The sequence below is a fragment of the Triplophysa rosa genome, linkage group LG1 (genome assembly GCF_024868665.1).
Source record: "Triplophysa rosa linkage group LG1, Trosa_1v2, whole genome shotgun sequence".
Classification (NCBI taxonomy): Eukaryota; Metazoa; Chordata; class Actinopteri; order Cypriniformes; family Nemacheilidae; genus Triplophysa; species Triplophysa rosa.
Window position 1 is genome coordinate 31,832,722 of NC_079890.1, and position 144,179 is coordinate 31,976,900.

Here is a 144,179-nt window from a genome sequence, read left to right on the forward strand (position 1 = left end):
CACTCCCCCCATCTGCTATTGAATTTTGTCAGTAAATCCTCTTGTTTATTTTCATATGCTTAAAAAAATAGACCCATGCACGACCTTTCCTTTTTACTGCACATTAAAAACCTATGCGATCATCATGAATTTTTCTACAGCTTCTCATATTTGTTATCCACCATTTGGTAACATTCCATTCAATTTTGGTTAGTTACCTTTACATTTCTACTATGTTTTGAGCCAGTGAGCTTTTCATTCAGCAAACGCATTAATGTGAGCGCGCACGAGTTTAAGCTACCCGCATCCAGAGCCACACGCTTGACCGTCTGGGCAGGAGCTTTGTAATGCCGGATTTATTCTCTTCTATGCTTTCGTGTGTGGCCTTTGCGTCAAAAGCTTTTCTTGAGACAGTTAAACAATTAGCTCTTAGGCCTGTGGATGAGATTACAGCAGCTGACATTTTGTACACCTTGGGTTACTTTATCTAATGATTGACACGATGCGAGTTGTCAACTGGTTCCCCACCTGTTCTAAAGCTGTTTACAGTGAAGACAAACCTCTTAATCCACCTAGAAAACAATAAGGAGTGTGTGTGCTCTGTGTAGTCAACCAAGGGAGATATTAAATTCTACAGTGGTCGACCATGAAAAATGACTGAATTTTAAGGTGCACCTGTTTTTATTGAGCCGTTTTATGTGTAAAGATGGTTGAAGGAAACATATCTGCCGAATAACCTTTCATTTGGCTGTTAAAAGGTTTTGTTTGGGGTGTGTTGTTTTGGCAAGATTTGGCTGGCTATGGCAGCGGTGCTTTGCATCCCAGCAGCCCTCTATGTGCCTGGCGGCTTGCCCAATGCCCTCTCTGCCTGCCTCTGTGTCTCATGCCCTGGTGTGTGCCAGGGTCTCTCTGGTGATAGGCGCTGTTCCACACACGGTCACAGTGACGGTTAATGCCAGTTTGGAGTTCCAGTTGGAGGCCCTGGCAACACAGACATACTTATGGCCAATATCTCTCTCACCAGTGGGTGAAAAACATGCAAGGTCTGGCGGATTAGGTTTGTGTTCTCAAGAGCTTTGACATGAAACCATTAACAAAATACTTATTTTCGGTTGACTTTTTCATTTAGCAATTCGTTTTTATTTTCATTCTGTTTTTATTTGTGAGATCTTGACTAGACCAGGGGGTTTTAGACTTTATGATGGCAAGGACTCCCAAATGAACCTTTTGTGAGGGACAACCTTTCTAAAATGAATGTCTATGTATCTATCATTTTTATGTGTAAAGAAACATTTAAACTCTGTTATATAAGTAGTATTGTAGCAAATTTTACTTTTGAGTGCGTAAAAATGAACTATAGTGACGAAACTCACTAGAAAGATACAAATATAAACGATTCCGGACATTATGCATTTAGCAAAAAATCAGATAAACACTTTAAACAATGAAACAATAATAATGTTCAGTAGACTTTACAATTTTTGCTTTATCTTTATCTTTTCTCTGAAATGTTTTGGAGACTCCTTGCAACCTTCTTAGGGTCTTCGGACCACTGTTTGAAAACCCCTGGACTAGAGAGTGCCTTGTAATACGTTCTCTTACATTATTAAATCATTATATAGAGCTCAATAGATGTACAGTAGTTGAAATCGGTGGACAAAAGAAATGTCCAGATACTATATTTGTACAATATTTGCTATTAAAGGGATACTCCTCCCAAAAATGAAAATTATGTCATCATTTACTCACCCTCAAGTAGTTCCAAACCTGTATAAATGTCTTTGTTCTGTTGAACACAGAGAAAGATATTTGAAAATATGTCATTTCTGGGGTAGTCAAAAAATGGTAGTCAAAGATGTCCCAGAACTGTTTGTTATCCTAAATTCTTCAAAATATCTGCTTTTATGTTTAACAGAACAAAAAGTATACATACAACATTTTTTTCTACTACTAGTCAATGGTGCCCCAGGAATCTCAGTTGCTAACATTCATCCAAATATCTTTCTTTGTGTTCAACAGAACAAAGAAATGTATACAGGTTTGAAACAACTTGAGGGTGAGTAAAAGATGACAGAATCTTTTCATTTTTTGGGTGGACTATCCCTTTAATGTGAATAGTATGGCACAAAAATGGACAAAACACTAAATGTTTAAGGAATTTATTGGACAAAATTATTTAGGAAAAAGCAAATTACAGCATATCAGGGAATATGGATTTTGTTTTAATATACAAAAGTATTCATACAAATGCAAACACATGAAACATAATAAAGATTGATTACAAGTTGATCTTTTATTAATATTTGTTGATCCTCGTAATATTTCGTAGCCAGTCTAAACTTTGCACATGTGTTGTGTATCATTTTTTTTGCCAAGCCTCCTATATTTTTCTCTAAGCTGAGTTCATACCCCAAGTACGACTATGCGACATTAACGCAAAGTTTTTAATAAATTTTTAATAACAAATTTGAATCAAAAGTGAAAATGTTGGACGTCATTGAAATATGAAGATTTATGAATATACAATTAAAGGCTGTAATGTGCGGGGCGGTTGCCAGCTCTGTGAAATGTAGCTGGTTGCCAAAGTTTGTTGCCATGGAAATATACATCATGTATCCTGTTTGTACCTTTCCCTTACAGCTTTCAGTGTCACAGCGAAAACTCTGTTACCTGAGTCATGAACTGACCGACTTTTACTTCCAACTGCTCTGAACGGACCACCTGATAGCCAAGACTCAATTTGAGTCTAATCCTGTGAAGAATTTACCTGTACCGTCTAAAGAGACCCTTTTACACAGGTGCTGTCTGACTTAAACAACTGAACAAAACCGATATCCGTAAAAAAAAAAAAAAACATTCTGGATTTCAACAATACAAGGGGTTTTTTACATCGTTCGGGGTAGTTTGCATTATAATTCAACCAGATTTAGTGATGATGAAGATTTTGATAGGTAAACTCAAGTCATCCCTTTGTCTGGCCAGTAGAAAGGGGAGACTTCAGCAAGGATAAACTTAGCTCAGATGAGAGGAAAGTCAAGCCTTTTATCTAGGGCAGCCACTGTATTTTACACAATGTCCCTCCAGTATAACCCAACAAAGAGCTCCTTATGCACTTCCTCTAGGCTGGCAGGTCTAATACTGCGGCACAGGGGACGGTTGCGAGGAGACGTCTTTTAGAGAGAGAGCTTTGGATGGTGCGCGGGATAAAGAACAATTCATTGGATCAGTGAAATGCGTGCGCGCCCGCGGGCATGTGTCCTGCCTTGCTGAAAGGTGGCGTCTGGGCCAGAAAGAACCAGATCTGTGGTGAGACTTCTGTTCTCTGTCCACCTAGTTTGAACTCCGTTCTGCCTTTTCATATCCTGTGGCGTTTGATTCGGTTTCTGATTCATCCAATGCGTGATTGTTGTAAATTTTCACAATTAAGTGCTTTCATCAGGACTTGTACATTTAATAAGGAAATGATGAGTACTCATGGTGTCAAGGCCTTCCATTTAACTAATCTGTATCTTAACCTCTAATCCTACTGGTTGTTTAGTTGCTTCCATTAACTCTTGTAGAACTCTGGCATTGCCCCAAAAGGTCCCACGCCCACTCGCTCCCACCATCTCTCTCCCTGCCACGGTTGGATGCCTCCCGCCCTGATGCTGTCCATTCCCAGTAGGGGCCTCTGTTGATTGGCCCCGCGTGTGTCCTGCACTGTTCGCTGGTGTGAATGACGGCCCCTGTCAGCACTGACTGGCTCCCCGGCGTTCAGCATTCTTCACTTGAGTGACAGTAGATAGTACCTCCCTTGAATTACCCTAAAAGATCGCCTGTGTGACGGCAGGACCACCTCAACCCAGAGGGAAAAAAAGTCTTGGCTGGGACTCTTTAATGTCGCTCTCTCACTGAGAGACTGAGTCATGACCTCTGAGCGAGTGTTGCCGGCGTTGCTCCTCTCAGCCAAAATTAATCTAGAACATATATTGTGCATGGGCAACTCCACTGGAAGTGACTCGGCTTCCATTACGGTCCTTCAGTAGGAGGCGGTTATTTTTTGGTTCATTTGACTACATTTTTTTTAACTCTTCACTTTTTGTTAAGATTTTTTTCCTGAGTGAAATACCAGATTATTGTTTTGTTTTGCTTTGTTCGTTCATCATGACTTCCATTAATAATGTGTATAGAAGAATCTGAATCTGAAAACTAATTTATTTTAAACACGTCTAAAGAACTGAATTAGCACATTTAAATTCTTTTTCACATGAAAATAAAATCAGTCGTGTTGATGTCATTGTTGTGACAAAGTTCTTTTTCCGGTGGACTACTTGTTATTCGGACTATTTATTTTTGCAAACTTCTGAATCAGAGAAAGTGGATGAGCTCTCTGAATCAGGGTTGTACAAAATTCAGAATTGAATTGAGAACGACGCCTAAATTCCGATTCAATTCTTGAATTTGAATTAGAATTTGAATTGAGATTGCAAACAGGAAGCTGAATTGCAATTCAAATTCAAATTGCAGGAAGTAGAATTGGAATTCCATCAAATTCAAAGAAATTCATGATACATATTTAAGGTGTAGGTATTTAACAATGAAGCTTTACAGTATATATTACATATGATTACAACATGAATTTCATACATATATTATTGTATGGACTTTATGTACACAATGCTTTATTATAATAAATAGGCCTATTTTTTATTAAAAACATACTCTATAAAACAGATCATTAAAATTGTAATAACTTTCAAATGGTGGAAAATGATAGCACTTCATTTCCCAGAATACTTTGCTGTATCCAAGTCTTCAAAATGGTTGACCAAACATTTAGGACATTTTGTTTGGAGTTCACTCTAGTGAAATAAGACAATTTTTTTTAATTGTATTATTTTGTTAATTAAATTATTTGTTTTTTAGTCATGTTTATCTTCTGTAGGGCCTCATACATGAAAAAATAAAAATCCTTTATCCATGTCCTTTTATAAAAATTATTAGTTATCTAACTTCTGCTCTACATTAAAGAAACAGTTCACCCAAAAATTTAACTTCTGTCATCATTTCCTCACCCTCGAGTTGTTCCAAATCTGTTTAAATTTCTTTGTTCTGATGAACACAGAGAAAGAAGTTAGGAAGAATGCTTGAATCCAAACAGTTCTTGTCCACCGTTTACTACCATAGTGATTTCTATATAAATTTCTTTGATCCTTTGAACACAAAACAAGATATTTTGAAGAATGTAGGAAAGCAAACAGTTTTGGGGCACTTTTGACTGCCATTGTCATTTTTCCTATTATGGTCGTCAATGGTGGCCAAGAACTGTTTGGTTAAAGGCATTCTTCTAAATATCTTTCTCTGTGTTCATCAGACCAAATAAATTTATACAGGTTTGAAACAACTCAAGAGTAAGTAAATGATGACAGAATTTTCATTTTTTAGTGAATTGTGCCTTTAAATGTGCTGAAGTTCAAATGAGCCAAAGAAGATATCCTGCTGATCAATTCCAAAAATTGGCATTTTGTCAACCTTGGTTTCACTGTAGTCCAGCGGGTTAACTAAACTGCAAATAACAATTAATTTCAATGGTTTATATTTGAATTATTTTGAGTGATTAAAACATTGCCAACAACTGCAAGATTTTTTTATACTGTATGTTCTAAGGGCAAAAGCATCCCCAGAAAACTACTCCTTTTACATTGTAGCTTCACCCTGATTCCTCTCCATTGTCCTCAAGTAGTCATTTATTGTTTTCTTCTCTGGGACAACAGGTGGTCATTTGAGAGCAAATTAGACACTGCAATATATTATGGAAATGGATTTTGTCATTTTAAAACAATTAGCCAGGATTACTCCATTGTCTGTTATTGTTGCACGAGTGGACATCTGTTTAAACAAAAAAGGAATTATGGGAATAAATCTTAATCAAATCTATTAAGGTTCTCTAGAGAGTGATATGTGGAGTGATATTCCTTTATCTATTTCTGATATAATTGGAGGTTTATAATATCTGGGGACAGTGCTAGGCTGGGATTAAAAAAGAATCTCTGGATATTATTAGTCACAAATTAGTAACAGACTTTTTTTTAATTACCTGACTGCCTATCCCATATGGGTCAGCTTTAACCCGAGGCTGTCCGCGTTTTGTACATTAAGTAACAAGAATAAACTTTAAATGGCCCTTAGCTTTGATTTATGTTGCTCCATGTGATATTAAATCACATTTTAGAATTCTAATGAAGTAATGAGAATTTGTACATACCTGAATTGATAAAGATATCAATAAAACATATACAATAGCAGTTAACTTTCTATTGTATCTACAATGCTTGTAAGAATTAATAAAACATTGCTTTGTACCCAAACAGATATAGACACAGTGATCTTTGTATTTAGAAAGTAGCAGGTGTTCACATTCATTTCCACCGTGTTCACTTCCATGCTGCCGAATTATTGATTCCCCAATTGATTTTTCATGTAGACTTCACAGATATTTCACTGAAAGAGAATAGAAATCTTATTAAAAACATAAAAGTATAAATGTAATCCAATAAAGGCAAGAAATTGCATTGATCTACAGAGTCAAAATCAATATCCGCCATATGAGGGAAATTCAAGTGAAATGTCAAAAGAATGTTTTGAGGAAGTTAGAAGAAACTGATAGATATGTGTTCGGGAAAACAGATAATGAACAACAGGCAACAGATAATAACATGGTTATTTTTATTTTATTCGGTTCACTTTTATTTGTTAGATAGTCAACACAAACAAATGATTCAAAGAATCATCTTAGTCATATGAGTAACACTTATATTATAAGGATGTAATGGATGAAACATCATGACTTCCAGATGAAACAAGTCATGACCCTGAAACACCAAAGTGAAGGACAATATTATAATCTCTTCTGAAAATGTGGGACAGGTTTCGGATATGAATAGAAAGTGATAAACAACACTCAAGGTATTCTTCTGCTCGTGCTTCTTCTGAAATGCCACCACGGTCCCTGAATGCCAGACGCGCTGTGCTGTGACTCGCGAGATGTTCTCACACAATCCCACAATTCACGTGGAGGGAAGCAGCTGCGGGCGGGAACATTCTATGCGGAGGTGGAGGTTGGGAATGCGCTGCCGAGGGAAAAAGGTCTGGATAGGTTACAAAGAGAGTCCCAAACATGGAACAAAGCTGGCATTGAGCGTAAAACCCCACTACTCGCAGCCGAGAGTCAGGTTGATGCGTAAATTTGCAAATGTCAAACGCGTGAGCACTGTTCGGTTTGTTTGCATGTATGTGTATTAAATGTAAATCTAAAGGAGTGGGATGCTCAGACATGAGTACATCAGTCGCTGCACACTATCCATAAGATCATGGTTAGATTTGTCTGCCTTGCAGTGTGAGAGAATGCTTATAATTGGTTAATGTCACCAAAGTCTACTTTGCATTGCTTTAAACCGCCAAAGCTGTGCTAACGCTATTAATGCAAGCCACCTACATTGCTAGCCAATGTTTTTTGCACACTTTTCTTGGAAATTTCTGATCGCTTGACTGTTTGAAAGCCTTCTAGAGGCTTGTTAGCTCTCACAGCTGGGTGAATTTAGTTTGATTGTCGCTTTTTGCTTTTACGTGAGATCCTTGGCAGCTATAACCAGTATGTCAGATGTTAGCTTTATATGGTGGGTCATTATTAAGGCTAGAATACTTTGAAAGTATGTAATCTGAACACAAATTAGAACATGTCTTGTGTGCTAAAATGCTAAATAAATGTGGCATTTGCTAATAAAGTTTCAGGTAAAAATTAACACATAATTAAAAAATATATAGTTGCTGTTCTTCCGAAACCAAACATGTCCAAATTTGCTGTTTTTCAGGAAACACGGTACTTTTTAAATGGACAAGCACTTTTTACTACTTTATATTGGTTAGATATTTGAAAAACCCAGTGACAACCAAAAGGGGTGACTAATAATAATGATTTATGACAAAATAGTCACAAAATATGGAGATACAAGGTTTCAGAAGGACAGCAGCTATATTAACTGGGTGTATGTTTTTAAATAGTTTTACACAGACATTGTCATGGATTTTAAAACAAGATTTGATTTTAACTAAATGTATCATTAGTTAAATTAAATATTAATGAATATAAGTAAATATTTCATCTGCTAGAAAAAACATGGGCAATGTTATAAAGTCATCAGGTGAGTTTGCAAGACCTAGGCCCGGTTTCACAGACACGGCTTAGCTTAAGCCAGGACTATGCCTTAGTTGAATTAAGATATTTATGTCGCTTTTATAAAAATGCCTTAGAAGAATAAATTACTGGTGTGCATCTTGAGACAAAACAAAGGCACTGAAATATTTTAAGACATTTTATATTCAGCTAAGACAGGTCACACATTCATTTTAGTCTGGGACTAGCCTTAAGCCTTGTCTGTGAAACCGGGCCCTAAAGTTCCTTATTCGTCAAATTAAAGTGTTAATGTATCAAAGGACTACACACCTGCATGGAATAGTGCAGGTCAGCATCTGATGATGTCCAAAAAACGTAAACTGTAGGCTGCTCAAAATAATACACCTACTGTGAGTTCTAGGACACAGCAAGGTTTTCCACAACCTTATGAGACCTAAAGACAAAGATGCAATGCAACAATGTAAGGGTCTGTATCATTTTGTGTTAGAATAGTTTTTACACCTTCGCACACTTTTCTATTTGCAAATTTATCATTCAAATTTTAAATTTAATCATGATTTCAGTTCAGCTGGTTTAATAGTTATAAATGCTATAAGTGCAAATTTTGCTTTACACTCAACAGAAAATCGTCCAGTCACATCCCCCCAATTTTTATCATCTAAGGATGTTGGAACAATGCACTCATTGTCTTCACCATCTCAAGGTTTAACATTCAATGTTGCAGGATGCTTAAACTAGACAATCATATACTGTCTTAACTGTCTATAACTTAATTTAAATGGAAAAAAAGATAATTTAGAACTCCTGAGATGTTATAAATTTAAAGAGGTCATTTCTAAATTATAAATTTAAACTTGCTTTAATTTTTTCTTTTCAATCTCAAGCACAAAATAAAAAACTATCATTTATAATGTTTCACAAAACATTGTCCACAGATGAAATTGATTCTAAATGAATAATTTAAAGAATACAAATTATATTCACACTGTAAAACTTTGCTGTAATTTCGCAGCAGGTTATGTAAATGTATCGCAATTTAAGAAGTTTTAAATAATTTTACAGAAATCAAGAGAAAAATGCTTAGGAAGAATGTCATTTTTTGCAGTGTTGCTGTGCTGATGCCATTGCTGGCATTAGCACAGTGTTTGAAGTGTTTTAATTTTGATTAAAGTAATTGAAAACAGTACTAATTGGAAAGTATATTAAGTAGTTATTAAATCTGCACTAAGTTACTGGCAAACATGCTGCAAAAACTACAGCAAAGTTTTACAGTGCATGTTTTATTAATTTGTTACTTTGCCTGCTAATGTGTTGGTGACATAAAAATCTTTAATGCAATTTACAGTCCACCTCAGATTAATTCATGACAAATTTATATAGAAAAAGTTTGATCAACAACATATTAACACTTAAACATGATTTATGTTTAAAACATGCTTAAACTATTGAAGCAACTTAAGAAGCGTTCGTATCTGAAATATGTGAAGGGTAAATCCAGGAGAGCTAAATTCATAGAACAAACAGGGCATCAAATTATTCATCCAAATCACTTTCTTAAACATAGACATAACAAAGCACCTGTATTTATGTGTTATCTGTTCCGCAGAAGCACCTGGATGCTTAAATCCGTGTGCTTCATCTAAATCAGTTAAGCAATAAACCGTGTTGAAGTTAGTACCTATTAATTGAACGTATCTGGTGTACCTGTCTGTGTTTACGCGTGTCTTTTTCTCTCTTCCCTGTTCCGCCTCTCTCTCTGTCTCTCTCTCTCACTTGGTGTATTATTCTGTGATATCTGAACCGTGCCCGGCTCTCATGTCTATGAAACTCCCCTGTCTTTGTTTAGGGAATATAATTCCCATTTGAGCCTCCCCTCATAGACATAGAGTGAGGACCGTTCAAGGGAGGGGGAGCAAAGTGTGTGTCTATTTATGACTTTGGAGGGGGAATTCCAAACACCACAAATCAACGATATAAACCAGAAGAAAATGCAAATAAACTTTGAAAAGCATCCTCTCGTGAAAGCACCTCATTGGTTGCACACTTGTTGTACCACTCAAGGTGCCAAGAAAGGTCCATGCTCCTGTTCTGCACAGCTTAAAAAATTAAAACCCTAGCTGAGGTGGGGGGCACTGTGTGTGTGTGTGCGTGTGTGTGTGTGTGTGTGTGTGTGTGTGTGTGCGTGCGTGCGTGTGTGTGTGTGTGTGCGTGTGCGTGTGCGTCTGTGTGTTTGAGGGATTCAGATCCTGATCCTGTCATTATAGGCAGCACTGAGGCTGGAGTCATAGCTGGAGCGACTGTGAGTGCGTGTGCGTGTGTGTGTGTGTGCACTTTTCTCCCATAATGCAGTGTGATAAGGATTGGCCTACATGGGGCTGAGAGAGTGGCGTCTGATGAAGGCTTGATTAGTGTGTTATCTACTCCTGAGCTGCTCCTGATGAAAGCTACTGACGGGGGAATGGCTGGGAAAACAGCAGACAGCTCCATCAAATGGCAGCTATGCTATGACATGTCAGCCAGGACCTGGTGGATGGTAAGTTTGGTGCTTTTTGGAACTTTTTTTGCGTGCAAGTTTTTTCCCACCAGTTTTTGAATGACGTAACTCCTCCTTCAGTGCGATTCAGTGCAAGTCTTAGAGAAAATGTTTTGAAGGGCAATTATTCGAATGTTTATAATTTCCTTGTTTGAAAAGATTTACAGAACAGATATTTACAGAAACCTTCCGTGGCATTAGGTTAAAGAGTATATTTATTTTTTATATTTTCCCCTTTGTGTCTTAAATACTTTTCAGCTTTTCTAATCCTATGCCTAATCTTCTAATTGTGACGTGCTGTTATTGACAAAAGCGTGTGTTGGATAGGGATGTCACTGGTGTCAGGTGAGGTCAAGACCCTGTGTTAGACTCCGTGTCACGAGGTCAAGTTTTTTCACAAACCCCCTTCTCTTACACAGCATGTACTGTTTTGAGTTCAACGTACCTTAAACGTTTCAGGTGTCCATCCCAGTTCTTGTGTTTTTGAAATTGTGACAGTACGTCAAAGTCGTTGCAGTCAGGGACTAAAGAAAATCAGAAAAATGCAGTAGGAGAAAGACGGCACATTAATGGTGTTATCTTGTTATTCCAGATGTTTTACGTCCAACATGCTCCAGGTATTTCTGGTCGTGACTTGCCCCTTGGACTCGGTAATGCCGCTTATAAACATTGTCACACAAGATGTGCTCTTCCTCTACACTTGTTGACATTTTTCTCTGCGTTTGTCCATTTTTCCTCCTGGCAGACAAAAGGCTCTTGTTTGAGTTTTTGCTTTCAATGAAGCTACTGCTGGTTTTGATTCCACTATGAATATTAATATCGCCTCAAACTCTTGCATTTTTTCTCCTGCCAGCCTCTTGTGAGTTATAATTTTGTTTTCTTTCACATGACATAAGGACTGGAATAAATGGAGATGCTTACTGTTAGTGTTAATCACTGTTTTAAGTTGATTTATTTCTTATGGAACTTTCATTTAGATTAAATTGTTTAGAAACCTTTGTTGCCCTGGACGAATATTTTACAATATAACACTTTTGTGGTATTTCTTTAATTGTAAGTTGTTTAAAATTGGTCAGAAGTGTTTAAAGTAATCTTTGAAACTCTTTGAGAAATAATACGTCTTTAATAAGAAGCAAACCTAATTTGAAATGACATTATTCATTATTATACAGCTAATTAAATTATCGGGAGGATTGTTATCAGGAGTTATTTAACTTGTTTATTTGTGGTTTCTATTCTCATACTGAAATTCTAATGTATGTTGCAAAAGTTTTGATAATTATATTTTTATGATAATGATTAGATATAAAGGCAGTGACAGATTTTTTTTAGATATATTTAACTTTTTATTTTTAATATATTTTGTAGATTTGTGTCTATATTTAAAGCCTTTACTCATATATACAATTACCTTTCGAATTTATTTAAAATAATGAAATTGAGTTCAACACTGCCATTGGCTTGAATATATTTTATAATATATTTTGACAGCCTTATGTCCAATTTAATATCCATCAAAAATGTGGAAAACAGAAAATATTTACATTGTTCTTGTTTCTCCTAATTACACAAACAAATCTGGTGCACAATTTCATATAATTCATATAACATCTCAAATCTGGCACCAACTCACCTGCAGATGGACTTGACAATGATCTAAACAATGACGGGGGTCCAGACATGGTTCAGTCTGGAATGCCACTCGGGAAACCAAAACTAAGAAACTGGCGCAGAAAATATCAGAAGTTTCAGCAGATGCTGGCGTGGGCTTCACAGAGAGGAAAGTAGCATTTATGGCTAATCCCTGTGGCCAACAGTCGTTCATTAAGGTACACACTGCAGCCCCCCCTTTTTTTGTTTATTGAGGGTCTCTTTCTTTTTTCGCAAGAGTCCCTCTGTCTGGCTTGCTTTGTGCAGCTGGGAGACCGATGTCAGCCTGCATGTAGCCTCCCAGCAATCTGGCCTTCAGATGATGCACCTGCCGAATGTGGGTCGAAGATTAGCATAATACCAACTAATCGTGAATAACATTAGCGTTGAGTAAGGCAGTAATTAAAATGATTAGCGGTAGGGGTAGAACTAAATGAGGAAACTGCGTTAAAGATATTGATTTGAATGAGAACTGGGCTGGGAGGCTCTGGGATGTTGTTCTGATGATGGGAACATGTCAATAATGGCTTGACAAAGAGCTGCTTAGAACTTGCACTTGTTAAATCTAATGAATGCACGTCTTGTGTCAGGTGTGGTCTACATAATTCTGTCAATTATGACTACTAATTAAACGCATATGTGTGTGCATAAACCAAGTTTCTCATTTCCAATGCTGAAGGACATAAGAATTATTTCTTAGGGTCAAACTGTACAATGACCAGCATTGATCAAAACATGGGAATAGTGCCACCTGACATTATGACAGTGGTGACGTTGCGGTTTCAGATGGGTCACCTTGGTGCACTTGGTCTAGACTCAAATCCTCTAGCTGATCTTATAAGTAAACGGTATTGTTCGTCTGCAAGCTACACTCTCTCCGTAATCACAGTGTTAATTATTCCGGTTGTTGGGCACACCTCGGGTTCGCTTGATCCTTATCAGAGGGATCAATCTCAACTTCCCCCTCTCTGATGCCGCTCGCACTGTATAGTGTCAGTGTAGCATGTCTAGATCAGTGACTCTCAACTGGTGGCCACAAAATGGCTCACAGATCTGTACTGAAAAGGTCGTATAGCAGAAAAAACAACGCTAAACACAACTAATAAAATGCAAGTAACCATGTCATCAACTTTTAACAGACAGGAAAAATGTGGCCCAAATCCCCATTACTTTGCCATGAATTCATCTGTCACTCAGCAGAAGACCAATTGGATCACATGTTTATTATATAATGGCTAAAAAGCCATTTACAAATCAGTAAAGGATAAGAAAATATTACCCACAACATGGATGTACTCACTTAAGTATAAGTAACTGTGTTTTAACTTTCCTTTGGAAACAAGTATTATACACATTCAGCGCATGTTCACAGAGTGAGCAATTTCAAAACCCAATGAAAAACAAAATATGTTGACGGATCAATTAACGTATCTTCTAGAGATCAGATGGAGACCATTTTGAAGAAAATGATGGAACAGCGTTCTTTAACTGCTACAGCGATGTGTAGCCATGCCTGACAAAGATCTGCTTTGGGCAATTAGAGAACATAAAGCCTCTTTGTTCTAAACAGGGTTGGGGGGGTCGATGAGGGGACGTTGAGAAAGAAGAGAAAGAAAAAGAGAAAACGGGGAAGCATCAAGGTAAGAAGTGCTGCATAGCATGTGTCAACACAATCTGTTCACTTTTAGCAATGCAAGTAGGAACTGATGTTAGTGCACAAATAACTATTTTTAGATTGGAGTGTCCTCTTTATTGAGAACATTGATAAATGTATGATAATTTAAGAATTTTGATTGCTCAATTTAGAATTGGTTTATATTGTTTACCTGTAGCATTAGTCCTATACTGCTAACTAACTGTAATTATCTAACAATATGGTGTTTACTTCAACAAAGTTTTAATGCCATGCACATTCACTTACATACTGTACATCATGTACCCAACATGCATAAAGTCACCACAACTACAGATAAAAGGGTTTAATAATTTTATGCCAGTCTTTACACCGCTACTGTGACACAAAAGCAGCATAGAACTTTTAATATCATTTACATTTGAAACAGAAGCTTTTGGGTAAAAAAATACACTTATTTAAAATATACATCTAGTAAGAATCAGATAAGCTTTATTCTCAGTTCAACCATATACAGCTTGTACAAAATGAAGCAAAACAACATTCCTTACAACATACTAGGACCAGTATGCTATGTAAGACAACAAAAGACATACATTTAACTGTACACATTTAAATTATTATATTGACTAAGAACTTAATCCTCCTGGTCCTAGTAATCCATACAGTGTGGGGACTGTATCCCCCTAAAATACCGGTCATCTTTGACCTTGTGGGGACATTTTTTGGTCCCTATGAGGAAAACATCTTATAAATCGAACTAAATTTGAAAATGTGTTTGTGTGAGGTTAAGGGAATATACAGTATAGTTTGTACAGTAAAATCATGATGTCTATAGAAAATCCCAACATGGAAATGCAATATGTGTGTCTGTGTCGTTGTGGCCGGTCTGTCAGATAGCTTGGTGTTGATACTGTTATGCAGTCTGACCATGAGGGTCCGAATGCTTCTGTAGTACCTCCTGCCGGATGGGTGAAGTGTTATATGAGGGATGTGTGGGGGTGTTTACAATACCGGTGGCTTTGCGGATGCAGCGTGTGGTGTATGTCTATGAGAGTGGGAAAATAGACCCCAATGATCTGTTCACTTGTCCTCCGCTGGTAAAAATAACGATTTAATGCATATGTATCAGCAACTGAAATCTTCCTGTAGAGCACAATGGATACTCCTGGCTGAATACAAGGAGCAAAAAATATAATGCATGTTTTATAGTGTTAAAGTCTTTTTGAAGTGCGCATATTAATAATTCAAAAACCCTTTAAAAGTGTTATGATACTAAATTCCACCTGTTTTAAGTGAATGAAACCCCCTGTTTAGTTCAAATCAAAGATCAAAAGTTAGACCGTGATGCTTCCACCGTTGTGGCTAATGAAGATGCACATTGTTACAGGAACATGTGTTCAGTGACCAGACAAAAGCCTGCAGGGATGCGCATTTCATGCGACATAGGTGCATGCTTGTCCTGTCAATCAAGACCTATTGAAGGGTGGAGAAAGACAGACGCACATAGAGAGAGAAAGCAAGTACACAGCAGTTTTGCCTGGCTCTTCTGTGGGGGCCTGCTGCTTCTTTCTCGTAGCTGAAGGATTGGCCATGCATGTGTGTGTGTGTGTGAATTGGACACAGTGGTTTTGGCAGGATTCCATGTTTACTATAAGCTTTCTCCTTGTTTATTTGAGCGTGTGTCTCGTTGTTGCTCTTTTTCTTGATGGCGGGTTTGTGGTTAGAACAAGGAGGGCCTTTATGGTTGCCAACAGGTGCAGAAGAGCTCCCGCTACATGTGTTTGATTGTGTTTTTGCTCGTGTGAATGCAAGAGGATTTTTTTTACTAGGTTGGATGACAGGACAAAGAGGGATGACTTGGGGAAAAACCATAAAACAAAGTCACATGTTCTTACAAAAGACACATAAATGCATGTTTACAGCTTTATTGGTTCCAACTTCCACCTTTAAATATCACTACAATGAAGTGAAACAAACAAAGCAATTTGATGAGTTTGATAGTAAATATATGAATTTATAAAAAAATCATTCTATTGAATAACATTGCACTGTGTGCCTTCAGTAATCTCTGTCATCACAGTAAAGCACTAAAGCAACAACAATAAATACTATAAATATACTGTAGTCTCATATTGATATAGTAAAGTATTTAATTATCTATTAAAGGCAGAGGTTTCGCTATACGTTGTAGTTTGCTGCCCTCTGGTGCTTAGGTGGTTAGATGATATGTTGTCTTTATATTGAAACTGTAGGAAGAAGCCTTTAGAAGCCTTTTTTAAAAGAACCTAAACATTCAAATAGATATAGGAGAGATTATATGGTTCTATTTGAATCTTTTTAAACCATATTAATTGAAACAAAGTAGTCTATGTAAAAAGCTGTTTGGAAATGTATAACGTCACTAAAGTTATGTATTTATTCAGTATGAATAATTGAAATACGTGTGACTTTGAAATATGTAATGCTTACACGTTATGGGTACTAACAATGTACAGAGTACAAACTGCGATCACGACGCACCGCAAGTTCACGCCAGACAGTCCACTACCGCATCCTCGTGGACTGAAAACAAAACTGCACTGCTCTGTCTACCCATACTACACATATCTGTCATGTGGGGTACTGAAAATCCTGTTCACCAAAGTGATGTCATTGTTTTTATACGATCAAGCCGACTACATTTTCAGTCACAGCAGTTTTATCGTGCTTAATTTTATACGATTCATTCATTCATTCAAGTACATGTAGAGCTCATTTACATGGGAGTATTTTTAAAAGTATAAAAAAGCTTTCAAAGAACCTGAAGCTTTTCCAGTTTTTTTAAATGTCACATTGAATCAAGAAAAAGCATAAAACTCACTGCTCTTTAAACCAGTTCTTTTGCCGTGACCCGGATTCGAACCGGGGTTGCTGCGGCCACAACGCAGAGTACTAACCACTATACGATCACGGCGAGCTATTTATGCAGTTAAGCGGAACGGGCCTACTCACCACACCATGACTCCCATAATATGGTAAAGCGCTATTTGTTGCTTTATTAGATGTAACGTTAGACCTAACTCTAAACACAATAACAGTGTATCCTATAATTTGTGAGGATATTGCTTGGTGTAACTATTATGACTAATAATGTCAATATAAATACTTCACTATGACATGTGATGGCTGCGTGTTATAGAAATGTGAAAAAGTTTAGTCAAAAACGTTGTCAGTTTTTATACATTGCGTGGGCTTCACGTCATAATTAATTTAACTAAATAATCTGCGGGAACGCTGTGGTCATAAAAATATAAAAATATTAATCTCACAGTAACGGATTAATAATATATCGCAAAACGTCAGAAAAAAACTCAAGTCATGTCTCTACAAATTGACAAATAACAGTTATTATTTAAGGTAAATTGACATTATCGAATTAGATATATCATTCTAAGATGACGTGTTTTTTGGAACATGCGTTCGAATGACTAAAAGTTGAACACCGCGGTGAGGTCACTGAGCTCCACTGGGGGTCATGGTTCTCGCGCAGGAATCACTTTAAAACAGGCTGCAGGTCTACTTATTTCCACAAATGATTAAAATGTGTTTTATAGATGTGTAATTAAACAAGTGCACTCTACAAACACCACTTGATATATTTTGATTAGCATCGCATGCTTGCAGTCGAGGCCCGCTGATACATTTTTTGGAGGGATTTTGGCGCAATGAAAATATTAATTTTGCTCTAAATGTATTTATGTCGGGGCACTTATTAATGGAGAACACTTTATTTTTTATTATTTTACATTATTACATTATATTTCATTAAAATTATATTATTTTACAAAAGTAAAAATATCACAAATGAACAGCCGTATCCTGACTTGAGCTTGCGGCTGTTAACTGAGACAAAAATCATTAAAAGAATAACTGGGAAACCTTCTGAATATGTTTTACCATTAGCCTACACATGCGTTCTAATTATAATGCCAAATGATATAGCTTTTCAAATTATGTAACATTTAATGAATATATAAAGCAATATAATTATATAATAAATTAATGGGAGCACATAAGGTAGCTTTAACATTCCAATTTTGTGCAGTACAGATGTTTGCTCATTTATGCTCAAAGTGGACGACATGAATTTAGGTGTTTAACCCAGCCATCCAAGCTCAACTGCACAGCTGCACACAGCTGCACCTTTTTAATGCTTACTTTTTTGCGAAGTGTTGGGCAATATAATATAATGGTTTGTGTTTTTAGCATTACGAAACGGGAAACTTCGACATTTCCTACCAAAATGTGATAAATGATGATTTAAAGAATTGTTTTGAAATTTGAATATAGAAATTTTACATTTGGGCTCATAACAATTTAAGGCATAAATGGAACACAAATTAATGATCCAATGAATTAAAAGATTCTACTAATTTATGTCATACATGTTAGGGTACTATAATATAATAAAAATAAAATGTGTAATAGAAACCATAAAAACTTAGCCCTATTAATTGCACTCATGAGTAAAAATTATGACGTAAAGATGAGGCATGTAGAGAAGATGATCTTACAACGAGGTAAGGCTCATCTTTAAGACATTATTAAATTAGCCGTGCGCCCCTTTGTTGTCCACTTAATTGATTTATGGGCTTATAAAACACTTTTAATGTGTGGTGAAAATTGTTCAAAAGCAGTAATCATTTTGCATTTAATGAAAGAATTTCGATATTTCGACACTTAAAAATTAATGTGCACGTTGGGAGCAGCATGATACAATAGATCAAATGACAATCCAGTGGTAATATGTAAAACTCGAGGAAGAGAGACTGAATAGCAAACCACCAATTTTCCTAACCTGTGAAAACCTGTTTTTATATGAGTACAGATTTTCTTTAGAATCGGAATCTTTAGAATATTATTGATAATTTCTAGAGACTTCTGAAACGAAACATCGCCTACTGCGTCCGCAGAACATAACGTACAGGTAAAACGATAACTTCTGTATAGAAAATGTGGCGTTGGATGCTTTGAGAGCCTATACCTCTGTAAAAAATGGAAACTTACGTCGGAGGCTGTATGAGGTTCTCTGCGCGCACACGACACACATCCAAACTCATGTTAAACTTGACAGCCACAAGTGAACAGAATAAACAAAAATATCCAGAAGAACATCGATCCATCTTTGTGTTAATTCATACAAATATTTGCGCTAATAGTGATTTTCTTGCCTATGCTCGTGACTGGGCTTGCCGAAGTTTATGTCTAGAATTTGCAGCCCCTTCGCTTCATTTCGTATCACACTCCACCTACTTGATATAAAGCTCCAAGAAACCGAGTGTTTGTTTTCACAAGTGTGGTATTGTAAACCAGAAGACGGTTACCGGTTAATTCCAAACGATTCATTTGTCTTGAGAACTGATGTCTTTCATTTAGTAGCGTTTTGTTTTGGGAACGAGTATTACAGACTATCACACGACCAACACGAACTTTTCACTGTATAATTTGTGTCCTACAGATTATGTGCCGCAAGTGACAGTTCAGTCTTTGTCCGGGGCGACACATGAAAAGAATTACATTTAGGCTATGCATTAGATAAATAAATAGAATATAGCATAACAACAACAGCAACCACATGAACTATTATTGTAATTAAAATATAATGAACAGATTAAGAAATGTTCACAACGAAATATGGACTCAACAAACAACAATAACAAAGTGTTTAATGTATGGGTTCCGTAAAACACGTTGAAAAATTTAGCAGGAACTCACCTATAGGGAAATATAAGGTAAACAAAAATATTCTTGTTGAGATAAATAGGCTATATTGATTGAGGTAAATATAAACCATATTATATTGTTTAATATTTAATATATCATATTGCTAAAATAACAATTTAGAATTCAACAGAATAACATAATATATATAGGCCTACATTGCAGTGAATGATTGCCATTTATTTATTAAGACAGGTGACATAATGCATACACAGTTTTATTGCTCATGTATCTACTTGTCTGTGTGCCATATAGTACACGTTAAGGATGCGAAAGTGCATCGGAAAACATTCTCACATAAATGTGCATTATTTGATAATTATTGGATTCACCGCAGAACCGTGTATGTAATGGTGGTGTTCTGTTCTGGATCAATGCCATCATTGTGCTCTCTAACAGTACTGTCTTTCTTCCTAGTACCATACACATTTCTAACAATGTTTTAGTAACAACACTGTAGGCTATAGCCTACATGTTTTAAAATTATTTAAACATAGCCTGTCAATGGCATTTTTGGAAAATGATTAATTGTTTTAATGCAAAACAGAAAAACTACTACACCCGGACACAATCAAAAAGGGAGGAAGAACTGATTTATATCATTTTCACCCCTCTAAAATGTATATAATAAATTGATTGTTTAAAGTATTTTTTTATAGAAAATCCATGAAAACTAATGTCCAAGTCCAAAATGCACACAGGAATGTGACCTCACCTCAGGCACTAGTCTCAATTTCGGTCGGTCTCGCTTTGATGGGACTTGGTCAATGTTAATATGCAAATAGTGACACTGCCTGCCGAGCGGAAGTGAGGGGCCTTGGGCATGGAACGCAGAGCGCATCGTCGACCAATCAGAATCGAGGATGTATTCCCAATGCACAGTTCAGTTCGACTGCTGCGAGCAACAGCGACGACAGACAGAGAAAGTAAAGGCGCAGACCTTCCCACTGCTAAAAACTCAGCCTATTCTGGACCGCGTTCAACTCAACCACCAAAAAGCTATCCAAAACGACTGACTCGCAGAGGAAGGACGAGAAAAAAATATCAGAGGCTCGCTGACTTGATTTTGCCGCCTGTCTGCCAAGAATTCTCTTCCGGTGTTCATTTTTGTAAGCACTACAACGTGAAAAGACAAGGAAAGAGAAAAAATAAAAAAACACTATTTTTTTACTTTGAGACATGTGAACGTACCGGCTTCATTTTCATCCGGCCTCCAGGAATCCCCTTCAATTCCATGCAATACAGTGCAATGGTACGTTATGATGGAAAACACTGTCTTACTAACATTTTGTGAATATTGTTTCTCGAGTTACTGTGTTGCGCGCGTGTAACTTCTTCAACGCTGTCTGTAGAACATAGCTTTCATTTCCCTGGACGAGACACTTAAACTGCAAACTCGCGGAAAACGATAGATGTTGGATTGTTTATGTCATGTATTGGCAGGCGTCCTATTTGGGTCATATCATTGTGTCAGAAGTTGGTGACAGAGTTTGTGCCTACGGAGATCCGCTCTTGGCATGATTCCTGTGTTAGCTAAAACTCTCCCCCTGTTGAATAGCAGTGCACTTTGGCACGGTGCATTAGCGTGAATACCTGGACAAGTTATGTTGATATTTACTATTGTCACCATTTCACAGTTCCCTTCATTGAAATGCTTGTCTGGTGGTTCTGTTTTACGTAATGACACTCTTTGTCAAACTCTATTAAGTTTTCCTAAAAAGAGATAAATGACACTTAAATCTAATAAGGATCTTGCGCTCGAATAATACCCCTTTGTTTCTGTCAAATGTTTATTATCTTTAAAGGCCTTTCAAAGTCGACGGACGGCCGTACGTGTGTACAAACCGATTCATTGGTTAACCCTGAAGGTATTTAGACTGTTGTGCTTCTCTAGATTCTGTGCCCTTTATAAAATCATAGTTGAACGCTCGTGGGTTTCATAGTTGGAAAGAGGGGGGTGGGCTTTGACTTTGACGCAAGATGCCGGTGTAACGTTATGGCATTATCTGTCCAGCAAACAAACCAGACCTATGCTTACCCCACACTGGTATAAGTGTAAGAGTCGTGCACGTATGTATTTTTATTTTCATTCTTATAAACAGGCGCCAAATTTGAACCCCTGTAAAATGTTGCATACTGAACTGTCAAACACCTCAGAAGTAACACTAAACATGAATAAATCCTCCTGTTCCCTGATTTTACTTGTTTTGCATACTGAAATCTGCAGGCCCAAACTTGCATTCACATCATAAATAAGCTTTTGTGTTTCAGAGCTTGTGTGTGTCATACCATTGCTGTATGCTTCACAAATAATGCAATTTATTTTTGCCTAAACGTTTGCCTTGCTAAGTAGGCTATAATCAAAAGAAAAAGTGGCCATAAAATGGTGTATTTGTTTTCGTCATCTTTATTGCAAACAAATATGAATTGCCCAAATGATCGTAGCCTAATTGGAGGTGTCAGCAAAATCTTTGTTCTGTACAGTGCTCGCAGGCTGCGCAGCGTCGTATTGCCAGTTTTACATGCTCGTCTAAAGTCCTCGCGTATAATCATGGCAGTTGGATAAAAAGTGGGAAATTGCTTAAATCTTTGTCAATGTCATGGTCTGAGGTGCAGTCGAGGTGGGCTGGAGATATGGGATATGCATTCGCTGGAAGAGGAGGAGTGTGAGTGTGTAATTAAAGCGGAAAAAAATCTTCAGACTGATTTGTTAGGCTCCAGCAGACTAGAGGGTGTTACCGGCCCATATTATATCAAGTTTGAAAAGCAAACATAGGATCAGAAATAAGGCGCCTACAAGTTTTCTTATTGCACGTGCGATGTTTTTTTCAGCATTCGTCTTTTAAACTTAACTCTCGCATTCCGGTAGGTTTTCACTCGGATGCGCGCTCAGATCAGTCGCAGTGGATGCGTCTTTAGATTCACTCGCTTTGTAATCTGTTGTGCTCTTAAATAGTCGACGGGATCGGTTAAATGCACAGTGCAGGATCTCCAGTTGTCCTCCGTTGCCGGATAAGACCGTGGTTTTTTTGAATGAGGATATCAGGTCTTACTCATAAGCAGTGCACGGAGCAGCACGCGCTCTGAAGAATGAACCGATAATATCGATCATCTGTGAAATCCTTCAGGACTTTGATAACCGCGCGATTTGCTTTGGCGAACAAGGTCATGATGTATTCGCCGATTTGCTTAACACAGGTATTGATATCAGTAGCCTATTTCTATATTTGTCTATATATTTTATATTTGGAAATGGTCTGTGCTAATTGCTTATAGTTGTTACAGTATAGCATATAAATCCTACATTATTCTCTGGTCATTATGCGCATTTATTGGACGTTTCTCTTGTACATTTTAAAGTTACATTTCATTTTTGAACAACTTCTTCGACGTTGTATCTTTGTACAAAAGGCCAGTGGGAAAATAAAGCCGCGAGGTAGTGGATTCATTTAGACTTAACTACAATATGAATTCTGCTAAAGTCAATGTTAAATTAAAAACGCTTTGCTTAAAATGTGAATTTTAAAAGCGGACCACTTAATGTATAGGGCGGCTATGTGGGAGAATGTACTGAAGGCACTGCGCAGTTTTTCTCCCAGTTTGACACAGCGCAGTGCGCTCATTTGAATAACTGGTGTGGTTAAACAGACCAAAGTTTCCCCAAAAGTTTATCCAATTTTATTTACAAATATTATTAGTATTTGTAAATGACCCAGTTTGTTTTACAAATGTTGTTTTATAATGAGATGCAAAAAAACAAAGCAGATAAATTATGTTGTTCATGCATATACGTCCTTTCAAGACAGTGAGTTTAAATACACTGTGCGAGAATTCATATTGAAACCCGCTGTCTGTATGTTTCATCGGTTTTAAGAAAACGTGCTTTAGTTTGTCTTGGGAGCTCTTCTCACAGAGTGAATTAAGATGAAAACAATGATAAGGTTTGATTCAGTGGTTGGACAGAGTCCGCTGGGTTTGGCTGACACAATTTTACTGTTTATATTTAACTTGGCATGAGAGAGTGATTGACTGAGATATGGTGAGTGCAGAGCTCGATCCTGCGCGGCCCACAACCTAGTGTAGCCTACTGTCCTACACTTATAAACGTTTTAAACTTGAAAAATGATTGGTTTTAATGGCATTGATAAATATGCTGAGTAGAAAATATATTTAATTAATTTGGCTATTTTTACTATGAAAATATTTTAAGTGACTAGACTTTAGGGACTTCTGATGTTTAATTTTAATAGGGTATTGTTGGGAAACAGCAGAGGGTTATCTAGCAAATATTTTATTAAAATGTTAATTCAAACTTAGTAATAATTTTGAAATGGTGGGGCAAATATCATGGTCAATTTATTTTAGCATTTTTATTTCGGTATTAATTTGGTTGCGGATAGGATTAAATAAATTACTATTTGCATACTGGCCAATTCTCAATATGTATATTTTAATATGTATATATGTAGCCTATATGTTTGGCAAGGAGGATTATAGGATAGTGGAGAATTTAATGTAGCATGAGGGTGTATGTGAAACATTTCAAAGATCTTAATTGAACTTATTTATATAACAATAATATGAATGTGGTCTGATGCTTTAACAAAATCAACATTTTAAATCTGTTTTAATTTTTTATAAATTCCTAGACTACACGACATACTGAGAAAACTCACACTCTTCGGCGACTTACTTTTTTTCTTGTGCAACACACACCATTGCAAATATTTGAGTGGAGGTTTGCACAAACATTCCTAAGTTGTGCAGTCTTGTTGGTATTTATACAGTGGTTGAGTATGGGTTATGTTTGTGGGACTGTCACAGATATACAGGCAGTGGTGTGCTGGTTGTGGTTTCCCAGAAAGCTGTCGCCCTTCAGCATGCAGAACAATGTATGGTTTAACTCCCTCCGATTAGTTCGCATCAGTCCTTGTTCATAGTTCAGTATAGCAGTGGAAAAAAATCAGAGATGTTTGCGCAGTGTGTGAAGGGTTGTCTCTTCGCTGTCAGTACCATGAGAGTTTTCACACAAATACTCTTTTGTATCCTCAAAACATTTTTCTTATACCTTTTCATATAGAGTGCAAACTTGTTTGTTTTTTCTTTCTCTTTTTTTCTATTAAGCAACGGTGCTTTTAAAAGTGTTACATGTCGCATTTTCCTCCTGTCAGCGATTATTGTTAAAAATGGTGTATTAAAACATGATTTATATTTCCTAACATTGTTGAATAACTTTCTTTTGCTAAGGTGATTCGGATATTATAGATTTGGAAAAACATTGGAAACTGCATTTGCTCAGTTTGTAGTGTAATGCCACATAACAAGTTGGGGCATATGAAGACAAAAAAGGCTTGCACTGAATATGACAAGTGTGAATTAACTGTGCCGTGTTTTTGAGGAGTCGGTTAGTTTTGGTTTGGCATTTTAATGCCTTTCTTACCAAACGGCTCTGGGACCCAAAGAATGTACCTTGTGTGCCAAGATGCCATTTTCATTGTCCATGTTGGTCTGATTTTGAAGAGGCTTAAAATTAATGCGGTACATTAATGATAACAAATTAAGTGATTCCCAAGCACCTCCTCATAGTAAAAAGAGTGGAAGCTTTTTGGTGAAGGTGTAAAATTGTCCCCCTCCCCACAATTTTCACTTTTTTCACTGTTGCCTTTATATTTAAAAGCCTTAACTTATTTCCGGCCTTGGGAAGCTTTATACTCTCATTTTAGACAAAGGACATGTCCCAATTTGTCTTGACGTCTTTGCAAGCGTGGTTGATGACAGTGGGCTCTGTCCTTGTCCAAGTTATTTAGTGATTCTCTATAGCTTTTTCCGAAAGGTTATGCGGAGCTCTGTAATGGGGGCTGTTTCAGGAATGCAGGACACTTTGATAAGAGATCTGGAAGTAGGGGGGTGCTTGGTCTCCTGTGCCAACACACGGACAGGTTCTTTGAGCATGGCTGGAGAAAGAGAGGGAGCGAGAGATAGAAGGGGGGCAGAGAGAGAGAGAAAGACGGGGAGTGAGGGATTGGCGATTCTGTAACTGCTCTGTGCTGGCACGGCACGGGCAGACGCAGAAAACAGTGGCATCCTTCTTCTGTGTGCCTCAACACCTGCAGGCAGGCCAACGCAGCCTGCAGTCGAAGTGGAAATGGTAGATGAGCATTTTTGCTTGAAATATTTTATTAATGACTTTAGTGCTTCAAAGTTCTTCAAAAGGGACGTTACTTTAATTGTTAAATCAATTGCATTCTTGAAATTATTTGTTAAATTTGCATCTGTTTTTATTTTTTTATGGATCATTAAATGGTCACTTTTATTTACTTTTAGCTTCTTATAAACAGCTTTTGTTCGCAGTGTTTTTAAAAACATTTTTCTGTCTTGCTTTTGGCCACGCAGGCTGTTGGCAAACTCAGGTGAGAACTCATGCCAAAAGGTCACTTCTGCTCCTGCTAATTTTTTTTCTTTTTCCCTCTCTCCCTTTTTCTCTTCTCAGGATGAGTTTCATCCCTTCATCGAGGCGCTGCTCCCTCATGTGCGTGCCATAGCCTACACCTGGTTCAACCTGCAGGCAAGGAAACGCAAGTACTTCAAGAAGCACGAAAAGCGGATGTCCAAGGATGAAGAACGTGCAGTGAAAGACGAGCTGCTCAGCGAGAAACCCGAAATCAAGCAGAAATGGGCGTCCCGTCTCCTGGCCAAGCTGCGCAAGGACATCCGGCAGGAGTACCGGGAAGACTTTGTGCTCAGCGTAACGGGCAAAAAGCACCCGTGCTGCGTTCACTCCAACCCCGACCAGAAGGGCAAGATCCGGAGAATTGACTGCCTGAGGCAGGCTGACAAAGTGTGGCGCCTGGACCTGGTCATGGTCATCCTTTTTAAAGGGATTCCGCTGGAGAGCACAGACGGGGAGCGTTTGGTCAAGTCCCCGCACTGCACTAACCCAGCGCTCTGCGTTCAGCCCCACCACATCACTGTCTCTGTGAAAGAGCTGGACTTGTTTCTGGCATACTATGTCCATGACCAAGGTAAGCGGTAGAAAGGTGGAAACATTTCAAATAACATTACAAGTGATATGTTAGCTAGTGGGTTAAAAGGTGTTGAGACAAATACATTTAATGTAAATGTGATAATTTAATCCAGTCTGTTTTAAATGGTTATAAGTTATTTTTACATTTGCAGACTTTAGAAGTGTCCTCTATTTATTAGAATGAGCTTGTGCACTTTTTAATGATAAGACCAGTGTCAGAATTTAACACGGCACTAAATTTGGATTAGTTGAAAAGTAAACCCAATCCTAGTGGATAACATGTTTTTATTTTTTTCTCCTCTTGGTTGTAATTCAGTTGGTAAATATTCTGTTTCATTTACATTTATTCGTTTAGCAGAGTCTGGATGAGAATGGCTTTAACCCAAACATTTCCTTCGTTTTTTTCAGCTTGAAGATTTTCTGTTTGAAAAGTATTTTAATATCATTCTCATTTTTTGTTTCAAAACAGCTCGTATTTTATTACCACAAATAATGTTATAATGCCTTTGGCCCAGTAGTTCTGTGTGTATGTGAGTGTTTTCAAAAAGAGTTGGGCTATCGTCGGGCATTGCACCTCCATTTTGTGAAACTGAAGTGCCAGGGTAAGCAGAAGGCAGAGCGGAGGGACAATAATGGTTGCCACTGGCACCATGGTTGGCATCAGAATCCCTTTTGTGTCTTTGTAAAATGGCGTTCGTTCGCTTGTTGGCTCTCGCATTGTAGCTTATGTCTCGTATACTGCTCTGAATAGATCAATACAAAGTGGCCACTGGCCACTATTATCTTATGTCAATTCTTGTCATGTTAGGAGCATGACATGTTTCACATATGAACACTCGTAATTTATTTACATTTATAGATATATACTTTAAGATTTTTATCTGTTTTATCTGTAAAATGATGTCATACATCTCAGATACAGTAACTAAGGATATTTTTCCCCCTTTTTACAAATCTGAAATTATTAAAAAAATATTAGTATTACATAATATTGAGGTCAGCAATTAAACGGTGGGTTCTCTTTTAGGGGCTTACTCTGACAGTTCAGCGTGTTTTGCTTCTAGTATCCATTGCCCATCTCTAAACAATGGCCTCACATTGTGCCAGTGTACCCAGGGCGGCCATTTTGTTAGCGTTGTGCCAGGAGAGTGCCAGTGACAGAGGATGGCGGTTGGTATCAAACCCTCTTTGTCTGCTTGCTGCATGCCTTTGATTCGTTAGTTGGCATCCGCAATGCAGTGGGCACGGAGGAAAGTTTTCTGACAGCGGCGGAATGGCAGCTGACGTTATTCACTTCAAAATCCAACAAAATAAAACATAGTATTTAAAGCAAAAGGAAATCTTTACCCACATCATAAGGGAAATTGTGGGTTGTGGTCTGTGGTTGAGAATTGAAAGTGTAAATCGTGTTCGGCAGATTTTTGACGTTCGTATGCCAGAACAGGGAAGTTTTTTGTACGATGACAACCAACAATTGGTAACAATTTATTTATTTCTAGTAACAGTGTGTTTCACACACTACTAGACACGACTAGTGTTGTGTGCACTTAGTACTTTGTCTGGTGACGTGATCTGGTTTAAATCTAAAGGTGTTTTAGAGAGAACCGCTGCACTTGGCATCTGTAAAGGCATTAGACACTTCGCTTAGAGTTCATGGGCAAAGTCTTAGAAGACTAGCCAGTGTTTGTAATAGCACCTTGGTAAATTCGGTCCTTTGAAAAGGTGGTGGAGAGGACAGGAATGAGGGGCGGCAGGCTTGTCGGTGGGCATCGCGCCATGCCCTGCCTCTATGCTTCACCAAGCCTATCCATGCCATTGTGCTTGTGTGTGAGCTGTTCAGCTCCATTCTCTCGTAAAATGATTATAACGTTATCAAGATCACAGTTATCCAGTTAAACCAAATTCAGGACACCGCTTTTAATGTAGCACTTTCTGAGCGATTGCGTTTAAATTAAATCCGTGTGTTGTGTGCTGTTGGCTCACTTCCATTTGTGTGATCTGTTTTATTCTTATATGAAAAACACTTTTGCTTTAGATAGAAGTTGCATGGATTATTTTTGCTATTGATATTCTTTGATTCCTTACTGGCCCTGCAAGTCAAGTCTGAACATGTGAAGCGATGTTTATTTTACTCATAAATCAAAACTCTCACTTGCCAGGCCACATTTTAGAGAGTGAAAGTATGCTAATAATTTGCATTTTTATGATTGAAGATGTGCTGTGTAGTTAACACACTTTTGTTTTAGTGTGTTCTGTTTAATTCTCTGCAGAAAAATGTGACTTTTCACAAGTATATTTGAAAGTATAGTGTTAAGATTTTTTTTTCAAAACGGAAAACCTAAAAAAATACCTGGGTGATTTAAGTGCTGTGTCAAGCCTCACATTATTATTCACATTTGTCTGACAGTTAGTTTGTTTCAAATATTTAACTCTCATTTTTATTTCAGGTCCACGTTACTGTTGCAAGCGCATGTTTTTGGTGTTACTAAACAACCATAAGGTGTTACACAATCTCAAGATCTTAAGATAGCAATAACAATGTAAAGGTGTCATGATTTCCTATTCTAAACTCTGTAATGTTTATTTTGGTCCCCTGTGAACTAGCCAGTGTTTTATTGGCTGCTTTTCTAATGTCGGGTGGATTATATCCTATTTGTTCTAGCATGTTAAAGGGGTCTGTTTTACGACTGCAGGACTTAGCTTTTGGCCCCCGTGTCAAGACCTCAGCTAAAGATGCGGAAGGTGTCATGTGAAGTTTAATTGAGCACAACAGATCTTTGAAAACGAGGCGGCGGCTTGTGGCGCGTGGGGGCAGGCCAGGGGGTCGATTTGGGGAGCACCTGGACCCCCGGCTCACTGGTGACCTCTTGTTGTCTGGGTCAGCGGAGCGTTTGCCAGCTCCTTTAGAAGAGCTGGTCATTCATCAAACTCCCTCTCTGAACTTGCCAAAACCCCCAACACACAAATGCACACACACACTGAGTTCCCAATTGGGTCTCTATGAGCCTGCGTGTGTGTGTAGAGAAGCTGTTTGTTTCTAGTTTTCTAGCTGGCTGAATATACGGCAGGGTCAGGACAAGCCGGCATGACCTAGAGGTCATGACCCCTGTCAGTGACGTACGGCTAGTGGTTTCTTCACTCTCACTTTTTTCTGTCAGTCTCTTTATCTGTTACTCTGTGTGCTTGATTTTTTTTACTAGAATCTTTTTTTTTACTAATTTTTTTTGGTAGATTATTAAAGTACGGAAGAGTATTAGGGCCAAGCAATAAAAAAATAAAACCGTTTTGAGATTAAAGTCATTATAATGCGAAATTAAACCCGCAGTTTTTCGGGGAAAAAAGTCGAAATAAAATGTTGAGAATAAACTCACTATACTTTGAGAATAAAGTCGTTGTGTTTCGAGAAAAAACTCATTAAATTTTGAGAAATAAAACTCGAAATAAAATGTCGACAATAAACTCACTATACTTTGAGAATAAAGTCGTTGTGTTTCGAGAAAAAACTTGTTAAACTTCGAGAAAAAAGTCAAAATAAAATATCGAGAATAAACGTTTATCCTATATCAGCGTCATGTTCATTGCGTAGTACTGAATGTGAGGACATGGCAGAGTTGTATCACTTAGTCAAGCTATACTTTAGGCTTTCCTTCAGTAACAAAGAAATACTATCAGCGGCTGGGTCTCTTTAGAAGAATTTAACACGACTTTATTCTCAAAGAGTTTTTTCTCGAAATTTAACGATTTTTTTCTCGAAACACAATGACTTTATTCTCAAAGTATAGTGAGTTTATTGTCGACATTTTATTTCGAGTTTTTTTTCTCGAAATTTAACGATGTTTTTCTCGAAACACAACGACTTTATTCTCGAAATTTATTGAGTTTATTCTCAACATTTAATTTCGACTTTTTTCCCCGAAAAACTGCGGGTCTAATTTCGCATTATGATGACTTTAATCTCAAAACGTTTTATATATTTTTTTATTGCTTGGACCTAATACTCTTCCGTATTAAAGGGTAAATTTTGGTTATAGAAATAATATACTGTAAGTGATTTGGAGTCAGTTTGAAATAAATTCTATATTTCCTTATTATTATAGTGTAACAGGACTCGCCTAAATTTATTCGTAAGTGAATGCCTTGAAATTGCGTTCCATTAGAAATGAAAATATTCTCAACTCTTGGCCTCTTTTGCAAACCCTCACATTTTTCATCCACGATACTGCTCCGCAGCATTCTTTGACACAGTGTAAACTGTAACGTGTAAAAATGAGAATTAAATGGACAGCTGGCAGGGATGCAATACACACAGAAACCCCTTGACAGTTTGAGGCCCAAACCAAAGCTTGACCGAGCTACAAGAGTATAGAACGCAACACAGCCACAGCATTTGTTTTCATTTAGTCATTTATTTATTTATTTGCTAATTGTTTCCAGCCAGCCCGTGTGGCAGAGGCAGAGTTTGTCCTTTGGAGAGAAACAAAAAGTGTTCAGCACATTCACTTGATGGCCCGCAGCTACTGACTGGCTCCCCAAAATCAGTACAGATGGTCTCTTTTTTCGCTTCCTCTTTCCCTCTCCCCGATTCAAGCGTTTGTTGGTACTTTGCTTTCAGAAAAGAACTACAACATGCACGACTTGGTTTCAGTTGTGGAAATGAAAGGCAATAGCTTCTGTTTGATGTTTTAGTACACTGGTGTACCGCCACATTAAACATAAAGAGGGAAAGAGAAGGAGGGAGGGGGCGGTGAAAGGATTTGCCACTACGACTTGAATCCACACGATAATCTTAGAGGCCTGTGGGTGTTGTGAGTGCTTTTCTGCTGAGATTCCTCCGATTAAAGAGCCTGATTGACTAAAACACACAGTTCTTAGCGTATTTGTGTATTTTTGTGTACTTTTTTTTGTAAAAGAAAGAAATCTGTACCACAAAAGGGATCAAAACGTTTTTTTTTCTTTAGCGGCTGCTTTCGAAAGTATGTAAGCTGTAACGTTATAGCGCCGTATGTGAATGTTGGGAAGCTCGTGCAAGCTGTTGAATGCCAGAGCACAGATAAAGTCAGACATGTGCTGGCCTTATTTAACCTCTACCATCCATTTGGTGTTCTTTGGAGGAACTTGATCTCCTTCCACTCAAAGCAACCAAACAGGCCATCTGATCACATCCCACTGAAAGACTATGATGTAAGCATCGCGGGAATGCGACTGAGAAACGTGGGATCCTCTCGGGTACCGCAAACAAATCTACCGTACAAATCCACAGATGCGTCTGTGATCTCGTGGAGCTTCGGCGTTGAGGTTGTTGCATTTGTGCTGAGCATGCAGTGAGGTCTGTAAAGCAGAGGCCGCAGTGCTGATTAGTATTCTGCATGGCCCGCGGTGACTATCTCACGCAAAAGCCATAACCTATCGAACACATTCCCTTAGTCTAATCCATTTAGAGCTCCCTCCAGCTCTCTGGCCTCTCTTATTGATTTCCCCCTCCCTCTGAATCGCTCTCTTGTCCTCAGTGTCTCTCTCCCTGCCCCACTGTTGGTTAAATTCATAGGTGTAATGTTACTCCACATGCTGCTGCAAAGGAACCCCCCCATGTGTTCTCTCTCACTCTCTCGTTTCCATCGAGCCGTCTTTATGCGTGGTGTCATTCCTCTCGTTTATCTTGTTACGTCCATGTTGTATGTTTCTCTCTCTCTCCTTCCTTTCTTTTTGTGGTGCATTTTTATCTGTGCGCATCGTGTCTCTGTGTTGTCTCCGGGACTCTTTGTTGACTGAATACCTTCAGGCTTAAGCGCACTATAACCTCCTTTTCTTTCTTTCACAAACTGTAATGCGTACATAAATCTCTGTGGTTACGAGGAGTGTCGAAGGGTCTGTGCAACAACGCGGGTTTTGCTTCACTTCAGTCTGCGTGAGTGTGTGGTCTGGAGAAAGGGATATTCCCTTTGGAATGATCAAAAGTGGTGGAAGCACACGGCCTATCATTAATGTTGACTTAGATGCCAGAATCTGCTATCGTAAAAAGTTCTTTTCAGGGTTCACAGACTTTTCTGGCGTTTTTTTCCACGACTTATCTTGTGTTAGTCTTTTCCTAAACCACACATCGTCAGTGCAGACAGGGGCTTTGTGAGAACCCAGAAGGCACTGCTACTCCCTGGGGTCCTCTTGACAAGAGAACCAGCACCAACCCCTCCTTCCCTTCTATGCGTTCTTTAAATGAAGATGGATGGCCCCATCCTCCCTTACTGTATCTCACTGTATGGGGTGTCTGGATCTCCTGCCCCAACCCCCTCCCCGCTCCAAGACCGGACCAGCACCGTCCCGTAATGGCCTCCGCTCTTCCATCAACCCAACATGCTTATCACATAGCTGCACCGATGGAGATCATCCAGACAGCGAGAAGCAGACAAAAGAGTGTCAGAGGGGGTTTAGGGTTAAGGTAGCGCAAGAACCCATATTGAAACTGCAGGACCTGGGGAGCTGAAGAGGGCAAGAGACAGACATAAAGAGAGAGAGCGAGTCTGGATTCCTCCGTTGTGGGACAGTCGGTTTCTTTCACGTCTATACGCTGATGGGCGTCCTTCATTAGGGGACGGCCCGATGAATGGCTGCCAGAGAAGGCCAGAGACAATCGAGGAGGTTGCCATGGGAGACAGTGACTTCTCCCCCCCTCTGTCCACAGTTGAAGTCTTTTCATGGCAGACAGGATTCAGAGTGATGGCCGTCTCTTCTTTTGTGTTGTCTGGTACAGTACCTCCCGTCGCTGAGACGGACGACCCAGAGGTAACCGTGTGGAAGGGGAGGGATGCCATGGGGTCAGGTCTGGCGAATAGGCGGCTCCAGAGTCGTAAACACTTTATGAATGACTTTTTGCGGGGTTAAAAGTTATGCCAGAACTGTTATCCATAGCCTATTGTGCCACGCTTTGTGGAGGTACCTGCCTTCATCCTTTATTTATCCATTACGATTTACAGTCTTAAAGGCAGATTTCATTAAGCCACCACTCAGTGCTGTCAACCAAAGACAGGTGTGTTTAGCATATTAAGGAATGGTTAGCATTAATATTTTTAATCGGATTTATCCTGGAAAGTCAATAAAATAAATTACACCTACCTCTAGATTGGCAAGGCAAGCATCATCCGGAATTGTACGCATCTGATTGTTATTGCAAAGGAATGAGTATAGGTTTTGTAATTACTGCTGGACATCCTGTGAGGTAGAACAACATTAAAAACAATCCTTAGTAATCATGGGAACGACAGATGTCAAAACACGCTTGTCCACTCTCTTTCCCCCAGTGATAATAGCATCCTGTTTTCACACGGCTTCATTGTGTAAGGCCAGACTTTGGTTAAAAAAGAAAGTCAGGAGATGGTCATTCACTGTTAAGAGATATCACCAATTCATCTACAGAGAAAATATTCAGCACACCTTATGTTGCAGGAATGTTTCTCCTAAAAAAGAAAATGATGTAATTATTTACTTATCCTAATGTCTTTCCAAACCTATACACTCAAAAAAATGCTGGGTTATTTTCATCCCAGCGTTGGTCACAAAGGGACAAACCCAACTGTTGGATTGTAAATGAACTTATGCTGGGTTGTTTTAACCCATTTTTGGGTCAAATGTAAGATTTTCCTGGTTAATTTAACCAAAATGCTGGGTTCGTCCCTTTTTGACCCTACGCTGGGTTGAAAATAACCCAACATTTTTAAGTGTACATTTTTTGTGGAATACAAATACATTTTTGACTTACATTTGTTTTCAATAGCCTAACCTTATTGCCTCAATATATTGCTTTTATATACAAAGATAAATAGTAGTCATACAGTAGAATCATATTTGGCTAATGTTTGTGAGTTGTTAGTGGTTGTAAAACTTGATTTCTTGCCCCTTAATGGTAAAAAAAAGCACACAAGAGTGTGTAATGTGCATCCACCTGTCACCAACTGCTGACTTGTTGTTACTCTTCCTTTCTAAAGATGTCTGTTCTTGGAATTTTCCCTATCCTATGACAGTTCAGAGCAGTGGATTCTGGGAAGTCGGTGTGTTAAACTGCGGTGCAGAACCACCAATCGGGTGGTGGTGATTAAACGCACACTGCCGATAACGGGCAGCTAATGAATGCAGGGCTTTAACGGATACGCATGTTCCTCATTACAAGAGCATGAACTGAAAGGATATACGCATTGGCTCTGGATTACTGGAATTTTTCTCAAATTGGACTTTCTGCCTGGCCCAGGAATCGTAACTTTTTTCCTTCTTTCTCAACCCCAGTGCCTCTCTGACTTTTGTAGAACATGCACCCACCCACACGCATACTCTTACACACTCACAAAAACACACATGCTCGCCCACACTTCAGTCCCTAAAGCCTGCATTTAGACAAAATCAGGCGTACAGCCTTGATAACCGCAGCTCCACCATGGCATTTGTCAGTACTGCCAGTATATTTTTGAGCGTAAGCGCTATAGAATTGGGTTCCAAGTTCAGCTAGGGAAGTTTGTAATTAAGGCTAGTACATGTGCATAGGCCCTAAACCCACAATTACATTGTTTCTTTCCCAAAATAATAATGTAATGATGTGGTCCAATAAAGATTGGAGCGCCAGAGAAAGCACAGTTACTTCATCTTTGCTGGGTCAAAGATTCACTTGTTTCCTTTTCGTTCATTTAGTTGTGGCAGTGTTTAAAGGTCCAGTGTGTGATTTTTTTTAGAGGATCGACAGAAATGCAATTTAATATACATTACTATGTCTTCAGAGGTTTATAAAAACCTTACATAATGAAGCATTTGAATGAGCTATTTCTATTTACACACACCGCGGGTCCCCTTGCATGGAATTCTCCATGTTGTTTCTACAGTATCCCTAAAGGGACAAACTACTCCACAGAGTGTGTTTAGTAAATACGTTATCTCCTTTGTCAAAGAAGCGAAAACGTGACAACATCTCAGCCCTGTGTCAGCACCGTAGTGCTTCAAAAGGGAGGGGTGGAGTGAGCCGTTGGTGGCAATTCGCAAGCTCACCACTAGATGTCGCAAAATTTCATACATTGGATCTTTAATTATTAAAAAGAAAGAAATGATTTCGATGTTTGACATTATAGGACACATAATAATGGGATACTCCTAAACCTCAAAACATTCTAATCCATAACTTCTGGAATGCTTCCAATGCATTCACGTGCCATCAGTGTGGATGTATGACAATGCGTGTGATGGTTGGCAGTGTCTTTTTCAAGTTTCAAAACAATTCCATCTTAGATATAGACTCTGAACCATAGTAAGTACTATAAGAAGGATTAGAGGAAAGTTGACTATTGTTCTCCAGAGAGGATGTATTGAATTTAGCCTTCCCCTTACAATGACAAATGCATGATTGCTAAACTTTTGTTTCTTAATAGTGAGTGTTTGCACGTGATACAGAGAGATTGTTTGTCAGATAGTACGATTATTGAAAAATATATATTTTTGTCCGTCCGTCTGCCTGCTGGTCTATCGACTCATGAGAGCCATCCGGCAGCTGCAGTAAAAGTACATTGCTTTAGATTGGGATCAGTTCTCTAGATGGAAAAGAACCAGGCGAATTAGCTTTTATTGGTAATGCTAAAATACGGCCACATTAATTGATGTGTCCTGAAAATGCTGATGGTAGCCCATGCTCAGGTCAAAGCAGTTTTATCAGTATGAGACCCATCAAGACAAATGCCATCAAATCAAAGATAAAAGCTAAAATTAGGAAACCCATATATTGTGCCTCACTCTGGTTTTTGCTGTCTTGAGGGCTTCCTTAAAACTGATTAGTTGAATTGTTGCTCAGGCAACCCACCGACTGTGCAGTTTTGCCCATCGCTTGTGTTTAGTTATTAAAACATCTTCTTGAGCTAATGCTAAAGCATTGGTCAGTGAGAACGAAAAAGGCCGGGACTCTTGCGGCTTGAACCACAACCCACCATGTGTGTCTTGTTAAGGGCAGTTATGACAAATGGCAGCAGCTGCACAAACTAATCTCTCTGTAGCTTTCACACATGGCATTCAATTAACAATGGGCCACTGTCAGACCGTAATCCAGAGCTAGCCAACCTGCCCCTTCTCCCGCTGGCTTAGCCAATCTGTACAGTATGGGAGTGTGGAGAAATGTTTTAAAGTGCTTGGCGTTTTTTTATTGAGTTGACGTTAGCTTTGCCGCTCCAGCTCAATCAAGTTTGTATAGGTCAACGGAGTACCTTTGTACTGAATAGCATTAGCACATGTACAGTGTTTATGTATAGAAGTAGTTAAGGTATTTAGGTCACTATAATGCAGCACAAAGACGCTCGCGTATTCATGCACACTTACACGGCTGCTTGGGTTGGCTTGTGTGTACGTGTGGCGGGAAGTGGCTTGTCAGGGACTACATTCCCACTGGGTTTGTAATGATGAAGTGTGTGTTGCAGCGGTCACTGTCGGATGGACTCGAATGAATAGACACCCTTTGTGAGACTAGTGTTCTCACATATTCTATTCTAGGGTTAGATGCGCGCAGATATCAATCGTTTTGATGCTTGAACTTAGATGGTTTTGGAGAAGAGCTACGATCTGGTCTAGATTTTCCTGGCTGTTAGAAGCATGGACAGTAAGGTCAGGAGTGCATTGTGACTAAATATGGACTAAAATGAGTTAGGAAAAGAGATGCCAGGCTCGAAATGGTAAAGTAAAGCCGAGAGCATGAATGAATCAAGTGAATGAGGAAAGCTAGGGCTTTGACTTTTTTCTACTCCGAATCCAAGAATAATTAAGCTCGATCCCTCTGGCTGTGGACAAAGCCAGAGAGTTATTGAAGAAAAAGAGAAAGTTTGGAAGTGTGTGGGGGAGTTGAAACCAACCGTGGCAAGACTGACCAACCCCATCGCGCCGACACACACCGTATTCATTCATGAAGTCATTTCATTCTGACTTTAATGTTTAGGCCTTTTGTAGATCAGTCATCCTTCGTTCTATATTTCTTTAAAGATTACGTGTAAACATTGGCCTACACTGTGTTTTGTTTAACTCAGAAGACCTTGTGAACTGGCAGCCCATGTGACTTCCCATACATACACCAAAGCACACACACATACATACACACACACACCTTGGCCTGCGGGAGATTGCTTGCAGGCATAGTATGTTTTTATTGCATGTTAAAGTTCCTTGTACAGGAGAACATTGACACGATTATTCCTCTGATTTATGAACAATAGCAATCCAGCCCACAAATTCACTTGTTGTCCAGAGTTTTGTTTGAAGTGCTCTGGGTGGGTGGAGAATAGACGAGCTTAGACAAGCATCATTGTTACTAATGCTTTTACATTTACATTTAGTCATTTGGCAGACGCTTTTATCCAAAGCGTAAGAAGCATCCAAAGAATAGAAGCAATTTGTGCAACAAAAGAACAACAATGCATATAGATGAAGTAAAACAGGTCTCAATTAGCCTACGACAGTATACGAAGCTAAGAATTTCTTTTCTTTTTGAAATGAAATCCCTTTTACTAAATAATAAACGTTGCCACGTAATATGTGCTGCACTGCATGTGCCATGCACACAAATGATGCAAAAGGTGTGCTATTATTTTAAAAGCAATCGGACTTAAAATATTTGCCTGCTGGACAATAAAATGGGTGGAAAAATTCTGTAGATTGACTTTGAAGGTAGGATGTGCTCTTAAACTAGTAAGAAAGCACCCTAGCAACCACATAGCAGTACACTTATAAGCAGCTCAGAGCAGCTGCATCCTGGCAACTACCTACAAGGGACCAAGAGCCACATACTTTTTTTTTAAAGAAAAGGCAAAAATTCAGTTCTGCTTCTATTTTGAAAAGTGATCTAGTTAAGTTAAGGTGGAGAACTTACAGGATCCGAAAAGCCTCGAATAACATTTGCACTTCCGTTTTCATTTTATTCACCTTGTCAAGAAAGCAGCGCTGCTACAGAGGCGCCAGTTTCTTCATGAATGGAAAAAGTCCTCAGCTTTGAGAGGAAAGCGTTCGTTTTTTCCCCCCATTTTTTCCCATGTTATCTTGTGGGATTTGGACAGTCAGCTCTGTTTAATGCTGCGGTTTGGCTGGAAGCTGGTATAGGCTGGTATTTTTAAAGGAGTATCTGATCTTAGATGAGTTGTGTAAGTGCAGTGAGCAGAACAGCACGGGGCTTTGTGACAACAGACACACACTCTCTCTTGTGCTGCACCTGCGGATTCGTAAAGTACAAAGGGCCACCGCCAATCATTCTGCTACTGTGCTTGTCTGGCATCTCCGAAGGAGATCAGATCACCCTGAATGTGTGTGTGTGTGTGTGTGTGTGTGTAAAAGACTTTGTCAGCACCTACATCATTGCTATATCATAAATCACAGGACTTTACAGCTCTCAGGGCATTGCTTGCATGTGCAACACGAAAAATCTCTCTTAAGTGCCCATGCGTGCTGACAGAGTGTGTGTGAGTGAGAGTATTTATATATGTATATTCACTTGAGTTCAGGGCAGGACACAGACTGGCATGTAGCATGTGACATGATGTTAGTCACGCACACCCTGTGTAGCAACGCTGCTATAAATCACAATACGAGTTGCTGGGATCACAAATATAAATATCACTGGACCACTAGCCACTATTGTAAATGTTGCTTGTTGCCTGAAAATGTTGCTTGTTGCCTTAATGGTTTATTATCTGACACTTAATAAATCCAATTCAAAAGGTGTTTCTCAAATAACAAGTTTTCCCAGAACAGTTTGAATTTTTTGGAAAAGTATTGTAATTCAGACTTTTCAGCGACAACAACATATACAATAAAATATAAATGAGTATTAAATAAATATATAAATTAATATTAATATAAATTGTTATATTATAACCAAACACAGATCAGAATTTAACATCGGGCCAGCCGTGTGCGTCCGATGAAACCGTCTAGAGAAATCACCGACTTTGCATTGCAGACGTTGACAAACATTTCTGCAATCTTTTCTGAAACTTTTAAGACGACGTGAGATTTCTAGGGTGTTTTTTATAGTAATCAAATAATCCGAAGCGAATCTCACTCCTCATTTTATTTACACCTATGAGAAACAGTTGAGATACCAAAGACCTCATTGGTATTTTTTCCCAACGAATGGCTAGTAGCTTATTTTTGTAATGGAATTTGACTCGCCAGCGCTAAATTCCCTCTCCGTCTAGTGCACCGTGTCTTCACTGGGAAACTACAACTCTCACCCCGAGCCTCCATGTAGTCAAATGACACAGACAGCCTGTTGTACCCCAACAACAAAAGCCATGAATTCCTTAAGAATGGCCTTGTGTTTGTGAGCACACCCCGACGGGACCTCCGCTCCGCGTCTATACGTCTTCATCGTCGGCCTTTGTCGGGGTGTGGCGGCCCTACAGACTGAAAAGACTCTGCCATCACCTGCCAGACTGTAGGAATGTTAATGCCATGGCCTTGATAATTGGATTTTACTCACACCGTCTGCAAGAAACTCACACACACACATCTGCGGATGGATGTTCTGGCCTGCCATTGTTCTGCAGCCCTCTTAGCAGAGTGCTCAATAGAAGCTTGCTGTGTTTGCATAGGGCCTCACGTCTCCATAAAGAGTGTTTACAGTCTGTGTGCGTGTGTGTATGTCTGAGTGTATGTGAAACCGCTCGAGTGCCAGGCACATGCCCGTCTGTTTGCTGGTACGCATAGGTGTGCAGAGTAACAAAAGAGTGTGAGGAGAAAAAGTAAAACGGAAGAAGATAACTTCTCAACTGCATTACTGTTATCCAGCTGTGTGGTTAAATGACTCAACATGGTGTTACCGAGAGATAAAGGAAGGGAGATATAGAAAGACAATTTTCACGCAAAATTGTTAATATTTGTCACGACTAAAGGATTTTGTCAGCAATATGATACAGCCGCAGGTTCCTCATTGCTTCTATTGAACTACCCACCAAATAAGAATAAAAATATTAAAAACACAAATTTTCTTTGAGACTTTTGTTTTATTAAGCACATTTATTTAAGGGGTTCACTCCCATATGAAAGTTTTGTCCTCATTTACTCACCCTCATGTTGTTCCAAACCTGTGTGACTTCTCGGGGTTAAAGGGGCTGTTCACTAAAAATAAAAATAACCCAGAGAAAGATATTTGGAAGAATGCTTGTAACCAAAGAGTTATTGGCCACCATTGACTACCATGGTAGGAAACATTGCAATTGTAGGCAAAAGTGCTCCAGAACAGTTTGCTTTCTTACATTCTTCAAAATGTCTTCTTTTGTGATCAACAAAACAAAGAAATTTATGAAGCAATTTTCCTACTTAAGTAGTCAATGGTGGCCAAGAACTGTTTGGTTACAAGCATTCTTCCAAATATATTTCTCTGTGTTCATCAGAACAAAGAAATGTGTACAGATTTGGAACAACTTGAGGGTGAGTAAATGAAGACAGAATTTTCATATGAGGGTAAACTGTCCCTTTAAGGACAATCCTTATGTTATCTAGAAAATAAACTCCTTGACATGTAAACCCAGATAATAGTTGACCTCTAAAGAAGCTATTCGGCAATATATGCAGTAGCAGGAGATTGTGTCAATGTTCTTACTATATAATGTATTTTAAACTTCACTGGAATGCTCTATAACTATTATTTAGCATTGGTTTAGTTTTAAAAACCTCACACTATAGTTTGTTAGTATTCCTGTGGGTGTTTTGAAACTTTTTACATTTGTGATACAGATTGTTAGAGCTATTCTAGCCTAGGTGTATTTATGGTGTGGGATCAGTGTGTGTTGGGGCATGTACTTATTTAATATAATTTTAAAAAATTTTTACACTGAGCTATTGATTTTTTTACATCTTAGTAGTGACCTAAATTCCTTTCATTTACCTTAGAAGACCCAACCAACCAACCAAACTCACCAACCACACGCTTAGCCCTCTATTACTTAGGTAATATTTGGCATGTTTTTTTTAGCATTTAAGTTTCTTGTAAGGAAACTGTGACTGGAAACTGTTCCCTTCACTGGTAATATACTATATTGTAAGATGTTTTGTGCTATTCGTTACATATAGCCTACACATGCAGCATAAGAGATGTGTTGTGTTTGGCATACACTCTATATTTGCCTGTAATCTTCGTCAAAGCAAAGAGCTTGGAACAATTACATCGGCAAGTTTACTCACAGCTGTAGTTTTGGCTTGCTGGCGGACTTGAACGTGCTCACTGCCAGTTTTTGCCTTCAGGTTCTCTCACTCAGAATATTCATACAGTGGAGCCACGGCTGCATTCCAGTGACTGTGAGGTGAGCTTTGCCTGACAAAATGGTCTGCAAAATGTCGGGAACATAAAAAGGAGAAATCTTTATAACTTTATACGATAGGGAAATAATGCTCATATATATAGTAGATAGGTTCCTGACTTTTTTTTGCTAGTTAATCCCTATGCCCTTTTTGGGATTTACACCAAGATGGTTGCTTTTATTGTAATTTGTGCTGCACATTGAGCATTTGCTATTTATATGACAGTGGAGACATAAATATTTGGACGTTTTATAAAAATATAATAGATTTAGATTCCAGGTGTCCTCCGCACTATCAGCCAAAAGTATAGAGAGGATGTTATGAAGTATTTTATGATAAACATTATGAACATTTTACATCCCCAACAAGTCAGAAATAGGACTTTCTATAGACTATTTCATCTGCAACAACATAAACAAACATTATGTGGCCCAAACGTAACTTCCAGTAGACCTCCGCAATGAATTGAAAACTGTTGAGTAATTTTAATTGAATGTAATACTCTTAATATACAATAAAATATAAAATACATTGAGGTAGCTGATTGGACGATTCACACTCACGCCCTCCACCTGCCCCTTGCCAACCCAGATCGCAAGCTGCCAGGAGATCCCTCCTTCAAGGGAGGTCTGGGCCGAACCCAAGCACTGCGCACATGCATGCAAACTACATATGTATTGAGTTCTACAATGTGGTATGAGCTATGAGATGATGAGACAACTGACAAAAAGTAACATCTTCCTATGTAGCTGTTTTTACACCCTCAACAACAGCAGAAATTTTGTCAGTTTTGTCATAAAACCAATACCAATTACCATTTTTGTCCAACCAACAAATGATGATTTAGTTTTTCAGATGTTGTCGTTCTGCTAGTTGAGAGTCAACATGCTTTAACAGCTAAACATTAAGTTGTTTCGTGCATTTTGCGGTTTGGATATGTAGTACGTGTCTGTGGTGCTGTATTTATAGTGAGATGCTGCGGAACGTGAGGCTCAACCTGCCAAGCTCGTAAAACACCTGTGTAAACACTGGGCCCATCACTCCGTTCCTCTGAGGAAAAGATCCTGTCAGCCCTCCTTCTCTCACTCGCTCTCATCCATACCAGCTCGCTGTGTGGGAGTCTCTCGTGCCTCCCTTACCTGCATATGAGAAAATTCCTTTCTTTTCTTATTTCCTTTTTCCAAGAAATACAAATTAAGAGACATACTGAATGACCCTCGGGTCAGTGGTCACCTAAGAAGTTGTCCAGAAAAAGAAAGTGTGTGTGTGAGGGGCCAACTAATGTTAAATCCTCCTTGGCACAACCCATCCCCAACGTCACACACACACATTCACGGCCGTTTCATTTTACTAGATTATCAGTTCAGGGGAACTCCAAACCCTCACTCTGTACTCCAGACCTCCATGTTAACAGTGACAAACAACACACAGAGGGCAGATAAGATCATAGCACAATTGGGTTTGCGATAAGTCCCCTTAGTCCTCTTGATAAGCATCTACTGTGAATTTACATGTGGGTTTGAAGGAAGAAATCTGAATGCATGCAGACATTTCTATTACAAATAGTAATTCGTTTGCCAAACTTCTCAAAATCATTTGACAAGGATGTGCATGCAGAGAATACAGAAGGAAAAGTTAACAGTCACGGGGGGAACCACATTGAATAGAAAAGATCTTAAAGAATAAGTATAATAAATAGAATTCAGATTTATTTTATTTTTTTAAGTATTGCATTGCACTACTGTATATACCTTGACAAGAGCAGCATTACAGAATTGGATGGTCTTTCCCACAAGGCCTCTTAGCTTCTAGCTTCATCATCAAGACTTTCTTGGTCGTGCAAGGATAACTTGAAATATACCCTTCTAAAAACTGCTTAGACATGAGTTTTCAGATGGTCAGTGTTGGTAGCTACTCGACCAGCGTAGCCAGGCTGTTCACCAGCAAAATATTTAGTCAACCTGCATGGTAAAGCACGGTTTCTGGGACCAAAGTCTGGCTTCATAGTCCAGTAGACCAGCCTTTCCCATCATAAACCATCGTAAAAGACCATGCTGGTCAAGTTATGCAGCAACTTTTTATGAAATAAGGAAAATGTCCATATTTAGAGTATTAAAAACTCTAAATGATGATCAGGGATATAAATTATACTTTGAGTCACACATTAGCTTGTGTCCACCCTATGCGACTCCATGTTCCACTGGTCTGGCCATCTGCATTCCCACCAGGTGACATCATCTCCTCTCAACAGCCGTTTGCTCGCCCCACTCTTCCGGCGTTACGGCTCAAAGTGCGCATACTGAGGAGGGCAGAAGTGCGCTAATCGGCCCTGTGCTCTCCCACCAGTCACCACCCCCCAATCCCCCCCTCGGGCCCTGTGAGTTGTGTCTGGGCTGCTTGTAACAGTATCTCCAGAAAGAAACACAAAATAGAGAGCTTCGTGAGGAGAGATTAGCTCAGGAGGTACATTGATAAGAGAGAAAACAAACAAAAGCGACTTGAAAACTACAAGCCGGTAAAAAAAAGGCACGTGGTGTGGAAAACACATAGATTTAATTTCCAAAATGAGAAAAATGTTCAAAAATCATGTTTTTTTATAGTGCATTCCAATTAATATCAATCAAACTGCAGTTGGTTTGTATTGATTTAAGCCATAATAACTAACAAACAAACAAAATACAGGTAACTAACATGATAAAAAAAACATGATTTTTGAACAAATTTAAAAACAGAGTTATCTCACTTTGGAAACAAACTCTTCATATAAAGATGCTTTTAGAAAGGTGTGGGTTTGGTTGGAAAATGAACTTCAGATAATGTTTTAGCTGGTTTTAATAAAAAAATAGACGAGCAGTCAACATAATAGAGAAGAACGTAATGGTAAATCTGGTTGTGAACAGTTTTTTCACTAGATCGTCATTCCCGCTACATGATGTTAAACATGTGACACTTCTGTGGGGGACTCGTGTCTCATGTTCTGGTGGCTGCGGCCGTTCCACTCAAATCAGGCACTAATATAAACCAGCGCTATTGTTGTAACTGCAAAAATAAATCCCACAACCTCCTCCTCTCACCCGAGTGCTACCACACACCATATGCGTCAGTCAACCGCAAAACACGCCGGCCATTATGGCTCTCCAGACTTCAAATTGAAAGCAGAGATGTGGATAAAGAAAAACACTTTGATACAGAATTTGATATTGTGCCCATAGTGTAAATGCAAGTACTGTAGGTTGTGCACTCATATCTGGTCTGTGGTACATCAAAAGCACTTTAAGAGACATCATTTAACCAGTCATGATTCAGTCTCTTTGCTTCAGGGAGAGTTCTAGTTCACAGGCTTTTCCATGAGAAATAACACAAAGCACACACCTATATTTGACTATTAGGAAGCCATTGGAAAACTTGTGTTTGTTCTTAACAGTTAAATCCCCTTGACTTTGCCAGGATGTGTGTCCAGAGGGCCTGGAGCATTTATGTTCCTTCAAAGCAGTGACAGCTAAGCTCACGTATAGCGCCCTTAACCAAATATTGCTCTCCCGCCATCTCGCTCAACCTTTTCTCTGAAAGCTTTTCACTTGCATGTACTTGTAATGAGGAAATGAGCTTGCATACCAGGCTGTAGGGTTGAGAGTCACCTGCCGAATAGCTGTAAGCTTGACTGTATACATGACTGTCAAGCTTCACAGACTCTCAGTTTAACTCTTTCTTTTCCCTCGTCTTTTATTAGAACCCTGCGGGACCAGACAACAGATATCTGCTTGTTCTGTTTATACTGCAGTGGTGAGGGAATTATACTGGTTGTGTTTAAAGAAGGAGTGTACAAATTATGGATGGTAATTTTTGGTAATTATTTGGTAATTTTGTTGACTGAAGTTCAGGACTCGCTTCAGATAAAGTGGTATGTCGGTCGGAACACAAGGTACCGCCAAAATGATTTCAGAACAAAACACTTTAAAAATTACAGACACAATAATGAGGCACTTTTTGGCACGTGTATGGCCATCCATTGTTGCAATAACTCAAATCTTTGCTTTACTGTAGTTCACTCTTATTTTATTGTTCCTGCATGGCGTCTTATCATCTGTAAGACCTAGCAAGAATAGCACGCACTGAACTTATTAGTTCAAGTTATTGCATTACATTGAGTACAGTGTGCATGACGTGATTCTTGGCCGCGTTTGCTCTGTTGGGTTAATGAGCTGAACGAAAACAGGGTGACTTGTTTAGCCCCATTTGAGGCACCGTTGCAGTCTTAAGTTAGTCAGCATACACAGACGCCATTGCCAATCGGTTGTGTTTACACTGGCAGAAAGGGATATGTTACACGACATGTCCACGACATAATCTGAGGTTTCTTCGTGGGACCACTGTTATTCATCTACTGAAAAAATATTTTGCTGAAATATTGGTCCCAATCCCCTGTCTTTTGTTTTTAGCAATTAGCACACATGCGTGACGCGCTGCCGTACTGGTGCGCTCGAAAGTTACACGAGCGGTTGCTCTGTGATGTGCATTGCATGAGAGTTGTGCTGTGTGCTACGCTTGAATGAGTAGACATATCTCGCATGCAGACGTCTGTCATCTGCCAGGTATAACAGAGAGCTCTTTCATTCCCCCGGTCCCCTAAAAGAGGCTCCCAGAGTTTCAGGGAAAGCATTGTTTGTGCTCTGCGATGTTTAATCAGTTTGAAATAGCCTCCATATTAAAACTGCGGTTGTTGTGGAGAGGACAAGAAATGAAGAGTTGCTTGTTTGTGGGCATTGGGGGGTGGTGATGGGTTTGTGGTTTGTCTCTGAGGGCGTTGTTGATGTCATTGCCAGAACTGTGATAAGGATGTTGAAGAGAAAAGAGGTCAACGTGAACCTGTGAAGTCATCGGCCTGTTTTTATGAGTTTAAAGGGGTCATATGGCGGAAATATGTGTTTTTCTGTGTCTTTGGTGTGTTATAAGTTGCCCATGCATGTATTAAACACTTAAAATTGCTAAAATTAAAGTGTCGGAACAAAAGATGCATTCTATCTAAAAGCGAATGCGAACCCAGACCTGCCTGAAACGCCTCGTCTAACCACACCCCCACGAATGTACGTCACTTCGTAACATGATTTGAATTAAGACCGCCCAAATCTAAACGCAAGTGAGGTGGGCGTACTTGTAAATCTCATTGTATCGTCACCGCCGCAGACATGTCGCGGAGACGCTGTGTGTTTCGTTGCGAAAAGACTCTTTGTTTGCCATGCCAAAAGATGAGACAACTAAAAACGAATGGTTACATTTTATTTACAACACTGTTCCAGAAAAGTACAATCCGAATGTTCAAGTTTGTGCAGCGCATTTCACAGATGATAGCTTCATGAACCTGGGAGAGATCAAGGCCGGCAGTGCACGAAAGCTTTGGTTAAAAAGTGGGGCCATTCCAACCATTAAAACTTCGCTGGCACTTCAGATTCGCAGCCTGTAAGTATATTTTTATTGTAAAAGACTTTGTTACGGACTAACGCGAGTTTGTCGTGTGTTTGTGATCTGCAAATGCAGACACGCGTGCAACGTGAAAAAAGACAACATAAGTCCTAATAATCAGTAATAATGTTCCCACTAAAGGAAACAAATGTCGTGTTTATAATGTCTTTTTATATTTAGTATTTATTTTGGGTTTATTGTCTTTGTTGAGTCGCGACGAGATGTGGCGTAACACTGGTTGATCAAGAAGGGCCAAAGTGCTCGCGTTATTTATACCATTCCCTGCTGTAATGCGAGCTTGTTTCAATCTCACACAAACTCTGTATGATGTATATGGTTGTTTGTTTATAATCTTTATAAAGTCGTATTTAAAAGGTAAAACAGTTAGCTATAGTTTTTAACTATTTAACATCATATTTTTTTTATAAAACCTTACCAATCCTTTACATCCTGCTCAAGTCGCGCTGGCAAAGTTGATGTATCGGCTTGATCATCTTCATATTCCGTATCAGATTCGGGCTCGAATTGATATAAGGAAGTACCGATGACATTTTATCACCTGTCAGTACAATTGCGTGGGAACATGATGTTCCGAATATGGTAAGAGGCGTTACATTTCCGTGAAACGCGTGCAGTATTCAACCAATCACTATGCACTGGTTAACTGGCCAATCATAGCACACCTAGCTTTTCAGAGCCATGAGCTTTGTAAAAGATCCGCGTGTTTAAGAGAGGCGGGGCAAAGAGGAGATACAAACATGCACAGTATGTGGAAAATACAGCGTTTTTGAACCTTAAATCGTGTATACACATTGCATTCCATCTAAAACAAACGATAATATTAGTTTTAGCCCTGTCATATGACCCCTATAATATGTGTTCAAATTAATGGAAACTAAAAGAAAAACTTTGTTAAATGAAATGGAAATGCATTTGCACATAAGTGGCAAAATGGAAACTAACCACATTTTCTTTTATTTGTTTATTTTTTGATGTAAAGCATGAAGAGATTCTGCTTTTAATATTTAAATTATTTAAAAAATCTAATGACTGTATTATTTTATACCAAATACACAAAAACTATGAACTACTAGACACTTAAACTAGAAACATTCATGTATGTTTATACAGTATATATATATAATTTAATAACCCTGTCATAATATTCGTCTAGTTATTTCAAGCACCAACTCTTCATTGACTTGGAGATAGCCTACCATGGTGACCTCGTGTCCTGATGGCATGCGTTCACCCGTTTTACAGTGGAGGCCTCTAAGACGTGATTACACAAATGTTTATATCTTCTACAGAGTGCTGCTGGAGAGATAAAGCGATGCTGATGCTTATCCTCTCTCCACACAGTAGAAACCACTAAGACAGAATGTAAACCAAGCCTTGCACCAGGACTTTCATGTGCTCCATTAGAGTTGGCCCTACTCAGACTTGATCGACACTTTTTGAGCGTTAGCTTACCGTTAGCCTTCACCTCCCATTGGTCATATTGTCTTATTTCGCTGCCCTTCGGAAAGTGAATAATGCATCTTTTACTGTAGCACATTGTGTTTAGTGACACACTATAAGGAAATGTTTTGTGTTTGATACTTTCTGTGATGTGCTGGGTTACAGGAAACAAAAGGAGACAATGCAGAACCTTGATAAGGAATGATTTCCTTGTTCCAGGTTAACTGAGGAGAAGAACAGGGCTGTTACACTTAGTGGACTTAGTTGAGTGTAAAATAGCCATTGTGTTTATTTCAGCCTTCGAATGGCCGTTTGAAATTTCTTATTCTTATTAGTATCACTTATCTTAATATTACTTAGCACACTAGCCTAATGTTTCCTTGGCACAATGATTTCTCTCCAGACAGAAGGGCTCTGATTGCATTCCCCAAAGTCTCTCTGTCTCTCTGTCTTTCTGTCTCTCTTTTTTGTAAGCGAGACTGTACATTGTGCATAGGAAATCATCTTCAGTTAAACACCATCAAAACCAAGGAGGTCATTATTGACCTTAGAAAAAAAAGGGTGGATCATGCCCCCCTCGTCATAAATGGAGATTGTGTAGAGAGAGTTACAGCATTTAAGTTCCTTTGAGTATATATTTCAGAGACTCTTTCCTGGACCAGCAACATCCTAGATCTGATAAAGAAGGCTCAGTAGCGCCTTCACTTTTTGAGAGTACTAAGGAAAAGTGGGTTGGAACAAAGGTTGCTGGTGTGCTCTTATCAGTCCACTATCCAGAGCGTACTCACTTATTCTATCACGATGTGGTATGCTGGGAGTTCAGCAGGCGACAAGAAGTTATTGCAGAGGGTCATAAATTCAGCTCAAAGGATTATTGGTTGTACTCTGCCCTCCCTGGAGGAGATTTCCAGCTCCCGGTGGCTCAAGAGGGCCGGGTTCATCATGTCAGATTCTTCCCATCCAGCCCATTACATATTTGATCTGTTGCCCTATATGTATATTTTTACTCTTGGTTTTTAGAAATGTTTTAGTAATGTTATATTATGTGATTTTTTTTAAACTGCACTAAGGGGGAGTTGCACTGTAATTTCGTTGTATTTTAATACAAGGACAATAAACTAAACTAACTAACTAACTACAGAGTTTTTAGCTCAACTATTGTCAAGTTGGTCAAGAAAACCTTTAAGTACATGAAATGTCAATTGAACACTCAACTTAAACACATTTGCTGAATATTTTATGTAATAATTGAATTAGTGTGAAAATGTTTTTATAATTTGTAATGAAAATAATTCTACCAAATTAATTTGTTAAAATGGCAGTCTTAATTATTACAAAATAATAGGCTTTATGCTGAATGTCACATGCAGAAACCGGAAAACACGTCTCATCGCATCCGGTTCAGGGGTCTCGTTTATAAAATTTTGCGTAGAAACCATCCTAAGTTTGATTTTACGATCATTTCTCAAATGCATACGTGTGATTCATAGAACGAACGTACGCACAGAAAAAAAGGGGGTACGCCTCTCCTTCAGATGTGAAATCTATAAATCGCAAATAGTCTTGAAATTGCGCTCAGCTAAACATTTTCAAATCTCTGCCTTTTAACGGTGTCTAATTAATATCATTGATATATAAAAGAGCACCTCTCACCGTCCAAATCCTTTATGAGCAGCAAGAATGACTAATATTTACAAAAACCTGCAGCACTCGAACAAGCAAAAGTGCGTAGGTCTGCTCAGACCCTGACGTGGCACTAAGCACTTTTACACATCAAAGACCGTTTTTATAAATCTGAATGTTGTTGTGGATTTTTCCGTACACACACGCTACGATCAAATCTGTGCATATGAAAGCTTTATAAATGAGGCCCCAGGTCTTTTCTACGCACTTGTTACATATACACTATATAAAAAATAGTTTAACTTTGGTTTGAGAAGTGGGGGGGACACAAAATGGGGGTAAATCGTTTCCTATCACAAATTCAAAATACCTATGTTTTGCATTGTTTTTGATTGTTTAAATTGATTAAACCATGAAATCAAAAGGTGTTTTTATTGTGTAGCAAAAGTTGATGTTCATGAAGGGGGAAAATGCGAGTATTGACTGAGAAACGGAGGAAAACATGGCTTGTAAACCTGAATCTGCGGTCGGAAGGAGACGAGCCGGATGACTTTCTAAAATGCTTAACGAGGTTTAACGTACCTAAACAACGACCAGGGAAGCCCACGTTACTGTCAAGCCTTGTCACAAACACTAGCTGCTGTTAAAAAAATGAGTCCTTATGAAACGAAAAAAGTAATAAATCATGCGTTACGTGTTTCTTCCCCATAGAAGTCCATTTTAAGTAAACAGCTTAACATAGACTATCGAAACAACGACCATGTAAAAACAATTTTCTATTAAATTCAAATCAAAACCACGTGATTGAAAAAACAATCTTTCAGTGATCTATTTTTAGAATGTGCACGCGACGCGCGCATCAACACAGGCAGACTCTCTGTGTCCTGCTCGTTCCTAGTACTTCTCCGTTTCGATGACGGCGTGTGGTTAAAAAATCATTACAAACAAATTTGAAAGTGAAGGGGACACGAACGGGATTTTGAAAGGTGCGGGGGACATGCCCCCCCTGTCCCCAGTGGAAATTACACCCCTGTATATCAGAATCAGAATCAGAAGAGCTTTATTGCCAAGTGTGCTTGCACACACAAGGAATTTTCTTTGGTGTTGGAAGCTTCTAGTACAGACATTCAACACAATGACAATACAAAATAATAAGATTTACAGTCTAAAAGATTCTAAATTGTGCATATATAAAATAAAGACTATTTTACAGAAAATGGGGGATAATAACATATAAGAGACATTGTACAGGGTAGTATATGGTAGAATAAACATATTAACAGATTGTATGTACACTTGTGCAAATGGATAATATAGTAAGTAGAGGTAGTGTTATATACATGTATAAATAAAATGTAGATATAATAAGGCACTGTAGTGCACACTATAGGAGTAGTGGAAGTGGAATATTGCTCTTAAGGAGCAGTTATCTGTTTAGGAGGGAGATTGCCTGGGGGAAGAAGCTGCTTCTGTGTCTGGAAGTCCTGGTGTTTGGTGCTCTAAAGCGCTAAAATAGCACTAAAAGTGGTTCTTTCCTCGTAATCATATGGGAACCACTTTTAGTGCTATATAGCTTCAGTGGTTGTTCAGAGGTTCTTTGGGTGACCGAGGTGCTATACTGTATAGCACCGTTTCCGTATAAAGAACCTGTTAAGCCCCTGTATGGTTCTTCATATTCCACCAGAATATGGTTCTATATAGCACTAAAAGTGATTCCCCTATGATTACTAGCCAAGAACCCCTTTTAGTGCTATATAGCAGCACTATTTTTTTTTTTAGAGTGTAGAGCTGTTTTATTCAAAACGCATTTAAGAAAATATATAGAATATTAGCCCAATCAATGTACATAATACATGTAGATTGATATTTAAAGGTTTTTTATATTTCTTTTCACTGAGATTTGAATATAAAAATAAAATCAAACGTAAAAATGAAAAAAACAAGATGGATTAGCAGATTACCTCAAAAATCAGTAGATATCACTGTTATTTCATAATGTTGTCAACACTTTCTCTGACAAGCAGACGTAACCAGACCTATATACCCTATATATATACGTATATGAAATATTTATAAAGAACTTCATTTAGAAAAAAATTTGGTACTTGGCTAGAATAATCTGGACCTCATTTAGTTATATGAGCCACTTATGAGAAAGATGTAAATTATAATTAATAGCAGCAGCCCCAACCGAGAAGAAAACATTGGTATGTTAGTCGTGAGCGGGCGTACGGTTAGAGGCCCAGTAGAGGGGAAGCAGTGAGGTCTAAAATAAGCAGCTCATTATACAGCGTGTATGCTAACACTGTCACTTTTCAGCATGACAGGAAACAGTTAATATGTCGCAGAACAAATATCATCATCTTAAGAAAACACTTTATTGGCATGTGTATAGCGTGGAAGCTGCTCAGTACCTTGTAAGTACTCTTGAGGATTTGACTTATCTGCCAAAGTCATTATCCTTCTATTTGCACTGCAGATATTTTCATGGAGATCTGATTATCACATATTCTGTTTTTTTAATTAAACTGTTTTGGTACGTTCCCGGGACCCAGGCCTGTGTTTTATGAAGTGCTATTCGAGTGCACAGCAGCTCAGGGAACTTTACCTTGTGTGCACTAAGGGTTAATGCTACAGACATCTTCCACTGAGCTTTGGTAGCAGCTGCCAAGGTTAAATAAGGTGATAGCAAATTGTTTACTTGTTGAAAACTTCTATCAAGTTTGGCTGGTTTGTCATTAGGCCTGCCCACTTTAGAGAGCTGGGAGGTTTGTATAAATTCTGCTAGTGGCGTATTATCAGTCAGCCTTGCAAATGGAGTGATAACATCCAATAAAAAAGATAAGTTATTGCCTTTGTTTCAGCCCTCCCTTCTCAGAGCAGGCACTCAAGACCTTTTAATAACAAAGACGAGTTTGTCAAAGAGCAGCCAGAGACCACGGCTAATAAAAATCAAAGCTAATCCGAGGAGTTACCGTTCACCCAGCTCGCCTGAAGACTCTCTTGTGAAATTGAACGGTTTGAGTCTACATTCGAGAGTGATCTAATCCACCCTCATTGCTTCTGTGTTGCGCCTGAGTTTTGGAACACAACTGTGTTTTGTTGTTGTGTTTATGACCTAGTTTCTGTTAAACAGGCTCTAATAAGACGCTTGACAGAGGCGGTACAGCTACTTTCAACTATCTGCTCCTGACCACGTGAGCCAAAGAGTCAACCTCTTTACCAGGAACATGGAGTTGCTCACTTTGTATGACCAAGAATTTACAGCCTGGTGAAATGACATGAGCAATGATGATTATGAATGGTCCTGTTTCAGGATTCTGGAGTTATAGGTCTGGAAAACAGGGAACCCTAAAGATGATGTCCTCAAGCCCAATTCGTACTGTGAGGTCTTCATGTTGTTAGATACCCATGGCAGATGAGTTCCTTCATCTGGTTTTATGAAGACGGGGGTTAATCTGTAGTAAAACAGAAAAGAGCTCCTTTACGAGGTGCTAATGGTCTGTTAATGCAAAGGAACCAATTCATTTACCAGCTTGTTTATTTACTGCCTATCGTGGTAGACCTCTATTCAGGCCATGGAAAGAATGTTGACAGGTTAAGCACCCCCTAATGAGAGCAGGCTGACAGCAGTCCCTTAGCAGTTCATATACTTTCCTGTGTACCAATACATGTGAATGCTATCGAAAGATTTCTGTGGCACATGCTTTAAATATGACTCTTGTCATATTTGTCATACTTTCTACACTAAAAACTGTTATACCCAAAGATTAATCCTTTAAAGGATAGGTCGTCCAGAAATGTCATTCCAAACCTTTCTTGTCTTCTGCAGAACACAAAAGAAGATATTTTGAAGAACGTTGGTAACCAAACCACTCCACTGGCTTCCATTGCATGGACACAAAACCACTAATACATCTAATAAACCACATATGAGTGTATAAATGACAGAATTTCTGTTTTTGGATATACTATCCCTTTACATTTCAGTTGGTGAAGCACACCCTGTTCTTGTAGGACTATCTGCACCTTGATTCTGCTATCTTAACCCGATAGTATCCATTTCCTTTTTTCAAAGACTTTTGTCTGTAGATGTGCAGGTTTTGTTTACAACACACCGTAACTCAATGCCACTCCAACAGGCCATGGCGTTACTCAATTAGTTGCCTACTTGTCCCGACCACTCTAATGGCTATGGGCAGATACCTTTACAGGCCGCTGTTGTGTTTATGGTTTCCTCTTGTGAAAGTTGTATAAAAGCGGCGCATGAAACAAGATGTGATTTAGAGAGCCGGTCACAATACGAACGGCTGTGGCTGTCGTTTCCTACCTTTGTGTGGACGAGGGCCCGGGAGGGCGGCAGCGGATGCACGGCCCCGGGCTTGCCGCTTTGAAGGGGAAGGAAGCTTTGTGTCAAAGGCAACAGCTCTGTTATCTGGGACAGAGACAATCACTGTCATAGTAACAGGGTTAGTGACCCATTACAAGTAGATGAGTTTCTTTTATGCAAAGCTAAAGTTTTGGTTTAACTGTGTAACTGTTCTGAAGTTTTGTTTTCTACCAGCAAGTCCGAGTGTTTGTTTTTGCTCTGGCTTCTCTGTGTGCAGTATTTTCTAATAACCTTGAGAGAAGCTCGCGCAGGCCCCAGTTCAACGAGTGCATATGGCATATTTCTCTTCAGCTCGGAGAGACCGCCCCTGCCAGAGGCCCCCACCCAACGTGCACCGAAAGTCACTCAAGTTTTTTTCCTGCCCAAAAAAAGTACTCCCTGTAGACATGCTATATGGCCTCTCGCAGACCGTCTCCATGAAGAAAATGCATTATGTGTAAAAGGAATTCCATATGGTGACATACGATCTGTATAATTCCTTCAAATGATAAAAACCCCACCTTGCATGCCCTGTTCTTTGTGCGCTCAGCATGAATAACTTAAATAAAGGCCCTTCCCCCACCGTTTTCCGTCTGGCTCTGATTTAGCTTTGCTGAGGATGTGTTTTAACTGTACATTTTGCGGTATGATGCTATGGCCTCCAGGGTTTGCCGTAGTGAATGTTTACAAATGGAGACTATGGGTGTTCCAGGTGGGGCATGCCAAACTCGAGTGGCTTGGATTGGGGCCACGGAGGGGAAATGTTGCAGCACCTCTGCCAACCGCCTGGGACTGTGGCCGAAGCCCTGCTGCCCGACGCCTGCCACTGGTGTCTGCGGCGTCATTGAAATTACTTCTAGGGAGCTTTGTAAAAAGTTATCTCATTGAGAACAAAATAGTCCTGTGATGCAGCTTTGAAATGCGGGGGTGTATGTACATGTGAATGTTTGCCAGGAGTGTGGATTACTGTGTCGGATCTAGTGGTGGCTCTTTGATATCCTCTCCAGTTCCCATGATGCAATGGCACATCCAAGCCCAGCGTAGATAACATTTTACGGTCTCTGCAGGGAAGCCTCTCAGAGCGTTCGGGGAGTATCATTTGAGCATTAGCCTGTAATGTTTTAAAGCAAGATTTATTGTGGGGGGAAACGCATTTCTGTATTTTTGGTGCTTACATTGGTTACAGTCTAGTTAGGTTTACAGAAGCAGCCCTAATTGGATTGGACACAAAAAATTGCAACTCTTTCCCACACACTGTAAATTTGAAGAGCGTCATGAGTTATAGAACTCGTAGCGGAGTGTCTAAAACATGTGTTCGTTCCCAGTTTGCTACTAGATTTGTTAGTGCCCCCAGACTAGGCTGACTATTTCAGGGAACGTTTAGCAAAACACATCCAAAGGTGAGTAAAAGAATTTGTTTTCATTGTCATTGATCAATTGATATCGTGTGTTATTGTTTCTACTTGTGCGATGATCATGTGTTGGTTTCTACTATTAAACAGCACCGTTGTGATAGAAAAAAAAAGAATATAAACCATAGACCATTGTGGGATAATCAATCTGAAAGCAACAGTCGTGCCGATAGATGTTCATGTAATGAAACGCTAGCTGATCAAACGTCTCTGTGTTTACAGCAGCGCCATACAGGGCAGGGGGAAAAGGGCAGTAAAAATGTAGCAAGGGTTTTTCCTCAGAATAATAATGCACGTGATGGTAGCATACCTGGCCCATAAAAATAGCTTAAAAGTGTTCTGGCCCTAAGCATTCTTCTTGAGGTGAAGAGACAGGGCGTGCCTTTAAGTCTTGATATCCCAACGTGCAGCGGCAACAAAATAGAAACAATGTGTGTGTTGTCTCATACAGTGGCAATGTGTAGGACCGCTGGAGGTCTTTGAGGGTGCGTTGGGCAGGTTGGGGTCAGTGATGAAAAACTGCATCGGGTCACACCGTGCACAGTGAGGGCTGTTTCATCCACTTGCTTTTCTAGCCTTTTCTTTGCTTGTTTCCTTGAGTCCTGCCTCTGAACAACGTGTTGTACAAAACGTAAACTCTCTATCTCTCTCATGTTGTTATCAAGGCTATTTTGTTCTTTGAATGCAGTGCGTGCAGTGTATATTGCCCTACATATGACAACATGCTCATCCTTGACTTGACATTGCTAGAAAAGCAAAATCGGTGTTTGGAGGTTGTAAGGAAAAGGTGACACGTCTGGTTGTTAAAAAAGTGCCAAGTCCTTCACAGTTAGGTCAAGCAGACAGTTGCAGCGAATGGAGGAAGTGGCAGGAAAGAAAAAACAACAGGAGAAGAAAAAATGGATGGACGGGAAATTCCTGAGCCGGCTCTTGGAAAAGCTGAGTGTTGGGACTAAGAGCTCCGTCCGCCACTTCATTCTTATGAAGGGGAGGCTACATGGATCACACAAAGGAGCTCTTATGCGATTAACATGTGAACTTGGCTTTTGAGGTCAAGTGAACAAAAACCGTGAACTAACATCTCAGGCCTCCCAACGCTGCCTTGCGCCCTCCCTTCTTTCTCTTAACCCTTCCCCAGCCTCTCTTACCGCTCTGTCCTTCAGAATGCGTCTGCTGGGTGGTTTGTTAAGAAATACCACCTTTGTAGGTGCAGGGGAATTAACAGGCCTCCTCTGAATTAGGCGGCATGACAGCGGGGCATTGTTCTTCATATCATTTTAGTGTTTTGGCAACTTGCCCTAAAAAACTAAACTGCACACAAAGGCCTTTGCATTCCAGCCCCTAAAGCGAGGGAGGGCGGCCGTTGCCACACTGCACAGGAATGCCTGCTGTAACTCTTATTCTAGACAACGTGTGATTATAAAATTTGTGACACTGTTTGCACTTTTTTGATGGCCTTGTAAGTTGTTCATAAAGCTTCCTTTCATCTCTGTACATGTTTACTGAGAAAAAAGAAAACCTAATTTCGAACATTTTCAAAGAATTATGGGAAAGCTAATTCTGTCTTGATGTGTACATGAGTAGGGCATTTCTACAGGGCGTCATTATCTTAGGAGTGATTCACAGGTTACAGGATGAAGACAAAGCTGTTTGCATAACAGGTCTGTTATTAGAAGCGTTCCTTGTTTCTAGCCAGGGCCCCATTCCTTAATGCCAGGCTTTGTGTAAAATTGTTTATGGTTTTAGAACAACAGAATCTGAAATTCATTTAGCGGTTTCTTCTCTCACCATTGCCCGTATAACCGAGCGCTGGAGCCAAACCACATGTTACTGTTGAAGCCCAAGGCCGCCCTGGCAAGCCAAAGAAGCACATGGAGGATTTGCCTGCCTGAGCGTCTGCCAGGGAAGAGGGATCCTGCCACGTGAATTATGGGATTGTGTCTCTCCATTCTGGTGGGCTTCTTTAAGATTGTTAGATACCTGCTGCGGAGGGACCGGTCAATTGGCCGATCGCCTGCTGACCTTGCGGCACTCGTGTGCAGTCTTCAGAGTGTTGAGAGAGAGCCGCCTTTATTATGCTGGTGTTAATCATCAACAACTGGCTTTCTGATGCTCTTCACAGCTAAGGCTTTGTCAGGGGAACACCATCCTTCCTCTGCAAGCTATTTCACACTTATGCTACATTTCCATGATGGGAAAATGTCATATATCATACATTCATATGTGTCATACAATGTTTGGTTCAGATTTAAATATGACAAAAATCTCAAGCATTTACAGAAGATGATTGATATAATTGCCTCATAAAACAATGACTCATAGTGATGGAGGGCAAATATCAAAAGATGGAAATCTTTTGGTCACAGGTTTAAAGGTTTAAATCTTTCGAGGTTCCTTATATACCTTTAGCTTAACTTGGTCATTTAAAGCGTGGTAAAGTATTTAAGAGTATTAACTGGGGATGTTCTTAGACCTTATGTCCAAAAAGTCTCTAGAGCAGGGGTGTCCAATGTCGGTCCTGGAGGGCCACTGTCCTACAGAGTTTAGCTCCAACTTGGCTCAACACACCTGTTTGGAAGTTTCTAGTCTGCTTTGTGAGACCTTGATTAGCTGTTCAGGTGTGTTTGATTAGGGTTGAAGCTAAACTTTGCAGGACACTGGCCCTCCAGGACTGACTTTGGACACCCCTGCTCTAGAGGCTTAATTCAGAACTTTGTTGCACCGTTCATTTCCCAGATACTTGTAAATGACACAGAGGTAACTGAGCAGGTGTATGGGGTTGTATAGGACAAGAACTGTGTGCTGTAAGATGAACAATTTCTGCAGGGAGCTGATGGATTCAGGCCTCACACTCTGAAGACTTTCAATGTTATTATAATGAGGTATATTATTGAAAAGCCATTCAAGTCTTCAGATAATAGATGACATGATGAGCTTGAATAAGTTATTTTCAAAGATTCACTTATAATGGTCCAACCTGAACTAACTCTTGATACATGCTATCGTATCCCAGAACTTATAATAGCTTGCATGCTTGACAAGCCTGTTGACTGTTAATCAGGGGACTAGACTAAGCATACTGAGATTTATATTCTACATTTTATTAAGAAGACAGTTTATTAGAGTTCTGTTGCACCTGCAGCATCTATTTTAGCTCAGGCAATTTTTTTTGAATTGAAATTAGTGGTGTCATAGCACTATAAAAGTGCTTAGACATCTGCTGGCTATGGTTGGGAGTCCGTTTTATGTTTGTAATGACACATTAAACTCAGTGTTTCCCTCCGTCTTGTTCCAAAAGCGAGTGCCAGTAGAGCAGGCTAAATGAGCGCATGCTTGGTTCCTTTGTCTGTTTCGGGCCAAGATCTCGCCTTAGATGTGGCATTATATGATCCAATAATTCCCTCAACATCCTAATTAGGTTGTGGGTGGGTGTGTGTGTGTATGGGTGCTAAACAGTGGCTGTCTGTCGCCTCTGGCCCATCTGGAGAGAGGCCATACTTGGGTACTACTACTCTACTGTGCTGGCACATTGCCCCGCCTCCTCATGCTTGAGCTGATACCCCATTGGCCGTCACCGCTAACGGAAGCTTGGCTATCAGCTGAGGTTGGCACTGTGATGCCTCGCAGCTCAAAGAAATTCGGTTGCATAAGGGATGTTGGTGTGTGTGCTCTTTTTACCATGTGTCCCAGTTTGTTCATCCTAAGTAGTATGCAAGGTTAGAATTAGTATGTTGAAATAGCAAGACCAAGTTGCCTATGGGGATCAGTGCATCTGTGAAGTGATAAACTTTTTGTGGTGTATGGCCAAAGTTTCCACTACAGTTTTTAAATGCATGAATGTAAACAACATGTATCCAGTTTTGATGTATGTCCCGATACTGGCATAAAAGGAATCTTTTGCTGCACACTCAAAAGTATGCACTTGTTCATAATTAGCAAAGTACATACTTCTAATGTGTCATATTAATTAGGATGCAGCCCTTGTTTTCATAAATATGAGAAGAATTGGCAAAGACCTTCGCCAGAAATGTGTCCTTGACTGCTTTCCACTTTATTACAAATGTAATAAAAACCCTACCGTCTCATTGTTGTTTCACAAACCACAGAAACCCCCGAGGAGTCATGCTAGCATGGTTTAAGTTTGCTTCAATATGCAAATGTGTCACCTCAAGTAAACTGCTAGCATAAATCGAACAGTACAGTGCATTTTGATACTTCAGAGTAATAATTGCCTCACTTGTCTGATTTTGTATCTTTCAACGTGTCATTATTTTGTTCGTGCAGACATAGCTTAAAGGAGTGTAACTGCACATCGTGTGCAACAAAAGTACACTTATTACGACATGTCCTGACAGTGGAGGGATAGCGAAGCGGTTAAACAGGATTTCTTCTCACACTGCAAGTATGTCAGTGTGCATGCAAGGAGTTGCAAAAGCAATGCCAATTTTGTTTTCTCAGTTTCAGCGTATGGGAACACAGATCTGGTGTTCATGAAACACAGAAACAGCATTAAGAGAATATTGCTTTAGATTGTTATTGATGGTTAGTTCCTCAAATGCAGTGTTCAGTACATCAAGTGAAAAGTTCATTCTTGCCAGGACTTGCTCCGTGTAAGATGACACTTTCGCACAAACAAACGTTTGTTCTTAGCCTGCACTCACTTGTGATAAGGTGCACGTGGTTTAGGGTTTTGCACTGAACTTAATTAGTTTCCTCGAACACATTTTCTCACTACAGTCGACTGCTACTGTTCACAAACATGCTTCACGTAGCCATTGGCCTCCTGTTGTGTCATTCATAACAATCTCTCTCTCTCTTGCTTTTTCTTGTCCTTCATTCCTCTCAATCCATTCCCCTCCCCATATCTCCGCCTCTTAACTACTTGTGTGGAGTTAATGGACTGTTTTGGCTGGGCTCCAACCACTGAGTGTCACCTCATTAGTGTTCCTCTCGACAGGAGCTACGTACGACAGAATGTCATTGGTTCTCCCTTCTCCCACCCCCCGTCTGTAGAACCCTGTATGAATGGGAAAATGTGCATGCATAATTGAATCTATAGTCTCAGTCTCTCCATTCCTCCCTTCCTCATGACGGCTACAAAAAGGCTTGGACGTTTGCCACATCCTGGGTCTCCGAGCACACTCATGCAAATGGCCGTCCACTCGGCCAATCAAACGACAATGCGAACAGAAGTGATACGCTGTCAGGGGGAAATTCAGAGAGGTTCGGTCGACACTTGTCAACGTATTGATGTGCACTATGACGAAGTTCCACGGCCCCTTTGGAAAGAAAGTGTGACAAAAGGTTTTCTGTCAAAACCTAGAGCTTGTAAGGACAGACACAGCAGTTGTGACCGAGTTTGATTTGATAGGCCCTCTATAGACTTCTTTTGTCGCCAAGGTTGAAAACGCACAACAAACAGAGGGCTGTCACAGCAGTCCAGTCATTTTCAATGTGACGGATGAGCCACCCTGAGTTCAGTGTTGCGCTGACATGGGAACATGTGTATATCAGAGATCTCTGCATGATGCGGTGTGCGTCTCCATCATTGGGTGTGCTTTATGCCTGCAGGTCTTTATTAACATGGAGCGTCGCTGTGTGTTATTGTTGAGACGTGTGCCTGAAGTTGTGTGTGTGTGTGAGTACAGTGCCCTGAGTGACTTGTTTTTCCAGACACTTCTTTTATTTTCACCTTTTCTGAGCCGACAGAAGGCAGTCTGAAACACACACACACACACACACAGTTTCTCCTTTGTTTCACTCTTGTTCTCTCTCGCTCTCCCTAGTTTGTCGTAGCTCAATACAACCCACTTCTATTTAACAGGCCGTCCTGTCTCTACCATTGTTCTCACCATCTTTTCAACTCTCTGTCTCTTTTTCCCACCCCCTTTCTTTCTCTCTTTCTGCTGCACCTCTCATTCATCCCCAGAGACTGACTTTAGCTTCCCCTCTTCACGTCTGCAATCAAGTGCTTGAGCTCGGCCGAGAAACGGAGGCCAGCGTTAATGTGTGGATGTGTGGCTTGGGAGAAACTTTTCTATTTTCTATTTTCTTGGAAATGATCAGGGGGTGCGTCCATGAGTATGCGAGCTTTGGTTCAGTTTTCACACCCTGGCAGTTAGGGATGCACCGAAACGAAAATTCTTGGCCGAAGCCAAACATGATGTGAAACTCTTGGCCGAAGGCCGAATAATACCGAACACCGAACATGGTTTTTTGCATTTCTTCTATTTATTAAGCTATTTTTTTCACTATTGCACAAACTGAATAGTCAAAATGTGCTTTTAATAATTTGTCTTACTTTTCAATAAAATACAATACAACTTAATATAAAATTGAGCAAAACAAAGTAAATTCAAACAAAAAATTGAGCCCTCTCCCTTCATGAATAGCCTATATTAATTAGGCCTATAACTGAATGTAATGTAAATTACTCTGAACCCCTACAACAAAACACTTCATTAAAAAGTGTCATTCCACATTAGGCCATAAGCTAAAATACGAATAAACTAAAACTGTTGGATTATTATAGGCTACATTGCAAAATGATTTGAAAAAAAAACATCCAATGCAAGCAATTCTGACTGATGCTGACTGACAACCATTTCGGTTCACGTCTCTCCTCCAAACTCCGCCCACAAAAGCTGACAGTTCTCTCAGAAGGTGCACAGAACATACTTTGACAAGTTGTTTAGTACAGGGAACTGTGTGCACGCGACCACTGTATGATGTCAAAGGATGTCGCGAGCGGCGGGACTACTGTCAGACAGTCGCTAAAGTTACCGACCGGTAAAGACGCTTTCATTTGGAAATTTACTTCCGTGCGGCAAGTCCCGTGCTGTGACTTTCTCTGACACTTTAAAATGCTCCACACACGCGCACACACACACACACACATGCACTACCAAAATGTTTGCGGCAGTAATAAAGTGCACGCGTGTCTCTCTCTCTCTCTCTCTCTCTGCGCTGGTTGCTGCTTGATCGTATCACGAGTCATGTTCGGTGAAATTTATTCGGCCATTTCACACATTCGGCCGAACACCGAACTTGCGGAACATTCGGTGCATGGCAGTGTGTGTGTGTGTGTGTGTGTGTGTGTGTGTGTGTGTGTGTGTTATGGATTGTATTTCAGAGAACGATCCGTTTTTGAAAAAGTTATTTTCACAATTTTAGAGCTGAAGATGATATACAATTTTCTTTAAGGCACCACAGCATAACTAGACTGTGTGTTTGGGCATTCAAGCCCTGTGTGTGCATGTGTGTACGTTATATTTAAATGTATGTTCCATATTATTTACTGTTACCTCAGAAGCCATTCCAGTGTGCCACGTAATGCACAAGATTTGAAAAAATTGTTTCTTGTTTTTTGTATTTTGCTTTGATCTATATCACAAAAGCATCTACTTACATACTTTACCAGGCTGGATTATTTGCAATTTATGTTATCACAAAAAATGGGTAGTTGACAAATGAGAACCGTGTCCTATGGTCGGACGGCAAAAATGTAGAAAACGAAATTACAATGAAGACAAATCTCTCTTATGCTATTTTATATTATAAATAATATAAAATAACATATTAAACGTTTTTTTTTCTTCAAAATTATTGCTGCCACACCCCAGGAAGTATTAACAGTTTATTTGTAAACTACCCAAATATGTTTATATTAATTAAATAAATTACTTTTAGAGGAACCTGTAAAATGACCATCAGTCCCGGAGATGCCCATAAATAGGCCCACTGCCCGCTCACACAAGCCCAATCTGACATTTTCTGTCTCAAGAACGGGAAGCAGCTTTCGTCACTATATCTCTGCCTGCGTTGCAGTTAACTTTGATAAGAAGCTGTGTTTCTTTAAACAGTCGCTATGTGGGAGAAGAGAGAGAGAAGAGAGGGAAAAACTAAAACGAAGAGGACAAGACGTGCATTTAAATCATTGATGTAAAGACATAAATACTGTGAAAGAAGGAAGAGATAATGCTGATAGACATGGAGGTATAAATAGATAGAAAAGGAAAGCTAGAGTGTGGGTCGATTGATGGAAGGAAAGATACCGCCTGTGTGAAGATCTGCCTGTGTGTGCTTTTAATTCACTGACGTACCGTGAGGTCAAGACGTCTCATACAAGAGCCAGCCAATGACAAACGCGCTGTCAATCGTCGGGTGTTACTCGGCCACTGACAATATTTACGCTATTGCAGCTGCACCGTTCAAAACACTTTGGCCAGGGCACCCCATAATTAGGAGATATTTTAACCTCCATCTCTTTGCCTTCTCTCTGCTTTCTCTCTCTGTCTCCCTCCCTCTGCTTTCTCTGGGTGCTTGGCTCAGGGCTCAGGATAGAGTGAGAAGAGAAGTGAGAGAGGGAACTTGGCTCGGGCCTGGTTTCTTTGGCAAGCAGAACAGTACATGTGTGCAGCTTTCTAAAATGGCTGCCAGACGCCTCCTCCTGAAATGTCGACGGCGTGCATGCGGCCGGTCTTTTTTTGCGCTTGCTGGGTTGGGGGTGCGATACAGTGAATTAAAGTTGCTGAAGTATGTGATAGCTCTCAACCAAGCACAAAACAAAGGCTAGAGGCTGGTCGGGTTACATGGGTCTGAGCCAAGAGCAGGCGCGCTAGCTCGGGTGTTTGGATTCGTAGATCCACGATTCAGGTATTGATGGGTGCACTTCATGCAGAATAACATTGTTACATTGTAGGTAGAAGAAGCTCTCAAGGTATAATTGTGACAGTTGGGTGGATGGGATCCAGAAGATAGGGTGGCAAGACGATACATTAGCACGCGTATTTATGAAGCTGATCCAGAGCGTGCCGATCCAGAAATGAGCTCATCTTACGCCTTTTCATTTGGATATGATCATCTTCATCTTAGACACAAGCGTCCCAATGCCAGTATCACTATTACTGTTACAAATATGTAGGATTGTGGATATTTTAATGCAAAAAAGTAAAAACCTGCGACCTAAGCCGAGTGTTTTTTTGCTTGTAGAAATGCCATTATTGCAAGATTTTCACAATTTCTTAAGAAATTCACTATAATAATTGATACCCTACTTTCTGTTCCTTCCTCATGCTCATGTTATTGTAGAAACACCGAAAAGATTCACCCCATCCCCCTGTCTACCCTCTGTCTTCCTCTTTCTCTCCTCGGACGGTTTGTTTGTTTAAACAAGTGGCAGGCCTGTCGAGTGCCAAAGGGTTGTTGTGCTTGGAGAAGCTCTGAGTGTTTCTGGGTGCTGTATCTCTCTCACACACTCACACACACACACACACACACAGCACGGCCATGGCCAAACTGTTTAAATGTGTGGCTTATAGATGTTTATTTTCAAAGTGGACCATTGGCCGCTTGTTCCAGTTTTTCACCATGTGCAAAACTCACAACCGCACAGATATGTACAGTATATATACATCGCCTGTCATACTGGATTTTCAAGTGTTCTTGGTGAAAACAACATAAAGATTTGGCAATTGCTTATAGCAAAACTTCAACAACATTTGATTATTTTTCCATGTTTATTCCCAAAATACTGCTGGTTAGTTTACGGTATATCATTGACCCTGTAATGCATCCTTGGACGTACAGTTATTCATAACGTCAGCTTTGTATTTGGATCAGGGCTCTTTAATAGGGAACAACAATGGAGCAGCTGGCACACACCGCGTTCAATCACTCGACTTCAATGCTATATTGTACTTATAGATGCAAACTATTCCTCTATCTCTCTCTGCTTCTTTATTCTCTCACTGGGCATCGGGCATGGTAGAAGATGTCTCTAACCAGACTGATGGATGGCATTCACTTGCATGTGAATGTGGGGGATGGAAGTTGGCATAGGAACGGGCACTGTCACAATGCCAACCTGCTGCCATCCAATCAAAGGCTCAGCTGCCGGCCTACGGTCCAATAGGCTTTCCTGATTTAAACACCACTTAAGACGTTATTTATTGCGGTGGGAAGAGAATTGTGGTAGCTTTATGCAAAAATAACTCAAGATTCACTGGAATGCACTGGACAAACGTCAAGTTGGGATTATTCTCTGTGTATCGCCCTCCATCTTAAAATTTCTCTGACCTTTCTCTTCTTAACGTATGGTGTTCCCTCCCGTTCTTTGTCATTGTTGAGCCGAAGCCAAGAACATTCTGTTTTTGCAGCTCTTTTAATGGTCATTTTTTGAGGGGGTTGGGATTTATTTTTCTCCCTCTATCTCTTACTCTCCCCCTTTAACTTTCATTTCTGAAATAGAGCTTATGCTGTACAAGAGTGATGTTCCACCTTTCTCTTTTGTATTTTGTCTTTATCATGGCATAGACTGATATATCACCCAGGGCTTTTCTGCCATATATATCATTTTCCATTTAGTTAATTTTGATTAATGTGTGTTGTGTAATTTAGTAAAGTGTAGTGTTCTCATTGCGAAATTGTATTATGTATACTTTTCAACTGCATTGTATCGTTCACCATGCCTATTGTAGCATGTGTTTTTTTTTGCAGTTAAGTCAGCATGCACATCCCCAATTATTTGTTTAAACTATAGGAGGTTCAGAAAAGAGATATTGACAGAGTACAATATTAGGCTGAATTACTGAAACGTCTCTTTTGTTACATCATTCTATAATGCAGTGTTTTTTGCGAAGTTATAAAATGTGCAGATAACTTAAATTTTGTTTGTAAAAGGAACTTGTGCCAGGTGTGTCATTAGTACTGTGGAATGTCTTCCCGAAGGTCCTGTAAGGTAAAATCATTAATCAACCTGAACATTAAAGCACATATCAATGACAGGCAGGATTCTTCAAATTTTTTCATCTTTTCCTCCCCTCTCCCATCTACTCATGGACTGTGAGGTGTAGCAAGTGTTCACTGAAAAACTTTCATGAGGCACATTTTAACCTTGACTTTACTTACATCTGTATCTGTATTCTACTGTATCTTCCCTCCCTCCTCCTCTCGTTCCCCGTCACTGAAAGGAAAATGCAAGTTTCTGCACACATCTGGCCTGTTCTGTCAGGAATGAGTAAATGTAGTTTCCTTTTCTGGACAATAACTACCATCTGTCCCTGGAAGATGTGCAGTTTACTTTATGGTCTTCAACGGTTTTCCTGTACAAAAAATAAAAATGGTCTTGTTTTACATTTCTCTGCAACAAAACATCCCACTTTGTTTTATAAATCGTGTTTCTGTGTAATTCTGATACTGTTTTTTTTCTAATTTCCTTATGTCCAAACAACAAAACAACAAGCCATAATGCACAAGAGCTAAACAAACATAGGAAGATAAATTATGTTAAAGTGCATTACTGTCATCTATAGAACTTCTATAGTTCTTATCCAGAACCTTTTTTGTGTTTACAGACTCGCAGCAGTCAGGAAGTCCCAGCAACAATGAGCCTGGCAAAAACCCTCCAGGTATGTTAATGCACTCAGCCGCACACACACAACACACACTTTAACATACAATCACATCTATAGTCACAGCTTTTACATATACTACAGCCTTTATGAATCCAAAACAAACTTCTGCATGATATCCTAGTCTCAAGGAACAAGAGAAGTGATTATTCCACAAGGACACGGAGCAGTTAGCATACAGATTCATTTGATATATTGTCATAACATCGTGTCAGTCAGCATGATCCAAGTGTTTTTTCAAAGGAAGGAAAAAAATCAAAGTGGTTATTTAGAAGGGGCATTACAGCTAAAACGTTAAAATGTGCCAAAAAAAACCTGTGAAAACTTTTTTGCCTCTGCCAAAGAAAACTATCCTCACGCTTTTCTTCTTTTAAAGAAATGATACTGAAACATTTTTATTTGATCCCAATATGTTGGTTTTGATCATAATTATACTCAATGCTCTGCACAAATTAAAGTCAACTGAAAAGGCAACCATGTCTGTGATTTTTATAAGGAAAACAAAAATGCCATTTATATAAAGCCAGCCACTTTATGACATCATCAGTTCTGTCAATTTTTTGTTTGCACTACCACCATGAATTTGTTTTTGCTTATGGAGAGATTGTCATTCCTCGTCTATTTGTCATTCCAGTGAGGTTGTTTGTTCCCCTGGACTGACCTGTGTTTTCTTTCCATGTTTTTCCACCTTTCTCCCTGTCCTGTCACTGCTACGTAACGCGTAAAGAATGAAAAAATGAAATGAAAATAATGGAAAGTGTAATTAGTTCTTTACCTCCGAAGCAGGTTGTGCGATTTGCCCTGCCAAGTAAAATAAAGCTCCTAGGTCACGACTCAGACCCGGCTAATGCTGCTACTGTAAAAGCTCTGGCCAACATTGCACTTCCTATTTGACTTTGCGGTGCATTGTGGGAAGGGCTTGGATGCTATGTGAGGCTATCCCTCAAGGGCTGGCCATTTTTTAGAATGCAGTGTTCCATATTACTGTAAATCTTTTTTTGTAAGAAAAAGTCTAGATGAGTCTGCACAAGTCACAGTTAATGTTGTCACATTTCTTAATTATTAATAAGGTATTGGATGTATGATCAAATATGAGGATAAACTAATATGTATCATTTTATTTAACAGACTTTTTGCATAAATGTCTTCATGTGTACAGTATGTGTTATGTCAGGATATGTATCTAAAGAATATGCTTTTGTTTTGCCACAGGTTACTTGGAAGACAGCTTTATTAAATCAGGGGTCTTTAGTGTTTCAGAGCTGGTGAGAGTATCCAGAAGTAAGTCTCTATTCTTTATACACAAACACAAAGACACACCTAGCTAAATATAGCGATTTCAAATATAAGTATTTTTACACAAAACATTACATAATTATTATACGTTATTTATATATAATGATGTACAAGACAAGACTGCTGGCTAACAACCAGCATGCTTTATGCTAAAGCATTCCTGATTTAGCAAGGGAGGGACTTGCCCAGAACATGTGTGGAAAATCCAGTCTGGCGGGTCTTGTGTGTGTTGGTTTATGTGCATGCAGTGGTTTTGGAGTGCAAGCATGCAGTAGTTATGTGTAGACATGCCTGCCCTCATCAAGGACGATGACAGATGTTCCAGAAGGAATCTTTCTCTGATGGCAGAGGACAATGACGCCCTTAGGCGAGATGTGTACACACTGCCGAAGGGTCTGGCAGGGCCTGACACACACACATGCTCATATTTACCCTGAGGGTGTATGATGCACTCCGTGACACTGTAACTGATACACGTCACACCTACGTGTAACACAACGCTCGCGTTGTGTCCCACATGCACACAAACACGTAAACACACTGTCATCGATGTGACCTTTTTGATCCTCTACTCTTAAGAGGAGGTGTTGATCTACGACTTGTAAGAAAATTACAAACCTTAACAACACCACAAGCGAAACATTAGTACAACAGTTGCTTACCACCTGAGTTGTTTCTTTTGTCACATTTTACAAACTAAACAACCATCAGCATCTTTTGTAAACACCCGTTTAAATAATCCCAGACAGTGAACTTCAACCGCTTGGGGGTAAAGAAGCTCAGGCATTTTGTTTTATGAGTGCCAGTTAATCGTGCAAATTTAAATGACTTGGATTGGAGAAAAAATCCTGTTTGTGCAATTTGAGAAGACGATAAAGCAACTGTGTGTATTTATTACCGCACTGAATAGAGTGAAAGCATCATGCTGTTATATTACTAGATGTAACTGTGGATACTGGTACAAACGTCATACCTGCATACTGCTTTCCTTTGGTGGCAGCAGGTCTTGGGCTCAATGCCAGCAGAGATTAACAGTATGTTTACCTGCGTTTCCTTCATCTAAGACCCTCGGGCCATTTCATGGCACATGTGAGAGAACACACACACTCAGTACTGGATATTCTTCACACACATTCACTAAAATTGAACTGGTGACATTATATCTCCTTAATTTAAATCAGTTGTTATAGTAGTATAATAATACAGTATGAAGTAAATGTGTCTTTTATTCTTTTATTTTGAGGTTAGATGTATGCACATGCAAAATGCATTCAATCATTGAAAAGATTTGGTTACTGTCAACTGCAGGATTGTTTTTCAGTGCTACAAACCAGATGTTAAATCACTTAGACATATTGATGAACAGTGGCTTTACAGTGTTCTCTGTTCATAAAAGCTTAAGGCACGCTATTGTATGTAAACAAAGAGAGTGGGGGCAGTGGTTAGACCGCTGAATGGTGCTCTGGATATTGTGGTTTTTGTGTAGATATGATATCTCTGACACACTTCATACTGTTACAGCCCCTACGGCTGTTCTCTCTCAGATTGAATTACAGTTACAGTCATGTTTATGTTTGCCTTCATGCTAATGTTGTCCTGAATAACGGCTTACCGTGTGTGAGAGCGAGAGTGTCATGTGAGATTTAACTAGAGAAGACACCTGAATGAATGATCTGTTACTCAACATTCGTACCTATCTCAAATCATCATCTCTTCTGTCTCCCTGTTCTCTCAGCTCCTATCACACAGGGTGCCGGTGTGAACTTCACAATGGCCGACATGCCTGGTCAGCCGTACTATCAAGACCTGAACTCAGGAGTGAGTTTACACCGTTCCCTCTCGTCTCCACCCGGCAGGTTAGCATGCACTTTCAAACAACACAAACACGTGTTATTAACAACATAAACACATTTTCTACTGTACTGTTGACTTTTTGGTTAAGAATACTTAACTGAAATACCACACAAATTTGGAACCACACTTTGACTTCTAAACAAGCCACTCAAAACAAATCGTTTGGTAGAAATAAGTAGTTTTAAATGGTGTTTCATCCATGAACAACACATTTCCTGGTTCAAATCTGTCATATTTGAATAAAAAATATTATATATCTTTATGTGTGTGTGTACGAATGTATATGTAGGCTATATAGAAATTAGTATTTTATATAGTATTGTAAAATACAAATATGACCTTAAATGAAATATATAAAATATATAATGTAATATAAGAAATAAATACATATAATTTAATTTGCATGAATATATTTTTTTATTAATAGTATAAAATATTTAGTTTTGAACACATTTAACATTTCTTTTTTATAAGTTGTTACTCCAGTTTTCATTTTTTCCTTGAAAATTTCATTTTGGGGCTGGAAAATAATTTGTTTTTGTAAATATTAAAGTAATGCTGTAGTACTTATGTATTTTTAATTGGTTTTCAATGTGTGTCAGGTGCACTTTCTGTGGTCAGTATTATGGTTTTAATGCGCATTCTTCTGTCTTCTGCAGTAAAAGGCCTAAGACCATCCAAGAGGACAGTATGGACACCAGCCCCACCGGGCCAGACTTTTACTCATCACCCGGATCACCGGCCAGCAGACCCTGGCATGAGAGAGACCAAGGTGAGAGAGAGAGAGAGAGAGAGAGAGAGAGAGAGAGAGAGAGAGAGAGAGAGAGAGAGAGATTACCGGAGGTTGCAGGTGTAGAGTATGATGTTTATCTTCACTATTAAAGAACTCAGTGAACTGCCCAGGCTTCATGCAAATGTGATCAAAAACCATCAGTCAGCATTAGCGTAGCATTCTCATAACCTCTGACATCCTTTTAAATGCTCACCAAACATTTGGGTAACAGTAATGCTCTCCATTGTGTCACAATTGAACATATAGCAACTCTCAGAGAAAGAGCTGGTTGTCTTGATGTTTGTTTTGATTGAAACCTTGGATAAGACGGCATTTATTGGAGATAAGTGTCACATTTTCACAGGGCGGAACTGTCTTATATGGGGGAATGTGTGTGGCAGTATTAGCCTAGGTATAGTTTCTATACGTTTCCAAGATCAGTTTAAGCCTGTTTTAGAAAATAAAATAGGATATTCTTTTAACTAGTCCTTTCCAAGGGGAAAGATTTTCTTTTTCCTAGAAGAATATAAACCTGTGGTACAGAGAACCTGTTCTGTGTTAGTGTTATTTGTATGCACCATGGGTCTGAGAGTAACGCGATTTCAATCCTCTATATGTATGTACTGTACATGTGGCAGAATTGACAATAAAGCAGACTTTGACTTTTTGACTTGGATCTAACTCTAAAAAATATACAGTATATCATATAAAGGTAAGGTAAATTCTGCAACATTATCTGTAAAAATATGCCTTTTCTATTTACAGGAGCAATGTGGGATTTTTAGGAGGATCTATTGACAGAAATGCAATATGATATACAAAACTATTGCCTTATGCCTTAGTACCGCGATTCTAAGCTGGAAACTCTTTATAATATTAACTCAGGTCCTAGCTCCTGTCTGACTTTTATCCTTCTTTTTATACTTAAAATCCACAAACCTTTTATTTTATGTAATAAATAAGACATCGCTCTTTCTACAGTCTTTCAAATGCCCGCATGATCTCTTCCCTGCGTCAACATGAGAAGACACGCTGTCTCAGCCGACGACATCTTTTTGTACTGTGGTGGCCACCGTCGTGTTTGGACTGAGAGATTGGTTGCAATTCTCAAACTCACCGCTAGTGGCCGCTATAAATCCCACTCTAGACCTTTAAGTATTTGTACAACAATCATGTAATTAGAGACAAATATTGTAAATCAATCTAAACCGGTGGCCTTTCTTCATGGATAGGTAATTGATTTGCCGTGTTTCACCCTCATTAAAGGGGATTTGTCTGGCGTGTGGCAACCATTGAACTTGACCTGACCTCTAAATTGGGTGTGTCAAAGGCCAGGGCAGGGTTGTGACCTTTGTGTTTAGACACGAGATGCAGATGGGATGTGGGGGAAGTGAAAGGAGAAACTAGAGCATTAGCTACTCTTTTCATTCACTGGCAGGCCCACACAGAATTGAACAGAACCTCGGCTGAATTGGTACACAGAATTTTATAAAGCACTACACATCCCCCACCACTGTGTGTTCCTTTTGAAGTATTTTAGTATACCAAAAAATATATATGAGTATGAAACACTTCACTATATTTAACTATTTTTTCTTATTATGTTTAAATCCATTTAGCAGATTTTGTATGTTGTGCAAGTGAACAGTATATAACCGCGTGTATGTTTATGTGTGTGTGAGAGAGATAGTGAATCAGTCAGGTGTGATGGCGTCTGTTTGAAATTGTCCCTTGACAACTAACAGGTGGCCAATATGAGAATATGAGAGAGAGAAAGAGAGAGAGAGCAATAAAGAACCACCCTCAGCAGATTTAACAAAACTTTTGTGGTGAGAAATCTGCTCACCTTCACTATTGATTTTGTTTCTTGTCCAACTTATTTTTGTTTGTTTTGTTGATTTAATTGTATTTCTATGCTTTCCTCCCTTGACTTTGCTATATGCTTCCGTTTTGCTGACGTTTCACTGTGAAAGACAAAATTGAGACGGATGGAGGACTGGAGAGGGGGATGGGGTAGAAAAGAGAGGGATGGAGCTCATGAGAAAGTGGTTTGTTTTGTAAAACTCATATCAGAAGGAGCGAAGCATGAATATTAAAGCCATATGAGGCCTTGACAGAAGGAAACTGCCTCAGCCAAACCAGCCCTCATGTGCAGAGAAACACACACACGTATACACGCTCAAACAAAAATATACCTTCCTGATTTCATATCAAATAAACACAGAAAGGACGATAATTGGGTCTCCAATGCTGTAGAACAGCTCTTGTTTTTTTTTACGCAAATATATCGGATTATTTGATATACACTATTTCATAACCATATATACAAAGCTTTTAAGAGTTACAAAGTATATTAAGAGTGAGTAAGGTCAGTCTGTTAAACCTCTTTCTGTGATCAAGGTTTATCTGTAGATTATGTCTAGGAGATTACATGACCTATTTACAGTTATGCAACCTCAAAAGGCTTGTTATGGGTTTGTAATTTATGCTTAAAGTTGTTTTGTGGAAGTGTAGTTTGTGTGTTGCGATTATCATGTCCTGTGTATAGGACACACGGAATCCCCCTACATTCCAATGCCTTTGTGCTGTTCAGTCGAGAGCATTTAACTTTTCCTACTATCACAACACAGAGAGAGAGAGAGAGAGACACACACACACAGAGAGCGAAGGACAGACTGCAAAAGAGAGAAATGTAGCGTAGTGATGTATTCCTTCATTCAAAGCTGTAAAAACACAAGGCACTTGCTGATGTCAATTATTCCTATTTTATTCCGTCAGCATCCTTTCTTGTCTCATCTGTGATTGTCAGGGAGGTTGCCAATCATTGTGTCTCCTCCACGTCTGCTGGAGAAGCACATGATGGGATTCTTTCAGTCTCTTGTTGGAAGTAGATGTGAAGGAAATGTTTCAATCTGGATGTTTGTTTGATAGACGGAAAGAAATTGAGCTAAAGTGAGTTGTTATCATAGATCAGTTCTAAACAAACATGTCCACAGCACAATATCATAATTCATTAAAATCTTTAAACAACTGCGTGCTGCTATTTAGCACATCTTAGGCAGTGTGATTTGTAAAAACGGATTCTATTATTTTTTCCTTTCCATACCATAAAAAGGTTGGCCAACTATACTTTTGTTTTTGATACTGAGGTACCAGATGCTCAAGCTGTCAATTGTACTTGGTTTAAAATCTGTTAGTTCAACTTATTTCTGACCTTGTCTGTCCTTTTTTTCCAGCAGACATGTCGTCTCCCACCATGAAGAAGCCAGATAAGCCATTATTTAGTCCAACATCTCCACAGGACTCCTCACCTCGGCTCAGCACCTTTCCCCAGCACCACCACCCAGGACTGACCACCGTCAGCCACAGTGGTACGATTCTTGCAGTGCAAATTATCGGTGTATTTTTATATATTTAAATATAACATGAAGACGTGTAAGGTTTAATAAATAACAATGAATTTGCTTAATAAAACGTAGGGATTTAATGAAAAGGTGTAGTGTGACATATTTGACAAAGTAACCCCAAAACTACAATGTGATAACACCTAAGAAGAAGCAGTTGATCAAACAACTCTGTGTTTTCATGTTATTTCATTACGCTAAAGTAGCTGTTCTCTGTGTGCGTGCAGTTATCTCCACCAGGAGTCCACCTCCACATTCTCCGCTGCCGTTCTCCTCCCCTGCCATCCTTCCCCCGGCCCCCTCGCCCTACATCTCTCACGGCGCCATCCGCTACCCACCACACCTCAACCCACCCGACTCCCTCAAAAACTACATGCAGTCTTACGACCCGTCCAGTCCACAGAGCAGCCAGGTAAGTCTGGATTACTCCCGCACACGCGTGAACCTTAACCCTAACGCAATCATATGTAATTAGTACAGTGTTTATCTCTACTGGAACAGAGACTTTAATACTAGCAACTGCGTCTGCATTGTCCGCAACATATAATAGATCCCAGCTGTTAAACTAGGGTTTTCGTTTAACGTCTCAATCGTAATTGAAATAGGCCCTTTCCTCAGAAATGCACACATGTGGAGCATCAACGGATTCACAACGTACTAGAAATAATATGCATCATGTGTGCCGTAAATTGTCCAACACAATCATCGTGTTGTCACATGTGTTAACCATACCGTGAGCGAACGCTGCTGTACCCCTAAAAGTAATGAGAGCCTCATTTGTAAGAGCAGATTTCGTAAACACAAAGATGCTTCAGCGCAGCTTTCCTTTGCCGTCTATCTAAATGTGTCTGGTTGTTCCCACTGCATCCAGCTCAAGTTTGATTAACAGGCCACATTGTGTCAGTGCGGTAATTGACCCAGTTTAGCTAACGAACACAAAATCATTAGTGGTTTGCTCTGTCGCCGCCTCGTCTAAATCGGAGCGAAACGCGGGGCCAAACGGCGGCCTCTACGTCGCTGCTCTGTTTACAAGCGTAAAGGAAGCGAAGGGGAACGAAAAAGACAGGGGGCGAAAGCAACAACAAAAGCGAGTCAATAAACACTCCAACCAGGCCAGCCACTGCGCAAACACATATGTGCTCAATGTGGATCCAGCTCTGTATTAACTACTGTTTCTGCATGTGTTTACTGGAGCTAGGACTGCATAAACTTGGGCAAAATAATAATTGTATTTATTGTGCCATTATATACACTGTTTTTTTTAAATGTACTGTATATGTAACAAAACGTATTCCACGCAGAAATATTGAGGCACTACATTTTATTAATTTTAAATGATGAATTTTAATTTATAATTTACATGACAACAAGACAATTAGCTCAATTTACTCAATTACTCAATTTTAGTGATGGATTGAGAGTTTTCTTGTATAAGGGTAATAACTTGAAGGAAATTATTTTTTTATAATAGTAATAATAATAATAATAATCATCATTCTTTGGCTTGTGCTAATTATGCCAACTTTACTTAATTCACAATTATTTAAAATTGTTAATTTAGTTGTGACAGAGGGAAACAAAATAAACAAAAAATACATTTTATAATAATAATTGGTGAATAATTATTATTATTATTTAAAATTGTTGATTTGGTTGTGATAAAGGGAAACAAAATAAACAGACATTCCAACTTGAGCATTTAGTGTAATAGTTTATCTTCGATATGAAGGAACGTAATGTTTTCGGCAGCTTCATTCTGCTGTGGTCATGGTGACTATCTCCTCCTCCTTAGCAGGTGATGGATGGAGCTCTTGGTGAGATTGTGTTTAAAAAAACTCGACATCTCTGCCAAGCAAGCCAGACTGTCCCACTCATCTTAATTAGTTCCACGAAATGACTTAAAAAGTGATTGGCTTCTCCAAACATTTTATAAGAGGAAACTGAAATTTATTTTGTGATACTGTGAGTGGTTAACACTTAGTTTTTCTTTCTCCTGGAATTTTCATACCTTTTTATTTGGCTTAAATTATGACAGTGCATCTAAATGATATGATTTATGGTTTTGTAGTTCATTTAGTTCGTTTTTAGTTTGGGCTAGGGTTCAATTTGGTATTCATATACAGTAAATACATCTATCTTGACTAAGCCCAGAGAGCAGTGGTTAAAATCTTGTAACTAATTTTATCCTGTCGGGAGAAAAAACTATTGTTTGAAACAAATGCATCGTGCAGCATTAATTAAAAAGCTGCTAAACTAGTGCGCAAAGAAACATTTTTGATGCAACGTGATACGTTGGGAAACACAAAGCTGATTCTTTAAGGGATTTCTTCATTCTCCGTGTGATGGAAGCGAGGTCGCTGTACCAAGTTTTATATCCCGCCGCCGAAGTGGTAAACAAAGGGCTCATAGATTGAACGAAGCAAAGCGCGCTGGAACTGTTACTCAGGAGAAACCGCAGGGAACGATAAAGGTCGTAAATATTTGCCGTTGCTGGGGTCCGGGGCTTGGTGGGGGGAGATCGCTCTGCAAATAACACGGGGCATATAATCGGGTGGATGGGAGCCAGGATGTTTTTATGCTTGCTTTAACGCAGATTATATTACACCCTAATTAAACATTCTATTCACATCGGGGAACCCCATGGACACCATTCTCTCTCATAAAGGCCTGTTTGAGTTTTGAACTTAGGGCCCCGCTATGTGAATTCTGTAGAGTCTGTCTCCTGCAGTCAGAAGTGGAAGGTGGGAGACGCTTTCGCCTTCTCACCCGTCTGTCTCTCTCGCTCTCGTGTGTTCCCTCCACCCCCTTATGGTTTTTGTATCAATTTCGAACGGGTTCTGAAAAATGCACACACACGTCTGATGGCAAAGGAAGATGGGCGAACATCAAAGCGCTGCGTTAATCTGCCTACAGTTGTAATAACAGAAAGGAACGAACATGATCACTAAACAGATCAAAAAACGGCCGCAAACCCTGGTATGCTAACAGACCGTTTTTTGTTTCACGTTCAACAGCCGAACAGCAGCGGTCAGGTACTAGGGAAAGTTCCCGGTCACTTTACGCCAGTGCTGGCCCCCTCGCCCCACCACGGCACGGTCAGACCGGTGTCTCTCTCCATGACCGACACCAAGCCAATTACCACATCCTCAGAGGGTGAGTCAAACTCGATTGCATTACCTGTTTTAACACTGTATTTCAGTATTAGATACTGATCGAGTGTCTGTGGTATGTACAGGTTATTCGGCTCCAGGCACCCCCACTGCCAACCGTTTTGTGGGACTGAGCCCAAGAGACCCAGCCTTTCTTCACCAGCAACAGGTGAGATACGTTCCACCCCATCCCTTTCTCTTTTTCCCTTCTCCTGTTCTTTCTCAAATCCCCATCCAGCTGTTCTGTATTCCCAACAGGTGTCAGACAGGTAGCACACCAAATAATATGCTCATGAAGTGTAGCCACATTCGTGGCCCTGTGAAATAGAAGCAGTATTTTTTAACCAGTGACTTTACCCAGAAGGAGGTGCCATTCTGATGAGCATGTGAAACATTCAGTGTAGATGCTGCGTTGGAATATTCAGTTTATTATTTAGCATTTGTTAGCATTGACATTCCTGGCGTGAAGTCTGCTAAATTTTTTTTATCGAAAACCTCTTTCCACTTGCTGTTTTACCACAGTCACGTATAAAGGTTTATGGTTTTTGCAAGTGTGGGTTTTTGTTACCGTTATGAAAAAGCAATGATGGGTTTCCATGAATTCATAGATACGAAATCCAAGTTCTCAGCAATGAGCTGTGACTAAACTTTGTTTTTGTTTTCATGCCAGTTCCCCCAGTAAATCCAGCAACCCCAAAAAGTATTTGGAGATACTTGGAACAAAATAAAATTGAATTGCATTAGATGCAAAAAAAACATAAAATACAAACTTGCAAATGATGCAAGACCTAGACACAAAAGTAAGTTTTTTTTGTAAAAAAAAAGTAAAAGCAAGCACTTGGCACAGTGTTTTTAACACTACATACTGTATGTGTCGTTTAGAAGTAACCAGAGATGTAGTTGGTCAAATGAATTATGGAGAGTGTAAAATACTGTTTTCATTTTGAGTTGTATATGAATTTTGTTTTCATTTTAAAAGTAAGGAACCTCTTTTGTGAGGTGTTTTGCTTATGCTGTCTTTTAAGTAAATGTTAAAGTGAGATTTGAATGTCCAAACACTTTTTGGGGCTGCTGTGAATTAAACTAGTCAAAAATAGTTCCATTCAGATTCAGTATAAAGTACTTTCAAGTAGTTGAATCTCAATCTATTTTTCAACCGTTAAGTACAGATTACAGAATTAATAGGTTTATTTACACCTGGGGCCATTTCTTGGACTCTATTGCGACGGCTTCTCTCGAGACGCATTTCAATGTAACATTTATCTTGTCTTTCGGTGTTAAAACTACTGTGGAACAATAGCAAGCATTGTTTTCAAATGGACCAAATGATATACAGCAAAATGCAGAACTTAACGTGAGCAATTTGGTTTATGTCAGGCCAGGATTATAAGGTATTTAGCGAAATGAACTCGTTTTGGCCTCCGTATTGTAAAATGAAAAATAGTGGAGCGTGTGCGGCGACGGCCCAGTGCAGCATGAAAGGGCTGGTCCGAGGCCAGTATTTTCCACCCTCCTCTAATTGAATTCATCTGCACACGGCGACATCATAATTAGTGGTTTTCTCCTGCTCCGCTCCAGAGTTACAGTAACGGCAAGACTCGCTTTTATTGCTCTCTGGTTTGGCATAGTTGGACGGTGCCACAAAATGGACAGCTCACCACCAGGGACGGTACTTCAGACTGCCTCATTTAAAAAAACATGAGACTATTTACTTTGAGAAGGATTTTATAAAGATGCCTAAAGTGAAATTGGTTGGTAGATAAATAAAATTGATCATTAGACTTAATGAAGGGAGTGATGTATCGATAAAAGCGAGAGATCGATGAATGGAGTGCATGTAGAGATGGATGTTCATTATAATATTTTTTAGCAGATACGGGCACGGCACATGCCGTCTTTCTAGCGTGGTCCTCACTACCGACTTAGCCGCTTTGCTTAATGCCTTTTGTTTTAGTTATAGTTCATTTAACAGAGAGAAGGATCAGATGGAGACAGGATGATATACTGTATCAACCATCCATCATGTTTATATTAGACGGAGCTTTTGTTTGCCCTCAAAAGTGAGATTTGTATAGCAAGGCCTGACCCGTGTTAACCTGCGGCCATTGAGCCGGCGGTAAATAATGTCGCCTAGCTTTTAGTCTGGGTGATTTATCGTTGGATATTATGAGACGTATTGACACCTGTGTTCCCCTGCTGGGCTTTTGTCAGAGCGTGCCGTGTGACGTTTGGGGCGTATGGATTACAATCGTCGCCGTGGCGTCACCTTACAGAGCCGTCGCGCTCCTTTCCCAGCATGCTGTGGGGCAGGGTGAGGCCTCCAGCTCAGCCTTACTGTCTGGAAACTGAGAACGCTTCAGACGCTCAGCGGGGTTCTTTCTGTTCTCTCAAATCCATGCTTTTCTCCTCTCTCTGTATCTCTTGTACTTCTTTGCTTTTTCCTCACTCGCTCTCTCGTAAGCACTTAAATGCTTCTAAAATGCATCGAGAGGGTCTCTGTTTATGCTCAAACGCGCCCTCACTATAATGACTCCATTACATAAACATTCACATCGTCTCTTTAGCCGTATACTGGAGTCTGTAAATCAAGCGAGTGTGGCCATACATACATAATGACTCCTATTGGTCCCACAGCAGTTGTTTAAGCTTATTTAATTTACAAGAACCATCTTTATGCTCATAGGCCCTATGCGAGACATCGCTGCTCGTGATTTGTGGCGCTGGGTCCTTCATATAATGTTCTTGTTGTCTGTTGTCGGCGGCGCATGACATATGATGGTGCATGTTGTTGGAGCGCTGTATGATATGGGCCTCTGAAGTGGCAGCTTTGGGATGGTGGCCATTAGAGTAATGGACAGTTTCCTGCGATAAGCCATAAAGACAATTCATCCTGAGTTGTAGACACTGCGGAACAGAGATGAGGCCATACCCTTTACAGTGTGTTTATGGAAAGGCTGAAAAAATACACAGTAATCCCAGTATGCATTAGGTGTTATATGTATGTCAATGTATAAATGTAGCTATTTAAAGGGATAGTTCACCCAAAAAGAAAAACCCGGTCATTGATTCACCCTCACGTGACTGAAAACTTGAATGACTCTTTCTGCTGTGGAACACAAAAGAAGATATTTTGAAAAATGCCTTTGTGTGCCTTTTGTGTCCATACAATGAAAGTCAATGGAGTACAGTGTTGTTTGGTTACCGACGTTCTTCAAATAATCTTCTTTTGTGTTCTGCAGAAGAAAGTAAGTCATACAGTTTTGGAATACATGAGGGTGATTAAATTATGAAAGAATTCACATTTTGGGTGAACTATGTTATGTTGTAATGTGGTTGTTGTACACAATCTTACAATCTTGTTGTGATATTCAAACATGAATCAACGTTATTATTATGATTGCTTTGTTCAACGCAATTGGATACGCACATTTGGGTGTACATGACAGACAGAAATGCAGACAGCATACAAATGATAGACAGATGTCCTCATAGTATACATTTCACAATGGCACTGTTGTTAAATCAAGCTCATTCACAACTTACCCCTAACCCAATCACACAGGGGAAATGACAGATGAGCATTCATGCACACAACCCCGACAGCACCTGCTCTGGACTGATACCCCTGTGCGACGTGTTTGTGAAAACACCAGTGAGGAGTAGATTTCATTAGCCTGTCTCCCCAGGGGCCCTTCCCTTTTCTTCTTGTGTGTCTATTCTGCCCCCATCCCTCTCCCAGAGCCATGATCTGTGATCACAGTCCAATGCTAACCTGCTTAAGCAGTACACAGCTGTGAGGGCGTTTTCCATGCTGACGTGCGCCTCTGTGATCTGGTAGTGACAGTGACAGATGGCACCTGTGAGCGGCAGGACCTGGAATGTGCAGCTAACCGCTGACGTCAGGTTTGGTGCCGGGGGTCAAGCTATCACTTCTATAATGCAGAGATACCGTGTGTGGCATGGTTTTAGCGTGCCTTTTAGCAGTTTACATTATCGCTTTTATTGAGTGACTTAGCATGACTTCTAGCATTTAATTAGCATTCACTGGGATTCGAACCCTGCATGACGACAACACAATGCTACTACGCTAAATAAGCAACAGCAACAAATTAAGAAAAAACTATTTCTTCAAACAAGTAGCAGTTTATTTCACTGTATAATATTTAGGTATAAAATGAATGTAAGTGCAAATTGTATGCTGTAAAGTTTGTTAAAGCTAGTTATAACATTTTGTGCTTTTAAAGAGATATTTACCCTTAAAGTGAACCCCAAAATCATTTACTCACAATTTACAAAAAACATGAAACATAAGAAGATATTTTCAAGAATGTTGGTAAACTAAAAACAGTGCTCCCCATTGACTTATATTGAATGGACACAAAACCAATGCAAGTCAATGGTGACCAATGTTTTTTGGTTACCAACATTCTTCAAAATAACATCTTTTGTGTTCTGCAGAAGAAAGAAAAAAAATGCATTCACCCTTCATGACTTTCTTCTATCGAAAACAAAAGAAGATATTTTGAGAAATGTGGTTTTGTGTCCATAAAGTGGAAGTCAATGGGCCCTAATAGTGTTTGGTGACCAACGTTATTCAAAATATTTTCTTTTCTGTTCTGCGGAAGAAAGTCATACATGTTTGAAATGACATGAGGGTGAGTAAATGATAAAAAAAACATGTTAATTTTTGGTTAGACTATCCCTTTAAATACCTAAACCCAACGAGCTAAAATCGCCCCTGGAGCTGCTCGGTGAGATTGGTGACCTTATACACTTAGGATACAGGCAGTAGAGCGCATCCAGGACCTTTTCAGCATGTATTGTATGAGTGTGTTTTTTCAGAGTGTGGGGTCGACCAAAACAGGATGAAGGAATGTGCACTACCAAAACAGTCTGATAGCTGACCTCGACTTTGCCCCACGGCCATTGTTTTCTGGATTCAGGTCACCGGAGAACACACACAAACACTGTATCAAACTTACCGGGGGAGTTTGTTAAAGTAGAGTTGGCAGTACTGACGGAGGTGGATATCCGCACATAGCAGTAGAAATACTTCACATACTTTTATATTACTCCCACTGTAAAGCCCGTACAACGAAACACCACTTAACATTTTTATTCAAATGAAGTTGTTGGTTTCTTATGCTCTTGTTATGTGATTTTTCTGCGTAACATCAAGGAAATTTCAAGCATTTCTTGCTAGTTACCTAGTATATTTTAATATATAGCCACAGCACCCTGACAGGGCCACCAAGCTAGCAGTGAAATTCCTGCAAGTTCCCATTCAGAGTTTGACTAATTTATGTGCTTTCACTCTGGGAAATGTGTATTTCAGCTGCCCGAAACTCTCTGGGAGAGCACTAAAGCATCTTTGAAGTAAATATAGAAAATCAATTATTCACCTTGCTATATTTATTGCGATGGAAATGGATTTGATTTGGGAGCGTACAGGTGCTTTCCAGAAATGGCTAGAACTATTGACAGGGAATAAGTGGGATTGAATATTCAGAGAGCGAAGGTTCCTGATGAAAGTATTTGTGCATCTGGAGTGTGCAGTTGCTGAAAACACTGTGCATTAGCAAAATGGAAAGTTCGAAAAAGCGTTCGGATTTAATTGCTTTTGGCATTTACTGTAAACTTGCGTTTTCGTGTGCGCGAGTAGGTGTATTACATTTTGTTTATGGAAGACACTACACATTTTTGTTTCTTACACTGTCATGCATACAGCATGTTTGTGTGCGTGTATACTGTATGTGTGCGTATCTGTTCCATTCTGTGAAAATGTGCTATTTGTTTGTTTTATTTTTACATTGACATCTTCAAAAGTAAAACAACAATACTTGTAACCAGTTAAAGAATAGTTTAACTTTATCGATTAAAATCAGTCTCTCAAATAGCATGATTCATGTAATGCTTCAGTGAAAACAGGCTGCTTCTAACAGCAGTGAAGTGACCGTAACTGCATGCACCACTTGGAATGCATGAGCTTCCTCCCATTCCAATGCATTCTGGGATAAATGAATAATCTTCATGTAACCCAGCCCCCATTTTTTGTATACTAACCTCTTCTTTTGCTTTCAGGATGATTAATATTTAGACCGCTAATGGTATTGCATGCCACATACTGTATGACGACTGCCTTTTTCATTTGTAACTTTCTGAAGTTTAAATAGAATCTAATTGTGTTGAACATATAATATCCCAACCTATGACATATGAACGTATGATTAAAAGTCTAATCTGTAATCCATAATCTATTAATCCTGAGCATTAGTAATGCGTTTTATGTCTCTAGTAATGTTAGATTAACATCAGATAAATGTAAGAATATGTGTTGAGTCTAGAGCTGCAGGTTTTGTTGCATGCTAAATGTGTTAGTTGCCGTTGTGCTAGCCCAGTTGTCTGACTGAGAGGTGTTTGATTGACAGCTGAGGATTTGTGACTGGCCCGTGAATCAAAACATCAGGTCATATGGCTCAGAGGAGACTTTGGGGATTTCTTGGCAAAGGTAAAAGTTTCCTTTATTTTCAACCCACTTCTCACCTCAAGTGTTACTGTTTCTGCAATAGTCCAACAACCGCTCCAACTCAAGAACTTTTGTTATTGTGTTTTTACAAAAACAGACATAAGCAAAGTGTATTTGTATTTGGCCATTAATGTCTGTTTATAGACTTTATGAAGACTATGATAAAAGAGAGATTTTTTATACATTTTTATTTGAATTACCAGATTTAAAATTTATTTCCAAATGTTTCATTTCCATTTCTCTTCTCCAAAAATTATGTAAGTGTAACTTCACAAACCTTTTTCAGGCTGTCTGGTTATTTGTGTGACAGAATATGATCACCACCTTGTTTAGCCTGTCTTGATGTTTCTCTTAGATTAGTCCTCCAGAATAAGGCTCAGAACAAAATCAGACATATTAATGGTTAACATCCTTATCTCCCTGAAAGAATGGCAGTTAGGAAGATGATTACTGTTGGGAAAGAGCAGAACTCCAGCATCTGTCTGAGGTTCACAAACAGCAGAGAGCTGTATGTTTGCAACGGTCACCGCTAAGCTTTTCTTTTCATAGCGGCAGTCAAGACTGTTTATTTTACTTAATCGCTCTCAACCTCCCTTCTACATTAAAGGTTTACACTGTTCCATGATTTTTCATAAATACAGACAGACATACGTTGACCTTAAAAAGCATTTGGACACTTGCGGCACACTTAAGAAAGTATGAATGTCATTGCATTAAATAACAAACAAAGCAGCAAGAAACAGCACAAAGTATACTTCTCAAGCATTTAAAGGTGTCCATTTTGATTCGCCAACATTTTGAAACACGTCTATAGTCCAACGTAATGTACCATGAAAAAGTGAATAATGTACCGTAGTACTTAGTTCTGAAACAACATCTAGTATCATTTTTATAGATGCTACTTGCTAAGTGTTGCTTAAGTGTCCAAACACTTTCAGGGCTCACTGTACCTTTACATGAATGTTCTCCATAAACGCTTTCAAATGTTTGATATTTTGATGCATCTGTTCAACGAACTACATTTTTAGTTGAATAAAAATCCTTATACTGCAGTGTATACTTTAACATGAAGTGCATACAGCCTAATCTTAGCATAAGATGGGTTTAGCGTGTGCTTTGTCCTTGAGCCATATCCCATCTCATCTAGTCCCACTTTTGCTCTACACATCTCTGCAGCGGCTGCTGGAAAGGTCTTGCTCAGCACTTCCTAACCGCAGTGGTGTGGAGAGACAGAGCAACGCTAAACACACTCTTACCTCTTTCTGCAGGCAACAGGCATACAGGCAGGCCCCCGCTTTCATTCCACCCCTTTCTCTGGCCTCTTAATAGACCACACGGAGTACAAGGGAAAAAATGTAACCAGACGAGCACTAACCCTGTACTGTTTCTCCTGCATTACACAATGAGATTTCATAACATGAAGCAGCGGCACATTATTTGACATTAAGTTGTTGATAGATCAAACCCAGATGTTGTCAATTACAAAAATATTCACTAAAACTAATTTACTAAGTACTGTAAATCACCTCGTACTTGGCTGGCTTGCCAATATACTGTATTCAGTTTTCTTCTGTTTCATAAGCTGAAAGCTGGAGCAAAGTTTTTATTGATGATGGTAGTGCGGCATACGCTTTCTGAACTAATGCTGACCTTCTTGTGTCTCGTCCTGCTAAAATTCAAAGGAACTGTTTGTGTGAACACTAGACATATATTTTTTAACAAACGTGCCAACTAAATCCAGGGGACCCTGAGAAGAACCCAGCAAATGGGGTCTCACAGAAACCCCCTGAGAAGAACCCAACACTGTAGATGGGTTTGATTAATCTATACAAACAGATGCAACGTATGCGCATCTGAGGCACGATGTAAAACTGCCTGACTTGTAAACAAACAAAAAAGCAGCTCGCCTTGACTGATTAGAGAGGCGTTTTAGGCAGAACGTGATGAGAAAGTAAGACGTGTACTCCAAGTGCAGAGTTGACTTGAGGTCATTGGCTTATGGAAAAGTGATTTGTTGCTTGCATGCACGAGTAAAGCCGCAGTGCGATGCATGCCAGTCCACGGCTCAACCCAAACTGAATTGCAGCCAGCCCTGCTTGTTGCCATATTACAGGAAATGGGTCAGCAATCCATTAAGATGGCATAAGATAATCTAATTGAACATCTGATCCCAAAATGAAGTGACCCATGCTAGTTCCTGTAGCCGGAGGAGAGACCCGTAAGCAGCTGGCGGGAAGAGATCTGATGAAAGAATCCTAGAGTGGTGAAAGTTGTTTGTTTCTCTTCCCTTTGTCCCATGTAACAACCATCACCCTAGTGATTGGGGGCATCACATCTCTAGTTGTCTGGTAACCAGGGGAAACCAGACAGTAGGTAACATAAGACTGAACCTTGAACTGGGGGAAAATGGTAGCACCCGCCCCATGTCAATCCATCAGGCACAGTACATGGGGTGGTTTACAGGCTGAGGGTTAGTTTTGCTGGGGTATTAGTTATTCTTTCCCAGTGTATGTGGTTAAAGGTAGAGACAGAAAGGAATAGAGAAACTAATACTATGCCGTTTTTTATTTTGTGCTCTTTTTTTCATTAACAAGTGAAATATTTAAGATTACATATTACTGCACAGTACGGTTTCACGGTGTAACAGTGCAACGGTAGCATCGGGTTGCAAAACATTTCAAAATACCCACGATGCCACTCTATTTTTAAACGGTAGTATCGTAGTAATAAAAAGTAATGTTGCATATACGCATTAACGTCCATTTGAACACTTACATTTGCGTTTTTGCAACGTTTCTTTCCTAAATGAATCCGTGTTTTGAACGACTCTGATGACATTATGATTCATCATAACACTTGCTTCGTTTATAAATAAATTGGTAGTTTTGAACGAATTGGTTGATTGTTTCACTGACTTTGTGAAAAAAATGGCCGCCACCTAATGGCCATTTTAGTTTTACATTCAAAGTAAGCCTAACATTTCCCTTTACAAACACTGCTGTATAAATGAAATTTGTTGCACAATTGAATTCGTTCCCACATGAAAAATGTTCTAGTGTACTTTAGAATTTATTACCGTAAACTCTTTAAAAAATAATTCTGGACACTAGTGATTTTATGTCTTACCATAGTAAATATTAAATGATACTACAGTATTGCTGTAGGTAATACTTCAAAATATTGTAGTGTACAGTATAATACAGTTTACTATTATCAATACAAAATGTTTCATTTAGAGCTGTGTGTTAAACAAATTTGGTTTATTTTGTTGATAGGTATAGTGTCGTAAGATACGTTTATGGTACCGTGAAAACCCCACTGCATAGTGAATAACACACTGTGCGCTAAGAAACCACTTGCTTATTCTGTATGATTGTCTTAGCTAGCTTGTTTTTATTTTTAAATAAAAGTCACTTGGTTGATTCATGACTGTACATTTGTGAACAGGTTTTTGCTGGCAAAATCGGTTCTTCCACTGTTCATTAATATAATATTAATATAGGAAATAAGAGAAATTGTTCATAGAGCTTAAAAGTTAATAGATGTCATCTGTATCTCATATCAAAATAGCAAAAAAAGAAAAAAAACGTTGCACTTAGTGCGATAATAGTGATGCTGCTAGATTTTTCATAGAAGGTCATTATATGTATTGCTGTTGTTTTTAATCTTTTAACTTTTTTCCATTATTGAATGATTTCCTTACAAATCATTGCATGATGTGTATGAAGTGGATGTGTAAACTCCAAACAAATGACGTCGTAAGTCACAAGTAATTGCAAGAAAGTCAAAGTCATGTCTCAAGTACTTTAAAGTTTATCAAGTCAGGTCATAAATCCACGAAATAGTGTCTCGAGTCTGATTGAAGCCCAGGGCTGTCGTCCACATCTCTGAAACACTTAATCTCTCATTTCCTGTTAGGTGATTTCTAGAAGGGAGAGGAAAGGGTAAGCGCAGGATCAGTATTAAAGGGTAAATGAGGACTGTGGAGGGAGGAAAGAGCCGGACCAGTTACGTCTTCGCATATTTTACTTAACTCTTAAGAGAGCGTGCAGTGCATTTCTGATTCTGTGTCCCTCTATTTTTGTTTTCTTTATATAGAGCAACTTTCTCACCCTGTCTCTGGACTTTTTTATTTAAAGTCTGACTCTGTGTGCAACCCTTGTATCACCGGGTGTAAGATTTCAGCCTTTGGCTGCGAGTGATTTGTATAAAACTCAGACTGAATCATTAGCTGCTTTCAAGGCAACAGGCAGCAGTGTCACCCCAGGCCGCCTCTAGAAGAATAAAGTCACTGTTCCACATCCGCCGGGTCCCTGTCCCTCACCAGCCGTCGGCTTTAGCCCCCTCGGAAAACAAACAACAAACTCCAAAAGAAAAGCCCTCTAAAGGCTCGCACCTGCATCCAAACCAGTGATCCCAGGGAAGAGTGTCTTTCCGCACGGTCTCCTTTCTTCAATCAGCCCCTTACCCCCTCTCAACCCTCTCCCTTTTCTTTTCGGGGTGGGGATAAAGAATCGAGAGGGAGAAAAACAAAGAGAAGGCTGTGTGCGCCGGCCACTGTTGACAGAGCAGGAGTGCGGTCTGTAATCTGCAAGCAGAAAGATTGTGTTTGGTGATTGGGTGAGACAGGTATTTCAGACTCGGAGGAAGGGGGGCCACACCGGGGCTCTGGTTTCTGGCCTCCCTAATTATTTGACACATGTACGCACCACTCAGCCCCCCCCCCCGTTCTTCCCCCAGGGAACAACATGCTGTTTGTGCGCCCTGACGTTTTTGCATCCAAGATTCGCACCGCAGCTCGCAATTAACAGACTTGTGTTGTTGTGCGGTTAACATGTGCTGAATGCAGATAGGAAAGTTGTGTAGACGCTTTAACGCTATTGATCAGAAAGTGGGTGTCAGCTGCAGGGGGCGGGGATGAGCGCATGCTCTTGGGGAAACTTCCCCCGTGCGTTTGCACTAAGAGTGCTTTGTTTCTCTGGGATATCCTGTTCCGTGACACGATGCCGAACTTATTATTTTGCACGATTGTGTGTGTGTGAAAGGATCTGTTTTAAAAGGAGGGTGGGAAAAAGTCTAGACCTGATACGACTTTTTCATTTACCGATTCAGAATTGTAATGACATGTATTGATGCGTTTTATTCCTTTACATTTATTAATTTAGCAGATGCTTTAATCCAGTGAAACTTCACAATGAAACGAAGAACAAGCATATTATCGTACCGGATATAATGTAGGCACATTATATACAAAAAAAAACGTTTTGATTTGTGTTTTAATCCAGAGAAGTATTTGTATAGACACTTCATATGATGCAACAAATACTTGATGAACCGGTTTGTGTTATGATACATACGACTCCATATTGTGCAATTCTTTTTATGTCTCTCTGATTACTTTTAAGAATTAAAATTCCATTATCATTTACTCACCCACGTCATTCCAAACCTGTACTGACTTACTTTCTTCTGCAGAACACAAAAGAAGATATTTTGAAGAACGTTGGTAACCAAACAATACAGGCCCCCATTGACTTCCATTGTATGGACACCAAACCACCGAAACATTTCTCAAAATATCTTTTTTTGTCTGTCACCGAGAGTCATACAGGTTTTGAACAACATGAGGGTGAATAAATGATAGAACTAGATTTATAAATGTCGTTTTTCCCCAAATCCACATTATTGGATCATAAGAGTAACCCGTACATTCCCTCTCTCCCCTGTGTTTCTGCAGTCCTGGTACCTGGGCGAGCTTAATTCCATTCCAAGTGTCGAACGGGACTCCGATTCTGCCAACAAATGTCCAGAATTACAGCATAAACATCATTGGTGAGCCCCTCCTGCAGGCGGAATCAAGCAATTGAAGGGGGCCTAGAAGCGGAGCCCAGGAGTGACGGGGTCCTCGGACAAACCAGCAAGCAGCACTTATACAATCGACCTGGACCTTTGGCCCGCCCTCTAAAGGACATTGGCTTAGAGCGGTAGAGTGAGTGGGGTCAAAGTGTTCTCTTCTGACATGAGCCTCTCTCCACACCAGTCAGTCATTGTGTCAAGAGGCCCCTAAACTGAGATACTGTGATACTTACCATACAAACTTTAGATGCCTTACTGTATATGCATGACATGCTAGTCTCTCGTAGTGTTTCTCTCGTTCTTACGTCACGATAACTAGTCTTGGTTTATGAAATTATTTAGATGGGGGTGGCCACGCAAGGGCTGGCTGGCTGGACGGTTTGAAAAGCGAGCTACAATTCACACAAACTTTGATCAAACAGAGGCTCATCCTATTCGTTACATGACCATAGGAGCAATTTTCAATGAACTGAATGTCTCTATTTTCATATTTCCCTCGAAATTTTCATTTGCCCATGGTGCAAAATCTTTTCATTCTTGTCAATCTTGTACTTGATTCCTTTTAAGGTAAAGGTTAGAATTTACTCTAAAGAGTTAAAAACTCTGAAAAGGTTTTTTTCTTTAATGAAAGAAAAAAACGTATATTGCTAAGTAAGAAATACAACCCCTTTTTAGTTTTTTGATATTTCCTTTGAAAAGGATTTTGAGACAAAAAGTCAATATCTCATAAGAGGCAAGTGCAATTTAAATGATTTTACTGAAGGGAAGCTGTCACAGTCTGTCTGCCCTAAGACTCTAAAGGAATGGGGAGAAAATGTTTTAAAATGAACTTAAAAACGTAAAAAATTGCATTCTTGATTCGGGATACTAGGGAAAGCTAAGGGTGGATGAATGAGATGGACAGTGAACGTTTACCTGAGCAAAACTGAACATGAACAATACAGCACTTATGTTGAGCCTTACCCAAACATGCGGGTAGTTTTTTTCTTTAATTTATTGTAAAGAAAACGTAAAATATGTTAAAAAAAGACGCGAACACGGCGTGTATAAAATGGCTTATTTTGACATATACCTACCGAACTAGTATGCATGTTTAGTTGGCTGTTAGCTTCTAAAGCTACTGTTTACACTTTGATATCATGAGAAACAAGGGGGACGCAGGCTGGTCAAGTAATTTAAGACAAGATGTGTATGTGTGTTATGTGTACTCGTTTCAACACTAAACTGCGAGTTGAGGCGAGGTCTCAAGGTGCTTATTTCACATCCTCTTTTTGGTAGTTCCCAAAAGAAATCTACGATCGCTCCCGGCATTCTCAATGCCATCGTCTCTCCAATCAGACATATTTATAGAATTAATCTTTACAATAATCTTAATTTGCACGAAAGTATATAGTCCACGTTACGTGCCTTGCCTTCGACTATAGAGAACATCACTACACTTGTTTTTGCTGCATTTATTACCGTTTTAGGAAAAAGTAACATTTTTATGATAAGAAATATTTTGTACTCTGGATGAATTTGTGACATTGTTGATTTTTAGCTTCATTTACTACTTTATCTCACATTTACAGTGCATATCAAGGCTTTGTATAGTTGCTGTTCTAAACTTTATAATCAACATTCAGCATTATTGTTTTCAGTATTTTGGTGGTTTTCTGTTATTGATTCTGTTTTAATCGTTTGTTTGTATGTTTGTTTTTCCATCTTCCAGTCATTATCGGGGAGGGCGGGGGTCAAGATTTATAAAAATTATGCAATACCAAGTTTTGCCTATGTAGGTAGTGCTTTTAGCTATGTGGATTATTAGAAGCTAGTACAGAAAAACAAAAAGTGTAAACATTTATTTTGTTGCTGTTGTTGTTGTTGCTGTTGATGTTGTTTTTCGTATTTGACCAAAGTGGGAACTGCATTCTATGCAGTGTGCGACGAAGTCTTTTTTCCCTTGAGTGTACCGAAAGGTGGTGCGAGTCATTTTGTTGCGTATTCTCAATAGAGGGAAGGACTTTTTTCCTACACTTTGAAGCATGTCTGCAGAGAATGCACCCTTTGGTCTAATATGGCTGCAAAGTCACTGATTCGTCTACTGTGACTACAAACTCCTTTTTTCAACCTTCGACCCCAGGGTGCTGATTCACAGAAGAAAACAACTTTCATAAGGGAGACAGCTTGACTTGAGAGCGACAATCACCGGTGAATAACACGCACTTTGGCTAACACATCGAGGGTACAGTATGAAATGCTGCCCTATTGTTAGTGCATTTTCCCACCAGATATTTCTCACCCCGGTTCTCCTTTTCCAGCAAACAATGCAATTCCCAAGTAGATGCCTTACATTTTTACGAACAAGTGACTTGTTATAAAATGCGCTACAATCACCATCACGCAAGTTTGTGCGTGTTAATTGTGTCCCAATCAGAAAATATCACCGTTTCTTATTCTTCCCTATGAAGTGCTCTAATTTACAGCCTTATTGAGATTGTCGTCTGTAGACAAACAACCCCCATGGGGAAAATTAGTTTCAATGTTTTATAGGTATTTTAGGTTTCACAAGCTATAGACTTTGTTCAAAGGGAATGACGTAATGCTCTTATGGTCTGACGGATCAACGAAACCCAGTTTTGCACCTACAGCATACAGGCAATCACTAGCCATAGTGCCCTTTCAATACAACAAAACTCAGGCGTTTTGCTTCACAGGGCATTATAAGCATAAATGTTAAAATCTCTTCGAAACATTTTTTTGTGTAACATCCCCCCCGTTCTAAGGATGGGTTCAGTCCATTAAAAAGATGCTCAAGTCAAGCTGAATCTCTACTTGTTCTTCGTCAACTTTTTGTCTGTTTTTTCGCACTAGAATCAAGTCGCCCCGTTCAATGTGCACTGTTCCGTCTTTTCGTTGTTTTCCGTTCTTGAAAAATTAAGTGCTTTGCAGCCTTCTGGCCATCGGCAAGGCCACTCAAGTGCATTTCCTCCCGCAGTGGTGGGGCGTGTCAGGGTCGTAGAGTCATTCTCGCGTTTTAGGGCGAGTTGGAAACCGTGAAGGAGGCCGTAGGTAGGGGCCATCTCGATGGCCGTGGTAATAGCAATAGTTTTTGGTAGTCGTCGTAATGGGATAAAATCTGCGCTGGCAGCTTCGTGAAATGTGTGCGTGTGTAGATGAATCTGTCCGAGAGTGCGACAGTGACTCACGAGGAGAGTAGTTAAGGGTCTTTCTATTGAAATGCCTGCCTGGTTAACAAAAGTGTGTACACTGTAAAATTCCTTTTCTTTCCCCGTTTGTAAAAAGACTTGTAATCGTGAATTTAAGTGATGTCCATATTTTTTAGTGAAACAAAAAACGAACAAAAAATGTTTTGAGTTTAGATTCGTGTTCTAACTTTCCAGCTGTCCATTAAATAAGAGAGGTGGAATATGTCAATCTTTATTTTATTTTCCTGTACTTTTAAAGTGGAGTAAATTCCCGTGTGGGACTGTAAATGTTTCAAACAAAATGATGAAGGTCTTTTGTTGTATTTCGTGTCGATTAACTTGGATCCTTAAGAAATTTTTACAAATGTTTGAAGTGTTGTTTTGTTAGTGTGGCCATAGAGTGTGTGTGATGTGATAATGTGATAATGAAAACGGGACAAGAATTAATGTTTCAATTTGTGTTAAGTAGGGTCGTTTTTTCCTGAGTTGGGGAACTCCTAGTCACTTTAGAATAAAGGCACCTGATCTGAGTCTCCCAACAACAACTACCAGGGTAATGTCGCGTATGACATCAAAAATTGTTCTACTGTTTTGTGCAAAATAAAGCATGCATTATTTTCCCCATCACTAGAGGCTGACCCACCATACGATGTACAGAATTTGCTTGCTGGGATTTTTCTGCAAGATGCCACGTTGGCATCTCCATTCTGCAGTGTTTACATGTGTCTGCTGTGGGAAGGGATTGGGAATGCTGGACGCATTCGACGTGTAGTATTCAGGGCAGGCTCGGTACGGAGAGCTCCCAGAAGCCTTTGTGTAGGCTCACAGATGTCTTATTCATGTTGCCATCACGGAGAAAATAAACAGCTGAGCATTTGCACTTTCTGCAGTTCCCACTACCCCCTTCATTGGCACATTGTTTGTTGTGTGGATTACCTAGAGCTAGCTATGAAGCTCTTATTAGCCCAAGCGTTTTTATCTTGTTGGACTGAGTGTTGTCATGGTAGCTCATAGCACTTCCCCTCACCATACGATGTTTTGAGGCGTGATCCGATTGTCAATTTATACCTTATATTGGGGTACAGATAGCAATTTCTTTTTTGTTCAAAGGGCTTATCTTTATAGTATTGGTTGCGGAATTAGCTATGTGAAATTAGGTATAAAAAACAGTAAGATGATAAAGTTGTGGCATGGTAAAGTTCATGAAAGCCATGATCACCGTCCTTGTGAAGCCTACACGTGTGTGTGTGTGTGTGTGTGTGTGTGTGTGTGTGTGTGCGTGCGTGCGTGCGTGCGTGCGTGCGTGCGTGCGTGCGTGCGTGCGTGCGTGTATACTGTATATGCAAGTAGAACCAGTGGAGCTCATGCAATGTCTGTTTTCATCTGTTCTGTGTGTGCAGGTGTTACCTCCGTTACACAGGGAAAGGCAGTAGGACAGTTTGGTCCACATCTACTCTTATATTTCTAATATTAGGGCATTTACAGCAGCATGAATGGTCATTGAACAGGAGCATTTTTAAAACCAGCAAATTATTAAAAAGATGTTTACCAAAATAAGAAAAAAAAGATAAAAGATTTCAAGCAGTGCCTGTTTCAGCTCAGTGGACTTTCCCTTGTAAATAAAGAAAACATTGAATTTTCTTTTGGGGATACAGTAAAACAAACAAACTCAATCTTCAATCCAAACAGAATCTGTGGGATGCCTCTTCCCATTTATTTCCCCCCATATGTTTCTGCTTTTTTTTGGTCCTGTGTTTGTTTTGTGTTTTTGTGCTTTGTTCAATTTTGGATATTTTAGTCAAATGGGATGCCCCAGTCTCTATTTCAATGAGGTAAAGTAATAGTTGGGCAGTGTGTTTCTCTAGACTACACTTAGTACTACAATAGATGACAAAAAAATGATTGCCAGCTCCACAGCAGAGTTGATTTTTATTTCTTTTTGGAAGGGTGGGGGGGGTCTTGTGGCACTTTTATGCCCACTGCAATCTCGGTGGTATTGTGTTTGTAACATGACAACAACAACACTAACACCAACAAATGTTGTAACAGTTTTCGTAGTGATTGTGGAAATGCAGCAGTTGTATGCAAATATTAATGTATGTTCTGAATGTACATTATAGAACACTTTATCAAGTCTTTGTGTTTTTACTCACAATTTAAGAAAAGCAGGTGTCCTTCAGTCGAGCTGTATAGTGAAGGCCTTGTTATTTTACTGTTTGGTTTTCTTCTGTTGATTTCGACCTTTTTAGTTTTTACAGCTATAAACAGTAGGCACTGCCTTCAAGCTGGTTGCATTTGGTGCAGGGGCTAAAATTGCCACAAGGTAAAAAAAATGAGTGTAAATAACGCTTGACTTTTTTGTGATTGTTACTGTTATATCCAGCCTATACTGCTAGCAGCTGTTTTTACTGCAGTCAATTACTGGAAGTGGATATATTTCCTATGCAAAACTGTTTAAACAATAAAATGAGCTATGCTACAAAACAACTGTCACCTGGATTCATTGCTTTCTCGTTGTTGTTCTTTGAATAATTTACTTGCAGAAGTAATATATCAGTGGTGAGCTATGAAACTGGAGTATTGTTTGTACGTACATAAAATGTCCATATAGCTTAAAGTGTGAAACATAATCGCACTGAAAATGTAATATCACAATCATTCACTGTGTGTCTCAAGCAAAACCAGCTTTACATAGCCGAGACATCAGCTATAACTGAAGCGTGCCTCAGGCAAATCTTCATGCATTTCACTGTATATGAAAACCCCAAATTTGTCTTTTGTGTAACCAGAGTTTTAATGGAACCTAGTATATTTTAAAGCACAGTGGAAAATAGTTCAATTCTGTACCAATTTTAATTGAATTTACCCATGTCAAAACAAAGATATATGCATAGATAAACTCTGTTGATGTCATTTCCTGTTTGAACAGCTAACATATGCAATGCACACAACATTGCCTGCAGAAGCTGAAATGGCAAATTCCCACAACTGTGTCCACAAGATAAGCACTGTTAAATGAACTTAGTGTCATAGCAAAGCATCTCTCTAATTCCGCAGTTCACTCACGACAGAGAATAACAAGACAATAAGTTTAGGCTTTTGTGGAGGCCATGTTGGAAGAACATGAAAACCATAGTCCTGCTGTCTGCTTATCAATTAGGTCGAATCCGGCACCTGGCCGTGGGCACAAACACAGTTTGTTTGGCTATGAAACAAAAACAATGTGGTGCTGCGCTGATATAAAATTACCCCAATGCATAATGGTTATCATTACACCATTTATCAAAATTGGCCAGTTAAGTAAACATCTGGTTTCAATAGTGCGGCTAAAGTCTGTAGGGTTTTGGCTCTAAGAGTGTCCCACATATTTTCCAAAGGTTTCTTTTCCCTGTGAAAGTCGTTGAAGAGACATCAGACTGATAATGTTGGTTAAGCAAAAGTGCTGTATAGGAAGATTCTGGGTCACAGCATTTGATTTTGGGGAAGCCACTTAAAGGAGTAGTTCAAAATAAGTCTCCATTGACTTTCCCTAGTAGGAATAACTTAATTACTATGGAAAGTCAATGGGGACTTTGATATGAACCACTCTATTAAGACTTGAGCTGTGTCCAAAAATCACTTCCTATCTCCTATATAGCTCCGTTTTGTGGTGGTGTCCGATACCTAAATGAACTTCATTCTATACATTTATTCACTCTTTTATTCCCACAATGCAATCTGATTTTGATTGTACATCCAATGTGTACTCGCTAACTTGCTAGTGAATCCAACCGTTGGGTTGTAAATTAATCTATGCTGGGTTGTTTCAACCCATTGTTGGGCCGAATACAGGTAAAAAAATTTGGGGTTGACTTAAAGGGATACTCCACCCAAAAATGAAAATTATGTTATGAATTACCCCCCCCAGTTGTTTCAAACCTGTATACATTTCTTTATTCTGTTGGACACAAAGCAAGATATTTGGAAAAATGTTGGCAACTGACATTTCTGGGACATCGAGTTCCATAGTATGAAAAATTTAAATGGGTGCCCCAGAACTGTTTTCTTAACTAAATTCTTCAAAATATTCTCATTTTGTGTTTACAATAATAAAGAGATAGATAAATTTTTTAAACATTTTTCTAAATTATATATTTTAGGGGCAGTCGTGGCCTAATGGTTAGAGAGTCGGACTCGTGACTAGAAGGTTGCAGGTTCGATTCTCAGGGCCAGCGGGTAACAACTGAGGTGCCCTTGAGCAAGGCACCTTACCCCTACTTGCTCCCCGGGCGTTGCAGTGATAGCTGCCCACTGCTCCGGGTGTGCGTGTGTTCACTACTCACTGGATGGGTTAAATGCAGAGGTCACATTTCGGGTATGGGTCACCATACCTGACAAATAGGTCCCTTAAATTTTTTTTAGAGTGCAAGAATGCATGTTTGTGCTTATTTTTGAAAAGTAACCGTCAACCAGAACAAACAGATTAAATAAATGTGATCGTAGTGTTTTATATAAATAATCGAATAAATATTTATCTATACTTTATTCCATCTCTACTGTATATATTAATATGTATTTATAGTGTGAAGCTGCTTTGCATATTATGGGCAGAATTGTGAAAAGCACTAGAAATAAATTTGAATTAAATAATAAACGCAACAGTAAATAAATACGTCAAGCAGTTGTTTTTTGTTCTCTTTATTATCATCTGTAATACACTAAATGTGACAAACTTGAACATGAACTTTACTGGTTTACAATCCATAAGTCACAAAGATGTTATTTCTTTTATTTCTTTCCCATATAGACTCAAATGTTTATATGGAGAATAGCGAGTGAATGAGTTCATGATTTCAGATCCTGCATGGGCCTAGCAATAAAGGCAAAGACTTGATGGCACCCCATTTTACATTATACTCACTTCCAGCCTTTTACACACAGACCTGACAGGGAATTGTTTTTAGGTGCATACAGTTCTACACTAATATGTTCTTTGTCTTTACCAGACAACAACACTTTCACATGCAGCTTCGGATGGTGACTGGATGCCACATTGACTAACAAACACATTCATCAATCAACCAATTAATTTGTCAGATTTATGATTTATGAGCTTGTAGAAAAAAGAAATCCCATAAAATGGTTGACAGTTTAGATGAATAATATTCATTCATGTTCCTTTACAGATTCTTTGTATTATTAAACTCTGCTAATTTACCCATGAAGAGTGTTTGTGTTGTGCATGTCGGAAGGGAGCGTGGGATTTTATCATGTCTGCGCATCGGCGCGATGTCTGTGCACAGGAACAGGTGTTCAGCATTAAAGTATTTGTGTGTGTATGGGGGGGAGAGTGGGGTGAAAGGGGACTTTGATACAAAGAGAAAACAACGTCCTTGTCTTGAGAAGTGGCGTGCAGTGAGTTGTAGTGGTGGGGTGGGCAACCGGAGCGGGGGCGAGTGAATGGTCCACTCCTCCCCTGTGAACACTCAGGATTAGCTCCTTCACTTTCCCACAGACCAACCCCACTAAAACACACACGCACCCCTCCCGCTCGGCCAATTTGCATATGCCACAGACAAGGAAGGCAACAAACAAACTTCATATTGAGCCGTGACTGGCTATTCAATAGATCTCACCCTCGCAGACTCCCACAGCATCATTCTTGCATAGCCTTGGGTTTCTCCTTCAGCGTGTGGGGATGCTTTGTTCGGACGGGGATTTCTGTATGGTGCGTGAAGCACAGCATGCACGTAAACCGTAAAAAGGAGCGACGTGGAGATGAAAGCTAGCAGATGCTGACATGGAAAAGTGTGTATCCCCGCTATGATCATAGCAATTATGTTCTGTAGGAATGTGGATCTTGCGTACGCAGTATGGGTGGCTGAGAAGTGCAGGGACATGCAAGACAGGGGAACTTCGATCAAATTATACCTCATTACTTTTACGGATCCATCCCTTTAATAGAACTGTCCAGTAATCACTAAACTATGCTTTTCCAACCCTGTTTTTCTCCCCCCCAACATTACTGTCTGCACGTGTAATGTTCTGTAGTCAGTGACGTCTTTAACATTGGGCGAACCCACACTCAATGCCTATTGTATTCAAGTATACAGCGATACATATACTGATGGTTAAGAACCACAGCTCTAAACACTGAAGCTCACCTTAAGTCTGTTTAACTGTAACATTACATTGGAGCAGTGCTGCCGCTGTGACTGCCAAGTTTCTATCAGGGCCTTGATTTATGATTCCTAAGACATTCCACAGCCTCAGGTGAGAACATTTAGCTGTTAGCGAAGTGAGGAGATGGAGAGGGTATTTCTCCCAAAATCAACCATTAGCTTCTTTTACACAGCTGCCGTGAGTCGTTGTAAATATACAACAGGCCTTTTGGTGATGCGGTGCTGTGATGTTTGATCAAAACCCCTGTGAAGAAACTGTGCAACAGCAGCAAGGAAATACTGAATGCTGGATGAGGGAATCATTTAAATAAAGAGAAAAGAAAACAGCACGTTAAGGGGATTTTGATGTTCCTACAAATATAATTATGTATCAGCAGCTGAAACGTATACAGAAGTTGTCAAATTTATTTATATATGAAAAACACGAAAGTGAGATGTATAGTGACAGCAGATCAATATATATGTTGGGACCAGCCTTGTTTTGTCCACATTAATCACACAAATTCCAACTCGGCAGAAAATGTTGCTCCAAGGTTGTCGGTTGCAGGAACACACATAATGCTAAAATATATACTTTTTTAATCTGCCAAATGCATACATGTAATTCAATAACCACAGTTACACAGAAGTGCAGTTTACATTACTTGTGAATCTTTTGCTGGTCTCAAAAAACCTCCAACGTTCAAAAATTTAGTGTAAACCTCACAAATCACAGCGGCCATCTTAGTGCATAAATCACATTCCAACTGGACCCTGACTGGGCTCATTGTGATGACAGTGAAGGGGAAAGCAAGCAGCTGCGATGGGCAGGGAAATAGCTGTGGATTAGGTTACCTGTGCAGAGTCAAAGTCATAAGTCAAATAAGAACTGACTCCGCATGCGTCGGTGTATAAGGGTTGAGACTCTCACCGATAGAGGAATATTAGAGTGCTTTTCCACCATCGCACCGAAGCACGGTCTAGAACGGTTACAGTTATGTTTCCACGTGAGCCTGGTTCGACACGGCACGATTACAAACTGTTCTCGGCTTGGAATTTTCGGCACGGTTGTCTAATAATCGTGCTAATAGAATGCATGCAGAGACATTATAGCTCAGTCTCTTGTGTTACCGAGGCACCGCGTGACGCGTTTGTGTTTACATTCTAAAGATTTCCGTTATCAGCACTGCAGTGGAAAATTAAACCATTTACATGCCGGCTGGAACGATTAAGCAACGAGAATGATTCGGCGCGATGGTGGAAAAGCGCTCTTCGATTTCAGTCTGAATCTAGATACAAAAACATTGATTTGTTCCTCTTTTCTGCGTTAAAAAAATAAAAATATAAAAACAGGAATTCCACAGGTAACATGAATAAATTCAAGTACCTATTCAGGAAAACAATTTGAACTAATTTCCCTGTGATTTTTACTTTGTTTATAAGGAATACATGTAAGTATCTATGGGCTTACTGAGTAGTAGACAAGCACATGAAGATGTAACAGTTCTATCTGTTTATCTTCAGCAGATTGGTGGTCACATCTCAGACAAACTCAAGAGTCCTATTTTCCCCCCATCTTTATCTTCCAGACACAACTAATCCACCTTAGAGACAAGGCAGTCGGTCTGAAATGAATTGATTGAGTCATTATAATGGAATCAAAACACAATAGGTAGGCACAGAACAGGCCGGGCCTTGTCATGTTCCAACCGTATTTTGCTACAGTACATCAATAGGCTAAATAAGACTAGATCAGCGCTGTTGAGTTGTGAGAGCCAAAACCAAACAACCGCCTGCTTGTGCCTGCAACAACAGCCATATGCGGCTGATCTTTCAATTATGTTTGCGTATGGGATGAGTAGGACAGCGGTTTTTGTCTAGGGTTTTTTCGGCTGCAAGATTTGTTGTAGATTCTCATCCACAAACAAATGTAAAACAGGCCGCATGGTGACTCACTCTTTTTCTTCCTCGCATCTGAGAGATCTTCTTGAAGGAGGTTCACATGGTGAGGAGAGAAAGAATTCCTCCCGCACTCCTTACAACAGACATTCATTTTCTCGTCCCCAATACAACAATCCGTCGCTGCTTTATTAAGTGCTGGGGTGTTTGGGTTAAGTTAAAGCAGATGTCACCACAAGGTTTACTGTTACAGAGCAGCATTTCTGGGGAAGATTATTCTCCTGGCTTTGTATGACCCACAGCGTCTTCAGTGGAAAAATACGAGAGACGCACAAGACACGCAGCAGATGAAGACATTTCATCATTATAATGCTGAAATCACAGCCACTTCGGTAGGCACAGCCAATTACTGATCTGGAGGATGCTGCGTTTCATTCATTGGGCCCACTGTGTGTCTTCCACAAGTATTCAGTAATTAAATTTGCTACAGTAACCATAATTTACCCATAGTATTTGTGGTAAAACTGTGATTATACAAATGGTAATCAATAACCCCAATTTTACTATAGTAAAACCACTGGTCATTTGGTTACATTTTTGGGAAAATACGACTATAGTAAAATGGGGATAAAATACTTTTACAAAAACATTACATTATGCATGTATCATTATCGCTACCAGTAAAATAAAAACAGAAATTATTGTTATCTGCTATAACAAATGTAAAATGGACATACAACAGACATTGCTGACTGCTAAATGCATTCCTAGATTACCTAGTTTTCTCAGATTTCTAAAGAGAAATTGACAAAATACTCATGCACTGAATAAGCATATGAGAACAAATATGTGAATTTGGAGCACTTTGCCTCCATTTGTTAATTCATGGCTGAATTAAACCCATCAGTGCCTTGTGAACTACTTTTAAGCAAAAGCTGAGATGTATTTGTGTGTTATGTATATTTTGATGAGAGCTCGTTTTTATGTCTTATGCACGATAGTGGGCCCATAAACACAGAAGTACGTGCGTGTAAACTTTCAGTGTGCTTGAGAGTGTTTAAATTAGTCTATACATACGTGTTGACAGGTGAGTGTTTGTATTTGTTACACGAATTCGTGTTTTCCCCTGCGAAACTCTCTCCCACCTGCGCTGCATTAAGTGCTCAAGCGGCGTAATGAGCTGCAGGTGCGCGCGCTGGTCAGAGCTGAGTGGCGCGCGGGTCACCTGCTGTTTGTAGGTTGGCGTCAGCGCGCGCTGAAACAGCGCCTGGCAACAGCTTGGCGCGCGGTAGCTCTCCTCCCTTCATCATCAAATATTCCCAACGCAAAAAAATAATAAAGCGCTGCAGTACGCGTTTCTCTCTTCTTCATTCCTTTTGTCGCGTTTTCTTTCATCCATTTTTGTTAATTATTGTTTTGATTTAATTGGTGAATTGGCGGGAAAATGAGTAAAGAGACGTGCGGGAAATGGAATGCGCTTGTAGACGCAACGCAGTATGAGTAAATGTGACAGTTGGTAAAGAGGAAATTGACTTTCACGTCCACCTAATTGCGTGATGAATAACTCCAGTTATAGACACTGTCACCCACGTATTGCGTTACCTCTGTTTGCTTCCACGATGAGAAATATGTTCAGTAATTATGGTTTATGTTGGGCAGCCAACTTCTGTTTTAATACAATTAAGCCATATAAGTTACATAAAGCAGACAAAGTTAAGTTACAGAAAATTATGTGTTGTAGAAAACTGTAGCCTAATTGCTCAAATGCTAAAAACCGATGTCTGTGTTCTTTTCTTTTAAAGAATGAACTTCAGTGTGACTGTTCTAGTTTTTAATGCTTTAACAGTTTTACAATGAAGTTCCATTTATTAACACAAACTAACAATGAACACTACTGTATACAGCATTATTAATCTTCATTTATGCTTTTTAACATTTACTAATATAGATTTTTAAAACCATAACCATAAGTTGTATCTGTTAACATTATGCACATACAACCAACATTGATAGATATTTGATCAGTTCTATTCTATTCTATTCTATTCTATTCTATTCTATTCTATTCTATTCTATTAAAAGGGGCGTACAGTAATTCTTAGAGTATGTTTTGCTTGTAAAGTCAAAAAAGTGCAGGCAGAGAATTTTAATCTACTAAAGCCTGTGTGTGAATGCACTTGACAGTTTTCCAGTTCTCTGCCTTCCACCATATAAACTCATAAATCTACATCTCTGAAAAGAGTCTGACACATGATTGGTGCTCCGCAGTCCCCGACGCATGCACAGACACCTCTGGTGCTAATAGTACAACCCAGTGCCAGATGTCATGCCCATTCATTTGTGGGCGAACCACGCACCTGTGATCACTCTCTATCTGTCACCTGACATTGTCATAGTGTTGAGTGAAATAATAGAGAAATAATTGCTGGTCTTGCCACAGATTTAACCAATAAACCAATTAATTAGCAATATTAATGTATTTTTTTAAGAGGCGATATGAGCGATATTTATGATGAATATCATAAGAGTTTGATTGTGTTATGGATGTATAACATCACAGTTGACGTGATTTGCTGACAACTCAAAGGATGTGGACATTTACAAGCTTGGATTTAGTAGTTTCTCCAGAGTAATAAAATTTGCTCCAGATTGTACTTTACCATCTTCAGGAACTAAAATTCACTTTTATCACATAAGCCTAGAAGAACTATTCACATAACACAAAACACATACCTAATAACTTCAGTCCTGTCGAAAGTTACCATAATGATTTCTATATCATGAAGCTCAGGTGTCCTTCTAACCATGTGTGAAGCAGAATGTGAGAAAGGATTTTCAAGCGAGTAAACAAAAGGATGTGTCGTGTTTGTCATAAGCTCATTTTGCAGCTCGAAAATACATCTGTGGTCCATCCAGAATGTGTCAGTGTGCATGTGCACCTAGACATGAGAATGAGAATGAGTCACTGCTGGAGCGCAGGGTTCTGGAGAATTGATTAATATGGTGATCAACACCTATTTAGAGACTTTAGCAACACCTCATTTGGCTTCAGCTGTGTGACATATTGACGAAAACACCATTATGATATATCGTGAATGCGCTGGAACCACACGTAACTATTATTGTCATGTGCGTGACATGTTAGAACGCCTATATCTCCTCTTCTACTTTTAACATAAAATATTAAACAGACTCTTTAATATTATACAGTTTCTGAGACAATTTATTTGTTTGTACTTCATCTTTCACACATTGAAAATTCACACCTGGTTTAATTGCTATAAAAGGAGTATACTGTATGCACTTTTGTACTGTATGCATGCTTTTTTCTATCAGTTTTACAAATGTTTTTCATCATATTTTACCCCCTCCCTATTTAATTAATATTTATAATAATTTAAACTTAACCACCCTGAACCACACTTGAATCAATCCATTAAACCATTGCCATATAAAGATGTTCAATATTGGAAAAAGAAACAAACTTGTACCATACTGTATGAACAAAGAAAAATAAAAAAACCTTTTCAGTCTACTGTGAAAAATGACATTTGTTCCATGCTTGTTTTGTCTGTGTTGTAACTGAAAGCAGAGAGCTCAGATTGAAACACATAGCACAAAGACAGCGAGTGCGGTAGCCAGCGGTCGGGACGCTCTGGCCTGCCTGTAGTCTTGGCTGTTCTCATCACGTCAGGACCCTGCTGCTTGTTGTCTTTCAGCACGATGCCCGTGTTACAAAATAGACGGATGTAAACACGTATTGCTTTTATATACAAAACGTTCACTGTAATGAAATGTCTTTGTTTTCATTCTCATATCCAGGGGACTGGCCATCTGGCGTACCGGGCGTTTTCCCGGTGGGCTGCTAACGTTTGGGGCCGGAACGAACGCGATTGCCGCTAACGTATGGGGCCGTAACGGAGGCGTTGGCCGCTTAGACGGACGTATTATAAATGCGAATGCACGCAACGCGAATGCAAAAGACACGTATGCATGCCTCCCCCCCGACAGATTCGGTGGAGGGCCGATGCGGGCCTAAAAATGCCTGACACTTGAATAGCATAGTGTATACAATTTTAAACTTCAGTTCATTTTATGGACGTAACACTATGTAACCGAGCACCCTTTGGATTACCGTAAAGTTTGTTTAACTGTAGGCCACACACTTGCCTACTATACTATTTATTGTAATCTAAAAAATGGCAAACAGTTAAATCTGTTTTATTCTCCACTTCAACAAATCCTGTGCAGCACAGCCTCATGTTACTTTCCCCTATAGCGTACTGTAGGTGATTTCATAATGACCCACATCAATCCTGCATAGGAGCGGGGAGAAAGAGAAATGGAGAAAGGAAGCGAAAAAGAGGTAATGGAGCACGCCTGCAAACGCAGCCACATGTTGGACCTTGAAGGCCCCTGCATTATGGCTGTCAGGTTGTGGGGTTCACAGCATGGCGTCGTGTTCCTAGGGAGAGAGAGTGGGTGAGAGATCCCTGCAGAGGTTTGTCCAGCCCAGCGCCTGTGCATGTGGTATTAATACTAAACCACAAGGGGTAGAGGCGTTAGGAAGACTGCACACCCGTGCTTCGAAAACCACGAACAGAAAGCCACTGATTACATACTCTCCCAAAGAAACCTCAGGGTGGGATGGAGGGAGATAGGTATCGCTGTTGGTCTCATGCATTTACTCGTGTTGGAATCTCTCCTTTGGCAGTGTCTGAGAATGCTTATGCATATGCAGTACTTCTAGTCTTTGGTCATTTGGACTATCCATTCTAAAGGAACCATATAAGGTCCACATACTGTAAGACAACTCCCGTCATGCTTTGTTCTGCAAAGCTACTCTTACTGTACTGTATGTATTACAGTTCACCTTAAACCAACTCTGACTCGCTCTTCGGTTGGTAATTGGTTCCAGAAATCTGGAACAGTCTCCAGCGAACTGCGCTGCATCATAATGTGTTGAAGGTCAGTGGTCCCTCCCTTTAGAAAACTATAATTTACTACTCTTCTTTACACCTAAGTTATAGAAGGAGAACGGGGCCCAGTTGAGGTGAGATTGGTGTCACAACAACATCAGTTTCAGAGTGTTGTTTAAAGGTGCTGTAATTTTTTATAGGATCTATTGACAAAATAATATACATAACTATGTCTTCAGAGGTGTATAAAAACTTTACGTCATAAAGCGTTATGTTTTTATGACCTTAGAATGAGTTACTCCTATCTACATATACTTAGCCTTTACCAAGGCCATTACCAAGGGACCCTACCATTCGAAGCCATCGTAATGCTTCAGAAGGGAGGGTCCCCTTGCATGGAATTCGCCATGTTGTTTCTACAGTAGCCCTAAACCAGAGCTCGGGAACCTTTTTTAACCAAAGAGCCATTTTCTAGTTTTGGTTAATTCATTTTTGCAAAAGAGCTATTGCAAAACTACTATTTTATATATATCTTTCAATGGCTTCAATACTAATAACTTGATTTATGTCCACAGACCACAGTTATGGTCCCTGTGGGGATCAATTGTTCTTTTCCTTCGATAAGATAACATGTCCACTCAAAAACAGTGAAACAAACTAAACGGTGCATACTGTACATCTGGGGCTCCAAAAAATTATTTCCATTACTTATAAACAACTTAGGCTACAGGTTTACATTAGGCCTCCATTCAATTAAACTTCATTATATCTAACATATAACGATTAAAAAAGCGCTCGTTCCTATAGTACTGATACTCACAAAATACTGCATATGTGTCTTCTGACTTTGCATAATGTATGTTCGACTTCTTGAAATGCTGCAGACTGATCGGCGAATGTCTGACATCGGAGTACCGCGAGAACGTTTTGAAAGCACATGGAGCTCTGCTCTCGCGGCACTTTGATGTTATATGCCGACCGGTCTGCGCAACACCCCATGAAAGAGACATAACTAGCATCTTGCTAATAGCTTTATATTTCGGGTTTATACATGGTCAAGACACTTACATACTTATTTTAAAGATCAAATGTTGGTGAAGGCTAAGACACCAGGCAAGCCACATGATTTTTTGAAAAGAGCCACGTGTGTCTCACGAGCCATAGATTCCCGACCACTGCCCTAAACAGGCAAACTTCTCTACAGAGCGCGTTTCGTAAATACAGTATCTCCTTCAGCAAAGAAGCCATAGTAGTGCTTCGAAAGGGAGGGATGAAGTGAGCTGTTGGTTGCAATTCCCAACCTCACCTCTAGATGTCGCTAAATTTTGGACACTGGACCTTTAAAAGCCTCTTTTTCTAATCGTTTAGTGGGGTCTGAAAATGTGAGATCACATAAAAAATCTTACATTTAATCCTGAAAAAAATTGTCTTTTAAAATACATAAATCAAAGAAAAGTTAAGATAAGAATTAAATACAATATCATTACACACAGAATTAATGCCAGCTCAAGTGTGTGCTGAAAAGAAATATCTTAAATGTTAATTCATTTGTAATTTCAGTCAAATTGTTATGCTAATCATATAATAAAAAAATTGTTAACTCAGAAAATAGAGCTCTCAGATAATTGGACCTCACTGTACAGTATATCACACTTCTGGTATTTTAAATATATGCACTTAACAAGAAACATGACCGCTTATATCTTCCAAAAGCAATAACACTTGCAATATTGTATACTACACTCAAATTTTCATAACATGCCAGTACATAACATTATTAGTCTATATTCCTTCCTCCGTGAGCATACAGTATACTGTGCACTCAAAAGGCGATCTCCAAAATGAAAGACAAAACAGCGCAAAGGTGCTGCGAGACATGTGGAGTGTAACCTTGGCTTTCATGGGCTCACGGTAGAACCCGAGCCAGCCCAGAATGATCTTGGCTCACTCCTGGGCTCTTGGATGGAGTGTTCAGAATGCGTTAGGAGCTTCCACACTCTCACCCACTCCCATATGGTGTGTGAATCTGGCTTAAGCGCACGTTTGAGGACTAAAAAAATGTCCCATATGTGTGTCTGTTTCTTTACATTTGCTCACAACCCTAACAGAAGCCCGTCTTCTGTGGTCTTAATAACGTCTTATGTTTTTTCCTCCACATTTTCAGAAAGAAAACATAGATAAGATAAAAAGAGAATGTTAAATGCAGTTTACAGTACATGTCTTCACTATCTTGTGGACATCATTAAAGAAAAACGTGTACAGCTGCCAGTTCTCTTTTTTGTCATTTTCTGAAAGAAAGGCAAAGTGCATCCAGAATAGGTTGGAAAAACAGACGGTGTCTTCAGTATTACACAATTCACCACAGCATGTCAAACACTAGCCTTATCAATCTTCTCTGTGGAAAAATAAAGCATCACCATTTACATGTGAAAATAAAAAAGGAAAATGATGGAAGGAGTTAAGAGCGTGAAAAGATGTTACAGGGTTTTTGTACAGCAGATCGTTCCATTAGATCCACATGTTTAGCAGAATCTAAACTTTAGTTTTTGTAGCTTGATCTGCGATGCACATTTAAGCCCTTCTCTGCACTAGTTTCTTTTTACATAGACTTGTGTAAACAGAATGTTTTCCACTAAAACAATTAAGTAACTGTTACTTAATATAAGCATTTTTAACATAATACAGCTGCGAAAAAATTGAAGAGACCAAAATTATTTTCAGTTTTTCTGAATTTACTATTTATAGGTATGTGTTTAGGTAAAATGATCATTTTTGTTTCATTCTGTAAACTACTACTAATATTTCTATGAAATTTGAAATAAAATATTGTTTTATTTGCATTTATTTTGACTGGAGAAACAGGTCAAAATAACAGAAAAGATGCTCTGCAGTATTTGAGGTCTGAAAAATGCAAAGAAAACAAGTTCATATTAACTTTTCAGCAATACAACAGTATATGCTTTTAGAAAAAGTTAACAACAATTTTTATCACAGTTTTCATGACATCTCGTCATGCTGTCAGGCCTGAGGTTTGATTTTGTTGAAATTCAACAGACACTGGACTGGAATGACCACAATACATCTAGAAATGCTGATCAAATTAAAATTTGGAATGGTCTCTCAATTTTTTCAGTGTATGTATATAATAGACTTGTTAACAGATCAGTTCTACCATGTTTTTTGTGTGTGAAAATGATCCTTCTTCACGAACATCATCTTTCTTCGCCCGTAATTTGTCCAAAAACGTAAAACTAATAAAACAGCTTCATTTGCATCCCAATCAAGAAAGAAATCAAGGTATTATGCTCTTCATGTACATTTTTAGAACTAAAACTAAGCCGGCCATTTCTAATTAAGATCTTCACTGAACTATACAATTTTGCCTTTCCTCTTTACCATACCATCTGACCCATGAACAGTTATATATGCCCTCTGACCGATGCCAAACCACAATCAATTACACCACCCTCATATGACTACATCTCCAATCACACTCTGGAAAATTCCTAAGGGTCTCTTTAAAAACCACACAGCAAAAGACAAAAGGCACTGCTCAATCTGTCACCGCACACTTACTGAAAGAGCTCTGTGGTTGGGAGGCTCATAAATCTGCTAATAGAAGGCCAAAACTCAAGTGGAACTTTTAAAGGGCCAGTGGCCATTTTGTCCTGCTCATTGTGTTTGCCGACAGTAATCTGAAGCCTGGACGAACAGCTAGTTGCTAGACATGGTGAAAGAGAGAGTTTTATGTACTGTAACACTATGATGCAAAGCCTTTGCAGATCAAGCCTGTATCAGCCCAAGGCCTGGCCAACATGGTTACGGTCACAGAAAAGAGGGAATGAAAAAGCAAAACAGGAGAAGGAAAGAATTTAGGGGCAGACCCCTTCCATGCTTGTTAGGGCAGCTGTGCTATTTTAAATTTTATTTCTCTTTCCAACATTAATCTCTGTTTATGCAACAGCCATACTGTATATACTGGGTGTCAACAGAACAGATCAAACAGGTGAACTTGCTTTGGGTTTACAGGAAAGAACGCATGAGAACAGCAAGAATCATTAAATCACACTGTTGACATGAAACGCTGTTTGAAGAGCATTTTACGTCTGTAATCGGATGTATTTACAGAATATGAAATGTAGGGCAGGACGTCATTTTATCGAGCATGAAAAACGGGCGTTACATGCCAGTACGGAGCCAGGTGGTTGGGGAGAGAGAGGTCGAAAAAGAGTGATTCATGGCCAAGATGGGTTATAATACCTGACTGGTAGTATTTCTGTTCATCTCAATGGTAGTCACTTCAATGTGAAAGGACTTTTACTACAGCGGACAAGGAAAGATGTTTATGGAGCATGCTATTATAAAATTTCTTTTTGCATCAAGATTTCCATTTTGATTTCATGTTTACTTTAAATTGGTACAAAAATGACATCAGATAAAAGAAATGAAAACAAACGAACAAAAAAAAAACATACACGCATACCAGCATGGCGGAGTGTAACCACATTTTGGAGGTTGTGTCTGTGTCTATTTGTGGTCGACTCTAAGCTTTTTCCAGAAATGTTGGTCATCTTTGATTAAAGGGAACCCCCGGGCTCAACACTCGTACTCAGCAACACATTTACACACCAACATCTCTCATCTCGACCTGGCCAAGGTCCGAGCTCAGTCAGGAACGGACCCCTTTAAGCCAAAATCTACGAGGGTGTTGTGCCAAAATAAATGGTTTGAGCCAAGGAGAGCTAATCCATTAAAGAGCGATTCCATGCTGCTGCATCACACACAGGCAGAACTGAGCTCCGAGCAAGACTGTATTAGAAACAAAGCGCAGAGGCCACGTCTGCATAGTCCTGATTAACAACAGAATAACCTCCAATGTGTTTTCAGACTGGTGAGAACAGACCCATTGCACTTTCCAAGTAAAGCTTTGGATCTTGTTTTCTGTCCACAAACTTTATGCAGCTCAACTTTTGCCTGACTGAACCTGACAACATGATACAAGGTAAAGCTCTTCTTAACGGGAGGATTTGGTTTCATTAAATATGCACTGATGATTTGAAATACCAACATTACCATTATTGGCATCTGATACAAACAATAGTGGCATGACTGATGTCAAATGCAGGTGAAACTCTAAATATAGAGAATAATTTACTACTACAACTTTTGTACCTAGAAATTTGATCTTTATTTAAAACAATGAAAACTAATAATAATAATAATAAGTATAGACAGTTGATTAAATAATACAATAATTTCTCTTGCACACTTTATAGTAATGACTGTTCCCATAGGCGTCATGCCCATTCAAACAGAGGGCACGTGCCCCTCAGATTTTTTAACAGTCAGTTTTGCATGCAACCTCCAAATGACGAGTTAGGCATCTATTAATCAGTTGCAGGATTCTATAGGAAGACACTATATCAGTTATGAGCTGCACCCTCGTCCTCTTTTGGAGATTTTTGCCGTTTTGATCACGTACAGGAGCTTAAAAATAATCCGGCGACAGAAGCAACGGCGCTGGCTAATGATGTAATCAGCGTCTGCGCGCGGTCAGGAGCTCGGATCACGCAAACACCCGCGTCCCCGAAACAAGACTTTCAGACTCGTTATACGCTAGTATGGACCAAAGCATTTAGGCAAAGCATTTGTCACCCACTTTCATTTAGACAACGCGGGCCGCGACCACAAACTACTGTGAGAACAGACTGCCCCGTAATGCTTTCAAATGGCTCTTGCGATACGTTGGTATACAGGTAGCATCTTTTAAAGTTAATAACTTTTATGTTACAGTTCAATTTCAGGGTGCAAAGACTGACAATACCCATAAAAATATATATATTATTCAATAATATATTCAATCATTTAATATAGATTTGGAAATACATAGAGTGGTATATTAGTTAAAATAACAATATATTAAAGGAACAATACAGGGTTTTTAGGAGGATCTATTGACATAAATGCAATATAATATACAAAACTATTTCTTCAGAGGTGTATAAAGACCTTACATAATGAACCGTTATGTTTCTACCTTAGAATAAGATGTTTATATGTACATACAGAGCGGCCCTACATACAGTACATTGAATTCGCCACCATGTTTTGTACAGCAGCCCTAAGCGGTATCATAGTGAAACGGATCGCGGATGATCCGTACGGATCGTACTCTACGGTTCGGAACGCATGTGACCCGCGGATTAAATGTAAATTTATTCATCATTGAGTAAGAGAGTAAAACGTGCACTCTCTACAGTTTTAGCGCCAACTCGCTCTCTCTCTCCAGTATCTGGACAAGTACAATATTAAAGCAGTTCCAGATAAACAATGACGCTCAAACTGCTCCGTCACACGGCTAATATGACAACAAAAACAACAACATATCTTGGTTCTAACAAACAGAAAAATCAATGTTACTCACATACTTATCCGAATCAAAGCAACCTCCTCAGGGGTGATTTTAAGACGATCTTTCTCGCCAACGACTCTCAGCTGGAAAGTTTAGCTGCGTCTGAATTCGCTCACTTGTTCACTCATTCCCTATTCCCTATGTAGCGAATGCTAAATAGTCCACTATATGGGGTAGAAGTGAATGAAAATGAGTGAACAATTTCGGACACTGACGTAATATATCCTGCGTCTGACAATACTGTCGCGGACATTCGTCATAACGCTTATATTACACCTGTGTGGCTTTATGGATTGTTTTGTAAAATGGTTAAGTTCATTTTACATAATTTGTCACGTTTATTGTATTCGTTTTTTAATAAATAAAGAGAACAAAACAAATGTTTGCCACGTTTATTTACAATTACATTTATTACGTTTAAAAAATGACTTAATATTTTTAAAATACAACACTGCTATATATATAACATTAATTTAATCTCAAAAGTAGAAAATAACTGTCAACAAGAACAAACACAAGTGTATATACGTACATTCGTGGCATTAACGGTCACTCTCCTCCAGCTGATTCTAATCAGACGGTTGATTCGCGTTGTATCATGGGAAATATGAGTGAGCGAGTGTACATCGAATGTACACTCAAAATCAGATGGCATTGTGGGTAAAAAGTAGTGAACAATTGTAGGGAATGAATTTTTTACTCAGAATTCGGACAACACTACAAAATGGCAGACACCCGATATAGTGCACTATATAGGAGATAGGGGGCAAATTCAGACACAGCTTATCTCAATAGATATCTATGAGTATCTCTGCTAAAAGGTACCGCGGGTCCTAACGCGTCTCTGCTGGAAAGACTTTATAATATTAACTCAGGTCCTAGCTCCTGCCTGACTTTTATCCTTCTTTTTATACTTAAAATCCACAGACCTTTTATTTTATGTAATAAATAAGACATCGCTCTTTCTACAGTCTTTCTAATGCCCGCATGATCTCTTCCCTGCATCAACATGAGAACGGCATCTTTTTGTACTGTGGTGGCCACCGTCGTGTTTGGACTGAGCGATTCGTTGCAAATCTATAATACAACGCTAGTGGCCGCTGTAAATCAAAAACTGCGCCTTTAAATAATACATCAAGAACTGACACTTTTCATATACTAAGAAATAGATGCACTTAAATTATTATATTATGTATTATATTGCATTACATATTTTTTCATAACGAAAGGAATTTTGTAATCGATAATAAATCTGTATTAAAGGCAGTTTAACAAATGGTTACCACTTTGCTTCATTTTTATTTACTTTTACTTTTGTGCTCTATGTTCATTTGTATGGAAACAATGACTCGCTTACTACTACAGCACAAAATTGTATACAAGATATCTCAAAATATTCCAGACTGATGCATTTACCTTAAAAATGTACATAATTTTTTTTGCTGGGAAGAATTCTCACAATGATTTGTGCGATGTTTTGAATACGCTTAAGAGATGTTCTCTATAATACTGCTTTAAATGTATGTGTTTATATATATGACATGTTTCTGTGTGTTGTGCACACTGTGCCCCCTTAAATAAATGGGTGCATGATGCCCCTGACTGTTCCTCACTTGATGCAGATGGACTTTCATTTACGCTACACATTTGTTTATCTCTCATTCAAAAGATCTCTTTTTCCCCCACAGTTTTTGGTCTGCCATCTGTGTTACAGCAATGTCAAAAGTTCCACGAACACGCACAGCTTAGGAACAATGCACATTCTACGGTATATTAATGCACTATGTTGCTTGGCCAACTACAGTACTGTCTAATAATAACATTTAACTGTGGTTGAAAAAATCGTTGTAACACAACTTTGTTGGACTAACTGCTTTAAGACCTTTTGTAATATTGTAACCTTACAGTATGAACGGTTTCTTGTTGCAGCTTGCTTAAAGGTCCAATGTGTGATTTTTTGGAGGATCTATTAAAAGGAATCCAATATAACATAACTATATCTTCAGAGGTGTATAAAGACCTTACATAAAGAAGCGTTACGTTTTTATTAATTTAGAATGAGCTATTTCTATCTACAAACACAGTGAGTCCCCTCGATTGCATAGTTGATCCACATCTATGTTTTCTGCACAGAACGTCTCATGGTTTCAATGACTGGCATGTGTTGAGGGACCATTTCTTTATGAGCTGTATCAGGACATTTTGCAGAAGAATACTAAGACATCTGTGATCTAAAACATAAATGCGATTTGATGAGAAAAAACAAATATATTTTACAACATCCATGTAAGAATCTAATCCTGATCCACAGCAGACCGATCTATTCGAATCTTTAACAAATCAGCAGCTAAAGCAAGCATTTGGATAAGAATATTGCCAACAGGACATTCCAGTCAGTTATCTAAACCACTTATAAATAAAATGTCACTATCAAAAGTTTTTTTATTTGTTGGACCTTATTTGGAACAGATGAATCTCTGATCACATTCATGCAGAAATTCAAATGCTTTGAAACATTTTCTCAGTGCAGAATTGAGAACAGTCTGCTCTAAAACCTAAAAAGGCTTTTCTACTGAAGCTCATTTTAGACATATTCAGAAAACAGTTGAAAAATATATTTAACAAGAAAGATAACTGATTTAAATAAAAAACTATTTCATCAAAAAAAATATTGTGTCATGTGTATTTATACTTATTATAATATCACTTTGTTCCTCTAATGTTGCCTGTATAAGCATAAATGGCTGTGTAGGCAGTTGGCAGTGTTTTTTTGTATGGCAGGACCTGATGAGGTCTTCCATTTCATAGTGGCACAGGCATCAATTTAAACAGGGGCATTAATGTGTTTGCACATAAGGCAGGCCATAATGAAATGCCACAGGCATATGGACCCAAACCATGATATATACACATGGAGCAATAGGTGGAACTAGGGGTGTGGCTAGGGACATGTTTGGCCCCATCTAAAATCTGACTGATCTCTTAATGGGAAGCTAAGCACATTCAACTGCATAATGCTTGAGAGTATTGAAAAACACTCTAAAACTTGTTTGCACAAGAAAAAAGTTTCTTAATATACATTTTATGAATATTAATTTTCATATTCATATTGACATTGCAATTTTTATTAGTAGCTAGATATTGTTGGATATTGCTGCCTTTAATCAGTATAATTTATTATATATTGTATTACTTTTATATACAGTCATTTTTATTACAAAACATAAGATTTGGTAAGTGGCTGATAAAGTTTTTATTGTAACCTTAATCTTAAATATGAGAAAAATCGTAAGAATTAAAAAAACTCTCTCTTTCTCTCATCAGGTATTGTCTACAATCTAGCTTTTGTTGAAACTAGTAACTTTGTATTAGCACCTATTGTATTATTGCTCCTGTATGACATATCGCTTATTGCTCCCTGAACTCTCTGTAAGTCGCTTTGGATAAAGCGTCTGCTAAATGACTAAATGTAAATGCAAATAGCTAATATGCATACAGTATGTGATACACAATACCAGTCCTAGGTATCCAGTGTTGGGCAGTAACACGTTACTGTAGTTTGATTACTTTTTTGGTAACGGAGTAATTTAACGCGTTATAAATCCTAAAATAGTAATTAGATTATAGTTCCAAGCCCAGGTAACTGTTACAGCTCCGTTACATCGTTGCCGTTGTATCGTTTTATCATTTAAATTGTAAAAAGCGAAATTGCTTTTTCAAAGTCTGGATGCCTGCCTGTCGCACCCACGACGTCATCAAACTGAAACGCGCCTGCAAAGAAAGTACTACCAAAGCCACTACATGGAAAGCCTGCCACCTTAAGCTAAAAACTCGTAACGGCCAATGCTAAGCAGGTAAGCAAAACCCTCTATCCCGCGAAAAACAACCTGAAAGGGCAGTACAGCACGGTTAAACTTCTGGAGAAAGTAACGTCACCGGCAAGGCCGGACTTACCATTGGCCTTGACTGGGCCCCGCCCTTCAGGGGGTACGCCTGCTCTCGTTCATTTGATTTGTTTAGTTATATGCCAGTCATTTAATTTTTCATTTAAACTTTGTGCATTGGCCTACCAAGGTTCGATACCACTGCCTTATGTAAGGAATGATGTCGTTTAATTGGCTAAACGTTCCGTCAGTCATGTTGGCGTTTCCTGGTTGGTTATTTGTGGATTCTATCCATCATGTTTACCTCAGTTGAAACCTGTCTGCTCAGTGCTCATTAAGACGTTTGTTCTAATGGCTGACAAGCGCAATCGCAGTGCCGCGCTTAAAGAAAACCAAAGACTGAGAGACAAGAACGCAAAAGAACAGCATTTAGAAAATAATGATTCTTTACACCCATGGAACCACACCTTGATCTTTAGGCAGAGAATCCAGAGCATACCTGTCAACACTCCCGTTTTTCACACCCATCTCCCGCCAGCCCTCCGGTTTTATTTCAGTTATTTCTCCTTTGAAACTCGCGGACCGACGGGAGCCGGAACGCGTTCACTGGGTGGCTCTGTGGCTTGAGCCGCTGCCCATTTGCCCTCACAGGCTGGCGCCCTTTGGTAGACGAAGTAGAGTAAATTTTTATAACAGAGGGGTGCCCTATTTGCCCTGCACAACCTCAGTTAACTAGACTTTACAAAACTATGGACCAATCTCATTATTATGAAACTATTTAAGCCATAATAAGACGTTTCATCTCATTATATGAATACAATTTTAATGTGCATTTCAAACTCATAGATCTGTCATATGCTTTACTGATGGAATTGCAATAGAATACTAATATATTTTTAACACTTTACACCGTTGCATTTGTTAACATTAGTTAAGCATTATATTACATGTCTGCATTTGTTCATCTTTATTTTCAGTATTTACTAATATTTTTAAAAACATTGAACATGCACCATGAACTAACATTAACAATTGTATTTGGCATTAACTAACAATAAACAAGATTAATAAATGCTGACTGTATTGTTCATTGTTGGTTTCATGTTAATGCAGGGGTTCGCAAATTTTAGATCCGAGACGTATAATCTCTCAAGATCCTCCAGAAATACAGGGAGAACACACACATTTGTTCCTTTTTAGTAGTTTTCTTATTATGAATCAATAAATGTAATTTTAATATACATAATAGTAGGGCTGTATGATTATGTCAAAAACTGTAGTCCCCTTGATATTGTAATGTTGATTATTAATGTTGATTGGATTTTACATTTAAGTATGTTTGAAACTTCCTACACGCTATAAATGCACCACTTGTGGCTCCCACTGTCAAAACAAGCATTATAAACGTGTAAACCAATGAACAAGTGTCATTGTTGGTCATTGGAGAAAAAACATTTACTAATGCTAACAAACATATGATTTTAAATAGTACGGGGGCCCCGAAAACAACTCAAGCCCAGGGGCCCCCATCCTCCTAAGTCCGGCCCTGGTCACCGGGCACAGAGTGCAATGAATCAACTTCTACTGTCGAGTGCCAGGCTGCTATTAGCAACATGTTATGTTTTGTCAGACTAGTTTTTGCTGCTCTAACGCTGTTATATTTGTTAAATGACTAAGAAATCATCATAGAAATATGCAGAAGCAGAAGTTATAAGAAACTAAGGAGAGACCTTTTACATTATGGAGTATGCAGGTTTAGAAATACTAGTTAACATATGAAAAAATGTTTGAAGTTAAAATGTCACAGAGTTTAATTATTATTATTTATAACAGGGTTTAGTATGGAATAAGCAGAAAGAATGTATTAAAATAATTAAAGACGAGATAGAGTAGAGTATGCACTTCCCAATAAAGTTTAGTCTTGAGAAGGCTAAAGAGGTTATTTTGTATTTTTGAGGGGTGGGGGGTAGTAATGTAACGAGTAGTGTAACTAATTACTTTTGAAGTAAAGTAACAAGACCAGTAACTTGATTACTTTTAAAAGGAGTAATCAGTAATTTAATTACATTTCCAGAGTAACTTGCCCAACACTGTAAGTAGAACGGGTATATTTGTGGCAATCGCGAACAAAAATGGCTGGAAACACGCCTATAAACTTCACTCGCTGGCATAGCCGCGGGAAGTGGGGGTGCTGCGGGGGCTGCAGCACCCCCTGGCATCGAGCGAAAGAAAAACTGAAACAGTGTGAATGATAAATAAATAAAGGCAGAGACTATTTGCGCCAGGTCCGCCCACCAATATGTGATTGGAATAGAGAATATGTAAGAACGACTTCATTTGGAACAATGACTCCAGTGGCGTAAGGTGTAAAGTCTGTATAGTGTGACACAGGAGGCCGGGGTTCTAATCAAACTCTCGCATTTGTTTTCAATAACATTTTTATTCATAAAGTTTAGGGTAAAATAACGTTATCTGCCACTATTTATAAGTATCAATAGCATCTAACTACTATTTCTACTTAATCCAAAGAAAATACAGCTATTTTCGGTTAGAGTAAAAAGTATTGCTGCCTTGGGCGGGCTATTTGTAACATTACTCTGTGTAAATAGACACTCCGTAAATGAAAATGTTTTATCAAAAATAAATATAATACATTATATGAATGTGTCTATTCACTAATATCCATTGAAAACATTAATAACGTCACTGTTTTTGCTTTAATAACGTTACTGTTACAATGACAACGCAAGTGTCTTACGACGTCATGGCGTTAGTGAAGGTCAAGTGTCATGAGCGGTCTTGTCCAAATGGTGCAAAAACGAATTTCAGACTTTTTTACCTCATGCAGGACTTCAGCAGCGTCAACCCAGAAAGAAATGCCACTTTCGGAGTTTTGCATGCAGGCCAGCAGAAATGTAAGACAGTTATTTCTTGATTTTGAGATTGTGGCTAATAGGTCTACAGGCAGAATATGTAACGTTACGGGTTGATTTCTGTGCTGTTGCCGTGCAGCACTCAGTTGTGTTTAATCGCGTGACCGGTTTGCCCATGGTTTTTGTTTGGGTGGTTAAGTTGCCGCCGTGCAGCTAGTTTTCGTACAACAGATTTTGCTTTGGCTATAGGCATACATATAACATGCGTTTATATGTTTGTTTTTATGCCGTATCCTATAATCACACTGGGATTTTCTTTATTCTCGGCAGCAACTAATTTTTGCCTCCGTTATTTATTAACATTAAACTTAAGCGGCTCGCCCATGGCACAGTCATAACATAGTCATAAAAAAAATCACAGCACCCCCTGCTCAAAATACGTTCCCGAAGCTATGCTTGCTGGTACCCTCTCTTTGAGAATTATCCACTCAAGTTTGGTATCTATGTAAAGCTTAGAATTTCTGCTTTCAGGTTCATCTACTCTCCACAACGTCATTACAATGGTAAGCCAATAGAGTGTTAAAACAACCTGTTTCTTCTTAGCAACGGCCTGCCTCAGATTCCAGATTTTCAAATAGTTGTATCTTGGCCAAATATTGTCCTATCCTAACAAACCATACAACAATGGAAATTTCTAAAAATTGACAATTATGACTGGTGTTGTGGACCAAAGTCACATATTTGAAGGGGTCATATGGCGCGAATACGTGTTTTTCTGTGTCTTTGGTGTGTTATAAGTTGCCCATGCATGTTTTAGACATGTAAAATTGCAAAAATTTAAGTGTCGGATTTGACTAAGACCGCCCAAATGTATACGGAAGTGGTGGGCGTACCTGTCAGTACAATTGCTTTGGAACCTGATGTTCCAAATATGGTAAGAGGCGTTACATTTCCGTCACATGCTTGCAGTATTCGACCAATCACTACGCACTGGTTAACTGGCCAATCATATCACACCTTGCTTTTCAGAGCGATGAACTTTATTGAAAATTTGCACGTTTCAGAGTGTCATATGACCCCTTTAAATGTTATCAAAAATGCTTTCATACCTAATTTTTGACTGATAAAGTAATACTTCAGACTATAAAACACTGCTCAGAAGGAATGCATTAGGAATGTGTGATAGCAAAGGGTCTTTATGAATCTGGTAAAGAGGATTTATGAAAAGATTTATAAAGCTAATCCACCCAGAAAATAAATGATTTTAAATGAAACATAAATGTAAAGACAGAGGATTTCCTATCTTCTGGATTAGATAATTAATCCCGTTCTAAAAGTCAGATAACACCAAATAAATACAGCTATGCTTGTGATATTCGGTGGAGTAGCTCCCAAACTTGCTGATAATTTTATGAAGGCCTGTTAGATCAGCATTAAGAGGATAAGCTGTCTGGTTAATACTGTACATGAGAACAGACAAAAATTCCTTTTCCCCCCTTCCTCTAGATTTAGATGCTGCAGCACATTGCTGAGTAAAAACAGATCATGCACATATGAAAGCCAGGATCAACCCGCAAATCCACTGATGCTGCCTCGCTCTGTACAGAACCAGTTTATAAAGGCTGATTTTAATACCCTCTCCCAACGAACGCACGCAAACGCCCATGCCATATGAGGTGAGGTAGTGTACGCGGGTGGAACTCCCATCTGCTGAAGGCCTGTTGTGGCAGAAGGTGCTGCTAATGAGGCCTGATCTGCTTCTGCACCTGCCACTGATTTAAACACACACACACACACACACACACACACACACACACACACACACACACACACACACACACACACACACACACACACACACACACACACACACTCACACTCTCTCTCTCTCTCTCTCTCTCTCTCTCTCTCTCTCTCTCTCTCCCCTCCAGGTGTAATCATTGTTTATCTTAACGGGAGAGCCCAGGATTCCGACCTGGGGAATTCATTACTGGACAGAGGAGGCTTCTACTGATGGGGAACTTTGACCTGCCTAAAACGCCCCCGACCAGTGTTGTCCTCCTGAGAGAGAGAGAGAGAGAGAGAGAGAGAGAGTAGTGAGGAGCCAACTCAGGAGCGTTCTAGCTTTGTGAAATGTTCTTATATACATTATAACCTCATAAGTTGTGGTTATTGTTGGATATGCCCTTAAAGTACTCACCCTCTTGTCATGTCTAACCTGTATGGCTTTCTTTCTTCTGTAGAACAGGAAAGCAGATATTTTGAATAATGTTGGTAACAGAAAACTGTTGGTCCCCATTGACTTGCATTGGTTTTGTGTCCATACGATAGAAGTAAATAAGGACCAACGGCTTTTGTTTACCAACAGTTTTCAAAATTTGTGTTTTGCAGACGTAAGAAAGTCATACAGGTTTAAAATGACAACAGGGCGAGTAAATGATGACACAATTTTCATTTTGGGGTGAACTATCCCTTTAAATAGGTTATGTAGAACCGGTCTTTATTATTATTTATGTTATTGAGTGCACTGTTTTTTGTCTGTAGAGTGGACCAATAAGCATGTTTATTTATTTGTGTTTGTGTAAACAGTGCAGTGGTCTTCATTTGTAAGACCACCCTCAAACTTCAAAACAAAAACCATTTAAATGTTAACATAACTGGCATTAATAAGCATTCCTATTGTGATCAGAGCCTGTCTGCTGACAGTGGATGTTAAACCAGTGACTATCATTTACAGGCTTAACCAAGCCATTGAATTTATAACAGGACTGAGAATGCAGAAAAGAAAAGTGTGCACCAGAAATTCATCCATACATTTGACTGCTTGTCTAAACCAAAAGCCCCATTACGGGAGATCATGTTACTGTAACCAAGCTCACAAATTGCATTCAAATGTCTAGCGTGCATGCATTTTTTAAAATTTGGCACATTTCAGAAAAATGTCCATTCAGAAAAATGTTTAGAAAATGACCATGTTGTCAAAAAATATGTTCTGCTCTCTATATTATAACCACAAAAAAAACAGCACTGGATTTGCATCGGTTTGGTTTTAGACAGAAGAGCAAAAGACAGCAGATATCAAATTATTATTAGCAATTTCTCCTGACTTTGCATGGAAGTGCCAAATCCACTTTGCATGTAGAGATGTGGAGTGCCCTCTGCTGGACAGACATATGTAGACCACCTGTGTTCTCTGCAGTGGGTATTTGGGGAGGCTTATCTAAAAATACAGTTCAGAGAGGCTCTTTGGGAGGTTCTGGGATATTTTTGTATTCAGACTAATCTGTACTGCGCCACAAACACGGCTGGCAAATTTCAATCTATTACACAACAGTAAGCGGATTTAGTCGTCTAAGAACGGTGGCTTGCTATAGAAGTATTCATGAGGTGGATGTTATATTTTGTCACTGCTATTTCAGCGTATTGCCTTTATATGTCCAAACAGAAATCCTTTTTCGACCATACATGCAGTCATGGAATGAGCTCAGATTTTGGCACGCTCAGGTTTGGCTACTGGTCTCAGCGTGAGAGAAACTGTGTGCCGGAGCAGTTCTCAAGGACAAAAGGGAAAGTCAAAGCAACAACTGGCATAAATCTGACCATTCAGGTCTTTTCAACCCCTCATTCCCCCCTAAAATCAATAGCACGTTTAAGACAAAGTGCGTCGTTGCTGGTTTGCATTAGAGACCGTTACCCATTAATTAATTGTATCAATTCAATCCCTTTCCGGACCATTACGCTTAAACACCTTCATTGTGGACCGAACCCTCCTAGACGTGCCTTTGTGTTATTAAGCATGAGCCACAGTCAAGGGACGAGCCACTGGAAGCTCTAAAAAAACCCGACCCATGGCATCTCCAAACCTTTCTGCGGCACGTCCCCTCGCACAAGAGCTCCTCAAATTAGGACCCCAGCCCCACATTCATAATCAGCTGCCACTTGGTAAAGAGGAAAGAGTGAGACAGAGGAGGAGGGGAACCAGCTAACAAGCCCTTTGTAAAGCCTGATCTGCTCACAATAAAACAAGAGAAAAACGTATGACTTCTCAGGGCCTAAGTCCTCCATCCAGAGCTAACGTGCCTCCAGGCAGGCGCTCGAAGAACAATCAGGCCTGATTTCCAATTCTACGCTCATTAAGATGAGAGTGCGTTCGCACAGAGGGGAGGACCGGGGGGGAGCATCCGTGCGCGTATGTGTGTGGGACAGCGGCTGGGTTTGGGACTCTTGAAGGCCTGGGAATTTTGACTCTCGCAAGGTTGAGCGATTAGTCTTGGACCTCAAAGGCTGGGAGCGCACGGTACAGCGCTGAACTCATAATGATACCCAATATTCCCATCAGCTGTCATCTTTGGTTAGCCTGGAGAATGAATTGAATACATTTAGCGGTTTAGTGCATTAAGTGGTTGTGAGAAGGTTTTCAAGAGTGGCCCGACCCATAGGACAGAAAATCATAAATGAGATCTCTTTAATAGCGCTATTGTTTCTCCCAGACAGCAATGAGATTAGATAAAGAGAGCTAATGCTTGTCAGAGAAACAGACTGTATGGTAATCTCAGAGATCTTAAAAATGTCCAAAAATGTGGTCATCTTTGTAAAAGTCAGATATTTTATTATGAAATATTTTCTATCATTTTGTTAATTGTGTGTCAACTATGCTGTCATTTCGATCTATTTCTTCTAATCAATTTTTGTGAAAACATCTGAGACAAGATTGATGAAAATAACTTCATGTCAGAATCAGAGCACTGGTTAATTTTTGAACTAAAAAAAAAACATTGTTTTGTCTGTACATTTATTTACATAACAAAATTGCAACTGACAACTTAACAGTAATGTGCTGAATCCTGATATGCAATAGATAAGATAGTAATCATTGATTGTAATGGATTGGCACCCGGCCCAACAGGGGTCACTATTGTGTCTAGCGCAGCTAAAAGTTCAAAAGGCAGACACTGGTAACTGTTGCTGCCGGCCCATATCTGGCAACTTATAACCAAAGTCCAGAACGGTTGCCTGGCAACCTTGAAAGTCACACACAGATGCTGATCCCATGATGAGCGTGCGCTTGGTCCCAGCTCAGTGGCTGATGACACGGAGACAGCCGCTGGCACGATGTGATTGGGCTGTGAGCGACCTCAGAGAACGATGGGACAAGATTGGGCGGGTTAAAATGAAAGTGTGCACTTTTTTTCTAAATCTATCCAAATAATTTAATTAATATCTATCTTAATCTAAATAATGTACACAGAGTAACAAAACGGGTAAGCAAAAAATTATTATTGCTTTTTTCATTATTTTATTGGGCTAAAACGGGTCACAAAAGTGCAAATACTACATTTTATGTTAAATTATTTTAAATTGTTTAAATTATTTTGGATTGATCTCTTATGTTTTGTTGCAAACTTTCTCACAGAATTATTTTCTTGCCTATGTACTGTAACACTCCATCAGACAGATATTAGAAATGCACTGGAATCTGTTTCACATCTTCTGCATTGCTTTAAAAAAAATCATTATACTTAAATGAAACATGCACTGTAAAAAACTCAATTTTACAGAATTTTACTGGTATTTTGCTACAGATTTTGTACGTGTAATGTCAAAAAAACATTCACAGATTTTTGAAATATGGTTGATAACTGTCAAATAACGTGAAAAAGACAAGTTAAAAATTTACAAGAAAAACTGGAAGAACATGTAATTTTACAGGAAATATATCTTATTTTATGGAATATTTTTGGCACCCCAGCTGCCAAAAATGTTCGTTTTTTAAGGGATTTTTTTTAAACATGCTAAAAAAATCGTCAAATTACAAAAAAGACCACAAATTTACAAGAAAAACTGAGAAAAGATTTTTTTTAAATTATTTTACGGAATATTTCTGGCACCCCAGCCCCGGGATTTTTTACAGTGGGGTAAATCCATTAAATACATTTTTTTTTTAAATCACATGGGCCCGCTTTTATCCCTCACCACCACATGTAATGCAGATATGATAGCTTGCTGTTCGGCCTGCCTTTGGATTTCATTAACATTTATTCTTGTTCTTGGCAAACGCCTTTTCATCTTGCTGCAGCTGGTGGCCAACGATACCTGAACGTCTCTCACTCATACACACACACACAGAAGGTGGCACAGGCTGCCCATATGGCTGACCTGATGCAGGAGGGCACATGAAATGCCTCCCTCTGATTGGCTGCCTTCCTCTCTGCTTCTCTGCTCATCTGTCGTGATTGGCCGGTGATTACCAAATGATGTAAGAGGCAGCGGGAGACACGGGCGAACGGACAGAGGAAGAGAGAAATGAATAGCTAAGCAGAAGACCTTTGCTAAGGTCCATTAGCGAAGAGACCCAGCAAGAACTTTTTGTTATTCATGGACACAACTGGCTATGGGATGAGCAGCTCTTAATCTCTCTTTATTAGCAAACAGAGAGATCATCAATGAATGCAATTGACCTCCAGAAGGTCAACATGTGGTGTATATAAATATCATTTTATCGCTAATAAAAAGTGGACAAAAAGGTAAATCCTTCCCATTATTCTGACATAATTCTCCATATCTAATGCAAAACCAGAAACCCAACTTGTATTACAAAGCAGGCCGAACAGCAGACAGAAGCAAAGGTCAAGCAAGCTGGAAAGGAGAGAGAATATAATACTCATGATCTTATTTCTCTCATCCCCGCATGCTAGGACGTCTCCAAACACTTTGCGAGTATTTCACACGCTCTTTAATGCACCGACAGGAGAGGGTCTTTTTCCCCAGTGGGGGGCTGCTATTGAGAAGACTCCCCTCCCGACAAACATCTCCATATGATTGTTGTATGGGGTCCATTGCCATTCAGAGCTCAGAGGGAAGATATCGGCCTCGATGCGACTGAAGAGGGAAAAAGGGCAACTGGGAGCGTTTAGAGGAGTTCGGATCGTCTAAGGAGGAGCGCGAGCACACATGCGCGGCTGGCGTAGGTAGGGGACAGATTGGTGTGAGTGTGAGAGCGGGATGGGAGCTGGGGGGGTGGGATGACAATATGTTGAGTGGGAATGAGAGAGAGAGAGCCAGATGGCTTCGGCGAGGAATCACACACTGAGAGGAGCAAGTGTGGAGAACGAACCTGGGGTCAGGCTTGATGTTCCCCTGAGCTATCCCCTTCCATCCCTTTAAGTAGCCTCACTTGCATGCCCTCTTTTCTCCTGTTCCCCCCAAACATGGCAATCACTTCAAAAGCGCCAACGTTGCTTTGCTCTCTCTCCTCCTTCCTTAATTCATGACATATGTTATCAGATATGTGGAAAACACTGGTGCACTGGCGTGAACCATACAAGGACACGCGTGTCTACCGTGCTACGCGAGAATTTTGTAATTCAAGGCCGGCGCTTTATGAAAATGGCGAGTGTGGCAATTGATTTTTTTTCTCACTTTACAATGGACATGTGTTATCATAGTAGTTTCGCAGAAAGTGAGGGACTCTAGAAAAAAATAACACAGAAACATGCACCTGTCTTTGCAATGTGTTAGGCTGTAACTCACACCAGATTTATAGCCAATTATATTAGAGAGAGATGCAGACCATCTGGAAGGAGAGATTAGAGTTTTGAAAAATAACTAGAATTTGGAGTAAAAATATGCTTTGAAAGTCCTGATTAACAGCAGGGCAAGTGAGAATAATCCTTTTGTCATATCCACAGAACAGATCGCTAATTAACTTCTTTAAAAATGGGGTAGGACAGAGAAATTCTACACCTGTTTGCAGGACAGACTTTACTCCATTGCATCTATTGCATTCTTAAAGCTTAGATTTGATAATAACAGTCAATGTTTACTAAATAAATAAATATCACAATATTTCAGAAAGACATAACAGATAACCGTTTTAGTACATCAGTAAGGCAGAGAAAACGTACATCCTTGAACGTTTGATCTTCTTAAATAAGATGAGTTAATGAAAAGTAAATTAATGTGGCACATGTTAGGCACATTATGAAAGTGATTAAAACAGCGCCCTCTTGTGGCGGTGAACGCATGTAGGCTAGCTGAAATTAAACAACATGATTTCCCCACAGATGAGAACAAATAAGAAAACAATCACTCTGTGTAAATTGCGTTTCATCTGAATTCAGTAGCTAATACATTACTTCCGCTACTAAACGGACATCTAACGAACGCTTGTAATGAATTTTACTCGAGATGTCAATCACGGAGTTATGTAAGTGGCTGCTTACCTCACTCCCGTAAAAGTCTTCCGTCGTCGAGTTTACCAAACAATTGTTACTTTAATTAAATCTTTATGAAATATATTCCGTTAGTCAACCAGTCCGGCGTTGTCTTTAGAGATCGAGAGCTCGTGCTTAAACGCCTTCATTGTGAACAACTCGTCAAATTTGTTTACCACTCTCAACCATTAGATGAACACGTAAACTCACTGAGGACTTTTAACAAACCAGCCATTTCTTTTTTTTAAACCAGCAATTTCTTACATTGGTTGCCATTAGGTGTTTGCTCTAATAAAGTTTCCTACGTTTCATTTATAAGAAAACATAGAAACAAAAAGAAAAAAGATTTTTCGGATTAATTTGTAAACCAGTAACCAAAAATGTACTATGAAATTAACTGCTATTTTTTACAGAAATTTACTATATAATCATTTTAATTTTAAATTCCATGGTAAATTATGGTAATACAAATGGTTATCAATGAAAAGTTGCTTCACTATTACTATAGTAAATTTATGGTAAATTTTCTTAAGGGTTGTGTGTAGAGTTTAGCGCTATGAAGTATAGCTCAGAGTTTTTATCTTTCTGGCAGTCACACACATGATATTTTTGTGATTATTTCACTCTGAGAGTTATTACGGTCAACCATATGGATGAACTGTCATGCCTGTCAACTCATTTCTTAAGGCTATGTTTCCTCGGGAAACCATGTTCTTGGGAAACATAGCTGTGGTCTGTAGTCTGGTCCAGCTTTCGATCCCACAATTCTTCTTCAGGCTAAGATGCCATCTTAGTTTGGATTAATTGTCCATCTGTCAAATTGGCAGCAGTGCCAGTCTTCCTCGTTTTGCATATTCAGATTAACATAAAAAACCCGGGTGGCATCTTCTATTCATCCCCTGAATGCTGGTAATGTCGAATGTCTTGTTCTGACCGTTGGATTATAGGCAGAGAAAGGTGGGGGGAAATTTGTGCGCGTGTATCCAGGCAGAGATTTTTCCACCCAGGGAAGCTCACCAGGGAAAAATGGGATTTGAGACTGATATACTAGAATGTCAAAGACTGGCATGTGGCTGAAGAACTAAAGCAGAATACAGGGATTAATTTCATCATGTTTATTTTATAACATTGATCATTGATGTCAGACAGATGTCAGTGGCAGGGTGATGAAGGCTGATTTTGTAAACGCTGATTGGTGTTACAGTATACCATTGTTGCAGACGTATTTCAAAATGTCGACAAAGTTTTGATTACTTCAAACTCCTCTTATACTCATTTTAAGACCATCAATTATCTGCTTTGAAATTGCAAAAAGGTCAAGCTACTTGACCTCAAAAATGTTTGGAAAACTGTTATACACAATAGTGATTTTTCTTATTTTATTGACTTTAAACAATAAAATAAGACAACATTTCATTAAATAAAATTTTGGATATTTCATTCATAAAACAACAGATTTTGTTGTACAAATAAACATATTTGGACACATTCTGGAATACCTCAAACAGCTGAAGTTGATGTAATGTATAAAAGTGAAGTTAGTTTTGAATAAGGCATTAATTATAAGTCTGGGTTCACAACAGAATGCACACAAAGATGTTATGTTTATGAACACATTGTTCATAATTATATCTATAAACACATGTTTATAAGGACATGCTGAACAACAATGCATCTAATTTCTGGGTTCAACATCCTATTCTAAAACGGACCATCATTGCCATAATCATTATCAGTACCTCTTCAATTGTAACATAAAGACTATACGGCTAATTATAAATAATGAGGAAAGAGTGCATTGTGAAGGGACAAAAATTCATTTGGACAGGCTTGTGGCCCAAGTCAATTATGCGAATGGAATCGCTGGCAGCATTTCAGCGGTAGATAAGACAGTCTTGTGGTGTTGGTGCGGGTTTCATGGGGGTATGTTGCTCTATATCTCTCCACTATACAATGTAAAGGCAACACAACTTTTCATTCTGATATACAAAGAACCCTAATTATCTCCTATTGAAATCAGAGAGGTATTTATCTAAATAGTATTAATTTAAAAGTAAGCAAGAGAGGAAGGAAAACGTTAGCGTTCGCTCTTTCTAAATACTCCAAGCAAGGTCCTAGACAGAGAATCCTGTGTGAGTATAACTTTATTTACAGGTGGGCTTGTGGCCAGAAGAACTGTTCCAGCCCCCAAGCTCTCACCTTATCTAACCTCAGTTCAGGCAAGCAGTTTACAGTCGGGCCTGTCCTCCCCTGCAGTCTCACATGCTAAAACAATCACCATCAATCCCCTATCTCCATCCCAACAGGACCTCTCCCTCCCAGAGGCCCATACAGAACCAACCGGTGGCTGCTGTGAAAACCTGGAGTGGAGCTAGGAAGTTCTTTACAGTGTTCATACATAGTTCCCAAGTGAAACCTTCTAGTCTTACATTTATTATGTATTTTTGGCAAGTACTTCTTTACCAAAACTTGTGTATGGTACAGTACAGTTGAGTTAACTATTTAGTTTTAGGCCATTCTATGTTGTCAATGTCGATGATGTGTTCTCTCTTCTTATCTCAGAAACTCAAAATTGTTTAAATGACTTCAATTATTTAGGTTATTAAATTATTTATATTATGCATTGATACCCAACAGTCTTAAAAAATATATATATATTTTCCTGCACCTTAAGTTCACCATAAAATGTATACAGTTCTTGAGTTTCTATATGATTCCTTAAACGGATACATGTAGTTTACTTGCAAATAAAAAATCTGTCATCATATGTTCACCTGACTTTTACCTGTGGAACACAAAAGAATACATTTTAAGAAACGTTGATGTTGTTTGGTTACCAACATTCTTTAAACTTTAAGAATATTAAGAATTGACATTTTTGGGTGAACTATCCTGGGTTTGAAGTTAAGCATTAATACAAAAATGGTTTCTGAACTTTAACTGTTGTCCTATATTATATTAGGCTGTGAAACTTTTAAAGTGAAAACCCTAAACCATTGATGAACATTCTTGGAGCATTACACCAGCACATTAGCGGCCATGGGCTCATTTCACAGGAATATACACACAAACCGATAACATGTATGTATGGCCTGAAAGCACATATGTCACTTTGGATAAAAGCGTCTGCCAAATGCATAAATGTAAATGTAATGTAAATTAAACGGAGCCCTTCCAGGTGGTTTAACCTATACTACACCCCATCCACGACAACTTTAAGTATAATGTGTGTTTGTGTCGGGTGTTTTCTATCTCTCCATTTCTTTCCTTATGACAAGTCTAGGTTTTGGGGCTCTGCCCAGCATAACATTACAGTGATGAATAATGGTTGACAAGGGGAACAGAGCAAAATGGAGAGCAATGATGGACGTAGCTCACAGGAAATGGCCTTAAAAGCTCATTCCCAGCCAACAGTGGGCTCTCTTCACCACTCCATCTAAAAACTGTTCAAAGGAAAATACTCATGTGCATTGTGTATTTACTGCAGCTAATAAAGACTGAAGTTAAGCATCTCATTTCTGGTTTATTTTGTTCACGTATGAACATTTTTTAAATGTGAAATGTATTTAACAACAATAGTCAAAACATGCATTTAAAAATAAAGCAACATTTATTTGAAGCACTTTCTCTTCTTGCCACTTCATGGGACTTAACCCATTATTTATTTAATGGATATGCTATATACTGTAGGCTATAAACTACATAATTACTAGTGTAGTTTAATTGAATAAAGTGAGTTTATCAGTAAAAATTTTTTAATTAATTTTACTCCCTCGTGGCTGAGAAAGACCAGGGCCCGTATTCACAATTTTTTTATCTTAACACTAAGAGCTCTCCTAAACACCAGTAAAAGTTTTTAGTTAAGATTTTCCACTTAGAACCTATTCACAACGCTGCTGAGAGCAACTTTTACTAAGGAACAGAAATAAATGTTAAGCTAAGAAAAAGGGCGGGGTTGACCTTGTTGCTATGGATGATGTCAGCAAGCTTACTGACTATGACCACAGTGATTGGCTGATAGAGGATGGGTCTCTGTCAGTCATTTAATTATAGAAATATTATAGAATGAGGTCTGGTGGTGACATATTTAAATTAAGATCTTAAAATAAAAATGTAGTCATATTCAAATAAAATATTTTAATATATAAATATATATATATAATTAAGATTATAAAATATACAGTACACTAAGTTACTAATTTAACAAGTGAAGAGTTCAATTACAAAAACAGATAACTCCATTTTTGCATTCCAATTAATATTAATCAAACCGTTTGCTGTTTATTGTTTTTTATTAAGTAACAATAACTTTAAAAAAATACAGCTAACAAATACAACAAAACACAATAAAAATATGATAACACAATAAACAACAGGATTCGAATTATGTCAAAAAAGGAGTTATCTTTTACAAATTAACTATATGTTCATATAAAGTATATGTTCAGCTAATTGTAAGCATTTTGCCTCATAAACAGTTAGCAGATATTAGTATTCTTTATGGTTAAGCTCATTGTCATGAAATCTTTCTAAAATGTTTACGTTTCAAGGTAGACTGCCAGTGTTACAGGCATTTAAGGATTGTTTTGAGTTTGTTTTAGTGACGTAGGAGTCCTCTTCACCTACCCCTAATGTCTGACAGGTTTAGGAGCTAGTTTTAGCGCTAAAACGCTTTGTGAAATCCTCTTAGCACAAACATTTAGGAGTCTTAAAATTAGGACAGACACACCCATTATTTTTAAGAGTTTCTCCTAAATCAGCAAGTTAGGAGCTACTTTTAGCCTTAAGATGTTTTGTGAATACGGGCCCAGATATTTAATATTAATCCCAAACCTTTGGCGGCATTGAATTTTTTCACCCATATTTCCAGAAAGCTTTTTTTTCGTTGTGACATTCTGTCTTATGTATGGCCAAGATTGTAACAAATGAGTCTTGCTGGTTTAAATTATTACTCCAGAGAGAGAAAGATAGATAGAGTGTTGAACGTTTAAGAAAAAACGCGCCTTCCTTTTTTCGTGTACCAAAAGTATACAGCTGACAGAACACTGTATTTTGAATTGTATTCAATTAAAAATATCTAAGCATCTTTTAAAAAGAAACATCTAGTACAGGACTTTTCTTGTTAAAATCTAACAAAAATTGATATGATTAATTCTTAAACCAAAAAAAAAAGCTAATATAAACAAACCATCAAATATTTTCTCACAGCAACACATTCAACAGTTTTTACAGTAACATTTCTCAAGCTCAGGATCCCATCCTTTCCCTCCATTTCAGACAAATTCATTCCCCTCCTTGACAGGACACACACAATACCTTCACTGTACTGCACTGGCCCTCCACCCCTCCGCAGATGGCAGACGGGGCATATACACACCAAGATCACAGTGGCATGAGAACCCACATTCTCAGTACATCTCACCTAACACATTAGCATCAATCACACAGTTATTATTCATGAGGCCTGCGTGCCTTAACCTTATGGCAACCTTCTCCAAAGTCTGACTAGAAATTCTACCTCCGAGATGCATTTGCATCTATAAAACTACCTGCAAACTACCCACTTTTTCCTGTATATACACAGAAGACTATACAGTATATGTCATTCAGGTAAGTGATATTAGCAGCCGAAGTATTATGGGGTATGTAATTGGTTGTGTATGTGTGATGATGTTCAGTGGTAGACTTGCTATATGCGACTTAATTAAAACTTGAGTAGTTCAAGACCCCCTGCGTCTAAACACACAAAGCAATGTGTCTCGGGACTCTCATGTACACACATGCTTGTGCACATGAGCTCTTTTTGGCTTGAATGCATGTTTTAACACCTGTATATGTTCCTACAAGCCTCTCCTGTGTCTTGTGGTGCTTTTGACATAAATTACCTGGGCCCGTATTCATGAAAAATCTTAGCATAAGAATGGGTCCTAGTGACAAAATTCTAAGAAAATACTTAGAAATGTGGGCGTTTCCCCTTAAAATTACAGAAAAGATCCTAGTAAAGAAAAAAGTAATTCATAAAGCATCTTAACCCTTAAAAGAGCTCTTAAGGTCCAAAATTTTAGGAGCAGCGAGGAGCAGTTTTAAGAGACTTAAGACTTTCTTTAGCAGCAGAGAAAATGGACGAATTACGAAAAGTGAAAAGAAATGTGTTAATGCATGACAATTTCCATATTACTTTAAAGGTTTATTTGATTTTTTTATTGTTTTTGTGTGTGTTCAACTTTGGTTTATCTTGGTTTTCTTGTATAGCTGCTTTGATGCAATGCAAATTGTAAACGTGCTATAAAATAAAATGACATTGAATTGAATGACAGTGACACAATAAGACACAACACATTAGATCGTGCAGGGCTCATGTTTGTGACCGATCCTATTAGAGACACCCTAACATCTCCAAGACAGCGCAGAAATGCCATAGCGCCAGAAATAGAAGTAATCACTACATGAACATATTTAGCAACTGCAGAAATGCAGCTATGCAGGAGAGATGATATGGTTCTGTCACAACCTTCTATAGTGATCACAAAACAATTACAGCACTTACAGAAACTTATTGTGTCACTGTTCATTTTCTATCAAATACGTTGACATTAACAGCATGGTAAATAAAAAATAAAGAATATATGTGTGTGTGCGTGAGTACGGTAAAACAGAAAAAAATTACATGTGCAATTTCAAACTAATGACCCTATACTTAAAAGCGCTCTTTTTTCCCTTCTTGGCCAACCAACCAATCACAGTCTTCAAAAGACATAGCAACAGTCAGCCCCGCCTCCTCACTAAGATAAAAGTTTTTGTCTTTTCCTTGCTCAGAGTTGCTGTCAGATTGATCCTGAATCACTTTTAAGGTAAGACTCCTACGTAGAAGTTTTTAAGCAAAATTAAGAGCGTTCTTAGAGGATTCTTAGAAGCTTTAAGAATACGGGCCCTGATCTAATGAGAAAGTAAAAGATTGTTTGTCAGGTGAATTAATGATTTTCAGGTGGATTTAAACGGACACTTAGAAGAATAGTTCACAGGAAAATGAAAAATGTCTCATAATTTACTCACCCTCATGCCAAAGTCATATAAATCATGCCACACTGAAAAAACAACTAGTTGGATTTACTAAGAAAATTTACTTTTAAAAACTGTGTATAAAAAAGTAAGCAAATTGACACAAAAAAGAAAGTAAATCCCACTAGTTGTTTTTTTTCAGTGCATGTGTATATTTCTTATCGTTAAATAATTTTTTTTTACTTTTCCTAACTTTGTTGTGCCTTTGAAAGGGGGCCACGGCTTTAAAGTTACAAAAAAGACATACAGTAACAATAAAAGTAATCTATGAGACTTAATTGGGTTTAGGGAGTGACACAAAATGACAATAACCATGATATCAAAAAGCATGATTATCATTATTGTGGTAATTCTAAACATATCATAATGTTGTAAATTATTTGACACTCATTTAAAATAGTTACAAACTCTCTATCCGTCTCTCTACAGTTTATTCATTCACCAAATAACAGAGAAAACACAAAATGAACTTAATTAAACATGAATTCGACTAAATTTTCATCATTTTGATGAAACCGCAATAATATTGCTTTTGGTCGTGCAGTCATCTAATATCGTGACAGCCCTAATTGGCTTAATACAGTAAATTTCTTCTTTACATAAATTATGGGTTTGTGTAAAAAAAAATTCAACTATAAACTTTGGTTTACGGTAACAGTTGTGTGTGAGAGTCAGGTTCCAGCATAAGCGTGATCTCTGACCTCATACAAGAATTGTGCTTATCTCTACGCTTCTGCAATCATTAATTCTCTCTGAAGAAAGAGTCATTTACATCTTCAGTATAGTATAAGAGTGAACTATTCCTTAAAATGATGCTTATCGGGGTAAAAAGTGTGAAGTGAAAGGATTTCTCACTCAAAAAGGTTTACTCACCCTAATGCCATTCCATACCTGTACAACCCTGATGGACACTAATCACAACATTTTGGATGTTGCCCCCTCATTGTAGTACATTCACAATGTATTGAATGTTGACAACAATGTTGATAGTTGAGTGCAGTTCATTAGCATCTGAGAAATAAGAACTGTTAAAGAAAACATCCCCTGAGCATTTGACGGTCTTAAAAGGTGCAGATTTATTTATGTCTGGGTTCCTGGGGTTTTGGGGGGACTTATTCCTTATTCCTACCAAAATTCCCATCCCCCAGCATGGCATAAACAGGCTTAGGCCAGGAGAGATGCCAGGCACCCCCCCTGGCTTTTGTCTTTTAATTAACCTGCGCTAGGCCTGTTCACATTCTAAATGTGCTTGAATTGATAAGGTGCCCTGATTTGATTGATTCATTAAACAAACATCTTCTCAACGTCCACAGCAAGTTAATATTAGCTTTAGGGTTGTGTTATAGTTACTTGGATGTATGAACATGTTTATCACTCACAGAGTTGTAAGCTCAGCTACGGTTAATTCAAGTTTTAGAGTGGAGGTTTTCCATACAATATAAAGAAAAGTTGAGAAACAGAATGACAAAATCCACACAGAAAAACACTTAAGTTAAAGAAGGATGATTAGAAGAAGGAATAGACGGTCTTTGGAGGAAAAACTACAATTATCAAGTGTACCGTTTAATTGAATTTTTTTGGATGACCAATGGAGTGAATCCTTCAGAGGAACTCTGGATCTGAACAAAACTGAAACATCTTCCTTCTATGGTCCATTTCTGCCCACCGATGATGAAGTCTGGCCGCTTCCCAGCAGCCCACTCAACGTCTCCATCAGCCAGCACCGTGGAAACGGTGTGATTAAAATGGGCGCCACTGGCACACCCAGATGGGCCATTGTTCCATATGCATTCCACCTGCGCCACCGAAACCCACGCCAAGCACACAGTCTCTGATTGGGAGTTTCTATAGCAACCTTGGAAGCTGGGTGAGGGGTGGCACCTAAAAACCGCAACATGGGAGTATTTTTCGCTTTTCTCGCTCTCTTTTTCTAATAGCTAAGCTTGGCACGGGATGCCAAGTAAATGAATCACCATTAATAATGATTTGCATATGGGGCCTGATGGAAGTGTGCGGCGTCATTGGCTGCAGGTGAGAAAAGCTCAGTTTATCGAAGTTAATGCAGTAAAGCTGGCACCCACGGTGTTCAAAAAGAACTTTGAGTTTTCACTAGTTTTCATGCTCAACGTATGGTAAAAAGCTAAATTAATTTCTCCTAATTTTCAATGAGTTACCAACGCTAGGTTGTTTCAAACCAAAAATGCTAGGTTGTTTTAACTCATGGTTGGCTAAAATATGGACATGTTCTAGTTTCTAGTTTTCTGTTTGACCCAACCATGGGTTGAAAATAACCCAACATTTGTGGCACAACATACTGTATGATACATATTTACACATAATTAATACAAAGCAGTAAACAATAAATGGAAAAATGCAGGCCAAACAAATGTGTTCCATGTGACGTATATCATTAAACCTATTTTTAGGTAAAAATTTGATCATATACAAGTCACTTGACTTGCATCACTTTGCATGGATCTAATCTTCTCAACACAATAATGAACTTTTAATAATTAAGGAAATAATTAAGGAAATAACCCCCCCCCCATTCGCACTTTAAACTCCACTTTTCTCGAAGTTCTTTAGAATAGCATGTAAGAACAGGAACTGTGCAAGTGTAGGGCAACGTGTCGAGTCTGAGCTCAGGATTTAATAAGAACATGGCCGTTGTCCAGTGGTGGAGAGCACAGGGATTGGTTTAAAACCTGGACGATAGGAGGCAGGGGGAGGGTCTTACGTGATTCATCTGGATTGGAATCAGACGCCCCTCACCTGCATCAAAAACAGCCTCAGGGAGAGAGAAAACTCATTTTATTCCTTTCATTTATTCCAAGGCATAAAATCAGATTTTCAGAACTAAGTCTCAAGTTTCTTATTGTTTCCTGTTCACATCTCATTCACTGTATTGACACTATCACATGAGATAAATGCGAAGACACGTGTGTGCGTTATAAATGGATTGTCTTTGTTAAACAGGAGTGGGCAGGTGTATTGTCAGACACATTTTCAGCTTTCTAAGGACATCATGGCTATCTTTTACATGTGCAGAAGGCTAATGTTAGGCCAGAGGCAACACTTATAGTGCATTTTACAGATTCATCAGCGTTTATTGCTTGTGCTGGTGAGAAGCCCGGTCAGATTTACAATGCTGACAGAGACCATTCCATTGTACTTTTGTTTGATCACTCAGTGTCCCAGTTCATATTTACACCACTTCCTTGGCAAAAGCCTCGCTGAGGCAATATGTGGGCAGTCCTCCTGCGACATAGGATGATGTCTTTATGGAACAATGTATGCGAGGCGGCGCTTGCCAAATCACCTCAATTACTCTGTGGATTGCCATTGCACACTCGATTGGTTGGGCACGGAGTCAAGCTATTATTGCACATGTGGTGGGACAATTAATCTCTTTCATTGCTGAGGAGCACAGATAATTCTGGTGAGACCCTCTCTGAGGAACGGGGGTCTGTTATTGAAATCGGAGCGATCTTGCCACTGTGTTGTTGTTGAGAGCGTTTTGCGATGCTGTAATTTTGCTGTTACTGTCCATCCAGGTGCTGTAATGATCAAATGGATGTAGAACATGTGTTTGCAGCCCTGTTTTAATAAATGCACGGATCAAACGACATCTCTCCTAAAAGATATTTATTATTAATACGATGCATCATTTTCTTCTCCAGGCATGTTATTTTATGCACTGCAGATTATACGTGGCATCAGTCTGGTGCACGGACGGAGTATAAATATTACGAGCAAAGCAAACTTTCAGAATACATCCATTATGTTAAGATCTTCAGCATCCATGAGGGCTGGAAACGGTCCAAGCATTTATGAAAGATAAATATGTTCTGCCATTGACCCTTTATGCTTTGGAGTATTTGTTCAATCACAAAAACATACCACATCAACCCTCCCCCAACACAGCACAACCCACTACGGCCCTTTACCAGGGCCCATCAAGCAGTCAAAACATCCTTTCAAAAATACAACTATCATCTTCAAAGATAAAAGTCCATCTGAAAATAAATAAATCAAAGATAAAGCCTTCAGCTTGTTTATCATCGCAGGCTTTGATTCAATCTCTGAGCCGACCTTGGGGAAGTCACCGGGACTTTACAGAGGCACCAATGGCCGTGGCTGCTCCACAACGGAAATGACCTTTTAGGAGCTGCTTGGAAATGCAGAGCCGCTGACCTGCGGAGGAATTAGCGCATCCCTGCGGCCGCGGACAGCTTGGCCTCGCCTGGGCGCTGCTGCACAAAAGCTCTGCAGTGGGAACCAGCGCTGCTAATCTACCCAAAGCTCCAGCGCAGGGGCTTTCAGGCGCAGACGCAAGAGTACAGCCACACTCCGGGGGTCTCTTCTGGCCCCTGATCAGACAGGCGAGGGGTCGGCAGGGGCCACGTTGTCCTGTGTACCTTTGCCCTTGCACCAGATGCTGTTTGCCTTTTGGGGAATGGGTAGATTGGGAGAGGGGGCAGCAAAGCAGAACCGGGGAGAGGTGGTAGGATTGAAGCGTTCCACTGGGGGGCTAATGACATTTTAGAAAACCCGTTCAAGGATCTTACAGAAGGACAGTCATCGCTTCTCCCGAGCCTGCAACAGGTTTACAAAAGGAAGCACAAGCAGAGATTAAAACCCCAGCTGGAACAGCCAGGAGGAAGGATTAAATCACAACAGACTTTGTGCAGCTAGTTTCATTACTCTGAAATTGGAAGTAAAGTTTTGGTAAATTTAAATATCTGTCAATCTGATAGACGGGTGCCACCTCCTAAAATGATGGTTATCTTGCTCTATTTTTAAAACTGTCCTTAGAAAAAAAGTAGTTTATTCAAGAGTTTGGGTTTCTCGCCACAACAGTGCAGTGTTGGCTTGCTCACCGGGAGACTGCATTTATTTATTTATTCATTTATTTATTAGATATTATTTATTATAATGATCTTGCTTGGTCTATAAACACCATGCACTGTGCTGTGTTTTACCTTTCTGTGTTTATCTTATTTGCTCCTGTAAAGCTGCTTTGGAACAATGCACATTGTGAAAAGCGCTATATAAATAAAATTGAATTGAATTCAAGTGTGTGCTATTAGTATATTTCTTTAAAGCAAACATAAGCATCGCTTTAGTCTACTTTTTATTAGAGGTACGCAGATACTAAATGTCTCCACCGATATCCATATCTGCCGATGCCAATACAGATTCTGAAGATTAAATGAATATCTCTTAACTTTCTAAATGTTATTAATTCATATAATGACTTTTAATATTGAACATCAAACTGGTGATGTTTCTTAACATTTTCTATACAGAGTTCAAATTCATTGCATTTTTGTCCTTTTTTGATTGATATACCAGCTGATTATAAATTATATATAAACATTTATTCATTTTTAGATTTAATATTGTTGTTTAATGTATACATGCATATGCATGGCTTTATAAATACAAAATTAACATGGAAAGTGCACAGACATATAATACAAACGTTTACTCTGGATGCGATTAATTGCAATTAAGCTTTGAAATAGTGTGAAAATGTGTGAAAATAATACACTTCCATGTGTAAATTAATAAAGTGAATTTTAGAGCATTATTTTTTTACCTGGGTAAAGTGGGCGAATTTTGTCCCCAGTACTGTAGTATGCTACTGATAGTATACTAGTACCAGTACAACAAAGTATACTAAAAAATGAACTTAACCTCTGTTGAAGTATAATAAAGTACATTTGAAATGTCCTATGCTTATTTTTGTGCGGGGTTTACAATGGAAAATGACATCCTTACAAAAATTCCCATCTTCACACTACAAAAAATGATCTTCATTTAATACAATAGCTATCAATGATATAACTGACGTATTAAAAAATATCCTCATTTGTGTTGTTTCTCCTATATGGGACTGTTTCCTGCACTTTCCTAAGACCGGCCTTATGTAGGACTGAGAATGTGTCTTCTCTTTTAGGTGTGATTGATGCAGTATTTATTTTGCCGTTTTTCCCACAGGTGTTAGGCATTTTCCCACTACGTCATTTCGTAGCTCGCTTTAAGAGCCTGTTTGTGGGTCTTTTATAAAACAAAGTATTCAGACACTCAATAACTTGGTCATTATGACAGCTGCGTTTTGAGAAAAGAATTGCTGCATTGAAAGTGCTGCATTAGAATGACAAGTGAAAAGTTAGGTCAGTGCCTTGCGCAACATGACGTTCTTCTGCCAGTACTTGAGGGAAAACCCTTGTTAAACATCTGTTGAGAAGCAGAGCACGCTAACACACTCAGAGGACACCTGGCTCTTGTATGTGCTGATTGCCAATCACTAGATGCATTGTCCTTAGCACTACAAACACTCAACATTAAGAGGACAAACCATTTGCAACATGTTAATGAAGAGTGCCATTTACACTAATAAGAGCTGCGTGGTGACTGCGAGCGTGTGTGGCGCTAAATAAGTGTACTAAACATTTATGGCTCATTTGAAGCCAGTCCTGGTTTAATAGAAATGGCTTTGTTCGCAGGGTCCATGTTTGGGATTGACGGCTGTAAAATTGTCCTGTTCACACAACAGCTAACTGTATGTACGAAAGGATAACCGCCACTTTTTAGTCTTGCAACTATTATTAAAGTGGGCTAAGTGGGCACAAAAGTACAAGTGACTAACAAAGATGGCAACTTTCCTAACACCGGAAAGTTTTAATAACGTCTTATATAACAACAACTTTGAATTGTTTTTATTTATATCTTCTGTGTAAAAAACACCATTTGGATAGCACAGAGACCAAACTAAGACCTCTTTGTGAGTTACAGGAGATAAACATAATTTACAACACAGGAGACATGTGTGCAGAAACATATTTGACGCAAGCAGGAGAATGCATTATGGAAACGCTGGGTCAATTAACGCAGTGCGTGGTTGCATTTGGTTATTAATTGTCCACTTACACATTTCGCAACACAAGGAAGTGTGAAACTCAACAAGATGGCACACTTGCGTAATGAAGAACATATTTATAGTTATATAATAGTTATATTCCGTTCACACATAGCCCCTACAAAAAAGAACTTTATTTAAGTGTGCTATTAGCATACTTCTTTTAAATGAAATATTACGTATATTTTCAGTCTACTTTTTAATGTCTATTTGATAAAGATCATTTTGTACTACTCAGAAATGCACTTAAAATTGCACTTACTGTAGGTATATTTTACCTACATTGACAGAAAAGTCAATGAATATTTCTCCTTTACTTGTGTCAAGTACTTAAAATACTTATACTTATAATTAAGGATATATAGTCGGCTTGTAGTTGTGTTTACTTTTTTATTGTAAACAATTAAATGCATTTTCACATAGTTTTACATTCTGCCTTATAAATTCGGAAGTTTATATAGTAACAATATAATATATAGGCCTATAAATAATATATAAACAGTAACGTACAATGTTGGGTTAACTTACAAGTACACTTACAGGATAAAAACTATTAAACTAAAAGTTTACTCGAAGTTTACAGTACTTTCATAAACTAAAAAATGTTGTACAAGTATTGTACTAGCAAACTATCAGTATGCAAGTTCATTTGTATAGTATACTTGCAGTACAAGCTAAATTGTTAATTAATTGTGTACTTGTGTATTGTGTAGTAATAGTTACACTTTACTTGTGTACTACTGTACAGTTACACTTAAAAGAATACTTTTATAAACTAAAATGTAGGCCAATTTAGTCCCAAACAGTATTGAAATAGTGTTGATATTAGTACACTTATAGTAAGTATACTTACAAAAATTGTATATAAAACCTGAGCTTAAGTATACTTAATGAAATACTTAATGAAATGAACTTAAAGTACAGTTTTCTTATAAATGGGTACATGCGGTTATAAATGCTGAAAATGTTGTTATTTTTTATGCTATGCTAATGCTAACATTAAGTGTAAAAGTAAGTGAGTGCTTTAACACAGGACTTATTCAATGTTTTTGTCCTAATGTACCTGTCAAACACACCAGTGTTACTCTAAGTGGAGGTGGCAGATGGGGGGAGGTGAGTTCCTACAAACTCCACGGACTCCATTCACAACGGCTTGGTTCTTCCCAGGCAGGACCTCAAATCAAAGCTCTTCTTCCCAACCGGAGGTTCCCTGGTAGCGGTCTTAGCCCTTATCTAGGGAGGGTCACATATACTGTACACATGCAGAGGGATTATGGGATAAAAAGAATGCCACTGACTGTGAAATTGCCTGATTTTTGATAGGGTGCAAAGGGGGAGCAGCTGTGTATAATTCCGGGTATTAAATCCAGGAACAGGGATGGGAAGATGATATGTTTTTGTGTTTGTATGTACCTGTGTTTGTCTGTTATATGAAACCGTGGGATATCACTCGATTTTCAGCAATCACCTTGAAAGATGACTACATCACAAAATTCAAAATGAAATGTCTAATAAATTGGAAATAGCAGAGGTAAGTCACGAGTTTCCCACGGTTCAGATTTTGCTATCGAGTGTGAACGTCAGCCGGGTTGGATATCTATCGGTTCGAGGTATTACGTGCATTGTTGGTACATCTAAATTCTAATCCCGCCCTTCACCCCCCTGATAAAGCTCTACACTTCAGGGAAGACTTAATCCTTTGTGTGGGGTTTATCACCTCAATTCCAGCTTGACAAAATTGAGAACTCATGATGTGAATTTCCATAAGAGGCCAAAGGCTTGCCGTATCAATAATCATATTTGTTTTGGCAACTAACAACAACGCTTTTAGATGCTAGCGACAGATTTTCTCTTGCGTGAGAACTGACCAGGACCTTACACTACAGAACATGCAAGATGGAAGGCCTGCACATCTTGTTCGGGCTGGCGGGGCATCTTTTATCCTACAGAACACTCTGAAAGTTGAAGAGGGAATGTCGAAGCTTGATCAGGCCTTGGATCTGAAAGCCCATCTCTCTCCCAGAA

General features: G+C 39.1%; 2 protein-coding genes, 1 long non-coding RNA gene and 1 other non-coding gene across 14 annotated transcripts in view; 1 reads left to right on the forward strand and 3 right to left on the reverse strand.

Moving 5' to 3' along the window:
- Positions 1–5,384: 5,384 nt before the first annotated feature.
- Positions 5,385–12,494, reverse strand: LOC130562712 (uncharacterized). The gene is made up of 4 exons (XR_008964006.1): positions 12,319–12,494; positions 11,131–11,209; positions 8,462–8,585; positions 5,385–7,088 (listed from the first exon to the last, which is right to left on the reverse strand). It is a non-coding gene; the product is annotated as an uncharacterized LOC130562712 (long non-coding RNA).
- Positions 10,479–96,336, forward strand: LOC130562677 (nuclear factor 1 B-type-like). 9 transcript variants are annotated; one of them, XM_057347879.1, is made up of 12 exons: positions 10,479–10,685; positions 26,222–26,753; positions 67,729–67,782; positions 68,998–69,066; positions 70,817–70,937; positions 71,595–71,707; positions 74,947–75,078; positions 75,339–75,523; positions 78,126–78,264; positions 78,347–78,429; positions 84,689–84,768; positions 90,524–96,336. In XM_057347879.1, exons 1-12 carry the CDS (start codon positions 10,590–10,592, stop codon positions 90,651–90,653), a joined length of 1,734 nt encoding a protein of 577 aa, XP_057203862.1. In that variant the 5' UTR covers positions 10,479–10,589; the 3' UTR covers positions 90,654–96,336. The 9 variants fall into 9 exon arrangements, with proteins under 9 accessions (XP_057203862.1, XP_057203853.1, XP_057203831.1 ...); XM_057347870.1 differs by having other exon boundaries at positions 10,482–10,685; positions 74,944–75,078; XM_057347848.1 differs by lacking the exon at positions 10,479–10,685 and adding an exon at positions 20,626–20,983.
- On the reverse strand, positions 16,853–16,924 carry trnah-gug (transfer RNA histidin (anticodon GUG)). Its single transcript has one exon. It is a non-coding gene; the product is annotated as a tRNA-His (tRNA).
- Positions 96,337–138,122: 41,786 nt separating the features above from the next.
- The window catches only part of LOC130555529 (B-cell scaffold protein with ankyrin repeats-like), a 61,784-nt gene continuing 55,727 nt past the window's right edge, over positions 138,123–144,179 (reverse strand). For 2 of the 3 annotated variants that reach the window (XM_057335870.1, XM_057335862.1), the window contains exon 17: positions 143,425–144,179. This exon is cut by the window's right edge. The gene's annotated coding sequence lies outside the window, so the exon portion shown is untranslated. Of the gene's footprint in view, positions 139,826–143,424 lie in introns of those variants that run through there. The other variant, XM_057335853.1, reaches the window with a different exon arrangement.

What these genes read in the sequence shown, in the direction of transcription:
- LOC130562677 (XM_057347870.1), top strand. Translation starts at nt 10,590, where the DNA reads ATGAAAGCTACTGACGGGGGAATGGCTGGGAAAACAGCAGACAGCTCC. An exon ending in GCCTGGCAAAAACCCTCCAG is followed by an intron (nt 67,783 to 68,997) that starts GTATGTTAATGC and finishes GTTTTGCCACAG; the next exon opens with GTTACTTGGAAGACAGCTTT. An exon ending in CTGGCATGAGAGAGACCAAG is followed by an intron (nt 71,708 to 74,943) that starts GTGAGAGAGAGA and finishes CTTTTTTTCCAG; the next exon opens with CAGACATGTCGTCTCCCACC.